We start from the raw sequence: 135,122 nt of genomic DNA, 5'->3' as shown, positions 1-135,122 counted from the left end.
GGACGGACTGGTCAGGCCAGGGACAGACGGACGGACAGGTCAGGCCAGGGACAGATAGAAGGACTGGGCAGGTCAGGGACAGACAGACTGGTCAGCCCAGGGAGGGACAGATGGACTGGTCAGTCCAGGGACAGATGGACTGGTCAATCCAGGGACAGATGGACAGGTCAGCCCAGGGACAGACGGACAGGTCAGTCCAGGGACAGACAGACAGGTCAGCCCAGGGACAGACAGATTGGTCAGTCAGTCCAGGGATAGACAAACAGACAGACAGACAGACAGGTCAGTCCAGGGTCAGGGGTTTGGCAGAGCAGCTCGGACCCCCCAGGGACACCCCCAGGACACCCTGGGGACACCCAAGGGATATCTCGTGGACACCTTGGGGACACCCCGGGGACACCCCTGGGACACCCTGGTGACACCCAAGGGACACCCCTGGGACACCCTGGGGACACCCCGGGGACCCTCAGCGCTCCCCTCACCCCCGGCTCACATCAAGCTTGTAGGGCATGGACTCGAAGAAGATGGAGGTGGCCGAGATCCTCCTGGCGTCGCTCATGTAGCCGTGCGTGAGGCTGCGGGGGAGACACGGGGGTGGGTGGGGGGGTGAGGCCGGGACCCCCGGGGGGCCGCGGACCCCACGCGTCCCCCCCCACCCGGCTCCCCACATACTGGCCCCCGTCGGGCAGGTCCAGCCCCATCAGGCGCTCGTGGGGCTGCAGCAGGGCCGTGTAGGCGGCGAAGTTGGCCGGGGAGCCCGAGTAGGGCTGGACGTTGACGCCCCAGCGCGCCGGGTCCAGGTCGAAGGCCTCCAGCGCCCGCCGCTGGCACAGCAGCTCGAGCTCGTCCACCACCTCGGCCCCCCCGTAGTACCTGGGGACAGCACGGGGTCACCAGGGGGGTCCCCCCGCCGCCAGCCCGACCCCACGGGGGTGTGGCGCATCAGGCAGCCCCCAGTGATGCTGCGGGGTTTTGGGTTTTCTGTGTTTCAGATGCTGAGATTATGACACCTCAGATTTTGGGGGTTTTTTGGGTTCATGTGAGGGGATGGTGAGCTCTGTTCACAGAGTAGGCAGACAAAACAATTCCTTCTCTAGCTGGGGAACAAGGACAAAGGATCCAAATTTCAGGCCCAAGAGCAGAAACAGAAGTGAACTGAACAGAGAAAAACAAGAAGGATGGGACTGGGTAAGCTAAAGCTACAATTGGACAATTAACCCCAATATGCACATGGAGCAAAACTTATAAAAGCGACAGACCTCGTGACAAGGCATCCATTTTTGTGACCATTTTGGGTGCATTTTGGGTTCATCTTGTGACTATTTTGGGCTCACCTGGGCTGTAGCCCTGACTGGCCTCTTTGTGCTGCTCAGGGTGGATCCACTGAAGCCTCCTAATAAATCCCTAATTTATTCTTTAGCTCTGTTTAGATCTCTGTTCTGGGTCAGCATCAGCACTGGGGAGCCCCCAGCCCTGCCCTGGGGCTCCCTGGATGTCTCCTGCAGCTGAACCCCGGTGCCCCCCGGTGCCCCCCAGCCCCCTCCCCACTTTACCTCTTCCCAGGATACCCCTCCGAGTATTTGTTGTTGAGGCAGGAGCCCAGCGCCTCCAGCGCCGCCCGGCTGCAGAAATTCTGGGGTGGGGGGAAAAGTGGATGAGAATCGGAGCAGCCAAACCCCCTAAACTGGGGGTCCCCCAGCCCCAAACCCCAGCCCTGCCCAAGCCCCCCCACCTCAGAGGCGATGAGCTCCAGCCCCCGGCACTGCCGATCCTTCTCCTTCTGCACCAGGCTCCAGATTTCGGGGTCGCTCTCGGCCAGGCTCTCCTGCCCCGTCCAGCCGGGGACGTGCCCGGTGGCGGCGGCGGCGGCGGGGCCGTGCTGTGCCCGCCGGCTGCCCGTGCCCACCCGGGCCCCCCATCGCTGCAGGGTCTGCACAGAGAGGGGAGGGACGAGCCGTGACCCCTGGAGCCCGTCCCAGCACCTACAGGTGACAGTGGCAGGCACAACACCCCCAGGTCTGCCTCCAGCCACCGGTGTCACCCTGCAAGGTGGGAGCATGGGGACCCCAAGGGGTGCATGGGGACCTCAAGGGGCACATAGGGACCCCAAGGAGTGCATGGGGACACCAAGGTGCACATAGGGACCCCAAGGATCCCATGGGGCACATGGGGACCCCAAGGACCCCATGGGGACCCCAAGGATCCCATGGGGACCCCAAGGACCTCATGGGGCACATGGGGACCCCAAGGATCCCGTGGGGTGCATGGGGACCCCAAGGATCCCAAGGACCCCATGGGGACCCCAAGGACCCCTAGGGGCACACAGGGACCCCAAGGACCCCATGGGGACCCCAAGAACCCCTAGCGGCACATGGGGACCCCAAGGACCATGGGGTGCATGGGGACCCCAAGGGGTACATGGGGACCCCAAGGATCCCATGGGGTGCATGGGGACCCCAAGGGGATCTCAAGGATCCCATGGGGTGCATGGGGACCCCAAGGATTTCATGGAGACCCCAAGGATCCCATGGGGTGCATGGGGACCCCAAGGATCCCATTGGGTGCATAGGGACCCCATGGGGACCCCAAGGATCCCATGGGGACCCCAAGGACCTCACGGGGCACATGGGGACCCCGTCTCCACGGGACACATGGAGACTCCTCCGTGGTCCCCCCAAAGTACATAGAGACCCCAAAAGCCACATGGGGATCCTCCCAAGGCCCCCACGAGGTACATGGGGACCCCAAGGATCCCATGGGGACCCCAAGGACCCCTAGGGGCACATGGGGACCCCAAGGGGTGCATGGGGACCCCAAGGACCCCATGGGGACCCCAAAAGGTACATGAAGACCCCCTTAAAAGTCCTCACGAAGCACACAGGGACCCCCAAAACCCTGCGGGGGTGCCCCCCAAGCCGAGGTGCACAGCGGGCCTCTCACCCACGGGACCCCCACCCACGGGACCCCCCCTCGTTGTACACGGCGGCTGTGGGGGGACACCCGTGGGGCGCCCCCGGTGCCCGGTGCCGGGTGATGTAACCGCGGCCGCCCCATTGCATCACCCGCGGGGCAGCGGGCACCGGACACGGGCCAAGGCCGGTGCCGGGGCTGTCCCGGCCCCGGGGACTTTGGGACGGACACAAAGTCCGCGGGGGTGGCGGGGCGGAACCGGGCCGGGCTTGGGGGGGCGACACGCAACACCAGGGTGGGGGTCCCGGTGTCCAGCCGGGGGCGAGGAGGAGGAGCGGGATGGGATTGAGACCCCCGGGGGCGATGGAGGGTGGGGAAGGGGTACACAGGGGGGCACCGGGGGCACCGGGACCCCCCCCCGCGGCACCGGGCACCGGGACCCCCCCGCCGGGGAGCGGGAGCCCTGGACCACCGGGGCTGCAGCTCACTGAGGGCACCGGGACCCCTGCGAGCACCCAAATCCCCCGGGCACCGGGACCCCGTCCGGGCACCGGGACCCTCCCTCCGGGCACCGGGACTTCCCGCACACCGGGAACCGCAGCGGGTGTCCCCACGCCGCGGACCGGGGCTGTCCCCCCGGGCACCGGGAGACACCGGGGCTAGCAGAACCCAGCGCTCACCGGGGGATGCGGGAACCGGGGATCCTTACCGGGGATCCTTACCGGGGATCTTTACCGGGAATCCTTACCGGGAACCCGGGACCCCCACCCCGGTGAGAAGCGGGCCCCGCTCCCAGCCCCGAGGCTCACCCTGCCCAGGCGGAGCGGCCACATCCCGGTCCGCGCTGCACGTGGGTCCCGCCGGGTCCCGCTCCCGGCCCCGGTCCCGGTCCCGGTCCCGGCCTCCGCTGGCCCCGCCCCCACGCGCGCGCTGCCGGGAGGGCGGAGCCACCGGAGCCGCGGGGCCGACGGGAAACGGGAGCCCCGGCGCCTCCCCCCCGAACCGGGGCAGCCCGGACCCTGCACCCCCTCCCCTTTCCTAATGTTGGGATCCCCGGTCCTTGCACCCCCCTTCCCTGATTTTAGGGTCCCCCATCCCTGCACCCCCCATCCCTAATTTCGGGGTCCCCGATCCTTGCATCTCCCCCATCCCTAATTTTGGGGACCTCCGTCCTTGCACCCCCTTATCCCTAATTTTTGGGTCCCCTGTCCTTGCTCCTCCCATCTCTAAATTTGGTCCCCTATCCCTGCACGCCCCCCCCCCCTATTTTTGGGGTCCCTCGTTCTTGTACCCCCCTATCCCTAATTTTGGGGTCCCCCGTCCTTGCACCTCCCATCCCTAATTTTGATCCCCCATCCCTGCACCCCTCATCCCTAATTTTGGGGTCGCCGATCCTTGCACCCCCTCCCATCCCTAATTTTGGTCCCCTATCCCTGCAGCCCCCCCTCTATTTTTAGGGTCCCCCGTCCTTGCACCTCCCATCTCTAATTTTGATCCCTCATCCCTGCACCCCCCATCCCTAATTTTGGGGTCCCCGATCCTTACACCTCCCCCATCCCTAATTTTGGGGTCCCCCCATCTCTGCACCCCCCTCACCCCATCCCGAGGTCCCCCCTCCCTCCCCCCACACCTTCTCCCAGCCTCCCCATCCCTGCTCACCCCAAAACCGGGGTCCCTCCTCCTGCACCCCCCGACCCTCATTGCGGGGTCCCTCCTGCACCCCCGACCCTCATTGCGGGGTCCCTCCTCCTGCACCCCCCGACCCTCATTGCGGGGTCCCTCCTGCACCCCCCGACCCTCATTCCGGGGGTCCCGCCCCCTCGCCCTCCCCCCACCACCGCGATCCTTTGGTTTTCCCGGCTTTTCTTTATTTTCCGCTTTTTTTCCGTTTTCATTTTCTTTACAAAAAAAAAAAATTAAAGAAATAAAAGATGCAGAAGCCGTTCCCCGAGAGGAGGGGGCCGCCCCTGAAACCCCCCCCCAAAAATCGCATCCCGACCCCCCCCCCCCCCCCCCCCCGCCTGGCGCTTTTTCGCGGCGTGGGGGGAGGGTCCCCATGGGTGGGGGGGTCCAGGGGGCAGCGGGGCCCGGAGGCGGCACCAGAGCCACCCATGGGTGGGGGGGGGCTCCGGGATACCGGGTGGGGCCTTGCACACGTGTGGTACAGGTGTGTCACACGTACATACGTGTGGTACAGGTGTGTCACGCACATATGTGTGGTACAGGTGTGTCACATGCACACACGCATGGCACAGGTGTGTCACGCACATATGTGTGGTACAGGTGTATCACACGCACATACACACGCGTGGTACAGGTGTGTCACAGGGTACAGGTGTGTCACACACACACATGGTACAGGTGTGTCACACGCACACACACGTGTGCCCGGCGGGGGTCTCAGGGGTGGAGGGGTCTCAGGGGGTGGGGAGGTCTCGGGGGTTGGGGGGTCTCGGGGTGGGGGGGGGTCTCGGAGGGTGGGTGGGTGTCAGGGGGTGGGGGGGGTCTCCGGGTGGGGGGTCGGGACCCCAGCACCAGTTACACCCAATGGGTGGGGGAGGATGGAGTTTCAGTGGGTGGGGGGGGTCTCCATGGGTGGGGGTCCCGGATTCCCAACACAGGCAGCGCTGCAGTGAGGGGGTGTCAGTGGGGGAGGGGGCTGGGACCCCCCGAAACAGGTGTACCCCAGAATGGGGGCTGCAGTGATGGGGTCTCGGGGGGGGGAGGGGACCCCCAAGAACAGGGTACCCCAATTATGAGTCTCAAAATGAGGAGGGGACCCCCAGGATCAGGTGTACCCCGGGGATGGATCTCTGTGTAGGGGTCCAGGACCCCCAGCACCGGCTCCACCCCAGGGATGGAGTGATGGGATGTCACTGGGGGTGGAACTGGGACCCCCAGAACTGGCTGTACCCCAGTTGGAGTACTCAGTGATGGGGTCTCAGTGGGTGCCCGGGACCCCCAGTACGGGGTACTCAGTGATGGGGTCTCCGTGGGTGCCCGGGACCCCCAGAACTGGCTGTACCCCAGTACAGGGTACTCAGTGATGGGGTCTCCGTGGGTGGTTGGGACCCCCAGTACAGGGTACTCAGTGATGGGGTCTCAGTGGGTGCCCGGGACCCCCAGTACGGGGTACTCAGTGATGGGGTCTCCGTGGGTGGTTGGGACCCCCAGTACAGGGTACTCAGTGATGGGGTCTCCGTGGGTGCCCGGGACCCCCAGTACAGGGTACTCAGTGATGGGGTCTCAGTGGGTGCCCGGGACCCCCAGAACTGGCTGTACCCCAGTGTGGGGTACTCAGTGATGGGGTCTCAGTGGGTGCCCGGGACCCCCAGAACTGGCTGTACCCCAGTGTGGGGTACTCAGTGATGGGGTCTCAGTGGGTGCCCGGGACCCCCAGAACTGGCTGTACCCCACTGCGGCTCAGGAATGCCGCAGGCATGGGACGTCATTTTAGGGGGGAACCTGCAACTCCCAGAACCAACCGAATCCCACCATGGGACGGCATTGGGTGGGGTCCGGGACCCCCAGCACCGGCTGTCCCACAGCCCAGCCCAGAGCCATGAAGACGGGGCTGGCGTGGGGGTGACGGGGGGTCCCGAGTGACGCCGAAACCCCCGCGTCCCCCGGTGCCGTCAGCCGAAGTAGGGGTTGTCGTGCTGGAAGTTGTAGTCGGGACAGACCTTCTGCACCAGCTTGTAGTCGATGCTGAGGAAGGAGATGAAGATGCAGATGACCTTGAAGGGCTTGGCGCAGAGCCAGGCGGCGTGGCTCTGCGTGTGCTCGGTGAAGCACACCTTGGACGGGTCGTAGAGGCACGGTTTGTTCTTCCGCGCCCGGTTCGTCTTCTCGTACTCCACGTGGCAATTGAGCGCCTTGGCCGGGCGCCCCTCGGGCAGGGTGCTCTGCTGGGGAGGGGGCGGTGGTTGCAGCAAGGGTGGGGGGCCTGGCACCAGCACCTCGAAACCCACCGCCTTGGAGGGTGGCACGATGCTGACGGAGACGTTGCCCAGGCTGGAGGAGTTGTGTCGGAAGTAGACGCTGAAGGTGCCGTTGATGTGGTCGACGATTTTCCCCGTCACCAGGAGGCTGAATTTGAGCGTCTTGATGTTGAAGTAGAAGTCGCCCCAGCCGAAAATCTTCTTGGTGCGGCTCGATTTGAGGGTGGGCTTGCGGTGGGCGCGGGGGCTCAGCAGCTCCCCGGCCGTCTGGTTCTTCTGCCAGTCCCAGGGGCTCCGGCCGGTGCCCGCCGGTGCCCCCGCGCCCCGGGCGGGCTCTGCCGGAATCAGGCGCCCGGGGTCGAGGGCTGGGGGTTTCAGGGTGCCGTAGGGGACATCCTTGAGGAGGCCCGAGGTGCCCATCTCCAGGTACCCCAAGGTTTTGGCGATGTGACCGCCAGCACACACCGTCTGGGGAGAGAGGGCAGAGAGGGCGGGAGCTGTGCCTGTGCCCTTCCTCATCCCTCTGCATGCACCCTCCTCATCCTCCTGTGTGCACCCTCCTCATCCTCCTGTGTGCACCCTCCTCATCCCTCTGCCTGCTCCCTCCTCATCCTCCTGTGTGCACCCTCCTCATCCTCCTGTATGCACCCTCCTCATCCCTCTGCATGCACCCTCCTCATCCTCCTGTGTGCACCCTCCTCATCCCTCTGCCTGCTCCCTCCTCATCCTCCTGTGTGCACCCTTCTCATCCTCCTGTGTGCACCCTCCTCATCCCTCTGTCTCCTCCCTCCTCATCCCTCAGCCTGCTCCCTCCTCACCCTCCTACCTACTCCTCCTTCCTCATCCTCCCGCATGCGCCCTGCTCATCCCTTTGCCTTCACCCTCCTCATCCTCCTGTGTGCACCCTCTTCATCCCACTTCCTGCTCTCTCCTCATCCTCCTGCGTGCATCCTGCTCATTCTTTTACCTTCACCCTCCTCATCCTCTCGCGTGCACCCTCCTCATCCCTCTGCCTGCTCCCTCCTCATCCTCCTACCTACTCCTCCCTCCTCACCCTCCTGCCTGCACCAGCTGGGCTGGCACCACACCAGCCCCTTCCCAAGGCTCCGCACTCATCTGCTGCGATGGACACCAGCGAGCCGAGCCAGATGCCGGCCCTAGCCTGGGACCTCACCTCTGACGTGTCCCCCTGTCCCTCATCCCCCTGCCCACCTGCCCCTCAGTGCCCCCATCGCTCATCCTCCTGCTCCCGGGGTGCCCGCTGTGCCCTCCCGCCCTGCCAGCTGCTCTGGCACGGGGGATGCTGCTCGGGCAGCCCCGGCCTCGTCAATCACTGTCGCCCTGAGCTGGCAGGTGCTTGGCTGCTCGGGCAGTTTCTGCTCTGCATGACCTGGATCCCGGCAGGAACGGAGAGGGGGAGTGGGGAGGGGGTGGCGAGCAGAGGCAGCAGCTGGAGGGGCCGGGGGGGAGCGTGGGGGGCAGGCCCAGGGAATGGCTCCTGTCATTGCCGGGGGCTCATCCTGGCATCACTCACCCTACAGAACGGCTCGGTGGCGGTTCCTGCTTGGGAATGATCCCCATGGGGAATGGCAGGGGTCCCGTGAGCCCCAGCAGAGAGGGGCGAGCCCCCCATGGCCCCTCCTCCGTGGCTGGGCCTGTCTCAGAGCAGGGTCTCCCTGCAGAGATGGAGCAGCACCACGAGGGGGGTGCAGCAGGGACCTCCAAACCTTCTGCCGAGCCAGAGGCTCCATCTGATCCATCCCTGGGATCCCCCCGAGCTCAGCTCCTAAATCTGCTCTGGCTGTGCTGCACCAGAGCGAGGAGCCCCGGGATTTGGGGTGTTTCAGCCCGTCACGGGGGGCCAGGGCGTGCGGTGCAGAGCTGCAGCTCAGCATCCAGCCCTGCACCCCCAAGCCCGGCCAGCCCCCCGCTCCCCCCGGCTCTTTCCCGGCTCGGCTGCTGCCTTCGCCCTTATCTATATTTCAACGCAGCTTCAAAGCCGGGCGCCTTCGCCAGCCGGAGCGGGGGGGCAGGACCGGGGGGTGAGATAACGAGGGGAGCGGGAGAGGGGCACCCCCCACCCGAGCGAGCTGCATTTTTGGGAGAGGGGTGCTGTCCGCACCCCAACTCTGCTCCGTCTCTGCATCCGTCAGGCTTGGGACCCCTCACACCCCACTGGGACCCCTGAACTAGGAGCCCCCCAAATCCTTCTGCACCCACGGTGAGGGGCTGGGGGCTGCAGCCCACGGGGAGCGCGCACAGCAGCGCATCCTGCCGAGCCCCCAGCAGCGGCAAGGATTTCTGGAGGTTTCCGAGCTCTGCGCTGGATTTCCATCTCAGCCGGGGCTGGGAGCCAAGGCCGGTCCCCAGCAGTGCCGCAGGTGCCTGTGCCCTTCCTCCCCTGCCTCAGTTTCCCTTTCCAATCTCCCCTCTCCGTGACTCCGTGCTGGGGTGGGGGGGATGTGATGGGGTTGGATTGGAAGAGGCTGCGATGGGAATCGCTGGAGGTGGCAACGCAGGAGGGGCCGGGAAGGGACCGGGAAGGGACAGGGACGGGACAGGGACGGGACAGGGACGGGCAGGCAGCGGGAGGGGACGCACTGGGAGCAGAGGGGGACAGACACTGGCAGCGCCCGCTGTGCTCTTGGAGCTGCGGATGCCCAGGCCAGGCTGGCACGGGACAGAGCCAGGGTTTGGGGGCACAGTCCGGGCACAGACAGAGCAAACATCCCCCATCCCTGCAGGACTAGCGGTACCCCAGCCCCTGCGGGCGGGGGGGGCAGATTGGCAGCCCCCCAACCCCTCCAGTCCCTCGGCAGGAGCCGCTGGGGGAGCGGGGGATGAAAGGGAATCGCAGAGCAGGGCTGCAGCCGGGGCGATCGATGGCGGCAGCAGCGCAGCCCGGATCGCGGGGGGACCCTCGCTGCCCGCAGCCCCCGCGGAGCCCGGGCGGGCCGGGGGGCTCGGAGCCTGCGGGGATGAGCGGGGCCCGGGATGAGCCGCGGCCACGGCAGCGCCCAGGGGAGCCAAGGTCACCCCCCGCGCCCCGGCAGCGCTCTCGGCATTCAGGGCAGGTCCCGTACTCCTCGCGGTAAATATTCATGCTCCTGCTGGGCCGCCGGGGTGCAGCCGCACACGCGTGTCCCTGAACCCCCTGGAGTGCCCCTGAACCCCCTGGAGTGCCCCTGAACCCCCTGGACGTGCCCCTGAACCTCCTGGACGTGCCCCTGAACCCCCTGGACGTGCCCCTGAACCTCCTGGATGTCCCCTAGAACCTCCTGGATGTCCCCTAGAACCTCCTGGACGTGCCCCTGAACCTCCTGGATGTGCCCCTGAACCTCCTGGAGTGCCCCTGAACCTCCTGGAGTGCTGCAGAGGGACCGGGAAGGGCTGGAGGCAGCTCCAGAAGGACCGGGAAGGGCTGGAGGCAGCTCCAGAAGGATCGGGAAGGGCTGGAGGCAGCTGCAGAGGGACCGGGAAGGGCTGGAGGCAGCTGCAGAGGGACCGGGAAGGCTCTCGGTGCCGGCATCAATTTGGTTTGTCAGGCCCGGCGGTGATGGCCACTCACATCCCATTTGCTGCTGGGGCCAAGCGCCGTCAGCGGCTCCCCCGAGACCCTCGGTCACCTTGGTGGAGGGGAGGGGAGCAGAGGAGGGGGGGACAGGGGGCCTGGCTGCCCCGGTGAGGGTTGGGATGAGCTCCAGCATGCCGAGAGAGGGGTGGGAATGATGGGGTACGGGCTCAGAACGGCCCCGCCAGTACTGAGGGAGGAGCAGAGCAGCACAACACCCCCAGCGCCCCCTCATCTCCACCACCAGCCTGCCGCTGTCCCAGGCGTGTCCCCATCTCTACTGCCAACCTGTTTCCATTCCTACAGCCAGCCTGTCCCTGTCCCCAAGGCCAGTCTGTCTCCATGCCCACCACCAGCCTGTCCCCATTATTACCACCAGCCTGTTCTTGTCCCTGCCATCAGCCTGTCCCCATTAATACCACAACTCTGTCCCCATTATTACCACCACTCTGTCCCCATTAATACCACCATCCTGCCTCATTAATACCACCACCCTGTCCCCATTAATACCACTATCCTGTCCCCATTATTACCACCACTGGTAATTATTACCACCACTCTGTCCCCATTAATACCACGAGCCTGTCCCCATTAATACCACCACTCTGTCCCCATTAATACCACCACCCTGTCCCCATTAATACCACTATCCTGTCCCCATTATTGCCACCACTGGTAATTATTACCACCACTCTGTCCCCATTAATACCACGAGCCTGTCCCCATTATTACCACCACTCTGTCCCTATCCCTACCTCCAGCCTGTCCCCATCCCTGTCCCCATCCCTGTCCCCATCCCCTTTCCCATCCTGTCCCCACACCTCGGCGGGGTCCCTGGCAGCACGGACACTGCTCCACTGCTCGGGGTTCTCCCGCTCTCCCCATGGGCACAGGGTCAAGCCAACCTCTCCCCTGTCACCCCGACGCCTTCGTTAGCGCGAGGAGATTAATTGGAGGTGGTGAGCGACAATCCCCGCGGGCCCGCTCCCCCCGGCACGCGCAGCCCGGGGCGCCGTGGCATTTCCAAAGGTTAGCAGCAAACAAGGTGCCTCTGACAGCTCCCATTTATCTCCCGGCGCCGCTCGGGTGCTAATGCGGCGAGGGAGCTCCGAGAGCTGCGGCGTGGCTCTTGCCGAGGCTCCGGGTGAGCCTGTGTACCCGTGGGTGCCGCAGGTGTGTGCCCACCCGTGCGCCCGGGGAGTGCAACGAAGGCCAGCGGGTGCTCCGGGACACATGCGCTGCTGCACGTGCAGCTGGGTGTGCATGAACGGCTGCACACGTCCTGCGTGGCCCTGCGAGCACCTCGGCGCGTGCACGAGCACGGTGGCACGTGTGGTGACACAGCGTGACACTCACATGATGATATTGCATGTGGTGACATGCGTGGTGACAAACACAGGGTGACACGCACATGGTGACGTGTGATGGCACAGGGTGACATGCACATGATGATATTGCATGTGGTGACATGCGTGGTGACAAACACAGGGTGACATGCACATGGTGACATGTGTGATGGCACAGGGTGACATGCACATGATGATATTGCACGTGGTGACATGTGTGGTGACACGCGCATGGTGACACGTGTGGTGACACAGGGTGGCACGCACATGATGATATTGCACGTGGTGACATGTGTGATGACACAGGGTGACATGCACATTGTGACAGGTGTGATGACACAGGGTGACACACATGATGACAGGTGTGGTGACACGCACATGGTGACACCCATGGTGACACACAGGATGACACGCACATGGTGACACGCACATGCATGGAGTGAGGTGCTCAGTGTGGCTGCGCATCCTGGGTGACGCGTTCCCGTGCTCCCTGTGTGCCCGCCCCTGTCCCCAGTGCCAGCCTGTCCCCATCCCCAGTGCCAGCCTGTCCCCATCCCTACACCCAGCCTGTCCCCATCCCCAGTGCCAGCCTGTCCCCAATCCCCAGTGCCAGCCTGTCCCCATCCCTACACCCAGCCTGTCCCCATCCCCAGTGCCAACCTGTCCCCATCCCCAGTGCCAGCCTGTCCCCATCCCTACACCCAGCCTGTCCCCATCCCCAGTGCCAGCCTGTCCCCATCCCCAGTGCCAGCCTGTCTCCATCCCCAGTGCCAGCCTGTCCCCATCCTTACACCCAGCCTGTCCCCATCCCTACACCCAGCCTGTCCCCAATCCCCAGTGCCAGCCTGTCTCCATCCCTACACCCAGCCTGTCCCCATCCCCAGTGCCAGCCTGTCCCCATCCCTACACCCAGCCTGTCCCCATCCCCAGTGCCAGCCTGTCCCCATCCCTACACCCAGCCTGTCCCCATCCCTACACCCAGCCTGTCCCCATCCCCAGTGCCAACCTGTCCCCATCCCCAGTGCCAGCCTGTCCCCATCCCTACACCCAGCCTGTCCCCATCCCTACACCCAGCCTGTCCCCATCCCCAGTGCCAACCTGTCCCCATCCCCAGTGCCAGCCTGTCCCCATCCCTACACCCAGCCTGTCCCCATCCCCAGTGCCAGCCTGTCTCCATCCCCAGTGCCAGCCTGTCCCCATCCCTACACCCAGCCTGTCCCCATCCCCAGTGCCAGCCTGTCCCCATCCCTACACCCAGCCTGTCCCCATCCCTACACCCAGCCTGTCCCCATCCCCAGTGCCAGCCTGTCCCCATCCCCAGTGCCAGCCTGTCCCTATCCCTACACCCAGCCTGTCCCCATCCCCAGTGCCAGCCTGTCCCCATCCCTACACCCAGCCTGTCCCCATCCCCAGTGCCAGCCTGTCCCCATCCCTACACCCAGCCTGTCCCTATCCCTACACCCAGCCTGTCCCCATCCCCAGTGCCAGCCTGTCCCAGTGAGACCCCCTCAAAGCTTCCTCAGTCCTTCCTCTGCCCCTTCTGTGCTGCTGCAGCCACAACCCCTGACAGGGTGGTGGGCAGGTGGGCACGACACCCCAGCACCATGATGGGCACCCTCAACAACAGCATGGGCACCCCCAACACCAGGATGGGCACCCCAGCACCAGAATAGGCAGGCCCTGCACCGGGAAGGGGTCCCCCAACATTGGATGGGCATCCCTAACATTGGCCAGGCACCCCCAACACTGGGATGGGCACCCCAACACTGGGAAGGGCACCCCAGCTCTGGGATGGGCACCCCAACACTGGGAAGGGCACCCCAGCTCTGGGATGGGCACCCCAGCTCTGGGATGAGCACCTCAGCATCAGGAGAGGCGAATCTGACACCAGCACCTCCTCAGTCAGAGGAGAGCCTGGATGAGCTCACCAAAGCCAAATCCACCAAATCCACCAAATCCACCAAATCCACCAAATCCACCAAATCCAACCAAGCCACCCACCCCACCTTCGGGTCCTTCCAGCCACGTGCTGAGGTCCCGCTCCTGGTGGCACTGATGTGCCCAAGGCCCGCACGGGGCCAGGTTTGGATCAGCTTTGGATCAGCTGTGCCTTCACTCCCCAAACAGACACCTCGCTCCTCGCCGACAGAAAAAAAATATGCAAATGCTGCAGCTTTATTAACGCGCTCGGCACGCGCTGGCTAATAAATATTTCATAGCCCGAGTAGGACTTTTTTTCTCCCTCCTCCTTCTTTCTTTCGTTTTGGTTCCTTTTCCCTGTCACTCGTTTCCTGCCTTTTCTTTCCTCAGCCGTTGTTTTATTTATTTATTACTTTTAAGGGCTTCACAGTGAGGTAGGAGCTGGGAGGTGGATGGGGGGGAGCCGGGGAAAATGTACATCCGAGTCTCTCCCCCCACGGGTGAAAAAGGAAAGTGCTGTTAAGAGCAAAGGAAAAAATATAATAGAAGGGAGGAGACGGCAGCAGGCAAAGGATTCGGGGCTTGTGTGACTCATTGGGCTGGAGGAGAAAAGGGAATGAATGGGAAAACAGGAGATAAACGGAGCGGGAGGGGGAGACGGGGTGCGGGCGGGTGGGCAGCAGAGAGGGGACACGGGGGCGGCGGGGGACAGGGACATGTGGCTCCTGGGCATCTGTCACCCAGCAGCTCCCTGAGCTGACCAGAGGCCAACAGGCCCGGAACCGCCTTGATTTGGGAGGGATCCCACTCCTCGTGGGGGTCACTGGGGCGGGGGCTCCTCCTGGCCGCCCCCAGTCACCCTGAGCAGGACGTGGGGACATGGGCGGCTCACGAGGATGGTGACAAGGAAGCGCAGCCAGCAGGGACGGGTCCCATGTCACTCCCACATCTCCAGTGCCACGGATCCCCCCCAGGATGTTCCCCCTCCTCGGCCCTGCCTCAGTTTCCCCCCAGCAGAACAGACTGTGGGGTTCCATCTACCCCTCTTCCAGCTCCTCAGCAGATGAGAGCAGAGAGGCAGCAGCTTCCCCCCCGAGTCCCCCCAAAATAGGGGGACCCCAGGCCCTCAGCAATACCGCCCCCACCTTCTGCCAGGCTGCTCCCCACCCCAGGCACCCCCAGCCCTTGCCTCACCATTTCACTTTATTATTGCAATAAATGTAGCCATAAAAGTGGCAGGTATTGGCGCACACAGAGATCGCTGCTCCTGAGCTATGGAAATGTAATTTCGAGTGTGCCCGGGAAATTTTATAAGATCGTATCAGGCGGGATCATAAATCCCATTCCCAGCCCCCCCAACCCTCCCCACCTGCCTGGATGAGACAGGGCCAGTGCGAAGGTCACCAGAGAAGGGGGAAATGCCCGGCTGCCCCCAAGGTGAGACCCCATCCCTGCGTCCCCCACACTGCACATCTCCTCCCGACATTCCCAGTGCCGGCAGGGATCTGTTCCCCCCAGGAAGTGGGGGGCAGCAGCAAAGACACGGCTGTCCCCCACACCCCCCGGCAGTGGATTTTGATTGAGACCCTCCAGAGACCCCCCAGGTGCACTGGGGACCCTCAAGGGCATCGCTGGGACCGCAGCTCCTCTGGGGTCACGAGGACGGTGACCCACGGCAGCCAGGCACTGGGTCCCACCTGGAGCAGGGGCAGAGTGTCCCTGCAGCCCCCTGGGACCCTCCTGGTGCCCCCCAGGATTCAGCCCTGCTGGTCACCCATCACCCATCACCCATCACCCATCACCCATCACCCATCACCCATCACCCAGGCCTCTGGCAGGTGCCAGGTGAGGCTTTGCTCTGCCTGCTGCAGACCAGGCTCGCTGCCCTGTGCCCGAGGGGACAATGAGGGGACAATGAGGGGGTCTCCCTCACCGTGACATCAGCCCAGCAGCTGGGACGGTCACGGGGTGGGGGTCGCACGGGATCTGTGCCCGGTGGGGTGCGCTGGGGGGTGATTTGGGATTGATTCGCGTCCCTGCTCTGTTCCTCCACAATGACTTTCCTTTCGCAACAAGGGAAAAAGGCGGGGGGGCTGCAGGGGTGGGGGGGGGGGGGGGGGCCACGGGGATGTGATTATTCCTTCAGCAGCAATCCAAGCGGCGGGAGAGGAAGCTTCATCTTTCCTGGGCCATTTACCTCCAGCGCCCGAGCGCGAAGGCTGAGCCAGGCACAGCGGCGGGGCTGGAGCTCGGCCAGGCCAGGGGCTGGGGGGGCTCCAGCTGCGGGGTCTCAGCGCGACCCCACCCCACGCTTGGGCCACCGGCCGCGGGGACCTTGGCTCCTTGAGAGGAGGAGCTGTGGATGCAGAAAGGGCGGGCAAAGTCATTAATCCGGGAGTGTTAATTGGCAAGAGTGTGATTAGCGGTGGGGGCTCGGCTGGGGGCTGGGGGGAGCGCCCGTCTCGCCCCCCATCCCGGCTCGGCCACCTCTGCCAGTCCCCGCCGGAAAACTGGCAATTAAAAACGGGAGTGAGGGAAAAAAGCAATAAAACCGGACCCGGCTGGGAGCCAGCTCGGCACCGGGAAGCGCAAGGGTGGGTGGGTCTGGCTGGGGGGCACCCCTGGGTGCCCCCCCCTCCCCAGCCACTGCTCCCCCTCCTCGCCGAGGCTGCGCCAGCCACGCTCCAGGCTCCAGCCTTATTGAATCTCCCAGCTTGGGGTGCAAAGGGCACCAGAGGGAAGAGTTATTAAAAAAAGGGAAATGAGTCGCTTGGAAACCTTCTTTCGGAATAACAGTGTGTGTTTGTTTGGCGATAGATTAGCTCAGCCATGCTGAGCACACAGCACCCGCCGCAACGGCGGGCGGCTCAGGGAGCCGCAGGAGCGGCACCGGGGGATGCACGGAGCCGATCCCGGCCCCGCGGGCACCGGCCGGGCACCGGCTGGGCACCGGCCCGCTGCAGCCTGGCCCTGGAGCTCAGCACCCCCAGGGATGCCCGGCCAGAGGGGGCTGCAGCGGCACCAGCCAAACCCCACATCCTCTCCTCTGCCCCCGCTGCCTCTGAGGCACGAGCAGGCTAGATTTCCCCTAAAAATGGGGAGGTGGGAATTGGGGTGTCCTTGTGTGGAAAGGGCTGGCAGCATCTGCTGAGAGCAAAGCCATCTGTCAGCCAGCAGCCCAGGAGGCAGCTCCTGGGTGACAGCGAGGCGAAGGAAGGGACAAAGTGGATGAGTTTGGCATCCCGGGCCACCAGGCTCCGGCTGGCATGGCCACTGCCAGAGCAAGGCGGCATTTTCCTGTGAAGGGTTAATCCAAGAAGGAAAACCTGCCAGCAGCGCTCAGGTGCTTCCCAGACAGTCGCTGCCTCACCTGCCTGTGCCAAAAAGGAGGGAAACCGAGGCAGGGGCGCAGCGGGTGTGGCGGGGCACATGCTGGCAAAGGCAGCAGGGATGGAGCAGCGTGAGGAAGGACACCACTGTCCCCGTCCTGCTCCTGCTGTGGCACTCTGCCATCCCGCCGTGGCTTCATCCCGGCGTTCTTGCCTGTTCCAGCCTGTTCCTGCCCAGCCCTGGGCCGGCATCGCTCATCCCTCCCCTGCTGAATCTCGCTCAGGACTGGGTGGGGTCACCCCATCATCAGGGCGTGGGGCACCCAGGGCCAAGGTGGCATCTGCCTCGCAGGAACGCTGGGGGATGTGGAGAGAACGGCCCTTCCTCCGTCCAAGGCTGTGCCCAGCCGAGGGTCCTGGGTGTGCCTGGGGCTGTTTGAGACCCTCAGCAGCGGGGAGCCAGCCTGGCCCCACCCGGAGGGACCCCCAAGATTTAATGCTGGATGAAGAGAAAATAATGGGATGCATAAAAATAACGCAGGAGCCTGGGAAAGGCCGGCGAGGGGAGGGGAGGGTGTCACTCGCAATCCGAGGTGGGCTCGTCCCCCTGCCTGCTCCAGCGCTGCCAGCACAGCAGCAGCCACCAAGGGTGGGGGGCTGGGGAGGGGTGGGCTGCACCCCCACAATGGGAACAGGCTGGGCTGGCAGAGTTCGTCCACGGCAGCAGGGGTTGATCCCGACACGCCAGCGTCACCCAGCTGGCACTGCCAGCAAACCCACGGCACCGGGTGGGTGACACCGCGGGGGTCCCACCCCTTGAGGGTGCCACACCCCGGGGGTCCCTCCCTCCTCAAGGCTGTCACTGCTGCCCTGCGGGGTGCAGCCCCCTCTGCTCCTTTGCCCTGTGCCCCCACCGCCGTCCTGCTGGGATGTGGCACTGGGAGCCCCAGTTTGAGGTGCCCACCGCAGCCGGGGCGAGGCCAGTGGGATCCCCCCGCCCATCCAGCTCCCTCCTGACCCCCAAAAGAGACCGGCAAAGTTTCTCCCCAGCAGGCCCAAAGAGCCGAGGGGCAGGAATGGCTCTGGCACCCTTCCCTGGCACCCGGTGGGCACACGGCTGGGCAGACCCCGGCCCCTCGCGGAGCTCTGGGAGCGGGGCAGGGTCCTGGACCCCCACCGCAGAGGGATCGGCGCTCAGGGCATCTCCGGGGCTTCTGCACCCTCATGCCCACCCCATGCCCCGGGCCATGTCCGTGCCCCCCATCTCTGAGCCCCCCGTGCCCACCCTCAGCACCGCCGCCTGCGTGGGAGGGGAGGGGGGGCCAGGGCAGCGCCCTGCTCCGGATTTCATCAAAACAAACCCATTTGTCTTGAAGCAGCTCCAGCACCGACAGATGCTCTGCAATGGATGGACACGGGGAGGGGGGGTCACGCCGAGCCACCCCCACACCGGGCACGCGTCTCCCCCTCCCCACGCAGGGAGCAGCGTGCCAGGGAGAGACAAGTTGCAGGAGCCTTTGCCTTGGGGGGGTCTGGTGGTGCAGAGGGGGGGGAAGGTGGGGGGTCCCTGATGTGCATCCAATTCCCGAGAGGGAATTGACTCGTTTGATTTTATTCATGAAACACAGAAAGTAAAAATGGAGTGTCAGGAAATCAGATCTGCTGGGTGATGAGCCCGGCCCCCTCCCCTCGGCTGGGCTGGGCTGGGGGGGCTCCATCCCCCCCTCCTGACCACCACGGCGCTGGTGTCGGATGCAGCTGCAGCCCCCCGAGGGGCTCCAGGAGGAGGTGGCGGAGGGGGGACACGCGGGGCTGAGTGGCCTTGGGAAGCTTTAAGGTATCTGGGACTGGGGGACATTTTGGGGGGGGGGTCTCTGCGGCTGCAGCCGCTCCTCAGCTCCCACAGAGCGGCGAAGGGGGGGAACAGGCAAAGTCCCTCCCGCCCCCCAGGCGGGACCCCCGTGCATCCTCCCCATGGTTGGGGGGCACTCGGCGAGGTGGGAATGGGAGAAGCCCCCCGGCAGGGCTGAGCCCCCCCCGTGCGGCGGCTGAGGCCGAAGGGAGTCGGGACAGGAATGAGGCGTCGCCTCTGCAGGTGGTTTTGGGGCTCACGCCCTTGGCACAACCAGGGAACAGCGGGGCCCCCCCCAGTCCTACCTGGGGCCCCCCCTCTCTCCCCGACACGGCCGTCACCCTGCTCCCCCCTCCCCAGGTGAGCTGCAGGTGCGGGGTGCGGGACAAGGACTCCCCCGAGCCCCCCGCGGAACCCTCGGGCAGAGGGTCCGACCCACCCACGCGTGGCCACCCCACGCTCACGCGCGGCTCCGTCTCGCTGTCCCCCCCCCCCCACACCTGCCAGACGGCGCCTCCCGCGCTGTGAAACCGGGGGGGGGGGGGGAACTGGGGGGGCTTCACCGGCAACGGGACCCCCCGAGGCTCCCCCCGGCACCACAACTCGGCCCGAGCCCCGGGACAGCCCCGGTTTGGGGGGGGGGGGGGGCAGGACCCCCCATATGCACCCCCCAAAACCATCCGCGCTGTGACTGCCACAGCCCCCCCAAAACACGACACCCCCGAACCGCGCCCCCCACTCTGCACGACCCCGCCAGGACCAACCCCCCGCCCCCCACGGCACGACCCCCGCCAGGACCCCACGCCCCCTCCCCCGGATTTCTCCTACGCCCCCAATAACTGCACGACATCCCCCCACCTCCGCCCGGTAATCGCCCCCCTGCCCGGTCACCGCGCCCCCCCCACGCCCCGCGGCGGCGGCAGCTCGCCGGGCCGGGCTCCCGGATGCCCCGTACCTGCAGCAGCAGCAGCCCGGGCCCGAGCAGGGGCAGGCGGCGGCGGAGCATCGCGGGGCTCCGGGAGCAGCGGCGGCGGCGGCGGTGAAGGGGCGGCGGGAAGAAAGTTGGAGACTTGCGGGGCCGGGCGGCGCCTCGGCGGCCCCGCCAATCCCGGCCGGCGGGGGGGCACCGGGGGGCGGCTCCGGGGGCGCCGGGACCCCGCACCGGCCCCGCGCGCACCGGCGGCTCCGCCACAGCGCGGGGCGAGAGCTCCGCACCTCCAGGTGCCTCCCATCCTACTCGCCCGAGCCCCCCCCCCGCATCTCGGGGTGCCCCCGGTCCTCCCCCGCCGCCTCCTTCAGCATCTCGGGGTGTCGCCGATCCTGCCCCCCGCCCTCTCCATCAACCCGCGGTGTCTCCTGTCCTACCCTCCCCAACTTCCCTCGCACCCCGGGGTCCCCAGCTGTGCGCCCCCCCATCTTCTCCATCACCTCGGGGTGCCCTCGGTGCTGCCCCCCTTCCCTGGAGACCCCCGCACCCCGAGACCGCCGGTCCTGCCCCTCAATCCCGCAGACGCTGCATCCCCCGGACCCGCTCCTGCCCCCCGATCCTCCAGCACCCCGGGGTGCCCCCGCTCCTGCTCCATCTCCCCGCTCCCCCAGATGCTCCCGGACTCGTCCCGCTCTCCCCCCGGCCCCCAGGACGCTCCCGGCGCTGCCACCCCCCGCCCCATCTCCCGGAGACCCCAGACCCCGCCGCAGGCACCGGGGGGCACCGGCGGCGCTGCCCTTCCTGGGGAGGGCAAAGGGACCCCCCTGCTTGGACCCCCAAAACTTCAGCAGGAAGGGCTGGGGGCACCTTAGGGAACGTCCCTGGGGGGGTCCCCCAGACCCGGGGGGGGGGGGTCCTCTTGTCCTGCACCCCCACCCGCGTCGGGCTGGACACGCCACCTGCGTCACCTGCACGGACACGTGTGTGCGCACGGACACGCGTGTGCTCATCCCCCAGCGCCGTGCCGGGCCCCTCTCCCAGGGGGTCTTACCCCCTGCCGAGGGGTTTTGGCCACTTCTCCCCCCGCCCCAGCCCCCTCCCCACCCCATCAATCGGTCGCTATTCCCATTATCGCTGTTATTGCTGTGATTATCGCGGGGAGCTGCCGCCGGGGACTTGGAATCGGCGGGGCTGGGGACATTCGGGGGGGTTCTGGGGGCACTCGGGGGGCCTGGGGGCACGCGGGGGTGGTGGGGGCACGCGGGGAGGGCACTGCAGAACCGCGTGGACATGCGGAGACGGAATGATAAAAGGAGAAACGGGAAAAGGGAAGGGAGAGGGGCGAGGAATGAGGGAGACGGAGCCGGGGAAGAGAGAGGAGAGAGCAGAGCCACGGGGAGCGGGGCGTCCAGAGGTGCTGGCATCAGGGGGGTCCCAGCCAGCCCCAGGCCAGCCGCGTGGGGGTCCTGGGCACGTTGCCCCGTGGCCTTTTCTGCCCGGGGTCAGGGGAGCCTCCCCCACTTCATGGAGAATCTCTCCAGTCCCCCTTCCCCGGCTGCTGCTGCCCCGGTGCCGGCGCTGCCGCTGGCCGTGAGACCGAGGGGTCCCCGCTCCTCCCTGGCCCCCACTTCCCGCACTGCAGGAGCCTCCGTCCCCCCCTCCCCTCCCTTCCCCTCCCCTCCCCTCCCCTCCCTCCCACCGGGGTCCCCCAGCGCTGCTCCCCCCGGCCCCACACCCGCCCTGCAGAGGGTTGGGGTGGCTGAAGCCTGGGGGGGCTCTGGGGGCACCCAGACCCCTCGGGACCTCCCCCCACAGGGCCAAGAAAACTCCCCGGGTGGGTCCCGGTGCCCCTGATGGTCTCACCGGGGAGCAAACGCATCCCGGGCTCTGAGAGGGGTTGGGGGGCTCTGGAAGAGCCCCCTCCCCACCTAAGCATCCCACGGGAGGGGCAGAAGCAGGCGTGGGGGGGAGGGTGGGGATGAATGGGGAAGAGGGTGAAAAATAGAAAATATTGAAGGAAAAAGATAAAAAGGACTTGGTGAGGGGGGGGGAGAGAGGGGAAAGGGAGGAAAAACCTCGGGAGGAGATTTAAGGACCGATAAGTGAACAAAGAGCCGGTATTGAAATAGATCTGAGGCCGCCGGCACCCGGCGCGGGGCTGGGGGGGCTCAAAGGCAGCGGCCGCGGGGGGCCGGGGGCTGCGCCGAGGCCGCTGCTGATGGGGAGGGGGGCGAGGGGCGACCCGCTCTGCTGAGCCCCCGGCCGGGGGGCACCGGGACCTGCCATGGCCCTGGGGGTCCCTCGGAGCCGCCTGGCACGTGGCGAGGCTGCCGGCGGTGCCACCGAGCTCGATGCCACGAGCGAGGCCGGCCTGAGCCCCCCGCCCACCGGGGCGACCACCAGGCACGGGCGCTAGCCCAGCGGTCCTGCCCCTGGGTGAAAGGGGGGTCCCAGCTGAGCCCCCCGCCCACAGACCTGCTGCCGTCCTGGTCACCCCTGGGGCAGGGCAGGGCAGGAGGGTGAGGGACGCCCCCACGGTCGTGCCAGACACGGGGGGACGCGGAGTGGGGGGCACAGGAGGGGCACGGGGGGGGCACAGGGGAGGGACACGGCAGGTAAATGAGGGGGACACATGGGAGGGGAAAAAGGGGAGATGGGGGGACCTGGGGGATGCTCAGGGGACATGGGGGACACAGTGGGGGCACATGGTGGATGCTCAGGGGACATGGGGGATGCTCAGGGGACATGGGGGATGCTCAGGGGACATGGGGGACACAGTGGGGGGACCTGGGGGATGCTCAGGGTGGGCTTACGGTGGGGGGATCCATCGGGGCGTACAGGTGGGACACGCGGGGACACATGGGGGGACCTACAGAAGGGACACAGGAGGGGATACACAGGAGGCTCACGAGGGAGACACACGGGAGGATTGGGGGGGCCCGGGAGGGGGTATGGGGGGGTTACATGGGGGGACACGGAGGGGGTCACGGGGAGGACACGGAGGTGGTGACATGGGGGGGTCACACACGGAGGGGGTCACGGGGGGACACGGAGGGACACGGAAGGGTAACATACGGAGGGGGTGACATGGTGGGGGACACGGAAGGGGTCACGGGGAGGACACGGAGGGGGTGACACGGGGGGGACACGGGGGGGACACGGGGGGGACACGGGGACGCGCGCGCTGCCCCCCCCGCTCCGTTCTCGATGGTGGTGTCGCCACCTGGCGGCGGCTCCCGGGACTGCGCGCGCCGCCGGTGCCGATTCCCCGTTCCCCGTTCCCCGTTCCCCGTTCCCCATTCCCCATTCCCCGTGCCCGGTTCCTCGTTCCCGGTTCCTCGTTCCCCGTTCCCCGTTCCCCGTTCCCCATTCCCCATTCCCCATTCCCCGTGCCCGGTTCCTCGTTCCCGGTTCCTCGTTCCCCGTTCCCCGTTCCCCGTTCCCCATTCCCCATTCCCCGTGCCCGGTTCCTCGTTCCCGGTTCCCGGTTCCCCGTTCCCGCTTCCTCGTTCCCCGTTCCCCGTTCCTGGTTCCCCGTTCTCCGTTCCCCGTTCCCGGTTCCCCGTTCCCTGTGCCCGGTCCCCAGTTCCCGTTCCCCGTTCCCGTTTCCCCCTTCCCGGTCCGTCGATGCCGGTACTCGGTGCCCGTGCTCGGAACTCCCCGTGCCCCCCTCACCCCAGCGCTGCCCACCCTGCGCCACGCCATGGAACAAGAGGTCCTGCTGGGATTCTCCTGCCTTAGAGCAGCCACCTGTGACCCCCCCTCCCCATGACCCCCCAAACACACCCCCCCCGAGCCCCCTCCTCTCCACACCCCAAATCCCCCCGACCTCCCCTTCTCACCCCCGGGGACAGGACTGGCACCTCTGGGCTTTGAGGGCATCACTCATGACCCCCGGTGCCCAGGCTCCCCCCAAATCTGCCCCCCAAACTCCCATCCCCTCCCCTCCAACCAGCAGCCCGTGCTTCAGTTTTTAAAAATTTTATTTATAACAATATCTGTTTTGTTTAGTTGTAAAGTAATCCAGCAAAAATTATTAAAACATTTCCCCCCAATAAAAGGATGGGGTCCCCCTCCCCGCCCCCCCACATGCGTTTATTTATTTCTACTATAAAAGCTAGGTCATTTCCAGGTTTTTTTGTGGTTTTTTTTTTTTTTTTTTCTTTTTCCTTCTTTTTCCTGTTAAAAAATGTGCATTTTGGAGAGCGGGCAAGGGGCAGGTGAGGGGGGCTGAGGGGCTGGGGACCCCCCCGCACCACAGTGGGGCTGGGGGCTTCATCCTGGCCCCAGTAACAGTCGGGCAGAGAACGGGGAAAGGGAGGCAGAGAGAGGGAGGGGAAATTGGGGAGGGAGGGGAAAATGGGAGTGGGGGAGGGCAGGGAGGAAGGGGGAGAATGGGGCAGGGGGGGAATGGGGGTCTGGGGGGGATTGCAGAGCCCAAGCTGCAGGAGAAGGGGGGAAGCCGGGGAGCAGCAGATTTAGGTGGGGGAAGGAAATGGGGGTCCCTGGGGAGGGGAGTGGGTGCAGCTGGGGGGGGTTGGGAGCATTCGGGACCCTGCTCTGCCTCCCCCCGAGCTGTGCCCCCCGCAGCAGCGACCCCCCGTGCCCCCTCAGCCCCAGCCCCGATGTGTTTGCCCACTCCCCAGCCTGTCCTGGGGGCTGGAGGGGGTGAGAAGGGTCAGGAGGGGCAGGGAGGGAAAGGGAAAGGATTTTTGTGTGTGTGTGTGTGGGGGGGGGGGGCTCAATGTAAAGAGATTTAAAATAAATCCAAGCCGGGTCTGGCAATGAAGACGGCCGAGGCCTGGGAACCAGGGGAATATACAGGTAATAATACTGCTCACATAGAAAAGTAATAATCCTTCATTTGTACATTTATACAGCGGCTCGCGGCCCCCCCAGCCCGGCCCCCCGCCCGCCCCTGCGGCGGGGGCTGCGCCGGGCCCGGGCACCGCGGCCCCGCGGGCCCTCGCCCCCCGTGCCCCTATGCCAGGGGGTCTGCCAGGTCGTCGTCCCCCCGCGCCAGCAGCTCCCGCTTCTCGTCCGTGCTGGCCAGGGAGTTGCGGCTGTTGTGGGCGCCCATGTAGAGCGTGGCATAAACCGGGTTGGTGAAGTTGGTGGGCTGCAGATTGGGGGGGGGGGAGAGCAGGTGGGAGGGGGCACGGGCAGCCCCCCTGCCCAGAACTGCTGTCCCCAGGGGTGCTCCCCACCCTGGGGTGACTCGGTGAGAGCCCCAACCAGCTGTGACCTCCTCCCGGGACATGGGACAGCCCCGCTGGCCCTGCCTGCACCCCCAACCCCAAAACCTTTGACACCTCTCAGAGCCCCACAACCCCAAAACCTTTGACACCTCTCAGAGCCCCCCAACCCCAAAGCCTTTGAGACCCCTCCGAGCCCCCCAAACCCAAAGCCTTTGAGACCCCTCAGAGCCCCCCAAACCCAAAGCCTTTGAGACCCCTCAGACACCTCCAAGCCCTGAACCCTTTGCAGCCCCTTGGAGTATCCCCCTTTCTCCCATCCCAAAGACTTTGTGAGCCTTTGGAGCCTCCCTCGGAGCATCCCCAGTTCCAAAACCTTTGTGAACCTTCAGAACCCCCCCCAAAACCTTTGAGACCGTCAGAACACCTCCAACCCCAAAGCCTTGGTGAACCTTCAGAGTCTCCTCCAGCCCCAAAACCTTTGAGACCATCAGAGCACCTCCAGCCCCAAAGCCTTGGTGAACCTTCAGAGTCTCCACCAGCCCCAAAGCCTCTGTCACCCCTCGGAGTTCCCCAAAAAATTTGCAAACCCTTGGAGCTCTGTGATCCCTTTGCAGCCTCTCAGAACTCCCAGCCCTGAAGCCTTTGAGACCCTCAGAAACCCACCAGCCCCAAAGCCTCTTCAGCCCCTCAGAGCTGCTGCCCGGAGAGCCCTGACAGCCACAGCAGTGTGCCCCCCACCCCAGCACGTGTCCCCCCCTCCCACTTTGGGCAGGACCCTGCAAGCCCCTCACCTTGTCGGGGTCCAGGGCAAAGTCGGCATCCAGCAGCTCCCCCACGTCGTCATCGGGCTCCCCCTCGTACATTTTGTAGGTGGGATTCCCGATCTCCACGTTCATGGCACCGTTGGTCATCCGCTGGTGCTGGAAGCCCTTGGCGCTGAGGTGGGGGTGGCACAGGGTCAGTGCCACCCCCCGGCTGTCCCCCACCCTCGAGGCTTTCACAGCCAGCACAGGCAGCTCCCGTGCCCTCCACCCCACCAGACTCACCCTTTAATTCTCCACTTGTACCAGACAAAAGCCACCACGGTGAGGAGGATGAGGAGCAGCAGGATGGGGATGACGATGGAAGCTGTTCCTGCGGGAGGAAGGCACAGGAACACTCAGAGCCTGGGTGGGAGGGGACAGTGCCCAGATGGGGCAGCCTGGGCTGGCCCTGTCCCCCCACTTCCACCAGAGAACGGGGTTCAGGAGTCGCTCAGGGGCAGCCCTGGATCACCAACAAACCCCCGGGTGTGGTGTGGCACAGAAGGGGGGGGTCACCCATTGTCCCCCCATTTAATTTGCCCCCCAACAAACTGCCCAACAAACCCCCTCGTTGTGGTGTGGCATGGAAGGGGGGTCATCCACTGCCCCCCACTTAATTTGCCCCCCAACAAACCCCTGGGTGTGGCATGGCACGGAAGGGGGGTCACCCATTGTCCACCCATTTAATTTGCCCCCCAACAAGCTGCCCCCCAACAAACCCCTGGGTGTGGCATGGCACGGAAGGGGAGGAGGGTCACCCACTGCCCCCCATTTAATTTGCCCCCCAATAAACTGCCCCCCAGCAAACCCCCTGGCTGTGGTGTGGCATGGAAGAGGGGGTCACCCACTGCCCCCCACTTAATTTGCCCCCCATCAAACTGCCCCCAGCAAACCCCCTGGCTGTGGTGTGGCATGGAAGGGCGGTTACCCACTGCCCCCCACTTAATTTGCCCCCCATCAAACTGCCCCCAGCAAACCCCCTGGCTGTGGCATGGCACGGAAGGGGGGTCACCCCCTGCCCCCCACTTACGGCTGCCCTGCTGCTCGCCCACCATGAACTCCTCGCAGCGCGGGCCCGTCACCCCTGCGGGACACCTGGGAGCGCAGGGAGAGCAGCGGGATTAGCGGGGCTGGGCCATGCAGGGAGGGAGGGAGGGAGGGCTGGGCACAGACCTGGGGGTCAGGGTGGGCTGGGGGCACACAGATCGGGGTGTGTCAGTGATGTTTCGGGGGGCAAACAGCCCCCCTGCCCCCTCCTCCCCGTGCCCCCCGGCCCCCTCCTCTCTTACAGGCACTCGGGCAGCTGAGTCTTGTCGCTGATGGAGCAGGTCCCGCCGTGCAGGCAGTAATTGTCACAGGTCAGGCAGCTCGGTGCTATCTTCCCATCGGGGCAGCTGGGGGGCACAGAGGATCGACCCCATGGGTACCCCACGGCTGCCCTGTGCCCCCCTCCCGGGTGTTCTGTGCCCCCCGAGCCCCTTGGGACTCGGCTGTTGGCTCATCCCACCCGCACAGCTCACGGCTGGGACACCCGGATGGGCTCTGGGGAGACACTGAGACACATCCACCTCCTCCTGCCAGGACCACCAGGACCACCCTGGATTTATCTGCCCTGAATGACCGACCCAGCTAGGTCCTGCCACAGCGGGGACAGGTTTTCTCTGGGGTCCCTGTGCCCACCACCCCTTTTTCCTCCCTCCAGCTCGACATTCCCAGCACTTACACGCAGGAGACCTCGCCGCTCTGCTTGTTGATGCTGCACTTGCCCTCCTGGCACCGGGAGCACTTGTTCTCCTGGCACCGGGCGCCCTCGAATTGCGGGGGGCAGCGGCACTGCTTGGCACCGCTGGCCGTCATCTGGCACACGCCGTCATTCTCACAGTAGTCGAAGCACTGCCCTGTGGGGGACGAGGGGGTCAGGGTGGGCAGCCCCTCTGCCGCCCCCATGGAGCCCCACCCCATCCCACACGGCATTCCACCGAAGAGGGGGACCTGGAAATCCAATGCCACAGGTGCTGTCCCCAGGGATTCCCCCAAAAGAAGGGGACATGGGAGCCCAACCGCTGATGCTGTCCCCAGGTATTCCCACGCAGAGTAGGGGAAAACCTAAAAAAGGGTTGGGACCCAACAGGCTGGCACTGTCCCCAGGCATCTCCAGATGAGGGACACCCACCCTTCTGAACCCCTGCTGCTCCCCAGATGTGCTCAGGTGAGGGACACCCATCCTCAGGTGAGCACCACCCATCCTCCCTTCGCCCCCACTGCTGTCCCCGCCCCGTGGCACTCACGGTACTGGCAGCGGTCGCCGATGAAGGTGGGCAGGCAGCGGCAGCTGGGCTGGTTGCCCTGGTTGACGGTGCAGCTGCCGTTGTGCTGGCAGTAGTCCGTGCACACCTGCTGGTTGCACCGGGGCCCGGTGAAGCCGGTGGGGCAGCGGCAGGTCGGCATTCCTGGGGATGAAACCCGTTAGCTGCGTGTCCGTTCCTCAGCCCGTCCGTCCGTCCGTCCGCGATGCCCCCGGCTCACCGGAGGGCGAGGCGGCGCAGGTGCCCCCGTTCTGGCAGTAGTCCCAGCACTGGTCGATCTGGCACTTGTCCCCGTTGTAGCGCGGCTGGCAGCGGCACTTGGCCTGCTTGCGGGCGTTGAGGAAGCAGCTGCCGCCGTTCAGGCACACCAGGTCGCACGTGTCGGTGGTGGGCACTGCGAGGGGGGCACGGAGGGGATGGGAGTGAGCGGGACCCAACCTCCCTCCTCATCCTCCCTCATCCTCTCCTCCTCCGGTGTCTCCTACCGACAGGGGAGACGGTGGGCGAGGGAACAACCACGCAGGTGCCGTTGTCCAGGCGTTTGCCGTTGGGGCAGGTGCACACGGGGCCGCTGGGGCTCAGCAGGCAGAGCCACTCGCACTTCTTGCGGTCGCAAGGGTTGGTCACTGCGGGAGGGGAGGGCACAGGCGGTGACCCGCAGCCCTCCTTGCTCCGCAGCACCTCCAGGACATTCCCCTCCACAGCCCGGTGTCCCTCCTGCGCCACCGAGGTTGGCACCCCACCGCTCATCACCGCAGGTGGACGCCCCCAACCCACCTCACCAACCCCTGCTCTGCCCACCCAGACACCCCCCTTGGGGCAGGGAGTGGGGGGCTGAGTCCCCTCTTCCCAAGCTCTGCCAGCACCCCCCTGGATTTGCGGGTGATTTCGGATTCTGGGGCTGATTTGGGCTGATTTTGGGGTTGATTTTGGGGTTGGTTTTTGGAGTAGTTTTGGGGCTGCTTTGGGGTTATTTTGGTGTTGATTTTTGGGTGATTTTGTAGAAGGTTTTGGGGGTGATTTTGGGTCTTTTTCAGGGTTCTTTTTAGGTGATTTTGGGGTTGTTTTTTGGAGTAGTTTTGGGGCTGCTTTGGGGTGATTTTGGTGTTGATTCTTGGGTGATTTGGGGCTGATTTTGGGTTTGATTTTGGGGTTGTTTGGGGGTGATTCTGGGGTGATTTCGGGCTGAATTTGGGGTGATTTTGGGTTTGATTTTGGGGCACCTCTGGCACCTCACATCAGCTATCAGTCCTGGCACCTCCCTACCACCCCCGGAGCAGGGTGGGGGTCCCGGGCCCCCACACACCCTCTGGCTGCTTGTACTGGTGGTAGAGCACGACGTCGGTGGCGTGGTTGAGGCCGGACGTCAGGTTGGTGACAGGCTTGTGCCCGAACTTGTGAATCTTGAAGATGCGGTTGTTGATGTAGGTGACGCCGTAGATGTAGTCCTCAAAGATGTCGATGCTGAACGGGTGGCTCAGCCCTGGAGAAACCAGGAGGAGACGTGTGGAGGCAGGGATTTGGGGTGGGTCCAAAGCTGGGGACCCCCACGGGGCACCCCTTACCCTTCTTGTTGTCGATGGCCACGACGGGGTCGGTGCCGTTGAGCCGGATGCTGCCGATGACGGAGAGCTTGGCGTCGGCCCAGTACAGCCTCTCGTTGTGGTAGTCCACGGCCAGCCCTGAGGGAAAACAGCCCCCAGTGAGCCCCCAGGCCACCCCAAGACCCTCCTGAGCAACTGACCCACAGAGCAGCACCAACACTGGCCCTACACCCTTCTGCCACGGGGCTCTGAGCGCCCAGAACAACCCTCCCCAACACCCATGGTTGAACATGTCCCCATCATGGCTTTTGCCCCTCTCCTGTCACCTGTCTCTCTCACCTGTTGGCCACTGGATGTTGTCCTGCACCAGGGTCTCCCGCAGCGTCCCATCCATGGCAGCTGTCTCGATCTTGGGGTGGTTGCCCCAGTCTGACCAGTACATCGTTCTGAAAGGACACAGGCAGGTCATCCCCAGGGGAACGGGACAGCCCAATGACCAGGCAGGAGAAACCCTCCCACGTTATCCCCATGGCATCCTGGAGCCACCAGGGAACTCTGGAGCAACTCGAGAAGACACAGAGAGTGACGCTGGGTGGGCTTGTGGTGAGGGGAGTGTGGTAAGGGCTGGGCAGAGGGATGGGAAGCCCCTCACCCCCGTAACGGGTCAACCACGATGGCGTGGGGCTCATCGATCATCCCCGAAATCAGCGTCTTGCGGTTCTCGCCCTTCATCTGCGCCACCTCGATGACGTCCCGCCCCGAGTCCGTCCAGTAGATGTTCCCGGCCACCCAATCGATGGCGATTCCCCGCGGCATCTTCAGCCCTGAGATCTGTGCGGGGCAGGGTGGGGGACAGGTGAGGTGGGGACGAAACCAGCAGCCCGTCCCCGCCGCTCCCGCCGCCGCCCTGGCAGAGCTCGCTCACGTTCAGGTGGGTGACGCCGCCGTCGATCTGGCGCCGGTTGCGGTTGGAGGCGGTGGAGGCGGAGGAGGAGGTGGGCAGCTCCCGGTACGAGATCCGGCCCGTGTGCCAGTTGGTCCAGTAGATCTTGTTGCCCTTGACGTAGATGTCCATGGCGTCGATGCGCACGTTTTCATCGCCCTGGAAGGCTGGCTCGTAGGCCGAGTTGGGGTTGAAGGGGTACATGCTCCTGATCTTGTTGTCGTCCGCAATGTAGAGGATCTGGTGCTCGGAGCCTGCAGAGGAGGAGGAGGAGGAGCAGAGGTTGCCATGGGCTGCACTGGGAACAGGGGCTCAGCCAGGAGCAGGGACTCAGCCAGGAATGGGGGCTCAGCCCAGCTCCCTGTTGGGACAGGGACAGAGTCACTGGGAGCTCGTCATCGCCTTGGGGCCCACTCTGCTGGGGATGGACAGACTGACGGCACCAGTGGTACCAGAAGGGTGGGCAGAGCTGCAGAAGGTTGGAGGGAAGAGAAAAGGATTCCCACAGGAGCTCGGGGGGGGGATCCTGGGCACACACAGAATCCATGTGGGTCCCTGTTCCTTCCTGACCTTCTGCTTTGCACATGTTGTCCGTCTTCATGAAGTTCTTGGCGCAGCTGCAGACGTGGGAGCCCTTGGTGTTGTTGCAGAGCTGGGAGCAGGTCCCGAAGCGCAGGCACTCGTTGATGTCTGGGCAGTGAGAGATGGGATCAGGGGGAGAACCGAAGGCTACCCCCACAGACCCCCAACTCTGCCCCAGGGACACCATTCCTGCCACCCCAGTCTCATCCCAGCTCTGAAATCACATCTCAGGGTCAAAAAGCAATACCAGAATCCCAAGCCCTCTCCATGAGCAGGGGAAGTACCTTGGCAGAAGTTCTTGTCGGGCACTTTCTGGAAGCCCCTGCGGCAGGTGCAGTACGAGGTGGACTGGGACTGGACACAGTGGGCCTCGTCCCCGCACATGGTGGAGTTGGCCACGCAGTCGTATGACTTGTGCTCTGCGGTGGGACACGCCGTCACACGCGTGTCACAGCCAGCTCCCCCGCCCCTGCCCGGCCCCCGGCTCCCCACCCACCGCGGGAGCAGGATTCCTCGTCAGAGCCGTCTCCGCAGTCATCGAAGAAGTTGCAGCGGAGGTTGGCGCTGATGCACTTCTTGTTCCCACACAGGAACTCATTCTTGTCCTGGCTGCAGCTCTTGGGCTTGGCCGTGGGTGACTCTGCGGGCGAGGGGTAGCAGCTGGGACCCCCACGTCCTGGGCACCCATCCCCACGGGACCCTCCAGGAGCACTCAGGGACTTGGGACCCTGCATCCACACCCTGATTTTGGGAGGAAAGACTGGGCAAAGCCAACCCCAACACCTGGGCTGAACCCTGGGCTCTGCGAGGACCATCCCGAGGGCCACAGTGACCACGCAGGCACCTCGGCCAGGCAGGCTCAGGGCTGTGCCCGTGGGCAGCCCCACTCACCGCAGTCCTTCTCATCCGTGTTATCTCCACAGTTGTCAATGCCGTCGCACTGTCGACCGATCCACAGACATACCCGGTCGTTCTTGCAGCGGAACGGTCTGTTGGGGGGACACTGGAATTTCACTGCACCAGCAAACAGAAACAAACGGTGACGGTGAAAGGAGACGCCGTAGCCAGGCTGTCACACATGGCACGAGCCGCTGCTCGGCCTCTGCCCGCTCTCCGGGGAGGGCTGTCCCACGCGGCCGAGCGGGCTCCGGAGGCTGAAGCAAAGAGACTGAAGCAAAGACAATCGCCCGGCTGCTGTGAGCCCTCTCCTCACCCAGCCCCAGCCCCCTCCCCACCGCCGGCTCCTCACCTCCCACCCAGCCCCTCTGCATCCTGCCCCTCCACCAGAGCCACCTCCAGACCCTCGGCCCCTCAGCCACCCCCAAGGGGAACTGCCAGGGGTCCCCCCGAGACCCTCCGGTCCCCACGGCGGTGCTCAGGCTCCGGGGCTGTCCCCCCGTCCTGGGGTATGGGAGGGCTTGGGGCAGAGGCACTGCAGTGTCACTCACAGCACTCCTCGGGATTCTCGTCCGAGTTGTCCCCACAGTCATCCTCCCCGTCACACTTCCAGGCCAGGGGCTTGCACAGGGTGTTGTTGCACTGGAACTCGTCCAGGGGACACGTGCGAACTGCGCCGGCGCAAGAGGGGGACACGACAGTGCAAGAGGGGACATGTCAGCTTGTGCTGCCCTGCTGCCAAAACCCCAGCCTGGGGCTGCAATTCCAATTTCCAGCACGGACAGGGGGTCTCCAGGGCTCGCATATGTGTCCCTGCATGCTCCAGACAGGCAGAGAGAGGGGGACACGCACAGGGGAGCGCTCCCACCCGCAGCGGGGACGCGGTGGCACCAGGGCAGGGAGTGGGGGACACAGACAGCCCCGGGGGACACGCAGCTCTGCCCTCACCCCCTGTGCCACAGTTCTCCTCATCGCTGCCGTCCATGCAGTCGGCGTCGGCGTCGCAGCGCCAGCGCATGGGGATGCAGTGGCCGTTCTTGCACTTGAACTGGTCGAACTCACAGCGTGGGGTGCAGTCCTTCTGCAGGGGACGGGCAAGGGACACGGTCAGCAGGGACAGGGTGGCCGTGGCAGGCCCCCGTCTGTAGGGAACGCTGGGCTCCAGGATGGTTTGGGTAGATGGAGATGAGAGATCTCTGCAGGCTGCTCTTGGAATATCAGGTTTATTAGGGATGGAGAAAGGTCTTGATGGAGCTGCCAGAGCAGCACGGGGCGAGGCCTGAGGGGATGAAGGAGGGGAGAGACAAGAGGATGCTCCAGGAGAGGGGGGAAGATCCAAGAGAGGAGAAGAAGAAGAGGAGGAGGAGTTCCAAGAGAGCGTCCGGCCCCTCGGAGACCCCTTATCAGGGGCTTCAAGGTGGGCTGGAACAAGACTTGGGCCAATGGGGTCACAGACTCCTGATGCTTCAGGGGAGGGTTACAGGTGTGGGATGAACATTTTGGGGGTTGAGATGGAACAATCCATTTGACTTTTGGACCTATCTGTAGGTAAGGGCATTGCCCAGCCAGCAGGAGGGATTGTTTTCATCCTGGCTGTACTATTGTGAATAATTCTATTTATCCATCCTTCCCAACACCTGTCCTGTTGCCACAGCCAGGTCTGAGCCCCAGGGCCAGCAGCAGAGGCGGGGGGGATGTGTCCCCATCCTGCTCGTACCTCGTCGGAGCCGTCGGCGCAGTCGTGGTCCCCGTCACACTTCCACCTGCCCGCGATGCAGCGGCCGTTGGCACACGAGAACTCGCTCTCGGAGCACGGCCGGGGCGCTGGGGACAGAGAACACGGCGTGTGCCCTGAGCTGGGGACAGCCTGGGAGGGCAGGGGGTGTCCCTGGCCAGCAGCCGGGGGGCACAGGGGGACACGGACACGCGGCCGGTGGCACTGGGGACAGGGGGTACGGGCAGAGCCGTGGCAGCTGCCACAGGGGCACGGCTGGTGCCACCTCCCAGCCCCTTCCCACCCCACTCCAGGGCTCCCTGCGGGGCTTTTGGGGGGCACTGTGGCCGCACTGCCTGGCTGCCCCCCAGGCAGGAGGAAGTGCAGCGGTGCCCTGGCAGAGCCTCGTGGCTGTTCTCCCTCTCAGGGGACAGCTCACAGCTCACTGGCACAGCCGGTGCCAAATCCAGGAGGATGGCACGTGGCACAGCCACCCAGCTGGGATGGCTCCTGGGACCCCTCCCCTTCCCACGGCCCCAGGGTATTGGGGCACAGGGACCCCCAGGTCACGGCACAGGACTGTGGGGGAAGAGGGGAGCAGGGGGTGTCCAGGGGGAGCAGGAGAGTCATGGTGGGGACGGGTTTTGGAGCCAAATCCAAGCCATGCACGGGCCCTGCAGAGCAGCAGGGTCGGACCCTCCCTGGCTGTGGCTCCGTGGAGGGAGATGCTGGTGCTGATGCTCAGTAAATCCACCAGGATTGTCCAGTCCCGACCCCTCTGCCCTCACCTAGAAATCATTGTCTTCATTGGGCTTAGAGAGACTGTACATGGAATTAAAAGATTTTGGCAGGAACCTACCTCTGAGAGCCCCATAACGACAGTGTGAAAATGGAGAAAAACGTAAGATGAAGTGAAATGGCACAAACTCAAAAACACGACGGGAAATCAACAGAAAAAAAACAAACAAAAGCTGCACCCTAAAGAGCTGCAGGAAGATAGAGGGACCCAGTGGGCACTGCGGGGTGGGAGAGGGTCTGGCAGCAGACCCTGGTGCCATCCCACGGGCAGCCTGGAACCCTCTGGGTGCTGTGGGGTGGGAGAGGGTCTGGCAGCAGACCCTGGTGCCATCCCACGGGCAGCCTGAACCCCTCTGGAGGGACAGAGCCACACTGGAGCCCTGGAATGGTCTTGCCCATGAGGACACTCGTGTTCCTTGGCTGCTCAGCGGGGCAGGTGCTGGCACACGAGCTCACCAAGGGGCAGCACTGGACTCTCTGCCCCAGCTCTGGGGCTCAGTTGCCTCCCCACGCACTGGCCCAAGGTGGAGGTTGTGACTCGGGTCCCTCCTGACAGCTCTGTGTGTCCCCACCGCCATCCCAGGTGCCACTGGCAGGCTGGGGGTGACACAAGGGGTGATGCTTGGTGGCAGAGCAGGACAAGGTGCCCTTGGGTGACTCTGCTGGGCCTGTGGGGAGTGTGTTGGGGTCACCCCTTTAGTGTCACTCGTCACCCTTGGGGTGTCTCCTTGGCACAGCCCCCCCCTCTGCAGGGCCAGGCTCTCCAGACCCCCGGAGTCAGGGGACACGGTGGCTCTCCCAGTCCCTGGCACTCCCTGGCAGCAAAAGAGGGGCTGGGGAGGCCCAAACTTCTCCCCTCTCCACTGCTCCAGCCCGGGGACGGCAGGGGCCAGGGGGTGGCACGTACTGCAGCTCTCCTCGTCCGAGTTGTCCCCGCAGTCGTTGTCGTAGTCGCACTGCCAGCGGCCCGGCACACAGCGGTTGTTCTTGCAGCGGAACTGGTACGGCTCGCAGGTGCGCTCGTCTGGGAGGGACGGGGACAGGGACAGGGTCAGGGACGGGATGGGACAGGGACAGGGACAGGGACAGGGACAGGGACAGGGATGGGACAGGGATGGGACAGGGATGGGGACAGGGATGGGACAGGGACAGGGACAGGGATGGGACAGGGATGGGACAGGGACAGGGACAGGGATGGGACAGGGATGGGGACAGGGATGGGACGGGGACAGGGACAGGGATGGGACAGGGATGGGGACAGGGATGGGACAGGGACAGGGTCAGGGTCAGGGACAGGGATGGGACAGGGACAAGGGCAGGGATGGGACAGGGACAGGGACAGGGACAGGGACAGGGACAGGGACAGGGTCAGCAGTGCCCCAGAGGGGGACAGGGACAGGGACAGAAACAGGGACAGGGATGGGACAGGGACAGGGACAGGGACAGGGACAGGGACAGGGACAGGGACAGGGATGGGACAGGGGCAGGGACAGGGACAGGGACAGGGACAGGGACAGGGATGGGACAGGGACAGGGTCAGGGACAGAAACAGGGACAGGGACAGCGTCAGCAGCGCCCCAAAGAGGGACAAGGACAGGGATGGGACAGGGACAGGGACAGGGACAGGGACAGGGACAGGGACAGGGACAGGGTCAGCAGCGCCCAAAGGGGGACAGGGAGAGGGACATGGTCAGCACTGCCGGGGAGGGGAGGGGAGGGGAGGGGAGGGGAGGGGAGGGGAGGGGAGGGGAGGGGAGGGACCAGAACTGCCCCAAACGAGGCAAGGGACTGACAGGGATGCCTGTCAGCACCACCCCACACAAGGGGACAGAATGGGGACAGCGACAGGAGTCAGCACTGCCCTGCACAATGGGAGATATGGGACAGGGAAGAGATCAGCACTGCCCCAAATGAGGGGAGGAACGGGACAAGGACAGAGGTCAGCACTGCCCTGCCCTCCCTCCAACCCAGCCCTGCCCACGCCACTCCGAAAAGGAGCGGCTGGAACTTTTGGGGCACCCCAGAGGAGACAGACAGTACCAGGCCAGCCTTTCCCTCAGGGAACAGGGACACAGGATGACAGTGGCTTGTCCCCAGGGCCCCTGGGGGCCCCTGCTCACCGCATTCCTCCTTGGGCTCATCGGATCCATCCCCACAATCGTCCTCCCCGTCACACTTCCAGCGTGCCGGGATGCACCGGCCCGAGTCCTTGCACCGGAACTCGTCCACGCCACAGGTCATTTGTGCTGGAGGGGACAAAGTGACACAGGGCAGGGATCAGCACTGGTCAGGAGTGTGCTGCTCTCTGCAGGGCTGATCAACAGCCTGGAGCTGGGGGAGATCCCCCTGCCTCCCAAGCAGCTCTCCAGGGAGAGGTCAGGGGGAGGAGGATCCCAGCAGGACAGCTCCAGACAGAGACACCAACACCATCATCCCCTGCCCACAGGGACTGAGCAGGGATTGGGGTAAAACTGAGCAGGGACTGAGCAGGGACTGGAGTAAACTGGGCAGGGACTGAGCAGGGATTGGGGTAAACTGGGCAGGAACTGAGGAGGGATTGGAGTAAAACTGAGCAGGGACTGAGGAGGGATTGGGGTAAAACTGAGCAGGGATTGGGGTAAAACTGAGCAGGGATTGGAGTAAACTGAGCAGGGACTGAGCAGGGACTGAGGTAGAACTGAGCAGGGACTGAGCAGGGACTGAGCAGGGACTGAGGTCCCAAAGCCCCAGGTCCCTGCTGCCAGCACCGAGAGCAGGAGCATCTCCAGAGTTGAGCAGGAACTGAGCAGGGACTGAGCAAAGACCAAGTAGGGACCAAGGAGGACTGAGCAGAGACAGAGCAGGGACCAAGTAGGGACCAAGCAGGGACTGAGCAGGGACCTGCCAGCCCACCAGCACACAGAGGTGCCCCGTGTGGGTATTTTAGAGGTGAGCAGAACCCCCTCCCCAGCCAGGTCCCTTACTGCAGTTAGCAGGTTCATCGGAGCCGTCCACGCAGTCGTTGTCACGGTCACAGACCCAGACACGGGGGATGCAGCGCTTGGTGATGGCACACTGGAACTGGTTGGGGGCACAGGTCACCTCCGCTGCAGGAGGGAGAAGGGGTGTCAGGAAGGGCAGGAGGGCAGGCAGGGAGCAGCCACCCCTTTCCCCAAAAAGCAGCTGTGGGGTTGAGAGGTGCGTGGATGCTCCAGGAATCACTGGAGCTGCTGTGCTCAGTGGAGGAGATGGAGCAGAGCCATAAAATGGCCCCAGAAGACTCCAAGCTATGGGGGCACAGGGCAGAGGCCACCAGATCTCTCAGCTGGGCGAGAGGCTCAGCCCAAACCCACTTCAAGGGACTTAAGGATTTCATTCCCACTAGGAAACAGCAGCGTCTGTAGGGGTGATGGGGACAGAGGGTCTGCAGAAACCAGGGGTATGGAGAAAGCCCTGGGGCAACCCAGGGAGCCAAACAGCCCGAGATACAGACCTGAGCCCCTCAGTCTGACCCACACTTGCTCCCATCTGACACCCTGAGCCCCCCCACTCACGACAGTCCTTCTCGTCCTCGCCGTCCCCGCAGTTGTCCTGCCCGTTGCAGCGGAAGATGCCGGGGATGCAGCGGTTGGTGTTGGTGCACTTGAACTGGCTGGGCAGGCAGACATGGATGTCTGGGGAAGAGGTGGCACAGTCAGGGGCTGGCAGGCTGCAGCTCCACGCCGTGGAGGCCTGGAGGTCACAAGGGGACACGGGGAACCTACCACAGTTGGCCTCGTCCGAGTTGTCCTGGCAGTCGTTGTCGCCGTCGCAGATGAAGGCCGGGTTGGTGCAGATCCCTGTGGAGCACTGGAACTGCCCTGGCCTGCACTTGAACTCAGCTGTGGGGTAACACAGAGCCACAGGTTTGCTCTGAGGAACATTTTCAGGGCACACCTCAACCTCAAACCCCTGCTCCACCCCTCTGGGGTACCCTGCAGGGACCCGGCATGCAACTCTGGGCTTGGGCCCTGCTCCATGGGACAACCCCGACACAGGGGCTGATGTGTCCCACTGCTCCCTGAACCCTGTGATTGGGCTGACCCTCCCCTCCACGGGGCTGTCCCAAGAGCCATGGGGTGCTGGGACACGGGGGGGCTGTGTCACCCCCCGGCACTCACGGCAATCCTCCGGCTCGTCCGACCGGTCCCCACAGTCGTCCTCGGTGTCGCATTTCCACCAGAAAGGGATGCACTTGTCGTTCTTGCAGACAAACTGATGGACGGAGGAGCTCATGGAGTGGTTCGGGATGGGGAGGGGGGACCCCAAAAGATTTCATCCCAGTGAGCTCACGCAAGGGCACCGATTCTGTGCTGTCCCCCCCCAGGTATTCCCAAATCCTGACCCAGAGCAAAGCCTTAACCCCACCCAGGCCCTGGGCTTCGAGGAGAAGGGCAGAACATTCCAGAGCTGGAGGGTCTCTGGCTCGCCTGGACACCCCCAGACATGAAGTGCCACAGGAGGGAGGTGCTGCCTGCACCCACAGAAGACTGTATGAGATCCCATCACCCCTGGAGAAATCATGGCAGGAGGGACACAGGCATGGGGAATATCCAGGCAGGCAGGGACAGGCAGGGACAGGCAGGGACAGGCAGGCAGGGGCTCACCTGGCTGGCAGTGCAGTTGGACACGCAGGTTTTGCCATCGCTGCCCAGGTAGAAGTTGGTGGGACAGGCACACTTGTGCCCCCCGCCCGGCGAGAGCAGGCAGAGGTTGCTGCAGCCACCGTTGTTGGTCTTGCAGGGATGGTTGGGAACTGGGGAGAGCAGGGAACAACAGCAAGTCAGACCAAGCTGGGGCAGGGTGACAAGGGTCTTGCTGCTCCCATGCCACCCTCTGGGTGGCATGGGAGCAGCAAGACCCTTGTCACCCTGCTCCTGCTCCCCTGGACAGACCTGGTGTCCCCCCATGTCCCTTTCCTGGGGTGGTTCCCCAGCACCCCCAAGCCGTGCTCTGTGAGAAATGCATTTGTACTTCTATTTCTCTAAAGCATCCAGTCTTATTTGCAAGGCCACTCTATGAAACTTGTTTCTAGTTCCATTTCTCTCTCAACAACGTCCATCCTATTCCACGGCATTTCTAAGTCAGCATTTCTTATCTCGAGGTTTGCATACAGATGCACGCCGTGTGAGCCTTCTGTCGGGCTTTGGGAATTCTCTACAAATCCTCTCCCCACACTGCTCACCGTCAGGCTGGCGGTAGGGGTGGTAGATGTGGATGTCCATGGGCCGGTGCAAGGTGCTGATCAGCAGCGTCTTGTTGGCTCCCGTTGTCTTGTGGGCCCGGTTGATGGACTTGGTCTCCCAGTCAGTCCAGTAGATGAAATCCTCGAAGAGGGTGAGCGCGAAGATGTGTGGGATGTCCTGGCTCAGCACTGCGAGCGGAGCAGGCGCTCAGCGAAGGGCCACGCGTTGTTCCCCTCCCATGAGGAAGCAGCCTGGCCCCAGAGGAGTGGCCAGGGCTGGGGACTGTCCCCAGCAGCCCCGAGCCCCAGCGGGCACGCCGGGATCCCCGGCGCCCTCACCCGTGTGCCGGTTGGAGCCGTCCAGGCTGGCAAACTCGATGTAGTCCTCGCGGGCATCGGCCCAGTAGATCCTGCTGTTGATGTAGTCCAAGGTGAGGCCGTTGGGCCAGGTGATTTTGGTGTCCACGATGACGCTGCGGTTGGTGCCATCCATGCCGATCTTCCCGATGAGAGAGTGGTCCCCCCAGTCCGTCCAGTAGAGGTAGCTGGGGGTGAAACGCAAGAGCAGGGAGATGCTGAGCTGGAAACCACAGAAATTTCTCCCCATGAGGGTGGTGAGGCCCTGGCGCAGGATGCCCAGAGAAGTCATGCCTGCCCCATCCCTGGAAGTGTCCAAGGTTGGATGGGGCTCAGAGCAACCTGGGATGGTGGAAGGTGACTGCCCACAGCAGTGGGGTGGAACAAGATGGTCTTTAAGATCCCTTCCACCCCAAACCACCCCGTGACTCTGTGATAAATGGAGGCGCACGGGCACAGGGTAGGGAAAAGCATCCCGGCGTCGCAGAGGCCAAGAGGAAAGGCTTCATCCTATCTCCCAACCTCTGGAACTACAGCAAGGTGACCACAGCTCCCAGAGCAGAGCAGAGCAGCAGGCCCACGTCCCCCAGGCTCTCACCCATTCTGCACATCCACCACGAGCGCGCGGGGCTCGCGCAGGCCCGAGTTGACCAGCACGGTGCGGTACGCGCCGTTGAGCTTCGACACCTCGATGGTGTCCCGGCCCTTGTCACACCAGTAGAGGTTTCCTCCCACCCAGTCCACAGCCAGCCCGTCGGGGTTGCTGAGCCCCGTGCGGTGAAGGACCTGCCAGGAGGAGGAAGAGGTGACAGGGCTGAGCAGAGACAACCAAGCCCTGATGTCTCAGGGGCGACAGCATCCCCCTCCCCAGCTCAAATCTTCTTCCTCACTCCCCTCTTAGGTTGAGATGGGATTTTGGGAAGAAAATTCCACCCTGTGAGGGTGGGGAGGCCCTGGCACAGGTTGCCCAGAGAAGCTGTGGCTGACCTGGATCCCTGGAAGTGTCCAAGGCCAGGTTGGATGGGGCTTGGAGCAACCTGGGATAGTGCAAGATGTCCCTGCCCATGGCAGGGGAGTGAAACTGGATGAACTTTAAGATCCCTTCTGACCCAAATAATTCCAGAACTCCGTGACTCTTCCCCCAAACTTCCTTGTCCCACATTTCAGGGCGGTGTGGAGCCCGCCCCTGCTTGAGGTGGGGCTGCAAAACACCCCACAGCAACGGGAGCTGACTCCCAAAGCCCAGTGATGACCCCACAGCGGGACAGGAGGTGGGTGAGGCCTGGCTGCCCAGCCCAGGGGTGCCCCAGGGGTGCCCCAGGGGTGCCCAGGCCCTCACCTGGACGTTGCTGCCGTTGATGTGCATGCGGCGGATCATGCTGCCCTGCGTGGTGACATCTGTCCAGTAGATCATCTGCTCCCGGTAGTCGAAATCCAGAGCCACGGCGTTGTTCAGCCCCTGGAGAGCAGGGAGGGAGAAGGGTTGCAGCAGCCTCAGTGGCTGGCACGGCCTCTGGGGGGTTTTACAGACCCCACACACCCTCCCTGTCTGCTCCTCGCTCACAGTGACCTCCTGACATTTAGATGGATCTACCATTCCCCGAGAGCCCAAACTCCTCAGCTGGCAGCTGCTGTGTCCTTCAGGGCCTGCCCCATCCCCAAATCCCAGCCACACGGGGCTGCTGTGCCTCCTGCTCCCAGCTCACCCCGCACCTGCTTGAGCAGAGTGTAGTTGGAGCCGTCCAGGTTGAGCTTCCGCAGATAGTAGCGGTTGGCGAAGATGAGGAAAGGCTCTTCATCTGCAGGGGGAAAGAGGGAAAAGTGGCAGGGCAGCACCGCTGGGACGTGGGCACAGCCTTGCAGACCTGCTACCCTCCCAGCCCCACTCCCTCAGGAGCTGGAGGCAGCCACTTCACCCTCCAACTCCACGGTCAGCAGGAACGTGGTGGCTCTCACCCGTGACAGCCTTGCAGCTGGTGGGGTTGTCGGGTCTGAGCTTGTAGCCCTCGGTGCAGAGGCACTTGAAGCTGCCCAGGGTGTTGATGCATTTCTGGCTGCAGGGGTAGGTGGTGGAGCACTCGTCGATGTCGATGCACGTCTTCCCGTCGTCCTTCAGCCGGAAGCCGGGACGGCATCTGCACTGCAGGAGCAACCCCGAGCTGTCAGACACCTCCGAGGCCCTCGCTGGGAGGTGGCAGGTGCTAGGAGGTGACAAGTGCCACCAGGGGACACGCAGACTCAGCAAGGACAGCTGAGATGCGCAGACAGTGCCTGAAGCGCCCGTGTCACGTCCCTGGCCCAGCTGGCACAGGACAGACACAGCCCTCACGTCTGCGGAGGAGGAAGGAGAGGGAACAGCAGGAGCTGTGCCAGGGGGAGGTTCAGGCTGGATATCAGGAAAAGGTTCTTCCCCCAGAGGGTGGTCAGGCACTGCTGGCTGGCACAGCCCCAAGGCTACCAGAGCTCCAGGAGCATTTGGACAACTCTCAGGCACAGGGTGAGACTGCTGAGATCTCCCATGCAGGAGCTGGAGTTGGACTTCAGCAATGATTTTAGGTCCCTTCCTGTAATTCTATGACCTCTGCAGCCAGCCCCCCACCCCGTGGACCCCTACCTTGTACCCGATCTTGAGGTCCTCACACTCCTGGGAGCAGCCACTCAGCTTCTTGTTGAGGCACTCGTTGATGAAGCAGTTGAGCTCGTCAGAGCCGTCGGCGCAGTCGTTGTTGTTGTCGCAGAGCAGCGCCTCGGAGATGCAATTCCCGTTCTTGCAGAGGAAGAAGGAGTCGTTGCACTTGTTTTCTGCAGAGAGGAGGTGGCAGTGGTCACCGGGGGGTGGCTGGGTGTTCGAACTCAGAATGTCTCTCAGACATTTCTAGAGGTTCTAGGCCTTGCTCAGAAGCATTTTAGACCCTGGCAGGCAGCTGGAAACAGCTGTGATTTTGAGTTTGAGCCATGGAATGAGTTACCAACTTTGGAGGTGGAACAAGCAGTCACAAAAGGTTAGATAGGATAGTAAAAGTAGTTACAAAACAGAGGGGAAATTTTTTTAGTATTGTACAGGGGGGTTTTAACACCTGTACAGGGGGGTTTTACTTTGTACATGGGGGTCAGAAGTTCTAAGATGGAGGAAAGTGGGTTGATCCTGTTCTTCCTCCTTCTTCTTCCTTGCCTCCATGTTCTTGGGGATGTTGGCACTCACAGATTGGTTTAGAGTAGAAAAGCACTTTGTAATATAGGTAGTAGGTATTGGGGGAAAACTATAAACATGTAATACGTAATATATCATATAAAAGCTAGCAGCAGCCCTGGGTGGGGGGAGAGAAGAAGAAGACAGCAGACAGAGAGGATGTCAGGGTGTGTGTGTGTCTCTGTCTGAGCTGCTGAGCAAACCACAGCAGCTCAAGGAGAAAATCTTTTCGATAACTCGCAATAAACTGCCTTGAGACCAAACAACAAGAGCCTGTGCAGTTTTTCTTTAGAATCACGGGTTGGAGGAGGAATTTCACCACCACATGGGACCCCAGAGCAAGGCTGGGGTTCTCACAGCTGGGGTCCCCCCCGGACCCCGGTGTGACCCCAGCAGGTACCTGGGCTGCTGCAGCGCGGGTTCTTGGGCGCCTCGTCCGAGTGGTCGTGGCAGTCGAACTCCCCGTCGCACTCCCACTGCCGGTTGCTGAGGCAGCGGCCGTTCTGACAGCGGAACTCGTGGGGGCCACAGGTGGGGTACTCTGAGGGAGGGTGAGGGGCTCAGCCAGCATCCCACCTTCCAGAAGCTTCCACCGGCCCCGTGGAGCCGCTCAGAGAGACAGAGAGGCACCACGGAGCCAAACCTTCCCGAGCTGCTGGCAGGGACAGGGGCAGGGACAGGGACAGGGACAGGGACAGGGACAGGGACTGGGACAGGGACAGGGCTGCCCTGCACTCACACCATGTGGGTTTGGATCTCTGGGGGTTTGGATCTCTGTGGGTTTGGATCTTTCTGTGAGTTTGAATCTTTCTGTGGGTTTGGATCTCTGTGGGTTTGGATCTTTCTGTGCATTTGGATCTTTCTGTGCGTTTGGATCTCTGTGGGTTTGGATCTCTGTGGGTTTAGATCTCTGTGTCAGGGCTGGGGGGCTGCTCTCCACTAACAATCCCCTTCTGCTCCCTCTCTGGCTTCCCTCTCACCACACTCACACCAAACCCCTCCACGATGACGAAGACCCTCCCAGGGTCCCAAAGCCTGGCAGGTCCCAGCCGGGTTGGTCCCCAGGGTCCCACAGACACCCACCACATTCCGGAGACTCGTCGGAGCCGTCGCCGCAGTCGTCGTCGTGGTCGCAGACGAAGTGCTTGGGGATGCACTGCCGGTTCCCACACATGAACTCCCGCTCCTCACAGGTGTTGTTGTACACTGCAACAGGGCAGCAGCACCGTCAGCACCGCCAGGCCCCGGCCTCCCGAGCCCCCCACATCCCCAGAACTCCACATCCCCAGCCCCCCACATCCCCAGCTCCCCACATCCCCAGAATCCCACATCCCCAGAATCTCACATCCCCAACCCCTGGCCCCCCAGCCCCCGGCCTCCCCAGCCTCCTACCTCCTGAGCCCCCCACATCCCCAGAACCCCACATCCCCAGCCCCCCGGCCCCCCCAGCCCCCCAGCCCCTGCCTCGGGCACTCACAGCAGCCAGCAGCGAGGGTCTCATCGGCCCCGTCAGCACAGTCCTTGTCCCCGTCACAGAGCCAGCGCTCCGGCACGCACACGTACGTGCCCGGGCACTGGAAGGATCCTGAGCTGCAGGTGGTCAGCCCTGGGGAAGGGAGGAGCAGGATGGAGTCCGGACACCCCACTGCTGGAAGCTCTGGGGAGCCCCAGGATGCAGAGCTCGGGTGGGAGAAGGGTTGGGAAGAGGCAGGAACATGGATGCAGGAACGCGGGGATGGAGCAGGCAGGGACTGAGAGGGGGAGAAGGGCTGGAGGAGACTCACGGCAGCGACTGTCCTCGTCGGAGCCGTCCCCGCAGTCATCGGCCCCGTCGCACACCCAGAGCTTGGAGATGCAGCGGTGGTTGTTGCACTCGAACTGCACGGGGTAGCAGAACTTGTCTGGGAGAGGAGAAGAGGAGGAGATGGGGGTCAAAGCAAGGTGATAAAAGGCAGGAAACACCAGCAGAACATGGCCAGGCTGGGCCAGCCGGGCTCCAGGAGCCCAGGGGGGTGTTGGGGGTACCACTTGTGGTCCCACAGCTTTTGCTGGACCTGAGGAAGATCCCCAGCTCCTGAGCACTGTTTGGGGTTTGTTACAGAAGGTTAGAACTAAAAACACAACTGAAGGGAGCCACAACTGGTCCCATTTAAAAGGGCCACGGACACTTGTGCATGTGCCGAGCAAATCAGCACATGAGAACATTTACACTGGTCACATTTAAAAGCCCAAGAGTGGAGTAAAACCACAGAGGGGGAAAAATCTCGGGTCCGTCCTTGGAAAATGGATGTCAGGGAGAGAAGAGGGTCCTGCCCACCCTCCAGCACCACCCCGTGCCCAAGCCCAAATCCTGATTGTCCCCACCCTGCCGCTCACTGCACTGCATCTCATCTTCGCCATTCTCGCAGTCGTCCTCCTTGTCACAGGTCCAGGTCATGGGGATGCACCTCCCGCTCGGGCAGGCAAAGTAGTTGGATGGACATTTGGGCTTCCTCCCACCTACTTTGTGATGGAAACATCAAGTGAGGATGATGGCATGGCCACGTCCTGCCTCCTCCCAGCCCAGAACTGAAGGTTTCCTCCCCAAAATCCCCCTGAGGTGCCACATCCCAAATCCCTGTGGCACCATCTGTGTGGGAGCCACACGAGCAGGGGACAAGTCCCAGTGGGCAGACAAAGCCTCTACAACCCAAGCAGACCCCAAAGGGTCATTCCTGCCCCCAGAGCCCCCTCTGCTCTCCTGCTCTCACCGGGGCAGTTGCGCTCGTCCGAGTAATCGCCGCAGTCGTTGGCGCCGTCACACACCCAGCTGGGCGCGTAGCACAGGGACGTGTGCTCACACTTCTGGAACGTGGTGCCTTTCACCCCCAGCCTGAAGTAGCTGCTGCAGTCGGTGGCAGCTGAGAGGAATCACAGCAGAAGCCCCGGTGACGCAGCAGGAACCACGGCAGAAGCCCCCTGGTCTGGCTCCACCACGTGGCACCGACCCCTGCCCTGCTGCCGGAGCCCACCACACGCCACACACCCCCAGGTGAGCCCCACACATGGCCAGAGCTGCAGGGATCCAGCAGCTGCTGGGGTGCTCAGCACGGCACAGGGGGGCTGCAGGGGTGGGCTGTGGCTGCCTCACGCCAGGACAGGAGCAGGACCCTCCTCCCTCCCTCCTCAGCCCAAATCCCAAAGCCCCAGGTCCCTGCCGCCAGCACCGAGAGCATCTGCAGAGCTGAGGAGGGGCTGGGGGAGCAGCTCTGGGCACTCACTGCAGTTCATTTCATCAGATGCATCCTCGCAGTCGATGAACTGGTTGCAGCGGCTGGAATTCCCGATGCAGGTCCCGTCCCGGCAGCGGAACTCGGTCGCAGCACAGCTGGTTTCTGCCAGGGGCAAGAAGCCCCCACAGTCAATGAGGCAGGGTGGGGGCAACCCCACATTCACACTCACCCCAGGGCACCCACTGGTGCTGTGGAAAGGCACCCACACCCCACACACACCCCCCACCCCGTCCATGCAGCTCTGGGATGCTCAGATGCTTCTGGATGAGACCTGGCACCTCCTGGCTCACAACCTGCCTGGCAGCCTGAGCCCCTCTCCCTGGCACAACCAGACCCGGGCAGGATTCTGAGAAGCTCCCAACTGCTCCTGTCAGTTTGGAACCGAGCAGACCCATCCTGCAGCCCCCTAAGGGGATGCCTGGGAGCCACAAGGAGCAGTGACACGACACCCTGTGCCCCTCCTGGCTGTCAAACCACTCTCGCCGGGTGCCGCGTGCCCATGCCCGGGAGTTTTTCCTCTCAGCTGTCGCTCTGTCAGCTTTACAAACAGCACAAGCTTGACCTTGACTCTCCGTTAAGCCCTGGCTCTGCTCTGCTCCTGTCAAGCTGACGGTAACTCCCTCCTGCAGCCGCTGTCCCTGTCCCAGGCAGCTGACGGAGCCCTGGCAGGGGCTGGCCGGGTGCCAGGCAGACACTCACTGTTGCAAGGCACCTCGTCCGAGTTGTCCCCGCAGTTGTCCACCCCGTCGCACCAGTAGCGACTGGCGACGCAGCGCCCGTTCATGCAGTGCAGGTAGCCCTTCTTGCACTTGCGGCTGCCTGCCAGGGAGGAAGAGGAGGAAGAGGAAGAGGAGAAGGTGAGTAGAAGGAGGGCAAGCACCCCTGAGGGTCTCAGATCCTTGGGGACCTTCCAGCAGGGGAAGAAACCACAGAGCGGGAGCAGGAAGCCACTCCCTCGTGCAGAGGGGTGAGGGCTGGTGTGTGAGGGTGCTGTAGACCCCGCTGGCTCAGCTCTGGGGTTCCTGCTGCTCTCCAGCACGTCCCCAACACTGGGAAAGCTCTGGAGACCTTAAAGCCTGGCTGGGTGAAGCTCTGGGAGGGCAGGAGGGACTGCGTGCACATGAGGGATGGAAGGACACCCTGGAGTCCTTGTGCCCTTTGCTGAGTAACCCTGGCAATGTCCAAGGCCGGGCTGGATGTGGCTTGGAGCAAGTTGGATGTGCCTGGGCTAGTGGAAGATGTCCCAGGGTGAAGTGAGATGAGCTTTAAGGTCCCTCCCAACCCAAACCATTCCATGATTCCATGACCTTGAACATAGGAAAAAGGATTGATTTACTGGAGTGCTGTGAATCCTGCCTTCCATCCTTTTAGTTTTTGCCTCCATCCTCTTTGAGATTTAATGGCAAACTGGAAGAGGTTTCTAAGACTAATTAACGAGGGACAGACCTTGCAAGGCTGTGTGGAGGCACCTGCTCATGTGTTTGGTTGCCTCGAAGGGGAAGCCCCTGATTTTGTTCCCTTCCAACCCAAACTGTTCTGTGATTCTCTGAGCTGGCAGCTCAGGCAGGGTGTCTGGGGGTGCAGGGCTGTGTGTGTGGGTGAGCAAGGCAGCAAGAGGAGGAACCTTACTGCAGTAGGACTGCTTCTCATCCGACTTGTCCTTGCAGTGCACGACGCCGTCGCAGGTGCGGCTGAAGTCGATGCATTCGCCGTTCCCGCACTCGAACTCCTCGTGCACGTTGCAGGTGGAATTCACAGCTGGGCAGAGCACGGCAACGTCAGCTCTGCCAGGCCGAGATCGGCCTCACCCCTTCCTTCCCTCAGCTCCTCCACCCCCCTGACCTTTGCAGGTGAAATCCTCCTGCAGGACCCGCTCCCCGCGGCAGGAGCAGTTGACGTGGCCCTTGGGGGTGAGCAGGCACAGGTCCTGGCAGCCGCCGTTGTTCACCTGGCACAGGGACAGCTCGCCTAGGACAGAGGGACAGCGGTCACACCAGGGATGGACCCAGCAGCCCTTCCTCCTCGTCCTCTCTGCTGGGGCAAAAAGTAGGGATCCCTCCCCAGGGATCTCTTCCCATGGGGCTATGGAGGGTGTAGGGGGCTGGAGGCACCTGGTTTCCCCAGATTTTACAAGGAAATGCCCTGGGAAGAGCAGGGACAGGGAAAATCCTCTCTGTCTTCAGCCTGCATTGGTTTTGGGGATGGACAACTCTGGCATGAAGGTCACGAGGAGGCAACAGTAAGCTGGGAAGGACAATGGGATGATTCCCAAAGGGCTGGGAAGGATGGGGGGATGGATTCCCAAAGGGCCAGAATGGACAGAGAGATAGCTTCTCAAAGAGCCACGAAAGGATGGTGGGATGGGTTCCCAAAGGACCATGAAGGACAGTGGGATGGGCTCCCAAAGGACCATGAAGGACACTGGGACAGGTTCCCAAAGGACCACGATGGACAGTGGGATGGGTTCCCAAAGGACCATGAAGGACAGTGGGATGGGTTCCTGAAGAGCCAGGAAGGACAGTGGGATGACTCCCAAAGGACCATGATGGACCATGGGATGGATTCCTGAAGAGCCAGGAAGAGCATCGGGATGGGTTCCTTCCCCAGGCCTGCTGCCAGGGTGAGGGGCAGAGGGCAGGGACACCACGGTGACACCAGAGGGTCCTCACAGCTGTCGGTGTCGTTGGCCACGGCGATGATGCCCATGGGCTGCTGGGGGATGTCCACGCGCAGCAGCTTCATGTCCGTGCCCACGTATTTGTTGGCGCGCTGCACGGCCCGGCGCACCCAATCCGTCCAGAAGATGTAATCACCGTACACGGCCAGGCCAAAAGGGTGCACGGGCTCCGACTTCAGGATCACCTGCCGGGCACAGAATCATGGGAGGGGTTGGGTTGGAGAGGATCTAAAACTCCGTGGGCAGGTACACCTCCCAGGGCTGCTCCATCCGACCTGTCCTTGGACACTTCACAGAATCCTTGAGGTTGGAAAAGATCTCCATGATCAAGTCCAACCTGTGACCAACCCCCTCCAGAGCACTCAGTGCCACGTCCAGCAGTTCCCTGGACACCTCCAGGGATGGTGACTCCACCACAAACCTGCGCAGCCTCTTCCAATGTTTAACAACCCTTTCCATAAAGAAATTCCTTCTCATGTCCAGCTTGAAGCTATGTCCTCACTTCTCAGGGACACAGCCCAACTGGGAGCAGGAGGAACCCACCCCAGTAGGATGCCTGACCTCTCCAGCCCCGGGAACAGCTCTGCTTCCCTCTGACCACACTCCAGCCCCAGTTTTCCTCCCCATCTCACTGGCCTCAGACTCACATGGCGATGGGAGCCATCGTATTCGCAGCGCTCGATCTTGTCCAGGGTGGCATCAGAGAAGTAAATCTTCTCAGCCTTGTGGTCGATGGCCAACCCGTTGGGCGTCCGTATGTCCTGGTCGATGATGATGAGGACGTTGGCACCGGAGAGGGTGGCCCGCATGATGCTGGGGTGCTGCTCGTTCCAGTTGGTCCAGAACATCAAGCTGGGAGGGGAGGGACACACAGCGGCTTTGGAGCCTCAGCTCAGCCACATCCAGGCTGGCTCAGCCCATCCCTCCACAGCTGGGGGGCTTCCAGAGACTGGGAATTGCACGGGACATCATTCCCACGTAAAATGAGTGGGAAGAGGGTGAATGAGGCTGCTGCAGCCAGCTGGGAATTGTGGATGGGGATGGGACAGGGGGTCTGGAGCTGCTTTGTGGGGAGGGGGCTACAGGGTCTTTCCTCCCTGGGGGTCCAATCTTCTCTGTGCTGGGATCCAGAGCTTCCTACCCACAATGTCCACTGGGACCACGTGGATCCCTGGTGGGGCTGGCTGGACCGTCAGTGGCCACTCACTTCTGGCACTCGTCCAGCACGAAGGCTCGGGGGTGGTCGTCCCCTGACATGGTGATCACGGTCTCCCTCTCAAAGGCCCCGACCCGGCTCTGGTCCACCGTGTGCCGGGTGATGGTGGAGGTGGTGTAGCTGGTCCAGTACAGCGTGTCCCAGCCGCGGTGGTACGCCAGCCCCTCCACCGAGCCCACATCTGTGGGGACAGCAAAGGTCACACCCAGCCCGGACCCCAGCAAGGCTGTGGGTCACCCCGCATGGCCAGCGCTGACCCTGACACTGGGATGTTGAAGTTTTTGTTTTGAATTAGAGCCCAAAAATCCCTTGGAGGCTTTGGCTGCCGGGTGGGAACTCAGTGGGGAGCAGAGACCCCTGAGAGCGCCGAGTCTCATGGGTAGAGCTCTGTTGGAATGACCCTCCCTTGCAGGAAGGCTGAGGGATGCACACCTACAATGCACCAAGGACTTGAATTTGGCTCTCAAACTCCACACCAGCCAGACCTTGCTCTGGGTGCACAGCAGCAGCACTGGGAAGGGCAGAGTTTCCCTCTGCCAGGGGAGAGCTGAGCCCCTGGGGCACAAAGTGACAAGGCAAAGCCTGGTGGGGACCAGGGAGCCCTTCCCAGCTGGGAACTTGAACGGTGCACCCATCCTCCCCTCCTAATTAACACTTGGAAAAGGGTTTAATGAGGCGGCTGTGAGAGCTGGGCCATGCTCTCCCCTCTCAGGGATAAAGCACCATGAGCACCACTGTGAATTCCCTCATTAGCAGCACGTCCAAGGCCCTGGCTCAGGGAGCTCCTGGGGCAACAACTGGGGTTCTTTGAAGCTGCTGCAGGTCCCAATAAACCCAACCAAGTGCAAGGTGAGGCCTGGAGGTGAGGCTGGGGCTGGGCACTCCAAGGGTCAGGGCTTAGGGCGCTGCCTCAGGAGGTGAGTGTGAGCACAGAGCTGATCTCAACAGGCTGCAGTGCCTGTTTCTAGAGTCCAAGCCTCGTGACATGCTCTCCGTGCCAGAATGAGCTCTGCAGGCTGCTCCCAATGCCTGTGTCCACTTCCAGAGGTTCTTCAGAAACCTCTCACAGCTCAGCCTGTACTTACTGCCCCTCCAAACACCTCCAAAAACCCCTTGGGCAAGAACAGAGGGAGTGCAGGAGGAGGTGGGGGAGAGGGACACAGGTCTGAGGTTAGGCACAGAAGGGACAATCCCGTGCCACTCACTCTCCACGATGGTCTTGCGCCCCGTGCCGTCGTCGTTGATCTGCTGGATGTTGCCGAAGTGGATGTCGCTGTAGAAGATGCGGTTGCTGCCCTTGGAGCCGTAGCGGTAATCGAAGGCCAGGGCGATGACGTTCTTCATGTGCTCCGCGTCCTCGAAGGGCTTGATGGGCGCGTTGAGGTTGTTCTCGTCCGAGAGGTGGATGCTCTTGAGGATGGTGCGCTCCGAGTAGAGCAGGTACCCGTCGTAGTCCCGGCAGCTCACGCCGTCCTCCGACAGCATCCCGTGGGCGCAGGCGCACGTCCTCTGCCCGCCGCCGCGGAACAGGCACAGCTGCTGGCAGCCCCCGTTGTTCTGGGCACAGATGTTGGTGCCTGACATGGAGGGACAGGGGGGATTCGGTGAGGGATGGGGCAGGATGCAGCCACCCGGCCTCTTTCAGCACCTGGCGCTCCCGAAGGAAGGGACGGGTTCAAAGCACGGCACAGCACGGCTCCGATGGGGACGCAGTGATTCCATCCCACATGAGGAGCTGCCCCCGTGCTCAGACCTACCCTTCTGCCGGGCCCGGTTGAAGACTTTGATGTCCTTGAGCTGCACGCCGATCCCAGTCCGCAGGGACACTGACTCGGTGGCGTTGTCCTTGTTTCCTCTTTTGATGGAGCCGTTGGCGTGAGTCCTGAAGGAGGATGGAGGCACCAAGTGACCAGCACAGGACCCCTCCCCACCTTGCCACTGCACCCATCAGCTCCCCCCACCCTCCACACAGCCCCCAGCCCCCTTGGCGCCGCACCTATCGCTCCAGTAAATGTATTCCTCAAAGACCGACACGGAGAACATGTCCATGTTGTTGCTGGACAGAACAACCTCGCGGTTCTCGCCCGTCTCCAGGTCAATCCGTTCGATTTTGTCTGTCCGGGCATCACACCAGTACAGCTTCCCATCCTGCAGGGATGAGACAACACCCCAGTTGGCGTGGGGGCAGCACTACCCTCTGCCCCTCTGGCAGGATGTCCTGGGGTTCAGACCACCCTGAGACCCTGGAGCCCCAAGGAGGGCAGCCATGTCCCCAGCAGTAGGACACGGCCACGGGGACCATGGCGACTGGTACCATCCCTCCCAGATGCCGAGTGTACCTCGTAGTCCACGGAAATCCCGTTGGGCCAGCTGATGCTGACGTTGACCAGCACCATCCTCTCGGTGCCGTCCAGGCGCGAGCGCTCGATGCGGGGGTACTGCCCCCACTCTGTCCAGAACAGGTACCTGAGGGGACAGCAAGGATGTCACCACAGGTTCATCACCAGGAGCAGCATTGGCCCTTTGAATAAAGGACAGGCACCACCCCATTCATCCGCCCACAGTGGGGCTTCAGTCCAGACCCTGCCCACTCACAGACCCGGCATCACATCTGCATCTCCATCCCTCCCCAGATCCAAACTCTGCTCTCCCTGGGGCTCCATCCAAAGCTGAAGCCGGTCTAAAGAGGCTCCACCTGGATTTTCTGAGGTGCTGACACCCACCAGGTCCCAAGGGGCTCCCAGGGAGTTCAGCCCATCAGTGAAAGGAGGATTAAATCCAGGGTTTGGACTCCTTGGTGTGGCAGATCTGTGAGTCCTTCCCTGCTCCGTGCACACACACGGCTCTGCCGGGAGGTGTGGGGGTCTCACCCTGTGCCCACCCCACAGGCGATGCCCCTTTTGGGGCGGTGTCTCACCCCTTCTCTGGATGGACCGTGATGGCCCGTGGCTTGTCCAGCCCCTGCGAGATGACCACGTAGCGGAAGGACCCGTTCAGCCTGGCCACCTCGATGACATCAAAGCCCTGGTCCGTCCAGTAGATGTTTCCTGCGAGAGGGGAGGGTGAACACCCACACAAGCCCCACTGCCCCGCTGCCCCCGGCTCCAGAGCCCCACCCCACACCCCACCTGCGATCCAGTCCACGGCGATGCCCTCCACGCGGCCAATGCCGTTGGTCACCACGTCCTCACGCCACGTCTGGTCCCGCTTGGCTCGACTGATGGTGCTCAGGCCCATGTCCACCCAGTAAATCGTGTCATTCTCTGAGAGGGACAAGGAGGCAGGAGGGGACGAGTCAGTGATCACCTCTGGTCACTCCAGAATGGTAAAAATCTTCAACTTACAGCCCTGAAATCCTCCCTGACTTGGTGCTGCCGAGGGGGCATTCTAGGGCAAAGAACTGCCAAAAGGGTGATGGTGATGGCCCCCTCATGCTCCCCATCCCCTGTCCTGTTCCCAGCCCCCCTGTCCTGTTCCCAGCCCCACATCACCTGCGTGGAAGTCGATTCCCACAGCCAGGGAGGTCCCCGAGACCGGCACAAGAGCATCCGACTTGTCATTGGGGTCCAGGGGAATGCCCCGGATCCCCTCGTGCACCGAGTACAGCAGGAAGGAGCCAACACCTGCAACGCAGGGGCAGGGACAGTCAGACACACCCCAAAACCCACATGCTGTCCCTGCACCTTGGAAATCTGTGACAGGGGAGGATCATGAGCCTGGCAGGGCTCTGCAGGAACAGCAAAGAACTCCGTGGGGGCTGCAACCCCCGTCCCAGTCCATTCCAGGGTCCAGTCCTGCTCCAGGGGGGCACGAGTGAAGCCCCTTCCCACCACCCACCACCCCCACCCCGTGTTGGCAAAGGCTCCGCAGCGCATCTGGGTCAGGGCAGCACTTGTTATTCAGCCCCTGCCCTGACCCAGATGGTGCAGAGCTCTGCCAAACCCCCCCAAAACCACCCGGAACACTTTGCACACAAACAGCCTTTGAGAGGCCCTGGCAGTGCCCGAGGGGATGGCAGCGAGGGGTTCTGCAGAGCAGAACCTGGCCCTGCTCCCAGTGAGCCCAACCTGCTGCCCACAGCGAGGGTCCCACCTCTCCGGGAGGGTCCAGTCCACCAGTGACACCCTTGGTGACCAGGCAGTGCCCCCACGCTCATCAGGGACAGCCCAGGCAAGGCTATCGCTGCCACCTGAGCCCACAACCCCCCCAAGCCCCTCCAGTGTCCTTCTGGTGCCCAGAGTTCCCCTGCAGTGACGTGGGACACAGAGCAGTGGGTAGGAGGCACACAGGGTCAGCAGCTGGGGTGGCCACAGGCATGGCTGGGGTGGCCACAGGGCCTCGCTGCACCGAGGGATGGTTCAGGGAGGGGACAGGGACCAGCACACACCTTCACAGGACTGCTGCCCACTCTTGAGGCTGTAGCCTGCGGTGCACATGCAGGAGCGGGAGGTCTCCGAGGTGGGGAGGCACAGCTGCGAGCAGTCCCCGTTGTTCTGGCTGCAGGGATTGGTCCCAGCTGTGGCAGAAAAAAAAAAAGGGTGAGGGGCTACGGGGGGCGAGGGTGCACCCAGCAAGGCTGGGACAGCCAGGGCAGCACCCGTACGAGGTGTGAGCGCCCTGCACCAGCCAGCACAGGCTTGGCACGAGGGCAAGGGCAAAGCTTGGGCCAGCTGTCAGGGATGGAGCCACCACTGAGCACTGCCCAGCCCCACGGGACCCCGCCCTGACCTTGCTGGATGCTCTCGTCGTACACCTTCATGTGCATCACCAGCGTGGTGCTGTTGCGCAGCACCGTCACCTCCGTCCCGTCCTTCTTGTTGCAGGTGCCCATCCTCTCGGAGGCCTGGTCAGCCCACCACAGCTTGTCCCCTGTAGGGAGGAGGCAGGAGCATGGGGCAGCGCTCCCCACCCCAGCTGAGGTGGGCGGGAGAGTTTGGGAAGGGCCAGGAGACATGGAAAGGTGTCTCCCCCTCGGCAGCCCTCACCCATGATGGCCAGGGCGGTGGCCTTGCTCAGCTGGCTCCGCACAGACTCCAGCACCTCCAGGTTGCTGCCATCCAGGTCACACCTGTTGATGGTGCCGTTGCCAGAGCTGATCCAGTAGAGTTTGCTCTCCGGGTAGTCGATGGCCAGGCCTGGAAAGGACGGGAATGTCACCAGGCTGGTGGCACGCAGGGATCGTCACAGAGCTGGAGGTGGGATGGGATGGGATGGGGTGGGATGGGATGGGGATGGGGATGGCATGGCATGGCATGGCATGGCATGGCATGGCATGGCATGGGATTGGGATGGAGTGAGCAGGCAGGTAAGGCCATGGTGACCCAGAACAGGACAGCTGCCATCCCCCCAAGGAGCCAGAGTGGGGACTTGAGGCTCTGCAGGACAGCGAGACGAGGTGAGGGATCCTGGAGGCCATGGAGGGGTTCGTACCAACAGGTCCCTTCTGGTTGGTGAAGAGGAGTGTGCGGTTGCTGCCGTCCATGTTGGCCACACTGATGTTGTCCCCATCTGTCCAGTACAGCTTCCTGCAAGGTGAGAGGACAATGGGCGAGGGGCCATGCTGCCAGCAGCCCCCTGCACCCTCCCAGCCTTGCAGAGCCCCTCACCTGCTCATGGCACAGCCTGGGCAGCCCCACAGCCCCTTGTCCCCACCCAGGAGAGGGCTTGGGGGCTGCCAAAGCCCTGAGCACCTGGATTGTCACACACTGGTGAGTGCTCACTTAGCACAGCCCGCTCCCCTTCACACACGAGTGTGCAGACACACGGCTCACCCCCCATCTCCTGTGACACGCAGGGACAGCCCCCGTTCTCTCCCCCATCACACACAAACACACCCCTGTGCCTGCACACACGCCTCTGTCCCACCAGCCCCACGTCCCACCAGACTCACCCCTGGAGCGGGTGCACCACCAGGCAGTGAGGCTTGTCCAGCCCCTGGATCACAGCGTTCTTGAAGGAACCGTCCAGCCTGGCCACGTTGATCTGCTTCTTGTTGGCGTCGTAGCTGGTCCAGAAGAGGTTTCTGGAAACCCAATCCACGGAGAGGCCGTGAGCGTTGGGCAGGTCTGCAAGGGAACGGAGAGGGGAGCTCGTCAGCTGTGAGGACGGGGCTGGGATGATGCTCAGATGAAGAGGAAGGGCAGATCTCGGGGAGCTGAAGGCTCTGGAGGGTCGGGGGTCTGAGCTCCCCTCACACCAACCTGCAGAGACGACGGTCTCCACGCCGGTGCCGTTGATGAAAGCTCTCTTGATGGTCTGGGTGCGGACATCTGACCAGTAAATGCGCTGCTCCAAAGCATCGTAGTCCACCACGGTGACATTGTCGATGTCGGGCACGGTGAAGGAGATGATGTAGTTGTAGTAGGGGTTGTCGATGTCCACGCCCCGGATCTCCATCTGCCGTGCGTACAGCAGGAACTTCTTAAACTCTGCGAGAAGAAAAAGGGCAGCGGTGGGATCGTGGCTCCAGAGCACCCCCTCACCCCCCCAGCTCCCCTGGCAGACCCCTACCATAGCAGGTGGTGTTGTCCTTGTCCAGCTTCATGAGGTGGGGGCAGGCACAGGACAAGGTGCGGTTGTAGTTGATGAGGCAGAGGTGGGAACACGGCCCTTTGCCCCCGTTGGCTTCGCAGGGATTAGGAGCTGCAAAGGGGAGAGGACTCAGCGACATCCCAGCCTGGGGGACACCCACCCGGGAGACCCCAAGAGCTGCAGCCCCCCCAGACCCTGCCTGCCCCATCGAGCATCGCCTGACGGGGCAAAGGGGCAGCCACAGGGATGAGAGCAGCATCCACCTGCTGCTCCAAGGGGGTGCGAGCGCAGACCAAGTGCCAGTGCCACCCTCTGCTGTCCCCCCACCCCATCCCCTCTTCTGCGCTCCCTCAGCCTCACCCAGGGGCTGCCGGGAGGGGTGATACACCTGCAGGTCAAAGGGCTGCGTGTTGGTCCTCTGCACCACGGTCACGTTGTGCCCCGTCCACTTGTTGGCCTTGGCCAAGGTGTTGGTGCGCCAGTCGGTCCAGTACACCTCCCCCCCGTAGAGGGTGACAGCGAAGGGGTGGGACAGGTACTCGTGTCCCCTCAGCACCTCGATGTGCCCTGTGCCATCATACAGGGCTGAGTAGATGGCATCCGACCTGTGCCAGGGGGAGATGAGGGTGAGGGAGGTGAGGAGGGGGCACCACAGGGTCTTTAACCCAAAAGCAACAACCAGCAGGGTCTAATCAGCCGTGATGGAAATCCTGCTGATTTACACCAGCATCCACAGAGGACAGCACCCAGAGCCTGGCCTGGCCCACGCTGGAGACGCAAACAGACCCCACAGCGTGAAGGCTTCTCTCTCCCAGCCCAGCACAACACTGGAACCAGGGGAAGATCCAGACTGGGAGGGACACACAGAGAGGTGTCCTGGCCCTACCTGGCATCGATCCAGAGGATCCTCTTCTCCAGGTAGTCCACAGTGAGCCCGTTGGGCCACCCCCCCGAGCCCGTCTCCTTGTGGATGGTGCGTCGGCCCTCGCCGCTCATGGAGGCGGCCTCGATGCGGGGCAGGCTGGCGTCCCAGTCCGTCCAGAACAGGATCCTGCCAGGAGGGACTGTGAGCAAGGACAGGAGCCCGTGGCCTCGTCCCCCCACAGCTGCTGGCGTGTCCCGCTGAGCGCTGTCCCCTCCTGCCTCACCCGTAGCGAGGGTCCAGGGCGATGGCGCGGGGGTGCTCGATGTCCCCGGCCAGCAGCGTGGTCCTCATGGTGCCATCCAGCTTGGCCACCTCGATCTGGTCCAGGTTGCTCTCCACCCAGTAGATGTTGCCAGCGATCCAGTCCACGGCCAGCCCCTCGGGGGTGGCCAGGCCGTACTGTATCACCACCTCGAAGCTGGTCAGAGCTGTGGGGCACAAGCTGAGGGCTCAGCCTGGTGTCCCCTTCCCCAGCCCACTCAGCTCTACCACCACCCCTGTGTCCCCAACAGCTCCAACCAGCTCAGCTGGGGTTGGCTGTGGGCGGACGTGTCCTCCCCAAACAGAGCCTGAACCACCCCTGTCCATGGTCCAAACCTCGAAGGGCTCAGCACCCCATATCCATGGTCAGACCCCAAGGAGCTCAGCATCCCAAATCCATAGTCCAGACCCCAAAGAATTCAGCCCCCATCCATGTCCCAGGCCTCAAAGGGCTCAGCCCCCAATCCATAGTCCAGACCCCAAAGAGCTCAGGCCCCATCCATAGTACAGACCTTAAAGGCCTCAGCACCCCCTGTCCATAGTCCAGACCCCAAAGAGTTCAGCCCCCATCCATAGTCCCAGGCCCCAAAGGGCTCAGCACCTCCTGTCCATAGTCCCAGACCCCAAGAGCTCAGCACCCCCTGTCCATAGTCCAGGCTCCAAAGAGCTCAGCATCCATCCACAGTCCAGACCCTAAAGGGCTCAGCCCCCCATCCCTAGTCCTGCCACTGGGCCCCTGCAGGAGCAGCACTGATGTCAAGGGTGTCCTCTCTGTGCCCAGCTGCTGGGCTGCAATTACCAGCAGGGAAGCGCTGGGAATGCTAATTAACTGCTGCATAATGAGAGCAGAACTTTATCAGGATCACTGTCAGGGCCGTGGGCTTCAGCTGCTGCATCACCGTGGGGTGCCACAGAATCGCTGACCCCAGACCTGCACCCCTGCTTTCCCTCCAAGCCCCAGCTCTCCCAGCCCAAGGCTCCGCACCCCCGTTCTCCAGCAGCTTTCCCCTGTAGATTTTGTCCTCCACCACGTCGGTCCAGTACAGGGAGCTTTGGTTGAGGTGGAAGTCCAGGGCGATGGTGTTGCGCAGCCCGGGCACCAGGACGCTGTAGTCCCCTCGGTGCAGGTCGATGCGCCGGATCTCGTGGCGGTTGGAGAAGATGATGAACGGCTTGAAAGGGTCTGGGAGAAGCAGAGCAGGGTCAGGGACAAGGCAGGGGACAGTGCACCCAGCCCCAGCTATTGTCAGCACAGATCTCACCATCATCACCCAGCCACGTCCATCAGCACAACCCCCAGCTCCACGAGAGGACAAACTCCCCGAGGCAGCTGGGGGGCTGCGACCAGTCCCTGGTGACCCCAAAACCCACCCAGGCTGCGGCAGCTCTCGCTCCCCAAAACACACCCAGGCTGCGGCAGCTCTTGCCCCTCAAAACCCACCCAGGCTGCGGCAGCTCTCGCCATCGGGCTCCAGCATCCAGCCCTCGTAGCAGGAGCACTTGACATTGTACTTGTCCTGCTCGCACTTCTGGCTGCACTTGAGGTGCTTGGCACAGTAGCTCTGGATCTGGCAGGTCTTGTTGTCAGCACCCAGCTCCATGCCCAGGGGACAGGAGCACACGATGCCCTCGCCAGGGGCCACGGTGCAGTTGTGGCTGCAGCCGCCGTTGTTGAGGGAACACTGGTCTGTGGGGACAGGACATGGTTGTCACCTCCTCGTCCCACTCCCGGGTCACCCCGCAGCCCCGCGCCCGGCCCCGCGCTCACCGCAGAGCTCGCCCTCGTCGGAGCCGTCGCCGCAGTCATCGGAGCCGTCGCAGAGCTTCTCAGGGGGCAGGCAGATGGAGGTGTTGTTGGCACAGGTGTGAGAGGGGGGTTTGCACACCAGGGACTCGCAGTTCTCCTCGTCAGAGTTGTCCTCGCAGTCGCTGTCCCCGTCACAGACCCAGGCCTTGCTGATGCACCGGGCTGACGGGGCAGAGCAGAACCAGAAGGGACGTTATTCCAGGCATTCCCAGATGTTATTCCAGGCATGGGCAGCATGGGGGTGTTTGAGTAGCTCAAACACCAAAAGCTGGACCAGAGCTGGCCCAGATGGGACAGATCAGGGAGGGCCTAGGGGGTCAGGAGGTCAGCCCCATAACCAGTGTCCCACTACTCTTGTCCCCAGCCCACCAAAGTGTGTCCCAGCCCCTTCCTCAGAGAAGAGCAGATCTGAGGATGACAGAATCCATCAGGATCATGGTTCACAGGTTGGCTGCTTGTATTTCCCCATTATCCAGGCACCGAGGACAGTCCAGCCCCCCCAGGTGGGATCCCCTGCCCCCTGCTCTCACCTGAGTCCTTGCAGCCGAATTTGACGTTGGGGTCGCAGACGTGGGTGACCCCCTCGCAGTTCTTCTCGTCGCTGGAGTCCATGCAGTCCGTGTCACCGTCACAGCGCCAGCGCATGGGGATGCACAGCCCGTCCAGCCGGCACTGGAACTCGTCCGTGTGGCAGCCCCCGGGCGGGCGCGTGGCTGTGGGGAGGGCACTGCTCACTGCCTGCACCCCACCGAGCTGGGGGGCTCCAGGACAGGGTGAGGAGCAGGCACTCAGCCAGCAGGAAAAACAGCTGGAGGCACCAGAGGCACAGGAGGGGCATCTGAGCGCTGAGTGCAGCCAGAGAAGCTGCAGAATTCCCTGCCTAGAGAAGCAGGGCGGCGCTGCCCGGGGCAGGGTTTGCCTCTGGGGGCCATGGCAGTGGCTGGGGGTCCCTCCCGCGTGCTGGGCTCACCCTGGTTGGTGCAGTTGGCATGGGTCTCGTCGCTGTAGTCGCCGCAGTCGTTGTCCCCGTCGCAGGTCCAGTGCACGGGGATGCAGCGCCCGCTGTTGCACTTGAACTGGTTGCTGGAGCAGGAGTGGCTGCAGCCGGCCTCGTCGCTGTTGTCCCCGCAGTCGTTGTCTGGAGAGGGAAGGGGGGCGGGCAGGGGGTCAGCAGGGGCCCGGCCAGGAGGGGGCTGGCAGGAGGGAGGACAGCAGAGACCCCTCGCCGGGGGAAGCGGGGGGCAACGGGGACCGGACAGAGCACGCCGGCAGACGGGACGGGGGGTGACGGCAGCCCCTCGGTGCTGGCGGTGGGACCCCCGCCACGGGCTGCAGACCCCCGGCCCTCCCACCCCACAGCACCAGCAGCACACAGAGAAAATGAAACACAGAAACTGCATAGATCAGCCATGAACCTGGGGGGCCCTGGGCTCCACTCTGGGGGGAGCGGGTGCTCCATTGGGGGTGCACCCATGGGGAGGGGGCTGCAACAGCCAAGTGGGGGGGTTGGGTTGCCTGGAGGAAACCCCCACGCCCACCGTGGGCAGGGGGAGGTTTGGTCTGAGGGTACCTGGACACTGGCAATGCAGCCCCTCTGCCTGCCTGGCACGGGGGGCCTGGCCTGGGCACCACCACAGGGCTCCTCTGTGGATGCCCTACCTGAGACTGGTCAAGGGGATTTGCTTCCTGGTGCCTCAGGATGGGTAAAAGGATGATGGCACTGATGGGGACATTGGCACTGATGGGGACGATGGCACTGATGGGGACAATGGCACTGATGGGGACAGTGGCACTGATGGGGACAGTGGCACTGATAGAGGTATTGGCACTGCTGGGGACAATGGCACTGATGGGGATAATAGCACTGATGGGGACGATGACACTGATAGGGACAGTGGCACTGATGGGGACAGTGGCACTGCTGGGGACAGTGGCACTGATGGGGACGATGGCACTGATGGGGATAATAACACTGATAAAGACAATGACACTGATGGGGACAATGGCACTGATGGGGACGATGGCACTGCTGGGGACAGTGGCACTGCTGGGGACAGTGGCACTGATGGGGACGATGGCACTGCTGGGGACAGTGGCACTGATGGGGACGATGGCACTGCCAGCTGCCACGTGGCCTCGCCAGCAGCACCTGCAACCCTTGACCTCTCTGGTCTCCCCCCAAGAGCAGCTTCCCACGGGGCTCTGCTTGGTGAGCTGGGAGGAGCAGTGGCTCCTTGGCACCTGGCACATCCCTCCTGCTACTGGGGAGCTGGGGGACATTGCTGGAGAGCTGGGGGACATTGCCTGAGGCACAGGGGACATTGCTGGAGAGGAGGAGGGCACCACCAGAGGCACCAGGGGCACCACCAGAGGCCTGGGAGCATTGCCAGAAGCACAGGGGTATTGCCAGAGGCCCGGGGGCATTGCCAGAGGCACAGGGGCATTGCCAGAGGCACAGGGGACATTGCTGGAGAGCTGGGGAACATTGCTGGAGAGCTGGGGGACATTGCCAGAGGCACAGGGGGCATTGCTGGAGAGGAGGAGGGCACTACCAGAGGCACAGGGGCATCACCAGAGGCACCAGGGGCACCACCAGAGGCACAGGGGCATTGCCAGAGGCACAGGGGCATCACCAGAGGCACCAGGGGCACCACCAGAGGCCTGGGAGCATTGCCAGAGGCACAGGGGCATTGCCAGAGGCACCAGGGGCATTGCCAGAGGCAGCAGGGGCATTGCCAGGGGCACAGGGGCATTGCCAGTGTCCAGCAGCAGCCCCCGGGGCTCGCAGCCCTCTGGAGGGGGCAGGTCTGGGGGCTCGGGGGGCCCGCTGGGGGGTCTGGTGCATGTTGATCTATGCACTAACCGGTAGGCTTTGGACAGTTCTTTTCGTCAGAGCCATCCCCACAATCTTTTTCTGAAACACAGAACCACCAGACAGGAGCGTGGGCACGGTGACAAACACAACCCACCACAGTGACAACCACGGCACACGCACAGCAGGTGGCACAGAGACACCGGGACACGGACACGGACACACGGACACGGACACACGGAGGCACCGGGCAGCCTGGGAGGCGAGACCAGAAGCAGCAGAGGGTGCTGGGGGAGCGGGGGGCAGCCGGGCTGGGGGGACCCTCGTGGTGCTGCAGCTCCTGCCCCGGGCACCTGGCGAGGCTTGGGGCTGCACGAGGGGCTCCACGCCACGGCCTGGCTGCCACAGTGGGGAATCCCAGGAGAAGAGACCATCCCCTGGCAGGGCCAGCTCCAAGGGAGCTCAGGAAGACTCCAGGGAGAGTCCTGCACCCACAGCTCTGCTCAGCCAGGCACCAGTGTCTCACATGCCCAATGTTAATTATTCCCAACAAGGCAGAGCGCCTCAAAGATTGGTATAAACTTGTGGGAAAGGAAAGTACCCTTGGGGCAAACCCTCTGTCCCAGGCCTGGCCCTGGGAAGATCCAAGGGCAGATGGGAGCTGGCTGGGAGAGCTCTCCTGCCTTCCCTGAGGCTGCAGGACCTGGCTCAGCCCTACCAGCAGCTCTGGCCATGCCACACTCAGTTCCAGCAGCAGGGAAAGGTTTTGGAAAGCTTGCAAAGGATGCCAAGGTCTGGAACAATCCCTGCCAGGTCACTCCTGCAGCTCTCCCTGCCCCAGCGCAGCCAAGGGCTGGGGGCTGTAGGACGGGCTCATCTTTGGCTCACGCCCGCTCCCCTTGGGGTCTGGCTTCTGCCCCTCAGCACACGCTGAGAACTGGCCCAAATTGCCAAAATGGGGTCCCTGCCAGGCTGCACCCCCGCCTCAGGTCTCGCCATCCCCTCGGGAGCACCCCGGGGCCGGGTCCTCACCGTTGTCACAGCGCCAGTTGATGTTGATGCAGCGCCCGTTGTTGCAGGTGAACTGCGTCAGGGGGAAGCAGGTCGGGTAGGCTGCAGGGGAGGGAGAGGCACCGTCAGCACGGGGGACACCTCATGTGCACCCCAACTCTCACAGCCCCAGCGCTCCCAGTGCTCCCAGTGCTCCCAGTCCCAGCTCACCACACGAGGCAGACTCGTCAGAGCGGTCCCCGCAGTCATCATCCAGGTCACACGTCCAGGAGATGGGGATGCAGCGGCCACTGGCGCAGGAGAACTGGTTGGGGGAGCAGGTCCGGGCTGGCCAGGAGGAACAGATGGAGAGTTAATGGCCCACGGTACCTTGTTGTGCCAGGGGAAGGTGAGCAACAACCTCCTGGTCCCCTGCAAGGCCCAGGTGCACAGCCAAGGTGTGGGCACATGTGAGATCAGGCTGTGGCTCAGCACGGGTTCTCCTGAGAGCCCTGAGGACAAGGCAGGGTCCTCACCTGAGCAGGTGGAGTTGGACTCGTCCTCGTTGTTCCCGCAGTCGTTGTCCCCGTCGCAGAGCCAGCGGTTGGGGATGCAGCGGTTGTTCTTGCACTTGAAGCGGTCTGAAGGGCAGGTGTGCTGGTCTGTGGGGGGAAACCACACTCAGGACCTGCCCCTCATCCCACCCCATCCCACCTCTACGTCCAACAAAGAGAAAAACTGGGACAGAAAAGAGCTGGAGCCTCAAACTTGGCATCAGAATCTCAACCAACATTTTCCTCCTGTACCTCCTCCTCTCCTCAAGCGGGAGAGGGGACAGAGGGGTCCTGGCTACCCAACCCTGCCCCAAGCACTGCCTCCACATCTGGGAGAGCCCTAGCCCAAGCAGGAGGGGTCACGCACGGCAGAGCTCGGGGGCTTCGTCGCTGTTGTCCAGGCAGTCGTTGTCCCCGTCGCATTTCCAGCGCTCTTGGATGCAGCGGTTGTTCTTGCAGGCGAACTCCCCGGGCTGGCACTGCGGCGGGGGGATGTAGGACGGATTGGCTGCCAAGGGGAAAGCACAGGCAGGATTTTAACCAGGTGACCAAGGGCAGCTTCCCATGGAGAAAGAGAGTCCCCACAAGGGTCCCCCCAGCCTACCCTGGCAGGTGACAGAGTCCGACCCCAGCATCTGATCCTCGGCGCAGGCGCACTGACGGCCCCGGGGGGTGGCCAGGCACAGGCTGCTGCACCCCCCGTTGTTGACACGGCATTTGTTGGAGCCCACTGCGGAGGCAAAGGGGTGAGGAGATGGCACCTCAGTGCCCAGGGACCTCTGCAGACCCACAGGGGTGCTGGGAGCCCCTGGCCCCCTGGACTCCCTCAACATCAGCCGCAGTTGGAAGCTAGCTGGAAACCCCACGTGAGGCCACGGGGACCTCTCAGGGGACGCAGAGCCCGATGGAATCACGGTGGGAAAAAGAGGGAAGGCTGGAAGGGCAGGGCACGAGCGAGAGGAAAGACAAACAAGGAGTATGGGGATGGCTAAAAGGAAACAAAAAGATGTGGGGGGCTGCTTAGGAAACTCAGACTTGCCCCCAGCCCCATCCCTGCGAGCCCAGCCCCTCGTGCCCTCGCACCTTGCTGCTGCTGCGCGTCGTACATGCGGATCTCGAAGATGGGCGGGCGCTCGTTGCGCAGCAGGCTCACGGCCTTGGAGGCCTGGTCCAGCCGGTAGATGCTGCCGCTGCGGTACTCGGTCCAGAACAGAAAGTTGCTGTAGTGGCACAGCCCGAAGGCGTGGTTCAGCTCCGGGCCCTCATACACGATCTGCGGGTGCGGGGAGGCGCAGAGGCTCCGTTAGCTGGGATGGGCACTCGGGGACAGGGCAGGGACGGGGATGGGGACAGGGACGGGGACGGGGACAGGGATGGGGACAGGGACGGGGACAGGGACGGGGACAGGGACAGGGACAGGGACAGGGACGGGGACGGGGACGGGGACAGGGAAAGGGACAGGGACAGGGATGGGACGGGGACAGGGATGGGACGGGGACAGGGACGGGGACAGGGAAAGGGACAGGGACAGGGATGGGACGGGGACAGGGATGGGGACGGGGACAGGGACAGGGACAGGACAGGGACGGGGACGGGGACAGGGACAGGGACAGGGATGGGGACGGGGACGGGGACAGGGAAAGGGACAGGGACAGGGATGGGACGGGGACAGGGACGGGGACGGGGACAGGGACAGGGACAGGGACAGGGACAGGGACAGGGACGGGGACGGGGACGGGGACAGGGAAAGGGACAGGGACAGGGATGGGACGGGGACAGGGACGGGGATGTGGACAGGGACAGGGACAGGGATGGGGACGGGGACAGGGACAGGGACAGGGCAGGGACGGGGACAGGGACAGGGTGATGGAAGGGGAGAGCAGAGAGGCCACAGCTCAGCTGCCCCAGCGCTGTGGGTGATCAGTGTCCCAGGCCCATGGGACCCCCACTCGCCTTCCGCTCGGTGCCATTGAGATAAACCATCTCGATGCGGTCGTAGAAAGCATCCACCCAGTACAGGATCTTGGCCGGGATGTCCAGGCTCAGCCCGTTGGGCCACAGGACGGTTTTGGAGGTGATGAAGATGTTGCGGTTGGAACCATCCATCCAAGCCCTCTCGATCTTGCCCCTCTTGCTGTCCTTGGGATCCTCCTCCCAGTCTGTCCAGTACATCCACCTGCCACGGACATTAGGCTGAGCCCTGGCCTGGCCACCACAGCTCGTGACAAGACCCAACCACGTCCCCGTGGCTGTGGCCCTGCCAGACAGCCCTGCCCACCCAGGCACTCTCACCCATTCAGGGGGTCCACCACGATGGCGCGGGGGTGCGTCATCTTCCCCTCGATCAGTGTCTTCCGCGTCTGGGCGGCCTTTTCCAGCCGTGCCACGCTGATGGTCTTCTTGGGGCCATCATCTGTCCAGTACAGGTTGTTCCCCATCCAGTCCACAGCGATCCCCTCCACATTGTGGATGCCTTTTGGGGGAAAAGAGGAGTGGGTCTGTCACCAGCCAGGAGGTGAAAAGTGGAAGAAACAGCCCCAAAAAACGCCCAGTCCTGACCCAAACTGAGGGGGATGACGGATGCCCAGCCCCTCTTGGCCACGCACCGTCCTTCAGGATGGTCTCCCGCTCCGTGCCATCAATCTTCTGGCGCCCGATGAGGTAGCTGGTGGTGTCAGCAAAGTAGATGAAGCCGGTCTCGGCGTGGAAGTCCAGGGCCCGGGGGTTCATGAGGTTCTCGATGGGGATCATGTGCTCATCGGGCACCTTGGCGCCCATGTCCATCCCACGGATGATGCCGGGACGCCCCTTCCCATACACCAGGAACAGCTCGTGCTCGGGCTCTGAGGAGAGACAGGGACAGCCGTGGCCACCAGCACCGCCACGGGGGTGGCACGTGGCACTGGGGGCACAGCAGAGAACGCAGAGCCCATGGCTCCAGCCCCTCGCCCCCCATCCTCCCCGAGGAAGGCCAGCTCTCACTTTTGCAGGATTTCCCGTCGCTGCCCAGGCTGAAGCCGGAGCGGCAGCGGCAGGTCCGGCTCTTGTGGCTGTTCCCCAGCAGGCAGATGTCCGAGCAGCCTCCCGGCTTCCCAAACTGATCCGGCTCGCAGGCATGGCTCCGGACTGCAACACAGAGCAGGGCTGCAGCTCCCAGGGGCATGGGGGGGACAGGGACGCGGGGCTGCAACCACAGGGACATGGGGGGACAGGGACACGGGGCTGCAACCACAGGGACATGGGGATGCTCTCTGGGGTCCTCCCTGGGTTCATTCCTCCTGGGAGCTCCCAGTCAGGGAAGGGCTGGGCACAGCACAAGGCAGCACAGAGATGGGAAAGCGCTTTCCCATGGGAAGGATCCCTGGGGAGAAGCCAGCGTGTCCCAGCACACCACCACCACAGGCACATGGCCACACTGCCCCATCCTGCTGAACCAGCAGGACAAGCCTCGGCAGCAGGGACAGCCAGCACCACCCGGAGAGCCCCTTAATCACACTCCTTCCCCACTCAGAAATCTCCTGATTAATTTTATATTCTGGAAAATGCCGAGCAGGCTGCAGGCACTAAGAGGATTTATCAGGAGTAAATTGATTAACTGCAGGAAGGTGCCGGGGGTGGAGCGGGCAGGCAGGGATGGATGCAGGGAGGGGTGGGCGCAGCACTGGAGCTTCCAATTCCCTGGAAATCCCTCAGTGCTTGGGAGCACCGGGCTGAATATGCTGGCAGTGGGGACAGAGAGTAAGAGGGACCATTAATATTTTAAGATGCCACATTTGCTCCCACATCTCTGTACTCTCCATGACCCATCAACCACATGGCACAGCTCCCACAGGAAGAGACACAGCACTAGTAGGAAAAAGGGGGCACCAAGGATGTTCAGCAGCCCCCAGAGCCCTGGGGAGGAGGAATTCCATAATCCTTGAGGTTGGAAAAGACCTCGAAGATCACAGAGTCCGACCTGTGACCAATCCCCACCATGTCAACCCGGCCAGAGCGCTGAGTGCCACGTCCAGTCAATCCTTGGACAACCCTAGAGACGGGGACTTCCAATGCCTGACCACCCTTCCCGTGGAAAAATTCTTCCTGAAATCCCACTGAGGCGCCTGTTGGGAGCTGTTACTCCAGAGTCAGGGTCCCACCTGTGGGCTGGCGCCGCTGGTGGTAGATGTGCAGCGCTCCGCCCTTGTCCACCCGTGTCACCACCTGGTACTCGGTGCTGTTGAAGCGGTTGACGCGGATGACGCTGGTTTTCTGCTGGGCGTTGGCGTTGTCCGAGTTGGTGGCGTACAGGTAGTTCTCAAAGACAGTCAGCCCGTACAGGTGCTCAATCTGGAAGGTACCAGGTGAGTCACCAAGGGATTTAGAAGTTGTGAGGGCTACAAGGGATTTAGTTTGGAGAGCCAGGCTCCAGGACACGCAAAACTCCCAATCCCACCCAATGGCTCTTGTCCATCACTGACCATCAATGATGACCATCACACCTGATGGCTCTTGTTCCTCACTGGCCATCAATGATGACCATCACACCTGATGGCTCTTGTTCCTCACTGGCCATCAATGATGGCTATCACACCCGATGGCTCTTGTCCATCACTGGTCATCAATGATGGCCATCACACCCGATGGCTCTTGTCCATCACTGGTCATCAATGATGGCCATCACACCCGATGGCTCTTGTCCTTCACTGGCCATCAATGATGGCCATCACACCCTGGCCCTTGTCCATCACTGGTCATCAGTGATGGCCATCACACCCTGGCCCTTGTCCATCACTGATCATCAGTGTGGGCTTGACCATCACTGGCACAAGATCATCCTTGTCAGGACCATGCTCAGGGCTCAGCATGTTCTTTGCTGGACCACTGAAGTCACAACTGCAGAGCAGTGGCACCCAGGACACCGAGCTCTGATCCCAACCCTCTCCCCCAAACCCACTCACCAGGATGCCCTGGATGATGGTGTGCCTGTTCTTGCCCTCGTAGTCCACCACCTCGATGTAGTCCAGGTAGGCATCAGCCCAGTACACCAGGCGGTTCACCAGGTCCAGGGTGATGCCGTGGGGGAAGACGATCTTGCTGTCCACCAGCTTGGTGCGGTTCTGCCCGTCCATGTCGCAGCGCTCCACCTTGGGGATCTGCCCGTAGTCGGTGAAGAACACCTTGCTGTGAGAGAAGAGCAGGGTAGGGAGCTCAGAGCCAGGATGAGCTCCGGGAGAGGAAGGATATGGATGTGTGGATCCCCACGGGGTCTGGCTCAGAGCTCCCGGGAGCTTCAGATGTGCTCGTGTCACTGGAAGAGGTCCACATGCAGATGTGAAAACACAACCTGAGGCAGCTGCTTGTGCATCCCAGGGCTGTCCTGCCTGTGGTGGCAGCTCCCAGCACAGCACAGCAGAGCCAGGGACCAGCACTGCCACCACAGAGCCCAAGGGACTTAACTCAATCACCTGTGGGGCTTGTCTGCACCAGCCCTGCTTGAGCCTGGAGTCTCTCTCCAGGATTCTCTGCGATTTGTTTGTTTATATGAAATACTTATTATTTTCTGCTCAGTAACACCAGCTTTTTCCATCCGAGCCAGGAGGGAAGTGCCCATCAGGAAAGCACCTGGTAAGGGGGGAGTTTTCCTCTTTAGTGGTTACTCTGCTCTGCCCTCCCTGGCCTTGGCCACACCAGCTCCCAGGGGCTGGCAGCTGCTGTGGGTGCCCTGAGCTGCTCCCATGATTCAGCATCCTGGCATCCCCATCCTCGTGGCTGTCAGGAGGCAGTGGCTGGGCACACGGGCACAAGGGAGCTGTTCTGGATGCCCACGGAGCCACTCCAGCTCCCAAAAGCTGGAGCAAAGCTGTGACCACGCTGTGGGTACCCTGAGCTGCTCCCATGATTCAGCATCCTGGCATCCCCATCCTCGTGGCTGTCAGGAGGCAGTGGCTGGGCACACGGGAGCTGTTCTGGATGCCCACGGAGCCACTCCAGCTCCCAAAAGCTGGAACAAAGCTGTGACCACGCTGTGGGGCAACAGCTGGAAGCAGCAGCTGGTCCTGAGCTGGGCCAGGTGTGTCCCACAGGACTGAGCCCTGCACAGCTGCTGCCAGCACAGTGTCCCTGCAGAGAGGGCTCACAGAGGTACAGGAAACCCCCCGCCCCAGAGGGACAGGCCACCCTTGCCAATTGTCCCCAAGGGCAGGGAACTCCCAGGACTCACCCCATGGCTGGGTCCAGCGCAATTCCCTTGGGATTGTACAGCTCCAGGTCCAGCAGAGTGACACAGGTGTCCCCGTTCTTGTTGCAGACGAAGATCCTGTCATCAATGTCATCCACGAAGTAGAAGTTGCCCGTGAGCCAGTCGATGGCCATCTGCTCCACGTCTGGGCCAGGAGAGGGAGGGAGGGGCGTGAGGCAAGGAGGGACAGAACCAGGAGCCCCCAGGGTCACCAACACCAACACAGCCGAGGAATGAGACCATGGGAGCCAGGAACGCAGTGGGACCTGCACCCACAGCAAGGATCTGCCCTGCTCACCCTGCATGGAGCCACAGGGCACCCGCAGCACCCACGGCACCCACGGCACCCACAGCACCCACGGCAACCCATCCTCTGCTCCCCAGGGAGACCTGCTGCCCCCAGACAAGGCAGAGACATCACACACAACCAGGACAGCACCTGGTGTGAACACAGGGAGAGCATCCTGCAGAAAACACCGGGAATTTATCCTGCAGAAACACTGGGAATTCATCTGCAGAAACACTTGGAATTTATCCCTGCAGGAACACTGGGAATTCATCCTGCAGAAACACTGGGAATTCATCCTGCAGGAACATTGGGAATTCACGCTGCAGGAACACTTGGAATTTATCCCTGCAGGAACACTGGGAATTCATCCCTCAGAAACCCTGGGAATTCATCCTCAGAAACACTCGGAATTCATCCCACAGGAATACCAGTGGAGCAGGGGGAAGCGCTGCAGGGTGGGCGCCAGAGAAGGGAGTGGGCAGCAGGGAAGGGGCTCCAAGAGCAGCCCCGGGATGGGACACGTGGCAGCGAGGAGGGGCCAGGGGCAGATCCCGCTGGGCAAGGTGGGAGCAGAGCTAATCCGGACACCCCGGGGCCCGGAGCAGGTGAGAGACAGCACCTGGCACCAGCATGTGAATATTTAATTAAATCCTGTTCAATCGGATCAACCCAACGCGCCTGAATTCCTGCCCCGCCACCGGCTCAGCGCTCAGCGCTGCTCAGCCCCTGCTGAGCCTGCCAGGCTGAGGGGCTGCAGCTCCCAGACATCCCAAGGGTTTTGGAGGGCTGTCCTTTGGATCAGTGCCCCCCGAGACCCCCCATCCCCAGCACTGCAGCACCACAGCCAGCACGGACAGGGACAGGGGCACAGCAGCCCTGGTCAGAAGGACCCAGAGGTCAGAGGGACTCAGGGAGTCCTGGAGGAGCAAGGATGGGGCACAGAGAGCCCCCAGCCCCAGCACCCCAAGATCAGCAGGATCTGGACAGTCCTGGAGGAGCAGGGATAGGGCACAGTGATCCCCAGCCCCAGCACCCCAAGTTCAGCAGGACCCAGACAGGTCCAGAGGAGCAGGGATGGGACACAGAGACAACCCAGTTCCAGCATCCTGAGGCTAGCAGGATCTGGACAGTCCTGGAGGAGCAGGGATGGGGCACAGCAGCCCCCCAGCCCCAGAACCCAAGTTCAACAGGATCTGGACAACCCCAGAGGAGCAGGGATGGGGCACAGTGACCCCCCAGCCCCAGCACCCCAAGGTCAGTGAGACCCAGACAGCCCCAGTGGAGCAGGGCCAGACAGCACTGAATTATTAACCAACGCAGGAGCTCGGGAGGGAAAACACGAATCAAGCCAGGAGGTTTTGCAATGCCCCCACCCACCCTGGTCCTGGGGCTCGCCTCGGCGATGCCGACTCCATCCCCACTGCCAGGCTGGGATGAGCACACAGAGAGTTTGGGGTGCTCAAACCCCATCCCCGACGCCCGAGTTATCCACCCCAGCCCACTCAGGCCTCGCTGTCCCTGCCATGGCCCTGGGGACGGGGATGGGGACACGCAGCCGGCGGTGATGCCGACACTGACCCCCCCTCCGGAAGGGTGAGGCCGCGGCGCCCGCAGCCACCACCCGGCGAGAGGCAGCTCGTAAAAACAAGTGGAAACAGCCCGAGCCAAGGAATGAGCATCAACCCCAAACCCAGCCCGGCGCGGAGCTCAATGTGCCGGGGTTGGCACAGGGCTCCTGCCCCAGCCAGGACCCCCTTCCCCAGCTCCTGGGGCAAAAGAGGGGTTTGTGATCAGCAAAAAGCACCTAAAATGTACACTGGGGTGCCAAGGGCCACGTTCTGCCCTCAAGACAGAGTCCTGCTGTCACAAGCAGCACCCACCGCCCTCTCCTGCTCCCCAGCCAGCACCCCCAAACCCCCCCGTGACATGGGGAGGGGGCGGCAGGGCCCTGCCGGGGCGAGAAACACTTCAGCGGAGGGATGTGCAAGAATTCCCCAAAAAAAGCAGGTCTTGGCTGGCGCCTGCGTGGCTGAGTCAGAGTCACAGGACCGGGGGAGCGATCCAAGCAGGGGCGGATGGGGAGCGCTGGCAGAACGGCTCGGGGGCCCTCGCCCCCCACCCACGGCTGCAGACCCCCGGATTCTGCTCCTCGAGGGGGTCCGGCCATCTCTGTCCTGTCACCAGAGCCCTGTCCCGGCGCTCCGGCCGCTCCGAGCCGAGTCCAGCCCGACGCTCCGAGAGGAATCCAAAGGGAAAACGGCCAAAACAAGCCACAGAATTCCAGCCCCACACTCCCCTCACGCCCATCCTGCCCCAGCCCGGGCAGCTGAGGGTCCTGGCCCAGCCGGGGGTCTCCGGCCAAGCCCCAGCTCCAAGCAGGGCAGCACAGGGCTGGGGGGCTGGCGGTGACGCCAGCACTTGCTCCTCTCCCAGGCTTTATTTTTGCAGCTGGAAAGCATTACCCTCCTCAAAGGCTTTTGTTTTCCAGCTTTGCTCCTTCTCTCCCCCCTCACCATCCTCCCATCTCCTTCGCAGGAATCACTTTTTATTTTTTTATTATTGTCATTGTTGTTATTATCATCATCATCACTGTTATTTTCATCATCATCATCATCATCATTATTATTATTATTATTATTATTATTATTATTATTATTTTCAGCTCTTTCTTGTAGCCTCAGCTAAACCTGGATTTCCTCTTGAACTTTTGGTGGAAGCTAATTTAGAAAACATCTATTTTTAACCCCTGGCGTTGGCCTGCAGAAACCTTAGCCCCCTCCTTCTCAATCTTTGGAGAGGGAGGGAGTGGGGGGCACAGAGTCTCCACTTTTTCTCCAAAAAAAATATCTTTCCCGAACTAGTTAGAGGAAAGAGCCAATTAAATCTGCTTTCCTAAAAGAACCCTTTTAAGGCTCTTTCCCCAAATTTGCCCTAAACCAGGACACCCCACCAAGGATGGGTGCCCAGGGACGGTGCCACAGCCACCCACGGCCATGGAAACACCCTTTGGACCCATCTGAGGGGACCAGCAGGGCTGAGCCTGTCCCCTGGAGTGGTCGTACATGATTTCCATGGAGAATCCCGAGGGCAGAGACCACCCCCTCCCTCCTGCAGCCCCCCTCGGGTGCCTCTCCCCACCAATTCCCATCCTGGAATCAATCCTCCCCCTTGCTCAACCTCGTTGCGGGCGATTGCGACACGCCGAGCTCATTTCCCAAGATTTATTTATTTGAGAGCGTTTGGAAGGGAGCTGGTGGGGGCAGAGAGCGGGGAATGTCGGCTCTCCAAGGCTCTTCCTGGGAGAGGCAGCCAAAAAAACCTCACGGGGACAGAAAAAAACCTCACAGGAACAGGGTCCAGGCCATCAGCCCCGCTGGAGGGGGAGGTGGCCTTGCCAGCAGGGAGGACGGAGGACGAGGGAGCACCGAGAACTTCATCAAAGTTGCTCAACATGGGCGGGTTGGCAACTTCAGCAAACCCCAAAACCCACCCGCACAGATGTTTCCTGGTTTCACACCCGCCAGGGCCTGGCTGATCCCAACCGAGCTGTTCCTGAGGTCCACAAAATCCTGCGTGCCTCACTGTGACTTGGTTTTCCCTTTTCACAGAATCCCGGAATGGTTTGGGACAGAAGGGATCTTAAAGATCATCTCAGTCCCACCTGAGAGAACTCACACTGTCCTGGGGTGCCCCAAGCCTCGTCCAACCTGACCCTGGACACTTCCAGGGATCCAGGAGCAGCCACAGCTGTGCCAGGGCCTCCCCACCCTCACAGGGAGGAATTTCTTCCCAAAATCCCACCTAACTGTGCTCTGTGTCAGTGGGAAGCCATTCCCCGTGTCCTGTCACTCCAGTCCCTCTCCAGCTCTCCTGGAGCCTCTTCAGGCTCTGGAGGTTCTGAGCTTTCCCTGGAGCCCTCTCCCATCCCAGCTCCATGGCAGAGCTGCTCCAGCCCTCACAGCATCTCCATGGCCTCCTCTGGCCACATCCTTCTTCTGCTGGGATCCCAGAGCTCCAGGTGGGACAGTCCCACTCAAAGAACTCCTTGACACAAGTGGGTGACGGAGCCCACATTTCCCACTGGAGCTGCAGCCTGAAGTTCTCCTCCCCTTCACCCCGGGCTACCCGATTTACCCCCACTCCCAGTGAGGCACTGCAGGGCTGTGGGTTTTTTGGGGAAGGAGCTTTGCTGAGCCAGCACATAACTTTGCTCTGCATGAATCAGTTGCTGTGCAGTCTGCAAACGCATCAATTGTGGCCTGACAGGAGGAGGAAGGAAACGCACAATCTTCCCTCAGATGAAACCTGGGATTTCGACAGGCCTCGAACAGCTGCGAGGGGGACGCAGCCGCTCAGCAGCTCGTCCAGACTCCTGCACAGTTGAGCAAGGAAAAGGAAAACACCCCCCCCCCAATATCCACAAAGGTTCAACAAGTTCAGGAACCAACACAGCAAAAAAAAATCTCGGAATTCCAGAATCCCTGAGGTTAGAAAAAACCCTCCAGGATCACGGAGTCCAACCTGTCAGATCCCTGAGTGCCATATTCAGCTGCTCCTCGGACACCTCCAGGGATGGGCACTCCACCACCTCCCTGAGCAGCCACTTCCAACGCCTGACAACCTTTTCCATGAGGAAATTCCTCCTGAAACATGTGGATGTGGCACTTGGGGACACATTTCAGCAATGACCTGGGTTAGTAGTTGGACTCAAGGATCTTAGAGGGCTTTTCCAACCTTAATAATTCCATGGTTCTAAGTCTGAGAGAAACTCTACTTCTCCCCTCAAGGGAGCACTGCCAGGAGAGCAGGACAGGGATGGTGGGCAGGAGAAGTCCAGCTCTACTTGAAGCAGCCAGCAACATCCCTGGGCACGGAGCTCTGACACCAAACCCTTGCTCCCATTCTGCTGAGGAGCATTTTCCCCCTTGCCCCAGCACACAGGACAGAGAACACAAATGGGCTGACCACCACTGCCAACATCTGGCTTTTGAAATAAAAAGAATAATAAAGAAATAAAAATAAATCAAGAACACTAAAGTCCTATAAACAGCTGGTTCTTGCTTCCCCAGCATCAACCAGCCTTGACACGAACCCTGAGCGCCTCAGGAGAACCACAGAATCCGTGGTTCACATCCACACCACATCCCACGGAGGGCAGGACGCCGCGTCCCCTGCTCCGGGCACAACTCGGGGCAAGCAGGGGCCATGGCCAACTCGCCACCCAGCGAGAAGCCCGGGCGGGCTGGCGGGTGGCCCCAGGAGCCCCCCGGGCCCCGGAGCCGCCGGCACGCGGCCTCGGCGGAAAAACAGCTTGGAAAAGTTGCCGAATATTTCGGCTCAGAAACGCCGGCGGCGGCGGCGCAGGAACGGAGGCTCGTCAGGAATGCGTTCCCCAGGGCTGCTGAACTACATCGGTTTCCTACTTTCCTTTTTATAGGGAATGATCCGTTTGATACATTTACATAATGCCATAATCTGGAGGAATTTCTGTCTTTTCCCTCCACAGACATCCTCTCCCCGGGAGAACAAGACCGGCTCTGTGACGGCACCGCGCTCCGTGGATAAACACTGCTCCTGGGGACAATTTTCCTTAATTAGAAGTATGTTAACAGGACGAGCACAAAGACAAACTCCCGCCCCCGAGGGCGCCGGACGGCCGGACAGACACCCCCGTGCCCCCGAGGGTCCAGCACGGCCCCCCAGCTCCAGGAACAGCCAAGCCCTTGTGTCCGAGCAGGGCAGGAGGGGACGGCTGCCACCGCCGCCACACACGGCCACAGCCGTCACGTCAGCCTCGTTCCCTCAGCAAACCAGGCTCAAAAATAAATAAATTCACCCCCCTCCCTGCTAAGATGTTTCGCTGCGAGGAGGAACCGCTGGGTGGAAGGCGGCCAGCGCGTCTGACTGGCCGCTGGGACGGATCCCGGGGGCTCTGCGCACACTCACGCCCGTCCCGAGTAACAGAAACGTTTTCTGGGGTGACGCGGCACCCCCGGGCTGTGCAGCCCCCACAGAGGGACATCCCAGCCTGAGGACAAGCTGGAGCGCTGCCCTTCTCCAGGGAGGGAGCCTTGGAACCCCCAGTCCATGTCCTGCCTGTGCCTCGGACCCCCAGTGCAGCACCATGGCTGCATCTGAAGGGGAACCACGTCCAGGGGATCACCAACACCCCTCCAGCCCCTCAGTGACACCATCTCCAGCTCCCCAGGCTGGGGACACCCCAAATTTGCCTCCCCTTCAGGCCATGTTCTGCTAAAGTGCAGCACCACGGCTGCATCTGAAGGGGAACCATGTCCAGGGGATCACCAGCACCTCTCCAGCCCCTCAGTGACACCATCCCCAGCTCCCCAGGGTGGGGACACCCCAAACTTTCACTCCTCCCCATGTCCTGGCTCAACCCCGCAGCATCCCTGCGGAGCCTGGCTGAGGCACCGGAGGTGGGAAGAGCAGGAACAGGGATGGAACCAGCTCTGGGCTGTGTGGAGGGCAGCCAAGGGACTGCTAATTACTCTGCCTTAATGAGACCATTCCATGGGCACAAATATTCCACAGAGGCTGAGGGAGGGACGGGGCACTTGGCTTCCTTCTGGGTGAGAGGAGAGAGACACAGGCTCGATGGGAGCCCGTCACTGGGGTGATCTGGCGGGAGGGGGGATGAGAAAGCAGAAATGGGGCCAGCGTGGGCAGGAGGGGTCCCAAGGGGCTCCTGCAGCGAGCCTGGCACGAGGCAGGGCAGGATGGACACACAGATGTGTGCTGGGACACACAGATGTGTGCTGGGGCAGACACGCTCCTGTCCATGTGAAATCAAACCCATGAGCATCCTGATGACTCAGGACATTCTCGTGTCACCCTTTTGTCTCCTGCAACAACGCAGCTCACCCCTGCCACCACAGCCTGGGGGGGTTGCAGGGGGACTCAGTCCCCTTGGGAGATTTATTTCTGTTCCCTGTGAGGGGAAACACCAGGTAAGGGGAGTCAGAGGTGCTGGGCAGAGCCACAGCAGGGTCCTGAGTGTCAGATCTTCGTTAACAGGCTGATTAAAATCACCATCATGATGTCACCCCCTGCCACACAATGAGCTGGTGGGAGTGCATGGCTCCGGACATGGCCTCCAGTCCCTGTTCCCTCCATCCCCTGCTCCCTCCAGCTCCTGCTTTCCTTCAAACCCTGCTCCCACCCAATCCCTGCTTCCCCATGAGGTCCCTGCTCTCCTCTATCCCCTTTTCCGACCCATCCCATTCCCTGCTCCCATCCATCCTGGTCCCTGTTCTCCCCTATCCCCTGCTGCCCTCCTTGTCCTACTCCCATTTACCCCCTGCTCCCCTTTATCCCCTGCTCCCATTTATCCCCTGCTCTCCCCCAGCTCCCACTTTCCTTCATCGCTGCAACAAGAGCAGCCATAAACAGTTAAAAAAAAAAACAAAAAAAACAAAAAACCAACAGAAAGGAACCACGAGATGAAGTTACCAATCATCCCGTTCTCCTTGCCAAGTGAGTTCACGTCGGAGCCTCTTTCTTGGCCAGGATGAGGCAGCAAGGAAGAAAAATAGCTTTCCATGCAAAGTGGGGGAAGAAATGTACTTGGATTCCTCTGCAGAGCAACATGGCCCTGAAATCAATCTGTCCCAGCAGCCACAGCTCCTCTGCCCGCTGGCACGGGGACAGGCCATTCCCAGTGACAGCGAAATGGAGTCCATGAAAACACCGCCCGAGCCGGGCGGGCTGGGATTGATGCTGCCCAGGAAGGGATTTTAATGGTGGCCAGATTGCTGGCGTTTAGGGTTTATAACGCACTCAGGATCAAATGTCCTGATATTTCAAACCCCTTCCCGGGGGCTTGTTTTATAAAGGAAAACAACAAACCTTCAACTGAGAAATAATAAATCATGGCACCTCCGCAGCCCTTCCCCAGCAGCCCCACGTGGATCCTGCTGAGCCGCAGAATTCCTGCTGCTGGGCTGGACTGGAAAACAGTGCTGGACTGGGAAGAAGCAGTGCTGGACTGGGAAGGAGCAGGGCTAGAACTGGGAAGGAGCAGGGATGGACTGGAAAACAGTGCTGGACTGGGAAGGAGCAGTGCTGGACTGGGAAGGAGCAGGGCTAGAACTGGGAAGGAGCAGAGCTGGACTGGGAAGGAACAGAGCTGGGACTGGGAAGGAGCAGGGCTAGAACTGGGAAGGAGCAGGGATGGACTGGGAAGGAGCAGGGCTGGAACTGGGAAGGAACAGAGCTGGGACTGGGAAGGAGCAGGGCTAGAACTGGGAAGGAGCAGGGATGGACTGGGAAGGAGCAGGGCTGGAACTGGGAAGGAACAGAGCTGGGACTGGGAAGGAACAGAGCTGGGACTGGGAAGGAGCAGGGCTAGAACTGGGAAGGAGCAGGGATGGACTGGGAAGGAGCAGGGCTGGAACTGGGAAGGAGCAGGGATGGACTGGGAAGGAGCAGGGCTGGACTGGAAAACAGTGCTGGACTGGGAAGGAGCAGTGCTGAGACTGGGACAGAGCAGGGCTAGAACTGGGAAGAAGTTCTGGGACTGGGGAAGCCGTGGTGGGACTGGGAAGGAGCAGGGCTGGGACTGGGAAGGAGCAGGGCTGGACTGGGGGAGGCGTGGTGGACAGGGAAAGAGCAGCGCTGGAACTGAGAGAGCAATGCTGGAACTGGGAATGAAAAGTTCTGGGATTGGGAAGGAGCAGAACTGGGACTGGGAAGGAGCAGGGATGGACTGGGAGACAAGAACTGGGACTGGGAGAGGAGAGCTGGACTGGGGGAGCAGAGTTGGGACTGGGGGAGTTGTGGTGGTCAGGGAAAGAGCAGCGCTGGAACTGGGAATGAGCAGTGCTGGAACTGGGAATGAGCAGTGCTGGGACTGGAAAACAGTGCTTCCCTGACTGGGAAGGAACAGGGCTGGAATTGGGAAGGAACAGAGCTGGACTGGGAACAAGCAGGGCTGGAACTGGGAAGGAACAGAGCTGGGACTGGGAAGGAGCAGGGATGGACTGGGAAGGAGCAGGGCTGGACTGGAAAACAGTGCTGGACTGGGAAGGAGCAGTGCTGGGACTGGGACAGAGCAGGGCTAGAACTGGGAAGGAGCAGGGCTGGACTGGGGGAGCAGAGCTGGACTGGGAAGGAACAGGGCTGGAACTGGGAAGGAGCAGGGCTGGACTGGGGGAGCTGTGGTGGGACTGGGACAGTGGCACTGGCACTGGGAAGGAGCAGCACCAGGGCTGGGATGAAGCAGTGCCAGCTCCAGGCACCTGCCAGCACAATAAATGCATTCCCCGGCCTCACCAAGCTCAGCTGCTGATCAGCTCCTCCCGGTTCTGCCCATGCAAAAAAACCACAGAAAAGGGGAAAAAGAAAGCGAAAGAGCGTGAGGAGGGGAAGGGATGGGCCGGGAGCGGGGAGCCACCCCAAGAGCCACAGAGCAGCCCAGAGCTCTGCTCCTGACACGTGTTGCCCAGTATTTTTCCACAGTCCAAGCAAAGGGCTCCTGCCTTCCCCTGAGAGCCGAGTGTCACCCGATCACAGCACACCGGAGGTGGGGATTTAACGCCGCTGTCAACGCCGGCCGGGGGGGCCCAGAGGTGATCCACACAGCCTTGGGCTGCTGCCAGCTAAAGGTGGCCTCCTAAAGATGGTCCTGGCCTCTGTGCACGCTCCAGAGAGGTGCTCCCACCTCCTGGTGTCACCTCTAGGGGACGGGGACATGAATCTGATGGAAGGAGGCACAAATCCCCCAGCACAGCTGCTTCCCTGGTTGTCCCAGCCCTGGGTGCGTGGCCGAGTAGCGAGGATTGCTCAAGGATGTGATCCCTGACAAATGGCCCCAGGATGGGGGGACAAGGCCAGCAAGATAAGCTTGGAGAGCAGGGGGAGCTGGGGGAGCTGGGGGAGCAGAGAGCTCCGGCCGTGACACGGGAAGCAGCAGCACAAGAGCCCAGTAACAGATTTTAATTATTATTTTTTAGTGCTCTGTTTGGCTCTGAAATTCCTTAGAAGCCCGACTCCAAACAAACAAGGACATTGTCTGGGGAAACACGTGGAGGCTGGAATCTGGTTGAGAAAAACCCACGGGATCACAAAGTCCCCGGAGGTCAAGGATCTGCCACGGAGCACAGAGGGTCCAAGGGGAGCGGGGACAGGTCCCCAGCCGTCCCCTGCCCCACGCCAGAGGGGCTCAGGGCTGACAGGGGGCTCAGAGTGAACCCCCCTGTGCCATCCTGATGCTCCGAGGGGTCGGGCAGCCCGGGCACGGGCACGTGCCTCCGTCCTTGAGTGCCAGCGGAGGCGCGATGCCTGCCAGGATCCTCCCGGGCAGGAACACTGCGGGATTGTCACACGGAGAGGAGGAGAGGGACAGCGGGATGGGAGGAAGGGTAAGACAAGCTGCCCTTGTTACAGTTCAGTGGTGGCAGGAAGGACGAGCCCTCCCCGTGCCATGGTTTGTGCCTCATCCTCATCATGGGGGTGAGCACAGAGGGACACCGGGCTCCCGGGGCTGGCAGGACTGGACTGGGAAGGAGCAGGGCTGGGACTGGGAAAGAGCAGTGCCACTTCCAGGGTCCCTGTGGAGATGGGGACAGGCTGGAGCCACACCATCCCACCTGTCCTGGCCATTGGCACCGAGCCCCACACGTCCCCCCGAGGTGCCCAGAGCTGCTCCCCAGGCCACTCCAAGTAAGAAATGATCCAATTCCAACAGGAAGCAGGAATTTTTGTAAGAGAAATGGATGGAAGGCTTCACCACCCTTCACCACACTCTGATTTTTAGTGTGTCCCCGGAAAAACACCTGGGGGTGGGGAACCAGCCAGCTCAGATCAAGCAGGAAAATCAGTGCCTGTGACAAATATCCACGGGCAGCGGGGTGGGAGCCGAGGCACTGCGGGAAGCCCTGCGGCTCCCGAGCCTGTGGAGAGCAAAAAGCTTTGGGAGCGTAGGGACCAGGGGAGCAACGAAGCTCTGAGGACAGCGGGTCGTGCCAAGGGCTGTTAACAGCCTTCATTTAACACATCTCCCACAGCACAAGTGACAGTAATCTCTGCAGGAGCAGAGCAGGACAGGGAGGCAGGGGAGCCGTCGGAGCCGTCGGAGCCATCGGAGCCAGGCTCATCCCGGGTCTCCCCCTGCAGCTCCAGCCCCTCAGCATCCATCTCCCCGCATCAGATGCCAGCTCAAGCCCCACTAGCAGCAGGCACCAGGGAGGCCCCATTCCTGCCAAGCAGATAATGCCATAAAGAAGCAAATAAAGAGGGAAACCACTAATTGGGATTCACGCCAGTGTCCTGCAGGAGAGTGACATTATCTCCTCATCGTGACATCCAGCACTCATCAAATTCACTGAATTCACTCCTGCACTTCCTTTGTGCTGATGAACCAGCCTCGCTCTGGGGGAGCCTACGGAGAGGGGCACCAAAACCAGAGACTCCCTAAACACCAGAGACTCCCCCAAAATCCCAGGAGGGGAGCAAGAAGCCGAGCCCTGTCCAGCTCAACTCCACACTATCGCCTGTGAGAGCAAAGGGTGAGGCCTCTCCCTAAAAATACACCCTGCCCTAAAAATACACAGGGTGAGCTTAAATTAACTGTGCACACACACCCTCGGCAGCGCCCGCAGCCTGCCCGGCCCAGCCACACGCAGACCCCGGGACCCCCAGGATCCCTGGGACCATCCCCAGGATCTCCAGGATCCCTGGGATCCCCAGGATCCCCAGGATCTCCGGGACCCCCAGGATCCCCAGGATGCCCGGGACCCCCAGGATCCCTGGAATCCCCAGGATCCCCAGGATCCCCAGGACCCCCGGGACCCCCAGGATCCCAGGACCCCCAGGATCTCCAGGATCCCTGGGACCCCCAGGATCCCCAGGATGCCCGGGACCCCCAGGATCCCTGGAATCCCCAGGATCCCCAGGACCCCCAGGACACCCGTGACCCCCAGGATCCCCAGGATCCCCGGGATCCCCAGGATTCCCAGGATTCCAGCTCACACCCCACTTCATTCCCCAGCTCACACCGCACTGCTCACACCCCACAGCAGAGAATCGCTCTCAGCTCCAAGATCCACCCAGGACCTTCACTCCTTTGCAGAGATCCATTCATCCCAATTTGCTGGACGAGCCATTGCTCACCCAACAGCACAGCGGGGTGGGGTAAGGGGCTCCCTCTCGCTTCAGGCCCCCCTGGAAGTCTCTGCAGTTTCAGGAGGCAAAAGACACCCCTGGGGGGATAAAAAACCTGACAGAGACTTTCTGCAAGCTCCAGATCCCCCAGTTCCACCCCCCCAATTCCAACTGACTTGGGCAAAGGATAAAAGCAGTGACAGGAATGGTGTCCCACATCCCAGCTCTCCTGCTGTGGCACCCACCCGCTTTCCCCAGCCCCACTGCTCTGTGCAGGCAGGGAAGGTGCTGGAAGCCCACAGGGACTCCTCAGAGAGCACCAAAATCCCAACCAGTAACTCTCCCTCCCACCCTGGCTGCAGAACGGGGACCAGCAAGCCCAAACAGGATGCAGAGCTGTAACCACACTCATTCTGGCCACAGAGCCACCAGCAGAAGGAAACTGCCACCAGCCACTCACACTGTGACTCAGTGGCACCCACAGAAGCACCATTGGGTTGGGAGTTTGTCCTTGGTCACTTTTTGGGGTGGGACTCGCTCACTTGTTTGGGGTGGGACCAAAGGAAGCAAGATCTGCCAACCCAAAACCTGCTGCACAGGTGGCAGCTCCACTCCTCCCTGCATCGCTTCTCCTCGTATCTGCACACCAAGGAACTACTGAACTGGATAGAAATAATAATAAAAGGGAAGGGAATGATCTGTGGGAAGCTGCCTCCTTCCCAGTTTCACCCACCAATTCCTGTGGGAATTGGGGATGGGGGAGCAGGACGGGGGTCCCCGGGGCAGTGGGCACTCACGGTGCAGGCTCAGGGAGATGTTGATGGATCTCTCTTCCACAAAGCCCTTCAGGTTGGGGATCTTGGCACACTTGAGGATGGTCTGGGAGGCGCTGTCGCCCACGTGGACCCAGCACACCGTGTCCTCCACGTAGTTGAAGTCCATGGCCGTGGTCTGCTTGGCACTGGTGGGGGTGATGTTGGGCACGGGGGCTCCGCTCAGGTACGTGGCCAGGATGTTCTGGGAGTTGGCGATGAGCAGCACAGGAGGGCGATCCACGGGCTCTGGGGGCAAGGAGGGGACAACGGGGTCAGGGCACACCTCAATCCCGTGGCTGTAACCCCAGGGGAGCAGCCCGACGTGGAGAACTCAGGGCAGGGCTCTCACCGTTCTTGGCTTTGCAGGATCTGTTGTCTGGCTGCAGGAGATACCCCTCGACACAGCTGCACGTGTAGGAGCCCTCTGTGTTGGTGCACGTCTGGCTGCAGGTCCCATACACGGTGCATTCATCGAAGTCTGGGAAAGACAGGAAAAAACTCCAGGTTTGGACCAGAAAAAAGCCCTCCTTTGTTGCTTGAAGAGGAAATGAAGCTCCCTAGCTTCTCCAAGGTGGAGCTGGAGAGAAGGGGATGATCCCTGAGCCAAAGGGACCCTCACATCAGCCTGCCAAGGAATCCAAGGAACCCTCACATCAGCCTGCCAAGGATTCCAAGGAAACTTCACATCAACTTTCTGAGGAGTCAGAGGGACCCTCACATAAACCTCCAGAGGAATCAGAGGGACCCTCACATCGGCGTCCAGAGGAATCAGAGGGACCCTCACATCGGCCTCCAGAGGAATCAGAGGGACCCTCACTTCCAAGGCCACCCCATGACCGGGCAGGCAGCCCCTGGCTCCCTGCTCCAGCGTCAACTGCAACAGGACAGCCCCAGCCACAGCCCCAGCTCTGCACCTCCATTCCCACTCCAAATCCCTCTAATCTCCAGCTCCCAAACCCCTGGCTCAGCTGCTCTTTCTTCTGGCAGATGAAAGGGATGAATCCCCCAGAGCTCTGCACCAGAGCTGGGAATGGTCCCTTCCAGCACATGAAAGGGATGGAGCCAGCACAATCTCTCCCTTCCAGATTTGCTTCCATCACACTGATGCCATCAATCCTTGCTGTGACCCTCTCCTATTTTTCCCATCCTCTCTGAGGCAGGGATGCCAGGAGCATGCACCCGCCCCTGACTCCGTGCACAAAGACAAAGCCTTTTCCTTATTCCCAGTATTCCTCATCAGGCATTTGGGAGCCACATCCACAGAAGAGGGAGTCCTATCCCATCCCATGGATCCCATCCCATAAATCCCATCAATCCCACTGCATCAATCCCATCCCATGGATCCCATAAATCCCATCCCATGGATCTCATTCCATTTTATCAATCCCATAAATCCCATCCCATGGACCCCATCCCATGGATCCCATAAATCCCATCCCATGGACCCCATCCTATCCCATGGATCCCATCCCATCAATCCCATCCCATCCCATGGATCCAACCCCATGGATCTCATCCCATAAATTCCATCCTATCAATCCCATCCCATCCCATCCCATGGATCCCATCCCATCAATCCCATCACATCCCTTCCCATCAATCCCATAAATCCCACCCCATGGACCCCATCCCATAAATCCCATCAATCCCATCCCATGGATCCCACCCCATGGATCCCATCCCATAAATTCCATCCTATCAATCCCATCCCATCCCATGGATCCCATTCCAAAATTCCCATCCCATCCCATCAATCCCATCCCACGGATCCCATCCCATCCCACCTGCCCTGTGCTGAGTCCAGCTCTGCCCAGACCCTTTCCCACGTGGCCAAACATTTATTATCTTATTTCATGGGGTTAAATAGCTTAGGGGGACTTTGCTACGTTAGGGGGAGAAGGCAGGGTTTTTAGGATTAGTAAGGAGTGGAAAACTGTTGGGTTATATGTTCTGGGGGTAAAAGATAACATGCTGAAGGGTTAGGGGGAAGGGTTTTTGCTTTCCATCATATCTCGAAATCTTCTGCTCGCCTGTCCCTATCTACTACAGGCTCTGCCCACCCAGACCCACCTCTGCAGCTCCGGCGGTCCTCGGCCAGCTGGAAGGAGTGGTTGCAGTAGCAGACGGGCCCGGAGAGCGTCGGTGCACAGTGGTGCTGGCAGCCCAGCGCCGAGCAGTTGGCCAGTTGCTCTGTGGGGACAGGGAAGATGGAAGAGAGAGGATGTCACCCAGGGAAGAGCAGGATGGACACCAAGGAGCAAGGGTTGGGTGAGCAGCATCATCAGACACCCCACCAGCAGTTGCTGGGAAATGTCTCACTTCTCCCACCTCCCCAGAGAGGAGAGAAGGACTGAGCCTCTCAGCAGGGGGAGGGAGGACGTGTGGGATACGCAGCTGCTCCAGGGACAGGGGTCTGAGCAGCCCCTGCCATCCCCAGTGCTGCTGATTCTGTGCCAGTTCCAGAGGCAGCTGAGACCTGGCAGCCCTTGTGCAGGGGAGTGGCATGGGATGCAGTTCCAGGGCATCCTGAGGGATGCGGATGCACCCAGAGCTCCCCTCCTGTCCAGCCCTGGGGTGCTCAGAGGGGACAAGGTGGGGGTTCAGCACGGGGGATCCACTGGCATTACCACCCCCAGGATGTCTGCAAGGGCAGCAGAGAGTCCCCAGCTCCCTGGGGGAGCATTGGTCCAGCAGCCAGAACGGGAACGGGGGTGGGGGTGACAATTTGGGGTCATGGCTCAGGGTGACAGCTCAAGGTGATTACTTGGGGTAACAGCTCGGGCTGACAGCTCAAGGTGATTACTTGGAGTGACAGCTCAGGGTGACAGCTTGGGGTGACAGCTCAAGGTGATTACTTGGGGTGACAGCTCGGGCTGACAGCTCAGGGTGACAGCTCGGGGTGACAGCTCAAGGTGATTACTTGGGGTGACAGCTCAGGGTAACAGCTTGGGGTGACAGCTCAAGGTGATTACTTGGGGTGACAGCTCGGGGTGACAGCTCACCTGCCCAAGCCTGGGGCAGGGGCAGGCTGGGACTCGCAAGCAGCTGCGAGGAAATGGAGGAAATGCCTCCCTGGGGTGGCACCTGCCGCGGGCAGGGGGGACTCGGCATCCGGCTCAAGCACCACCGGGCACTGGCGGCCCCAGCGTGCCCAAACCTGTGAGCACCAGGTGCCCAAAGCCCTGAGCAGCTGCCCCAGCACGGCTCACGTGGCTCACGTGCTTCCCGGCCGAGAAAAATCAGATCCCACTCAAGTAACGAGAGCTCTTACTGAAATATTAATTCTCAGCTCAGGCACAGCTGCAGGAGCTGCCCCGGGCTGCTCCCGTGGGATCCAGGCAGTGGAGAGGAGCTGGGTGCCAGCAGGGAGCCTTTTGGGGTCAGGGGTCTTGGTGGAGCAGGACAGGAGCCCCCCAGCCCAGGCAGGGGAGGGTTGGGGAGCAGAGAGGCTCTGGAAGGCAGGGTCAGCCCAGGACACACGTTTCTGAGCGATTAATCTGCGCAGCAGCACGCTGGTTTAGGGAGTTTTCCAGCAGGATTAGCCACGGGGACAGGCCAGGAGCAGGGACAAAGCTCTTGGAAATTAGGAAAAAACCACAGCGGTATCTCTTATCTGGACCAGAACCCCAGGCCTGGAGCTTTTAAGCCCAGGAGACAAAGCAGCTATTTCATGGCTGCAGGCTCAGGAATGATGGGCATTTCACTTCCAAGCGGATCTGGATAATCTCTGGATCTGTGACTGTGCTGAGCTGAGTGTGGTGAGGCTCACGCTCAGCAGGAGAAACCAGGGACCTCATGGCTCCTACCCCACTGGGGAGTCCCCCACGGGGCAGCCCCCCTTTCCTGGGACCGTGTGCCCCCCCAGACCTACCCCGGCAGTGCGGCCCCTCGTCGGAGCCGTCGAAGCAGTCGTGGAGCCCATTGCAGAGCTTGCTCATGTGGATGCAGAGCTCGGTGCCCAGGCAGTTGTGCTCGTTGGGTTGGCAGCGGGACACTTTGCTCTGGGGACCTGCAGGGCACCAAAGGGCACAAGGGTCAGCACAGGGGACCGTGACTCTCTGGGTGCCACCACCCTCCTTGTCCCGAGGCTGTGGCACAGGCAGGTTCGTGGGGGGCCCCTCTGAGCCCAGCACAAGGAGGCTTAATCTCCATTATTAACTGGAAAAATTACAAAGAAAGCCAGGCTTTATTTTTAAGCTCCTCTGAAAAGAAGCAAGGCATGGAGACAAACAACAAACACACCATAAATCCATTAACGGCCTGAAACCCCAGGGAAAACTCCTGCAACGTCCAGCTCGGCTTCACCCCAGGCTGGAGGTGGCTGCAGGGGTGACAAGGAGCCCTGGCACAGCCCCTGCAAATCCTGACCCCCTCCATGGGGTCTCCTCCTCCCCCTGCCCAAAATCCACCTTTCAGGGCTGAACACGCAGCGTTTCAACTAGAGCTACCAACAAATCTCTGTCCAGCCAAAACACTGAAATCCCATTTTCCAGGGGCTGTTCGTGCCTCACCCTCCCCTCAGCAGGGCTGGCAGAAATAGCTCCGTGGATCCCCCCGGACCCCCACGAGCAGCGAGAAGGGCACAGCACACACCGTGCCCAGGCACGGTCCCGTTTTAGCCCAGTCACCTTCACCGGAGGCTCCAACAGCAGAGTTTGCCCTAAATAAGCTCCAGCTCTCCTTGGAGAAGAGTGTGACATCACACACAGAGCTCTGTGTGCTGGTACATCCTCATCCCACACCTCTGAGGGACGCTGGGTGTGATCCCACCATGCCTCTTGGGATAAAGGAGGGGATCAAAGCCCTTGGAAGCACACGGGGCTGCGGGAAGGAGACCACAAAGCCCAGGGTTTGTGACACCTTCCCCCCCACACTGAGCAGGATCCTCACTCCACCCCAGCCAAAACTTCCCTCTGTCCATCCTGGGCAGTGACCCCCATTCCAGCTCAAGGGATGGTGGAAAACGGGAATTTAACAGGCTCCAGATGCTCCCCTGAGTCTCCAACACCTCCCAGTACGCTCCCAGTGAGCAGACTGGCCTGGCACTGGGGTGGTGGGATCCTCCAGGATGCTCAGGACACGCAGGCTCTGTCACAACAGAAATTTGAGCTTCCCGGTGCCAGGGCACCCAGCAGATGATTCCTGGGAGAATTTCTTACCGGGTGTCACTGCACAGATTTATTTTTTGCAGAGGGTGGGCCCCCCATAATTGCAAATTATGGGTTAATTAAGTAACGTCGATATATGGACCAGAAGAATGGAGGGGCTGGAGTGAAGCGCCCAATTCATCAGTCAGAACTGCTCTGCCGTGTCCATTATTCCCTGCAAAGAGCCTGGATCAAACCACTTATCCCAAACAGGGCAGGATTAATCCACAAGCCACTTTGTTTGCTTTTGACCGTGTTGGTGCTAATAAATGAGCCAATTTATTACATGTGACAAGCTTGTGGTACACCCCAAGGAGCAGAATTAGATAGGAATGTTTAACCTCAAAAAACCACTCAGAAAAAAAAAAAAAGGAAGGATAAAAGAAAAGCAATTCTTCCTCCTGCAGTTGATTTGGCAACAGCCCAGGGAGATGCAGATGGGGGGAACACAATGAGGGAAGAGGCTGGAGGAGCAGGGGTGGGATGGTCCCACTCGTCCCACCAGGATGGACACGGATGGCAGCACTGAGGGACCTGGGGCTGCCTCTGGGTCACTTCAGAGCTCATCAGGACCATGCCAACAGCAGATCCAGCACGGCAAGATGAGGGATCCAAGGCATCCTGAGCCCTGGGATCAGTGGCTGGACCAAGCAGGCACAGCTGAGCCACAGCAAATCCCTTCCTCAGAGCCCCTCATCTTTGCTCTCCAACAGGATGGAGGCTCCTGTTCCAAGTGTTTTCCTCTCAGGAAAGCTCCGTGGAGCAAAAAACCGACGGTGCAAGAACCGTGCGCGAGCCACTCGCACCAAGTGAGCAGCGCTGGGGACAGGGAGGGAGCTGAGCAAAGCCAGGGAATACTTCAGAGGATTCCCCAGGGAGGAAAACCTGGAGCATTTCAAGAGGCTCCATCAGGAGAGCACCGGTGCCATGCAAACACCGCGGCACCGACGGGCCCCGGAGCGTCGGCAGGAGCGGCGCTCGCAGCCCGGCTCCGACACGGATTAAATGAGAGTAATAAAAGTCATCCTCTCCCTGCCAGGGAGATAAGGGGGATGAGAGGCTGCTGGAAGCCCCGGTGCCGGAGCGGCGTGAGAAAAGCCGGCCTGGCAATCCCGGAGATACCGGGGGCAGCGCCGACAGGTCGGGCTCCACGGGAATGAGCCTGGGCAGGAGCAGGCGGGAGGCTCCACTCGTCCCCTGGCCCATGAAAATGGCACAGATGTGCCCTGGCACCCCAATCTCCATGTCCTGGGGGGCACAGCATCCCCCTGACCCCCTTCCAGTGTCGAGGGGTGCAAAGTGGGAATTGGGGGAGGTGGGCAGAGCCACTCAGGAAAGCCCCTCCAGGTCCCCAGAGATCAGCTGAGGAGGGAACAGCTCCTGAGAGATTCCAAAGTTTGGGGTCTGTGGTGGTGATGGAAACCCACGGATTCAGTCCCACAGATCCAAAGTTTGGGGTCTGTGGTGGCGATGGAAACACACGTATTCAGTCCCACAGATCCAAAGTTTGGGGTCTGTGGTGGCGATGGAAACCCACGGATTCAGTCCCACAGATCCAAAGTTTGGGGTCTGTGGTGGCGATGGAAACACATGGATTCAGTCCCACAGATCCAAAGTTTGGGGTCTGTGGTGGCGATGGAAACACACGGATTCAGTCCCACAGATCCAAAGTTTGGGGTCTGTGGTGGTGATGGAAACACATGGATTCAGTCCCACAGATCCAAAGTTTGGGGTCTGTGGTGGCGATGGAAACACACGGATTCAGTCCCACAGATCCAAAGTTTGGGGTCTGTGGTGGTGATGGAAACACATGGATTCAGTCCCACAGATCCAAAGTTTGGGGTCTGTGGTGGTGATGGAAACACACGGATTCAGTCCCACACATGGTGGTGAGGAGAGAGGAGGTGCCAGGCTTTGGGCTGTGTCTCACAGAGGCTCCCATTTCCCCATCCTGGAAGTGCCAAGGGTGCTCTAAGGGGCACAGGGGCAGAGGGGGTCCTGTGTCCTCCAGGGATGAGCCCTCAGAGAGCCTGGACCAAACCCCAAGAGTCTTCCAACATCCACGACCTCCACGCAGAGGGACACGAAGCACATCCACAGCACCAGAGGCTGCTCCTGGCACCAGGCCCTTCAGCAGCCCCGGGGAAGAGAGGAGAAGAAGGCGGAGAGGGAAGAGCATCCGAGGGATCCGTGCTGCGGTCACCTGTCCCCGTGGATCGAGCACAGATGCCCGCAGCAAGCGGAACGTGCCGATCAGGACGGATCTCTTCCAGCCTCCGGGTCCTCCTGCTGTAATTTTCCAGGGCTGCTGATTGACTGGAGCCAGCCAGCCCATCCCAGCCCCCCATCCCTCCCACGGAGGGGCCGTTGCATCATTTTGCCTTAAGGAATAAACAAACCCGGAGCCGAAGCAGGAGCGGCTCTGGAGGAGACGGTTCTGCCAAGCACAGCGTGAAGCGGGAATCTGGGTGGGAGAGCTGGGACGGGGGACGAGGAGATTCTGCTGGGCCTCGTGGTGGCTGACCTGTGTCCATGTGGGACGTGGGGACAGGTGTTTCCGTGTTCCAGCCTGGCCAGAGCAGAGCTCCCGGCACAGCCACCAGGGATGGTGCCACCACAGCTCTGATGCCTCTGCAGACACCCCCCAGTTCTCACCCCACACCTCACCTCACCCATCCCAGAGAGACTCCACCACCCCATCTGAGGGAGCACCTCCAGAGATGTGCCCACCCATGTCCCCGTGGCTCCAACAGCTCAGACCAATCCAGCATCCTAATCCCAAAACCCATCTGGGACAGCCATGTCCCCTTGCCAGCTGCTCCCTGGGACTCCCAGAGATCTTCCCTCACTCCCCGTGCCCAGGAATGCCCAGGAATGCCGAGGTGCCAAGGTTGGGGTGACACTGCTGCCGGCTCTTCCTTCCTCCTGCACATCCATTTTGTTGGAAACAAACACAAATGAGTGATTCCCCGTTCCCAGGAGGCTGGTTTGGAACCATGGACGGACGGATGGATGGATGGATGGATGGATGGATGGATGGATGGATGGATGGATGATGGATGGATGGATGGATGGATGGATGGATGGATGATGGATGGATGGATGATGGATGGATGATGGATGGATGGATGGATGGATGGATGGATGGATGGATGGATGATGGATGGATGGATGATGGATGGATGGATGGATGATGGATGGATGGATGATGGATGGATGATGGATGGATGGATGGATGGATGGATGGATGGATGGATGATGGATGGATGGATGGATGGATGGATGGATGGATGGATGATGGATGGATGGATGATGGATGGATGATGGATGGATGGATGGATGGATGGATGGATGGATGGATGGATGATGGATGGATGGATGATGGATGGATGGATGGATGATGGATGGATGGATGATGGATGGATGATGGATGGATGGATGGATGATGGATGGATGGATGGATGGATGGATGGATGGATGGATGGATGGATGATGGATGATGGAGGGATGGATGGATTGATGATGGATGGAAGGATGGATGATGGATGGATGGATGGATGGATGGATGATGGATGGATGGATGGATGATGGATGGATGGATGGATGGATGGATGGATGATGGATGGATGGATGATGGATGGATGGATGATGGATGGATGGATGATGGATGGATGGATGGATGGATGATGGATGGATGGATGATGGATGGATGCATGGATGGATGGATGATGGATGATGGATGATGGATGATGGATGATGGATGGATGATGGATGGATGGATGATGGATGGATGGGTGGATGATGGATGGATGGATGATGGATGATGGATGATGGATGGATGGATGGATGATGGATGGATGATGGATGGATGATGGATGATGGATGGATGGATGGATGGATGATGGATGGATGGATGGATGGATGGATGGATGGGTGGATGATGGATGGATGATGGATGGATGATGGATGATGGATGATGGATGATGGATGGATGATGGATGGATGGATGATGGATGGATGATGGATGGATGGGTGGATGATGGATGGATGATGGATGATGGATGATGGATGGATGGATGGATGATGGATGGATGATGGATGGATGATGGATGATGGATGGATGGATGGATGGATGGATGATGGATGGATGGGTGGATGATGGATGGATGATGGATGATGGATGATGGATGGATGGATGGATGATGGATGGATGATGGATGGATGATGGATGATGGATGGATGGATGGATGGATGGATGATGGATGGATGGATGGATGGATGGATGGATGGATGGATGGATGAATGAAGGATGGATGGTGGATGGACAGATGGACAGGCGGACGGAATGCACACCCCCAACCCGAGGGGCTGCAAGGGGAGCTGAGGTAGAACGTTGGGAACGGGGCCCTGGAACGCCCGTGGAGCGGTGGAGCAAACGCAGAGGAAGAGGGTTAGGAAGGAAAGGCATACATACATATCTCGGGAGATTCATCCGAGCCATCCGGACAATCCTTCTCCCCGTCACAGCGCCAGCCCTTAGATATGCACGTAATCTGATCTTTGCATGCAAACTGTTTGGGGCTACAAGTCTTCGGTGCTGGATGAGAAAAGAAATAACGATAATAAACAACATCAGTTTCTTCCCAAGGACAAGTTGCTTCAAAAGAAAAATCAAATTTCAATTAAAGGCCGAGATTGGTTTGGGGGTTTTGGTTGTTTTTTTTTTTTGGGGGGGATGATTTCTTTCCTATGGCTTGGCAGAAGTTTGAGCCCGGCACCGGATCCATCAAGCCTGCCCCTAAGGAAAGAGGAAATTTAAGCTGGAGCATTAATTACACCGGGAGAAAACAGGAGTTGAGCACTGTGATGCGCTCGCAGATTTTAAAGATCATTTAACTTGGATGAATTAGCTCCTGGGAGCCAGAGGCGCTTCTTTTTCTGTGCTAGGCAAGACAAAAACAGGGAAAAAAACAAGAAAACCCAAATGAGAACAAATTAAAAAGTAATGCTTTTTTAAATCATGAGGACAGCAGCGGGATGGGGATCCATCCATCCCATGTTCAGCACCCCGGGGAAGGCTGACCCCACATCCCTCACCTCATGGGGAGGGAAAATGGACAGAGGGAAAACCAGCAGGAAAAGCCAAAATCCAGAGTCTGGGGAGGGAGAAAGGCTGGGAAGAGCCTCCTGTCCGTGCCCTGGGGGGGTCACTGAAATGGGGGGTCACTGAAATGGGGGGGTCACTGAATGGGGGGGTCACTGAAATGGGGGGTCACTGAATGGGGGGTCACTGAAATGGGGGGGTCACTGCACCCCCCGAGCATGGCTTGCAATGGGGGGTCACTGAAATGGGGGAGGTCAATTGGGGTCCCCTCAAAACACAGGCTGCAGCTGGGGGGGCATCACTGCAATGAGGGGTCACTGCAGCCCCCCCCCCCCAGAGATGAAACTGCAATGGGGGCATGATTGAAATGGGGGGGGGGGGTCGCTTCACTCCCCCAAACCCAGCCGGCAATGGAGGGGTCACAGCCATGGGGGGGTCACTGCCATGGGGGGGTCACTGCCATGGGGGTCACTGCCATGGGGGTCACTGGGTCACTGCCATGGGGGTGTCACTGCCATGGGGGTGTCACAGCCATGGGGGTCACTACCATGGAGGTGTCACAGCCATGGGGGTCACTGCCATGGGGGTGTCACAGCCATGGGGGTGTCACAGCCATGGGGGTCACTACCATGGAGGTGTCACAGCCATGGGGGTCACAGCCATGGGGTGGTCATTGCCATGAGGGGATCACTGCCATGGGGGTCATTGCCATGGGGGTGTCACAGCCATGGGGGTCACAGCCATGGGGTGGTCATTGCCATGAGGAGATCACAGCCATGGGGTGGTCATTGCCATGAGGGGATCACTGCCATGGGGGTCATTGCCATGGGGGGGTCATTGCCATGGGGGTCATTGCCATGGGGGGGTCATTGCCATGAGGGGATCACTGCCATGGGGGTCATTGCCATGGGGGGGTCATTGCCATGGGGGTCACTGCCATTGGGGGGGTCACTGCCATGGGGGTCACTGCCATGGGGGTCTGCCATGGTGGGGGGTCACTGCTATGGGGAGGATTGTCATAGCCATGGGGGGGATCACAGCCAGCCATGGGGGGATCACTGTCCAGCTCCAGCCCTGGGGGTGGCTGGAGCTCTTGCAAACCCAACACAACTGTGAGCTCTTGTTCAAGCAAAGGCAGCCACACACGCAATTCCCAAAACATTCATCTCGTGGCATCCCTGCTCTCCTGCCAAATTCCCCGCTCCCAGGATCCACTTCACTTCCTGCTCAGCCCGGGAAAAGGGGGGGTCTCTGTGCCTGCATCTTCCCCCTGCCACGGAGCTGCTCCGCAGCACGGGAGGCTGCGAGGGGAGAAGATGGGGATGATGCTGTCCCTAATCCCAATCCCACCCTGTCACAAGCCTGATTGCTCCTGGGAGCTGCACAGGGCTTTGCCTGACTCCGTTTGCTCTGATGGCAGCACGGCTCCTCCTGCCAGCCTGCTTCCCTGCCTCCCTGCCTCCCTTCCTCCCCTGCTCACCGTGGGAGCTGCTGGCTGGCACCGCGCTGGGAGCTCGGCACAGCCAAGATGGAGACTGGACGGATCAAAATGGATGGAGCATCCTTGGCCTTCCCCTCCACCTTCCCTAGGCCAGAGGCACAGCCCCAGCCTGTCCCCTTTCCCCTTCCTCCCGCTGGGCTCAGGTGGGATCCTCCTGGTCTGGCTCTGCTCCAAATCCAGCCCTTCCACCCCCTCTTCCCGCAGAGCTCATCTGACGCCTCCATCTCCCAGCCACAGGAGCATCCAAGGCAGGATTCATTAAGAAAACCACAGCAAAGAACTGACACTCTCTTGGATTTCCTGCTCCTCCTCATCCTCCCAGCAGCGGCAGCGTGACCTACAGCTGCGGCAGCCGCTGCAGCCCACAGGTTTCACTTCCCGAAGGAGCAGGCAGAGCTACGGGAGGGCAAATCCCTGGGAACTCGTTGAGGGATGAGAAACCTGGAGCTTGTTTTGCACTGGAGACACCAATCCTGGAGCAGGGATGCTGGAAGGAGCCATCACTCAGCACCAGCATCTCCGTACTGAGCATTCCCAACTCCAGGACCAGAGGAGGAACACGTGGGGTTCCTTCCAAGCGCTGACACACACCATCCTGAGGACACCTGCCCTCCCAGACTGGTGCTGATCCATGCAGGATGACCCCAGAGAGCTCCTCACCACCACAGGGCACCCAAACCCATCCCCTCCACCATTCCCAACCATGGGGAGCCCCAGAGGCACCACGGCTCTGGCACGGCCACCACGGCTCAGGGCAGGGAGAGGATGGAAGGCGATTGTGGGGAACACTGGGCTCCAGGATGGTTTGGATGGATGGGGACGAGAGATCTCTGCAGGCTGCTCTTGGAATATCAGGTTTATTAGGGATGGAGAAAGGTCTTGATTGGAGCTGCCGGATGCAGCACATGGCGAGGCCTGAGGGGATGAAGGAGGGGAGAGACAAGAGGATGCTCCAGAAGAGGGGGGAAGATCCAAGAGAGGAGAAAAAGAAGAAGAGGAGGAGTTCCAAGAGGGCGTCCAGCCCCTCAGAGACCCCTTATCAGGGGGCTTCAATGTGGAATGAACAAGACTTGGGCCAATGGGGTCACAGACTCCTGATGCTTCAGGGGAGGGTTACAGGTGTGGGATGAACATTTTGGGGGTTGAGATGGAACAATCCATTTGACTTTGGGATTTATCTGTAGGTAAGGGCATTGCCCAGCCAGCAGGAGGGATTGTTTTCATCCTGGCCGTACTATTGTGAATAATTCTATTTATCCATCCTTCCCAACGGGCGGTCACTCCCGGGGCTCCTCGGCAGCCCCACGCGTTCCCCGTCCTGGCACGGCGGGTTCAGCGCCCTCGGTGCCAGGTGGACAATTAGAGAAGGTGTCTCTGTTCACGCATCCCTCAGCCGGAGCCAAATTCCCTTCCCAGCGGCGGCGATGGCAGCGGAGCTCCGGCTCCGCGGTGGGAATAAAGGCGCCTTCATGGGCGCACAATGGGCGGCTCAGAGCGGGGCCGGGGCAGCTGCAGGGACACGGCCCCGCCTTGGCAGCCCAAGGAGAGACCCCGGCTCAAAAAGGGGACTCAAAGGGGACAAAACCGCGCGAAAAAAAACACGGCAGAAGTTTGTCGAAACAGCCGGAAGATGGCGGGGACGGTGGGAAAATAAAATCACCCAAAGGAGGGTCTGAAAGCAGAAGAAATGGTTGGGGGAAAGGGTATTAAAATATGGCCAAAAAACAAACAAAACAAAACAAAACAAAACAAAAAAAAAAAAAAAAGGGACATGAAAAGTGGAGAAATAAAAGGGCTTCTAAAAAGGCACATAAGAAAAGGGCCCCCAAAGAAGCACAAAAAAAACCAAAAAAGCAGTCCCCAAAAAAAGGTCCTACCCCAAAAAGAGGGCCTCCCAAAAACGGGATAAAAAAGGCCAAAATAAAGACACTACAAAAAAAGAGCCCCCCCAGAAGGCTGGAAAAACAGAAAGGCCCAAAAAACTAAAAGGCCCAAACACAAAAAAGGTCCAAAACCAAAGTGGGTCCAAATAAAGGTCCAAAAAAAGAATCCATTGGGGTGCAAGAAAGGGGATTGCCCTCTAGGACAGGGTGTGAGCAGAGGTCCCAGCAGCACCTCCCCAGGTGGGAAGGGCACCAAGAGCCTGACACCAGAATTCCATGGACACCAGAGGCTTTGTGTTGGAGCGTGGTGGGTTGGGAAGGGGTTGGCCAACACAAACAACCAAAAACAATCTGGTTTTTCTGCCTTAAATAAGAAATGGCCAGCAAAACGGGCTGTCGGAGAGGTGGAGAAGCAGATCCTGGAGCAAAGGGCGCACGACCTTCAGTCCACAGATGAGGATGACATAAAAACCTGGACAGACTGGAAGCAAAGCACCAAAACGTGAAGGAGCTCCTGCCCTGCTTCCTCCTCAGCCCAGCTCCTCCTCCTCTCCTCAGGAGGAGGCGTCCGGCCAGGAAACGGCGCTGGCCATAAATACGAGCTGGGACGGACGCGATTCGCAAACCAGATGTTCTGGGGGAGCAGGGAGCACAAAAGGGAGGGAATAAACCCACTCCAGAGGGAAATATTCCCACTCCGTGCCCCTCCAGGTCTCCATGCCCACCTCGGGACGGAGCACCCCCAAAACAGGGCAGGTTGAGGCAATTTTTGGGGCAATTTTGGCCTTTTTTTGGCAGAGCCTGTTCCATCAGCCGGATGAACACCACGTCTTCATCCCAATGTTCCTCCTCTTCCTCCTTCCCTGTGGATCAAGGCTGAAATTCATGGCTGCTCTTCCCAGCCAGAGCCGAGTCCACGGCCCCTGTGGGACCTTCCCAGTGCCAGCTTGGAATCCGTGACACGGAGCCTTCGGCCACCCCAGACACGAACTCCACCACGTTCAACACACAAAATCCACCAAAACCACATCAGCCACTTGAGGCTTCGTTTGTCTCCCCCACATCATCCGTCCTTTGTCCCCGAACTACAGAAAAAAACAGGATTTGTTCCCTTTTTCGTGTTTTCAGAACTTCCAGTGTCCTGGAGTTTCTCTGCAGCCTCAGGACAGGAGCTGGGAAAGCCAAAGCCTGGAGCCCATCCTGCTCCCTCCTCCCTGCGCTGGGGCTCGAGGCTGACCCTCAAACCCCAAATCCAATAAATTTTCCGCCTCCCAAAAGCTGAACTAGGTAATAGAGACATTTAAAATACCAAACCCTCAGGTCTGAGGCACATTTTTTCCAGGGGGAAAGGGAAAGGAAGGCTCAGCTGTTTGTTTTGCATTTAAGCACACCATCCCAAAACAGTTCAAATGCATTTTTGCAATTCTTCCATCCGGCCCCCTCCGAACGGGGAAGATTCAAACCAGATCCCTGCTCCAGAGCTTCCAGGACCGACAGGGCTCCCGGCCATTCCAGCAGAGGAGCCGCAGGTATGCGGCCGGACTGGGGGAGGGGGACGGCCCATTGCTAAGTAAATATTGACTTTAAAATACGGTTTTTTCCCCCCTTTTCCCTTCAAGTCGGACTATGGAATCACGAGGCATTCACTTTCCTCAAACAAACAAAAAAAAAATAGATGATTTTTGGAGAAGGCGAGCCTGGCTCTGCTGTGCCAGAGGTGTTGGGACAGGCTCTGGGTGGATGTGGGTGCGCAGATGGACCCCGGACAGGGTTCACCCTGATTCTCCCCCTTTTTGGAACCCCCAAGGAGACAACAACAAACCCAAGCAGAACCAAACCCCACCATCACCTCAGCCTCAGCATTCCAGCGCTTCTCTGGTTTTTCCATCCCTGGTTTCCACCCGTGTTCCCAGCCCTGACCAAGGGATGATGCTGGTGGGAAGCAGCTGGAAGATCCCACCAGCCCCCAGACCCATCCTGGGGTAGAGGCAGAGCTGTCACCCCCCTGCCACGTGCCAGAGGGACAGGCAGGATGGGCCCAGCACCCTCTGCTCATCCATCCCCAGATGCCACCAGCACATCCCTGACCCTTTCCCGCTGGTCCTGTTCCACACATCCTGCCATCCTTGCCACTCCCCGTGGCAAGGGACACCCATCCCTGCCCACGGGACACGGATTGGGAGCTACTGGATGCCCACACCGGGTACCCCAGGGAGATGCCATCCCAACGTCCCCCTCTGGGGCCGGCCCAGCTGCCAAGAGGTGCCAACTCCCAAGAGGTGACTTCGGGGTCCCCAGCAGCCCCCCAGCACCCCCAGCACGGGCACTGGGATGGGATTCCCAGCAGGCAGGACCTGCCCACGCTGCCTCCAAACCCAGACAAAGGAGCAGAGCGAGGATGCTGGGGGGGGGACAGGGAGAGGGAGGAGGAGGAGGAGGAGGAAGGACGGGCGAGCGCATCCCGAGGGAGGCAGGAGATGGAGGCAGGAGCTGCCCACAGCATCCCCGCCGAGGGGGAAGGGGGATAAAATCATATTGCGGCTCCCAGGGCCGCGTCCATCCCGCAGCTCCGGCGTCACCCGACTTCAAACGCATCCGGGGGGGGACGATTTCCACGATTTCCACGATTTCCATGCGAACACGCATCAGGAAATCTGCGAGGAATGCGCTCCCCCTCTGCCCAGCCCCTTCCCCTCCCGCTCCCCAGGCTCCAGCAGCTCCGCCGCCTTCAGATGAAATCCATTAAAAAGGGAAAAAAAAAAAAAAAGGGGGGGAATAAAGGAAAGATTTGCATTTTAAACCAAATTCAGGAGCTGGGAGAGCCGTGCCGGAGCATGATCCCCCCTCCTGCCTCCAGCCCCACCGAGAGTCCGCAGCAGAACGAGCTGAAAAATGGCAGAGATGGAGCCAGATGAAAGGAAAGCTCCGGCATTGCCAGGACTGGGGATAGTAATAATAAAAGAGAAAAAAAAAAATAACAAAAAAAAATAAGAGCTGGATCATCCAGACTGCAGTGGGGAGAGGAAGGAGGGGCAGCTCCAGCCCCACAGCCAAGAGGGATTCAAGGGAGAATCCCACTTTTTTTTTGGTGTTATTCATTTTGCAGCTTATCTGCAATTTAAATAGGAAAAGAAAAAAAAAAAAAAAAAAGCGAGGTGCAGGGGGGGTGGGGAGGAAAAAAGGGGGAATAAAAAAGCATTTGCAGCCAAGAGAAAGGGGCTTCAATCCTCTGGGTGCAGTTGGATGGGCTGCAGGCAGCCCTGGCCTGTGGCAATCCCTGCCAGGCTGCCCCGAGTCCCTTTTTCCTTCCTCAGAGGAGGGATGGGGAGGGGGCAGCGGGTTTGCAGAGCCCCCCACCTCCCCTACCTGCCCAGCCTTTATTCCCTGTATTTATCCTGGCAATAGGAGCGGGATGTTTCTACCCTGGGCGGTTGGGAACCCAACCAGGATCCACCGTGGTTATTTATGGCCTGTGGCTGGAGCTGATAACGCTCCCTCCAGAGCCCGGCCTGCGCCGGGAATAAAGCAATTCCACAGGATAGATTAATAGGCATTTCATCCCGGCAGCTGGGAGGGAGGGAGGGGAGGCTGCCAGGGGCTTGGTGGGGCAGGAGAGTCTGTGCTTCCTCCCACCGGGCCGGGCATCAGCTCGCCAAGGCTTTCAAAGGGCTGGAGCCCGGCCAGAACCATTGGCCTTAATTCATTAGTCAACTCAATTTCGCTGCCTCCGCAAATAAGGACTTTGTCTGGGATGGGGAAACGGAGCAGAGCAGCTATTGTGCCCCGGGAGCGGGCAGAAAGGGCCCTTTGAGAGGACACTCTGCTGGAATAAAAGTCACTTTTATCCCAGAATAATTAGCATGCTCTGAGTACACTAATTATTCCGGCATAAAGGGACTTTTATTCCCGAGCAGCACGGTCGCGCGGGGAGTTGCTCTGGATTCGGCTCCACCTGCCCGTGTGAACGAAGCCAGGGATGATCCAGCTGGGATTTGGGATCCTTGGGATCCTTGGGACCCACACCTGTGGGTGCTCACTGGAGTGCACATGGGGGTCCCACCTCAGCCAGGGCAGGGTCACCCCCCAGGAGATGCTGGATGCTCCGAGAGGCTGGAGAACATCAAGAGGGGCAGGAGGACATGGAGACCCAGACCTGTTCCAAGCCTCCAGGTCACCTCCTGAGGTCTCCTGCGGCACCTCAGAGCATCTCCCAGCCCTGGGGAGCACAAGGTCACGGAGCCACCATGGCACGGCCCAATCTCCTGAGACTTCAAGGTCTTTCCAGGGATAACAACCCCAGACAACACCATGGCCCTGCTCTGCTCCTGGCACAGCTTTTGGCTGTCACCGATTCCCATCCCGATCCCCAAAACAAAGCCCAACCCGCCCGTGGGGACACAGCTCGGGTCGCCCATCACCCTCCCAAGCACAGCAACTGCTGGTGAGAGCAAAGGTTTGGGAATTCCTTGAGAGCACATCCTGGAAGAGCGGGTCCTGCAGGGCTTCCAGGTGGCAGCTGCTCCACTGGAAAAACATCCCTGGCACGGCGAAATGTCCCATCTGTCTGTAACTGGTACAAACGGTGAAAGAAGAACTGGCACAGCCATCCCTGAGCTGATGCTGCGTCCCAGATGCCGCCTGACCCCTTGCATGCTCCCAGGCGGTTCCTGCAGCTCAGGGATCCCGCTTTCACTGCTTTTAACCTCTGTAAGTTGCAGGAAAAGAGAATTTAGGATTTGATGCAGCTGAAAGGGCGCAGGGCTGGGCAAGGGCCGACGGCATCCGAGCAGCTGGGGAGGCGAGCACGGCGCTGGCGAGTAACCGGGCTCCAAACCCGCTCCTCCCGGGGGAAAACGCGCTGCAGGCCGGCGGAGGAGAGGCTGAGCAAACCCATCTGGAAGCGCCGGGGGCTGCGGCAGGAAGCGGGGCCCTGGCGTGGGCACCCACCCAAGGGTGCTGGGCCGGGCCGGAGGCTCCCCGCAGCGCTCGCCCCGCGCCCCGCAGCATCCGCCCGGGCGCTGGGAAGGCGGCTGGAGCGGGAAGTATTAAACCCAAGTGCTTCCTTTTCCAAACAATAAAAAAGCACCACGACACCCGCCGGGAGGAAACCCTTCACAGCCTTTCCCCGCGCCGGGGGCCGGGGTGGGTTCCAGCTCCCGGGGCCTGGAGAGGACGGGACCACCGTAAGCACCGTGGTTTGGGGTGTCTGTGCCCCCCAAGTGAAATAAATAATCTGGAGCCTGGAGAGGACAGGACCACCGTAAGCACCGTGGTTTGGGGTGTCTGTGCCCCCCAAGTGAAATAAATCATCTGGAGCCTGGAGAGGACAGGACCACCGTAAGCACCGTGGTTTGGGGTGTCTGTGCCCCCCAAGTGAAATAAATCATCTGGAGCCTGGAGAGGACAGGACCACCGTAAGCACCGTGGTTTAGGGTGTCTGTGCCCCCCAAGTGAAATAAATAATCTGGAGCCTGGAGAGGACGGGACCACCGTAAGCACCGTGGTTTAGGGTGTCTGTGCCCCCCAAGTGAAATAAATAATCTGGAGCCTGGAGAGGACGGGACCACCGTAAGCACCGTGGTTTGGGGTGTCTGTGCCCCCCGAGTGAAATAAATAATCTGGAGCCTGGAGAGGATGGGACCACCGTGAGCTGGTTTGGGGTGTCTGTGCCCCCCGAGTGAAATAAATCATCTGGAGCCTGGAGAGGACGGGACCACCGTAAGCACCGTGGTTTGGGGTGTCTGTGCCCCCCAAGTGAAATAAATCATCTGGAGCCGCTCTCCCAGCAGGGACAGAGCCAGGGACAGCCAAGGGCTGGTGACACCGGCAGCAGGGGACAGGCGAGACGCGTGGGCCCAGTAGAGGCTGGAGTGGGTGGGCACACGGTGGCAGCCCCCCAGCAGCACGGGTGGGCAGAGGGGCATCCTGCTGCTCCCCGGGGCCGGGGGTTTGTGCCCCTGTGCCATCCTTTAGGCCACGACGTCCCAGTTCTGAGGAAATCACCGGGTGCCAGCACGGGGGGCACAGGGAAGCAGAGGGAGGGGACACTGGGGGGGACTCGGTTCTGCACCCCCAGTGCAGGGCCAGGGCGTGCAGACACTCCTGCAGGAGCTGTGGCCACGCTGTTGGCCAGCTGTGACTGCTGGTGGCCTGAAGGAGCCATGTGTGAGCCAGAGGAGCACGAGCCCGTGCCCACAAACAAAGAGCTGCAGGTAAACGAGTGACATTGATGCCATTCAAAGCTCTCAGCACGTTTCAATTTTCACCTGACAGCCCCCAGCAAACAAACCTGGTCAACCCCAGGGAGGCTGGGGCAGGGGGGCAGCAGCAGGATGGCTCCCAAAGCCTTCCCCAGCTGGAATCCTCCTCGACTCAGTCACCAAGGATGGATGGCAGAGCCCTGGGTCCAAGAGCAGCGACTCCTCTCCACCTCCTGGCACTGCAGCCCCTCAATTCAGCAGCAACCCCCACACTCATCCCCCTCCTGCCCAGCTCTGGCACACCCAGGATGGGACCCCAACATCTGCCCATCCTCAGGGTGAGACCCCCCCCAAATACCTGCCTGTCCCCAGGATGAGACCCCCAACACCTGCCCATCATCAGGGTGAGACCCTCCCCAATACCTGCCTGTCCCCAGGATGAGACCCCCAACACCTCACCCATCCTCAGGGTGAGACCCCCCCTCCAATACCTGCCTGTCCCCAGGATGTGACCCCAACACCTGCCCATCCTCACCATGGTCCCATTTGGAGAAACAGCATCTGGCAAAAGGCTTAATTAGCCCACTCAATTAAAGATGCAACTTCCAACTCAATTAGACTCCCTCCCAGACATCCACAATCCCCGCTGCTGCCCCGGTCCACATGTTTTGGACATCACAGAGCTGCTCTCACCTTCCTGACATTCCCTGGAGCTCGGGATGCTTTTCCCATCCCTTCCCTCGGCGTCACTGCAGGCACAGTCCCACCGGAGGAGCTCAGGGCTGCCAGCAAGGTCATTATCCAACAATTCTGCTGCCAGCCCCACGAGCGGTGCTGGGACCGTCTGTGATCCTGCTCAGCATCTGCATGACTGCAGCTCCAGCCCGCTCCCTTCCCTGGCTCAGGAAGGACACTGGAGTTTATATTTAGCCCTAGAAATGGCCTGACCACGTTGGGGAACGCAACCTCTCACCATGGAACAACAGCCAGAGCAGCCCTCACGGCCCACCCTGTGCTTTTCCTTCAAAAATAAGAGTTTGAACAGCAAAGAAAACGACGAGTTTGAGCTGAATGAGAAAAATGCTGGAAATATTTGGTGTGGCCATGGCCAGCAGGTCGGGCTGCCCGGGAGCGGTGCGTGGAAAGGGCTGGGAAGTTAAGCCAGCAGCAAAACCTAGCCTGTAAACAGCTTGGATTGGCCTTGGATTGCAAAATCCCAAGGAGATGGGAAAAGCATCCCCTGGAAAACAAGTTGCAGGCGGGGCAGATGATCCATTTGGGAGAGCCTGAGGATGGAGTGATGGAGGCAAAACGCCCCCGGGCACCAAGCCCAAGTCCCTGGAGAGAGAAGTCCATGGGAACACAGCTGGACACGCTCTCTGGAGGTGATGGAGATAAAATTCACCCCAAGCACCAGGAGAGTCCTGTGTGCCTGGCAAAGGCAGGACTGTGGGAAGGAGCCAGGCTGATGCACCCGCTGCTCTCAGTCCAAGCCAGCGCCACTCCTGGGATCAGCACCCACTCCAAGGAGCCCCTTCCCAGCCCTGGGAGCGCTGGATTCACCCCAGGCACTTCGGTGGAGCCCCATGGCTGGGTGGGGTGAGCTGGGAGAGGACCCTGGGCTTGGCAGGCAGCTCAGGGTTCAGACCCCGTCAGCGCTGAGAGGTCAGGGGGGCACGAGAAAGGATTTATCTGCACCAGGAAAGTGCTTGGAGATGATCTGGGAACTGAAATCATCTCTGTGCCTGGAAGAGGAACCTCCTGCCCCACGACAAAGCCGCGGGCTCATCGCTGTGCTGACTCAGCAGCATGTGGCACATCCTGTGTGTCCTCCCCTCTCTCCGGGCACTCCACGGCCCTGGCTGTGATTTCGGGAAGCACCTCCCATACAACCCCTTGCTGGTCAAAGGACACTCGCAGAACCACGTTCTCCCTGGAGAGGCTCCATCCAAAAGACCATCCAAGGGCTTGGGACAGCTCCCCAAAGGCACAGCCAAACCCCCGGAGCGCTGGGGGAGGTCACAGACACGGGCACAGCTCCTGCTGCCTCCCAGGGCAGCCAAACCCCACTGTGGACACCACCCCCAGGGGCAGGCAGGGACCCCACGAGCTGTCCCATCCCAGTGCTCATGGGACGGTGACAAATCCTCGGCAGCAGAATCAGTGGGAGCAGATCCCTCCTCACCAGCGCTGCTGCACCGGGATGAGCCTCGAGGGACACACCGGGCAGCCACGGGGCAGGAGAGTGCTGGCACAGACCCCAGTGCCCAATGTCCTCACCCTGCCACCACCATCACCTCTACAGATGCTACCAGTGCTCTCAGTTTCTGCCCAAAGGGCTCCTCACCCTCCAGCCCCCTCCCCACCTCAGTGAGCACTGGGAGGTGACCTGGATGTTGTCACAACCTTGAGGGGCAGCCAGGTCCCCCCGTGTCCTCCTGGAGGGGGAAGGAGTCGTGGTCCTTGCCCAAACACCCTCATCCCAGGCAGTGGGAGGATGGATTTTGGGAGCCAACCCTCTCTCCTCAAAGCTTCTCGTGCCACCACCCCGTCCCCTTGGGCTGACTCCAGGGCTGTTTTCGGGACCCCACCCAGCAGCTGGTTTATGCCGCTTTTCCCTTAATTTGTCTCTGATTTTCCACTCCAATCCTGCTGTTCCTGTGCAGCAGAGCAGAGCCTGCACAGCCCCACTGGGCAACCACGGGTCAGGCACGGGCTGGGGGCAAAGAGGAACCAGGGAACACCAGCTGGAGCCAGCTCCTCCAGAGGAGGATGCTCCAAGAGCCAGGGCCTTGGAGGCACAGGGAGGACCTGAGTGCTTTTGCTCCTCATCATCCCAACCAGTTCTTAACGCTGGAGGAAAAGCATCACCAGCTGGAGCAGCCCCCGCTCCTTCCCGGTTCGCAGGCTCCCCCGGAGCACGTGGAACCGGCACGGAGAGAACACGAGGAGCGAGTGGTGGGGCTGAGGCACCGAAGGCGAGGGGGCTGCCACAGCTGCTGCCACCCCCACGCCGCCCACTGCGCCTCAGGAGCCTCGGAAGCGGCGAGGAGGCGACGCCTCGGCTTCACCCCAAACCTGGCACCGCCGCCAGGGATGCTCCGGAGGTGCCCCATCCTCTTGACGTCCCTGGCGTGGACAGGGAGGACGTGGGATGGGGGCCAGAGCACAGCCACTGGACACCACAGCAGCACCAGGCACCTCTCACACCTGACAGAGCCCCACGGGGCTGCTGGAAGCCCAAGCATCCTGCTGGGATGCTCCACACGGGAATGCTGGACACATCTCCAGGAACACTGCCCCTCCAGCACCTCCTTCTCCTCCCAGCACCTCAAACCTCCACTCTTCACCTCCACTGAACCCAGCACAGCTCCGGGCATGTCCGTGCACGCTTAGGGAAGCAGTGTGTGCACACCCACACGCGTGCACACGCATGGCAAGACAGGAAAAAACACACGGGAAAACACCTGGGAACACGCAGACACACGTGGGGACACCTGGGAGCACATACGGGCACACAGGGACGCGCCAGACCACCGAGGTGGCAAGAGGGAAGTGCTGCACCAAAACATCCCGGCCACCCTCAACCACAGGTATTTCCAAAACAGGAACAGGGTGATCCCTGCCTGCCCTCACTCCGCTCCTGGGGTTCTGCCACCACAGGGTGCAGGGATGCCCCACTCTGCCCCAGCAAGTGGCAGAGGACCAGGCAGACAGGAGCTGCACACCAGTGCCCTTTGTTCCCCATGGAAGAGCTTCCTGCCACCCCACAGCTGGACTTTGGCCTCCTCTTCTCCAGAAACAAGCAACGAGCTTCCAGAACCGCAAACAGAGGCTGTAAGTGTGAGGAATTGGCTCTCCAGACAAGGATGGGGACCTGCATCCTGCTCCCAGTGATGTCCTGGCCTCTCCCAGAGCCCCACTGTACCCAGCTGGGACAGTGGGAGACTTGCATCAGGAAAACCAGAGCCCAGCCAGGACCGCCAGGGTTGAGGCACCAGCTCAGGTGGCACCTTGGTGGCACATTCTGCCCCCTAACCAAGCCAACCACATCCTTGTGGTGCCTCCACATCCGCCACATGCCCCCACATCCTCCCACCCACAGCTTCCCACAGCTCCCAGCACCCTGAGGTGGTGGAACAGCACCTCGTTCCCATCACAGTCCCCAAAGGGGAGCCCCTGGGGAGGGGGACGTGCACCAGGAGGAAGGGGTGTCTCTGCCCCACTCCAGCTCCTGGGGTGTGGAGCCGAGGATGGAAGAACTTCCCTCCAGCTCATCATCTTTCCGCAGCCTGGTTTCCAAAGGCAACGCAGCTTATGCAATGAGCGATGCCTCCCTTCCGCCCCCACCAACTTCTGGATCCGCCGGATGCTCCGAGCCACCTCCGAGCGGGGACGATGCCTCCGAGCCCCCGTGTTCCCTGGAGGAGTGACCCCGGAGGGCTCAGCCGTGGCCACCTGCACCGCCGAGCTCACCGGGTGTGTGCCAGCGGCTCGATCAGCCCCGCAGGTGCCACCGAGGGGTGGCCGCAGGGTGCCCTGAGCTGCTCCGCTCCTGTCACCTCCCTCCAAGGGACACAGATCGAGTGTCCGCATCCCCAGCAGGGTGAGGAGGGGCTGGAGGATGGAAACCACAGGCTCCGGCCTCCTGCAGCCCCAGACATGAATCTGGGGCAGGGATCTGGCGTTTGCCCAAACCTCCTCCTCTTCCTCCATCCCTCCAACCCGGCGATGGGTCAGATGCTGCCACTGCCACGACACCAAAATCCCTTCTCCCGCTTTGCTCCAAGGTGGGCAAAGCAAATGGGACAGAAAAACCTCCTCCTAAAACAAAAAAACAACCCCCTCTGGTTCATCCATCATTCCAGCCTCTCATTTCACAAGGCCATTCCCGTGCAGACAGAGGGGAATCCGCCACAGGAAAGCCGAGACTCCCCCATTTCTCTGCTTTTGAAGGGGAAAAAACAGCCCGGCGCGTCCAAGCGCTGCGAGAACTTCGCCACGGCCGCCGGTTCCCGGCTGGAGCGGCTGCCAGCGCGGAGCACGGGCGCTGCCAAGAGCGGCCCCTCGCACATTCCCAGCCCGGCCGCGGAGCTGACGAGCTCAAGTATTTACTGAATAGATCAATAAAGGGCCGGGAACGCGACGTGCGCGGCTTGGGAACGAGCGGCTGGCGAGGAGCTGGATGGACCGATGGCGGGAGGCTGGACAAACCGACAAACGGACGCACGGACCGGGGGACGGACAGCCCCGGTGGCTGGATAAACCATATTCCCGGTGCCACCAGGCCCGGTCACAGCCAAACTCCGCAGCCGGGCGTCGCGGCTCCGGGAGAAGCAGCCCCGGTTATGCAAGAGGGGGAGCGTGGGGCGAGGCCGGGCTGTCACGGGCACCCCTGGGACCGGTGGGATCCCGGACCCGGCCACCCCCGGCACACCGGGACCGCCGGCCCCGGCTCCCGCAGCGGTGCTGAGCTCCAACTTTCCCGCTTGGCTGCGGGGAAAACTTTGGATTCCAGAGGAAAATGGGGATGGAGGGCGGGTGGGAGCCACGGGAACGGGCAAAGAGCGCAAGCGAGCGGCCCCCGCGGCTGCGGGGGGACGGGGCGGGGGGTGCACCGTGCGCTGCGGAGCGGTGCCCGGAGGACGCGCCTCCCCGGTCCGGCCCGCCGCTCCCCGCCGCTGCCCGGTTCCTCCGGTGTCCCCACGGCGCAGCGGGGCCGGGCTGCGCCCGCTCTGCTTTGTCACGGCGGCGGCGGAGGGGGGGGACGCGCAGCGCCCCCCGCCCCTCCCCGGCCCGGCCGAGCCCCGCGCCCCCGACAGCGGCTGCGGCGCCTCCCCCTCCCCGCCGGTATCGCCCCGCGGGGCTCCGGCCCCGCCGCCCCCCGACTCACCTTCGAGGGCGCGGGCGGCGGGCGCGGCCAGCAGGGCCAGGAGGCTCCCGGCGAGGGCCAGCAGCGGCCCCATGCCGGCGGCTCGGCGGCTCGGCGGCGGCGGCGGCGGCGGCGGCGGCGGCTGCTCACGCCGTGCTGCCCGTGGGGCGGCGCGTCCCGGGCCCGCGCACCGACATCCGCGGGGGGCGGGCGGGGGCGGGCCGGCGGCCGGGCCGGGCCGGGCCGGGGGGCGGGCGGACCCTCCGGGCTGGGCGGCGGCGGCGGCGGCGGCGGGGCCGGGGGGCGGCGGGGGATGGGGGGGTGGGGGGGGGTCTCTGCGCGCGCCGCCGCCGCGGCGGAGGGAGGGGCGGAGGGAGGGCGGTGATTTTGGGGGTGGGGGGCGATGGAGCGCGCGCCGCCGCCCGCCTGACGTCACCGGGCTCGAGCCGCCGCCGCCGCGGACGGGAACGGGCGGGGGGGGGGGGGGACACGCGCGTGGCGGTGGGGGGGGTCCTTACGCGCATGCGCGTGCGGTGCCGGGGCTGCGCCCCCCGGTGGGTGCGGGTAGGGACAGGGGTCCCGGGTCGGTACCGGTATCGGTCTCGGTATGGTCTGGACAGGGGTCTGGTTCTGGTGTCGGTGTCAGTATGGTACGGGCTGTGGTCCCGTACCGGTGTCGGTGTCAGTATGGTCCGGGCAGATGTCCGGTGCCGGTATCGGTGTCGGTATCAGTGTCAGTATGGTCTGGGCAGGGGTCCGGTGCCGGTATCAGTGTCAGTTTGGTACGGGAGGGCTCCGGTGCCGGTGTCGGTATCGGTGTCATTATGGTACGAGCAGGAGACCGGTGCCGGTATCGGTGTCGGTATCAGTGTCAGTATGGTCCGGGAGGGGTCCGGTGCCGGTGTCGGTGTCGGTATCGGTGTCAGTATGGTACGAGCAGGGGGCCGGGGCCAGGACCGGTGTGGCACAGGTACAGCGCTGCCGGTCCCGCGCCCACACGCGGTACCGGCCCGTGATGCCGCTCCAGCGCCCGGCCTGTCCCTGCTGTGGTGGTCCCCAGGTGCGGGGGAGGTCCAGCTCCCCTCTACCGACACCCGGTACCGGCCGCGGGTCAGAGACGGACGAGGCAGCAGGACCCATCACCCGCAGGGACAGCGGGACCCTCGGTGTCCTCTCGGGGCTGCAGGACCTTCGCTGTCCCCCAGGACTGGCCCTTCACCATCGCTAAAGGCAACAGGAGCCTCGCCATTCTCCCAGGACAGCAAAACCATCACCACCCCAAGGGCGGTGGGACCCTGACTGCTCCCCCAGGGCACAGGACCCTCGCTATGTCCGAGGGGAATGGGACCCTCACTGTCCCCCCAAGGCAAGGGGTCCCTTGTCACCCCCCAGGACCCTCACTGTCCCCACAAGGCAAGGGGTCCTGTGTCACCCCCCAGGACCCTCACTGTCCCCACAAGGCAAGGGGTCCCTTGTCACCCCCCAGGACCCTCACTGCCCCCTCAAGGCAAGGGGTCTCTTGTCAACCCCAGGACCCTCACTGTCCACACAAAGCAAGGGGTCCTGTGTCACCCCCCAGGACCCTCACTGTCCACACAAAGCAAGGGGTCCTGTGTCACCCCCCAGGACCCTCACTGTCCCCACGAGGCAAGGGGTCCTGTGTCACCCCCCAGGACCCTCACTGTCCCAAGGCAAGGGGTCGCTCATCACCCCGCAGGACCCTCACTGTCCCCCCAAGGCAAGGGGTCCCTTGTCACCCCCCAGGGCACAGGACCCTCACTGTCCCCCAGTCGCCCCTGCAGGGGCTACAGAAGCAGAACTCAGGATCGGGGGGCTGGAACAGCCCCATCATGGGGGTCCCACCATCCACAAGGCCAACTCCATCACTCACCCAACTCCAGCTTTGACTGAGAACAGTGACGTCAGAGCCAGAGCCGTGACGTCATCCACTGGCCACTCCGCTGCCTGCCAGGGCCCGGGGCCGAGGAGGGAGATGGGCAGCGGTGCCGGCGCCGTCATCGGGCACCATGCGACCCCTCCGCGTGATGTCATATGTTTTCTTTAATTATGTCACACGCCTGCTCCGCCCCACCCCGGACAGGCAGCTGCGGGGGGGGCAGGGTGATTCAGGCTGCTGCGGCGCCAGATGTTCGGGAGAAGGTCCAGATGTTCCCGGGACGCCTCCCCTGCAGAAGCGCCGGGGTGGCAAAAAGCGCAGCGCAATCCGCTGGGCTGGAGGGGTTGTGGGGGCCAGCTGTGTACCCCCCATTCCCGCAGAGCCCCCAAACGTCGCGCAGGACCCGGGGAGCGGGGGCGATTCTGATTCCTCCCACGCGGGTCCCGGCCAGCGCTCCAAAGCCCCCTCCCCACTCGACACCGTCCTGGACGGGGGCGTGGGGAGGCCGGGAAGCCCCTTCCCAGTCCCGAGCAGCCCCGGCGGGTGTCCGCTCTCCCGGGATGTCCCGGTGCACAGTGGACGGAGCCGCGCTCACGGGGGGCCCCGGGCGCGTTTAATGCTGGAAATGGCAGCACGGAGAGTTCACTGGCGCCAAGCGGGAGGAGCCGGGGGGAACGCGGGCACCCCGCGGCCCTGCCCCAGCCCCGGTACCGCATCCCCAGCCCCGGCAGCACCGGCCCCGCGGCCCTCGGTGCGCCCCGGCGGCACCGCGGTGCGGCAGCGCCCCCTGGCGGCCCCGGGGGAGCCGTGCCCCCGTTCTGCCCCGCCGCTCCGGTGGGCGCGGGGGTCGGAGCGCCCCGGGGCGGCGCGGGTACCCCCGTGAAGCACCAAGGCCCCTCAAGCAACGAGCACCCCGTTTCAGTGCCCCCGCTCCCGTGTTCTGTTCGGTTCCGGAGGGCGCTGGCAGAGGCGGGCACAGCCCGGGACCGGCCACGGGCTCGAATGCCACGACGGGGACCGGGTTTCCAACAGTGCGGGGAAGGCGCAGCTCGGGACCGACGGCCCGGCCCGGTGCACAAGGGAATAGCGGTGCCACGGAACCGGGAGTGCCTCGGTGCGAGAGCACCCGCGGGAATGGGCGGGGGGCACCCACGGGGATGGGCGGGGGGCTTGGAAGGGCAGCAAAGAGGGACCTGATTAGAGCAGGAGTAGGGTCAGGAATGAGTGTCACAGATGGGGCGGGGGGACACGCGTGGGTTTGTGAGGGCTGAATGGGGCAGATGTGTGGTCACGAGTGGAATACAGGATAAGAGTGTGGTCATGATCGGGGACAGGAATGGAGAGATACAGGGCGAGAGTGGGGTCACGACTGGGTGGGGGCTGACATGGCACGGACGCGGAGCCGGCGGGTGCCGCAGCCCCTCGGTGGGGACGTCCGGGGATCCCAGGTCCTGCCGAGGCTGGTCCCGGTCCCGGTGCCCTCCCATCCCTCCGCTCGCGCGTCTCCTCCCCCTTCCTGCCCTCGGCGCTTCCCGGCGGAGCGGGGCCGCCGCGGGGACCGACCGCGCCCGCCGCCGCTATGGAGTGAACGAGAGGCTGCGGGGCCCGGCCGGACCGGCCGCCCCCCGCCCGCGGCTGCTCTCGCCAGGTAACGCCGGACCGGGGACCGGGGACTCTGCCGCTGCTTGGCACCTCCCGGCCCGGCCCGGAACTCGTGCAGGGGCGCCGAGATGGCAGCCGGAGGGAGACGGGGCTCTGCGGTATCCCAGGGGCGGGGGCTGCCCGGGACTGGGGGGGCTGTCCGGCGGCACCTCCCTGCTCCGGGGGTGGGCAGTGCGACGTGTGACAGGATGAACGAGGTCTCCGAGGGGGAGCGGAGTGACTGCCAGCCCCTCACTGGGGTGTTTGGGGATGGGAGGGGATGGGGAAGGGGGCTCCGGTGACCGGTGCCGAGGCTGCATCGGCCGCCCAGGTGGAAACGCAGCCCAGCTCGACCCCAAGTCCGGAGCACCATCTGCTGGGTGTGTGCAGAGGATGGCACCCAGCTCTCCTGGCACCCCGCTCTCCTGGCTGGGCGCTGTTTGGGGATGGGGTGTGCGTGGGGCAAAGGAAGACCCTTTCCTTTCCCCATCCCGCCGGTGGACGTGAACAGGGAGTTCCTGAGACGGGAGCGGCACCGAATCCAAGCCGGGCTCCCCAAGCCGTGAGTCATCTTGGGCTGGGTCGGCTGGGAAGGCCCCGCTCCTCTTCCTGTGAACCAGAGGAACTTTCGTGCCCTGAGCGGTCAGCAGTGGGCTGCTCCCCAACACGTGGGTGTCCTCCTCGTGGCACTGTCACCAGTGTCCCACCGTGTCCTGTGTTCTGACCTCTGCCTCCGCCGGCAGCAGTGGTGTTCTCAGCACCCCGGGGAAACTGAGGCATGCTGAGGTGCAGAAACGTTCCTCGGTGAGGGCAGTCAGAGAGAAGTCCGGGTGTTCACAGCATTTGGAAAACCTCGGAGTATGTGTCGGCGAGAAAGCCCCGAGGAATCTGCGGGCAGGATAAGGGAGCGTGCTCTGAGGTGCCCCGCAGGGTGAGGAGGGTGCGGAGGGACCCGCCTGCACCAGGCTGGGAGATCGCAGAGGGCAGCGGGGACATGGCCAGGGGTGCGATCTGTCCCCGTCCCCTCGACACAGCCCACCCGAGGGTGGGGGGCTGCGGCTGGCTGCCAGCAAGGCCCGGTGGTTAATGAGTAACATCCGTGGGATGTACGGCGGCACCTCAGGACAAGGAAGGAGACGGGGAGCGTACGGCGGCTCCGGCCTCGGAACAGGGTTTCCTGTTGCAGTGAGAGCACAAAAACCGTATTGAGACTGTGGGGGTCCCTGAGCCCCCTCTCCGTGCCTGGGCTCCTCCTGAGCCACCTTCTCACCCCAGAGTCCCCCAGCCCCACGGGTAGGCAAAGCCCTTTGGGTGGAGGAGGAAGTGAAAGTGGCTGTGTGGAGGGATTTTGGGGAGGGGGAGCGGGTGGGGGGCGGCTGGTCCTGCCCCGTGTCGAGCCGGTTTCCCCAACCACAACACAACTGCGACCTCGGCTTCCCGGGGTGACCTGGAGGAGGGTCCCCATGGGATGTTGTCCCTAGGAGGGAACTGGGAAAAGTTCTTCTGCAGAAGGAGAATAGGGAAAAGTGTGGAAATTAGAATGGGAAGGATTCAGGGCACGGCTGGGCTGATGGAACTGCTGTGACTGATGCCAGGAGGGGACAGGCAGGTTCCCCTGCCTCAAGCTCCTCCTGAGCTGTGGGAGGAAGGAGCGGAGCAGCTTCTCCCGCAGCCTCTCAGCAGATCCAGGCATGCCTGGCTTAAGGCTTACGCTGCAGGTTGGCGCTTCCAGCCAGCAGCTGCCTCCCAGGGCTGAGCAGAAATACAGGTTTAATGGGGCAGCAGGATGAGGATTAACCTCGAGAGTGGCAGAAGGAGAGGTTGTTTTTCCCCTCCTGCCAAGAATCCCGCTGGGATTGTGGGGAAAAACCCAGCAGCATTCCCAGAATTGCTGCGTGCGTTTCCCACTGGGCATTGACCCCTCGGAGCAACCTCATCCCCTGCAGCGAATCCTCGGGATCCGTTCGCCCCGGGCAGCGTGGCGTCGAAAGCAAAAGCAATTCTGGAAGGCGCCAGCGTCCAGCCAGCACGGTCGATCCCTTCCTGGGGTGCCACACGGGCGCTCCGTGCGGGCCGGGCTGCTCCCGCTGCAGCAGCTCGGGGCAGGCCGCGGGCGTTTGTTTGCTCCGGCTGCGGCGTTGCCCAGTGACGCCGGCTTCCTTCCCCTCGCTGGGCTCTCCCTCCGAGCCTCGGCCCCACCTCCGCCCTGCGCCTCCGGCGGCTCCGCAGGCCCAGGCCCGTGGGGAGCGCGCTGCCCGCGGGGCTCGGAGCGGGCCGGGGCTCGGGGCTCGGGGCTCGGGGCTCGGGGCGGGCCGGGGCAGCCGCCGCCGCCCGGCCCCTCGTCTGGGCCGGGATCCGCCGCGGGATCGGGCCTCGGCCGCGGGCGGGGCCGGCGGAACCGGCAGCGAGGTGGGGACGGGCCCCCCGCCACCCCGGCCGGGCCCGAGGGGGCGAGCGCGGCGGGAGAGGCGCGGGCGGTGCTGAGGGCACGGGCTGGCGGTGTTGGGCTGCCAACGCCCACCTCGGGGTGCGGTGGGGCCGTGAGCCTGCAGCCGGGGCATTCCGGGTGGAATTCCCTATGTAGCGACTCGTTGCAGTGCTCTTCTTGCTTTTCCTGGTCTCTGGAGCCCACCGAGGGTGAGGGGCGGCTGGGGAAGGATCCCTCCTTGAGGGGGACACCTGAGGAAGTTTTGGGGGGAAGCCAAGCCACTTCGCTGGGGTTATCCCAGTGGAACGGCCTCACCAGGTTTGGGGGAGCTCACACTTCTCCCGCTCCCCGGAGTTCCGCGCTCTTCTGGCTCTCCCGGCTCTCCTATGCCCATCCCTTTCAATGTCCTTGTGGCAGAAGGAGCAGGGAATCCCCGGAGATGCGGGAAACTGAGGCACAAATGGGCCGCCAGCCCGCCCAGGATTGCCCAAGAGGCTGATCATGGATCAAGCTTCCCACTCCTCCTCCTCCTCCTCCTCCCCAGCAGCTCCAGCCCAGTGGAGCGGCAGGTTCAGACGTGGAGGGACAAGCAGCAGCTCTCGCCCCCTTCCTGAGGGGCTCTCAGCCCTCGACCCCACCAGGGCTGGGCTGGGGGCTGCTCGAGTGGCCCTGCCCCCATCCCCTCTCCTGTCTTGCAGGTAACTGTTCCAAGATGTCCCTCTGGAACCTCGTGTCCCACATGCCACCAGAGGAGCTCAGCAGCCTCTACACGGAGTTTCCCCGGAGCCTGCGCTGTCTCCTGGCCGAGTGGCTGGAGGACCAGCCCTGGTGAGTCTCCCGGGACCCTTCCTCCCTGGAGCAGCACGGGGCTGGAGGTCACATAGTGGAGGGTGGGGGATCCATGCCCATTCTCCCAACTTTTCCCCTCTCCAGGGAGTTCATCAATGGCTCAGACGCCTTCTGCAGCGGCGTGGCCAGCAGGATGCTCTCGGACATGCTGGAGAAACTCCGCAGTGCTGCCGGCAGCGATGGGCAGCAGTGCCAGATCCTGCAGCAAGTCAGCAACATCGAGGTGTGGAGGGCCCCTGGGGCTGGATCACGCTGGGATTGCAGCCAGCTCCCAGGAAAACTTGATTATTTTATGCTGGAAGGGCTCAATGCCTAAGGACAGTCCCTGTGTGCCACCCTTTTCCAGGCTTGTGCGTGATGAGAGGACTCAGCAATTGAGTTTTTGGGATCTTCCAAAGGACAGAGGGGGGTTGTTTGCATCCCAGGGCTGTCCCAGGTTCTGCAGCCCAGTGGCCCACAGGCAGCTGCCACATCTTCCCTGAAACAATCCTGTGGGGCCTCTGCTGAGCCCCACAGCCCCACTCACCCCCAATTGTTGGCACCTGGGGGCTGTCTCAGCAGATGTTCCCCATTTTCTGCTCGAGTGTTTGATTTCTCCTTCCTCCAAGCCGTGTGGGTCTGTGTTTCCTCCTGCCGTGAGCTCTGGGTTTCATTTTTGGGGCTCTTTTTCTTATCAAGGCTGTTGGAATTGCTCTGTCCCTTTCACAACCCTCTGATTTATCCCCTCTGGCCAGTGGAGCTCAGAGTGCCATGGCTGAGCAGGGCTCACTCCCAGAGCCCCATTCTGGTTGAAAACTCTGCTTTTTTTGGTAGCAAACTTTTTTAGTATCCAGCATTTGGAAAAGGATCAGCTTTAATAACAATTTCTGGGGAGCGAGCAGGGTGACTTTTCAAAACAAGACCGTTGCTTTTTGCTGTAGGAAACAAGCAGATGTTTCAGCTTAGGGATTTTTTATTATTTAAAACGTTGACGCAGAACAGCCCTCCTGTGTTCCCTCCTCCCTCCATCCCTCATCCCAGAACACCAAATCCTCATTTCTCCATGCCTGGCCAGGCTGTTCCCTGCTCTTGGTGCTGCTGTGGCTAGGTGGCCCCCAGGATGGGCAACCACAGGGCTGGGGATGCAGGTGGGAGCCAAATCTGAGCCTCTCATCTCCTGGATCCCACATTTCCCCTGGAAGAGCCCACGGGGCTACCAGTGTTGCATCCAGACCCCCGCAGTGGAGCTCCCACCGGCACAGGAACCCACCAAGCACGTCATCAGCCATTCCCCCATCGTGTTTCTGCTGCTGTTTTGGGAAGTAGCTAATTTGGGAAATGCGTGAAGGCCGGAGGAGCTGGCACGGGACACGGGAGGCAGAGCCAGCAGGGGAATTCCTCGCCCTGTTTTCAGTGGAAAGCATTGATCCACCCAGGGCAGCTGGGAGAGTCTCCCCCAGGTGTCAGGCTGCAGGCTGGAGGAAATGCTCACAGGAATGGAGAATTCCTTTTCAGTTCGGATTTTTTTTTTTCCCAATTTGATGTTGATTCTTCTACTTTTTATTCCAAAAACTGGAGTTGGGGCCGGTCATCCTGATGTTCCCTCCAGCTCCAGATGTTCCATGATTCAATGCACCATTTAAAGCGCTTTTAAAGCTGGAAATAGGCTCTGCAATGGTTGTGGAACCCCTGAATTGCCTTGGCCAGTGGTTGTGGGAAGGAGCTGGGGTGGGAGGGGGCCAGGAACAGGGGGCACGTGTCCTGTCCCCCCTGACACCCCCCGTTTGTGTCCCCCCAGAACACCTTCCGCCGGGACCCGCTGCGGCTGGTGGCCGTCGTGAGAGCCGTCCTGGAGGGCGAGAAGGCGGCCGTGCTCAAACGGGTGGGTGCTCCCTGCCCCCCTCCTGGGCACCCTGAGGTGCAGGACCCCCCCACAGCCCCCGCTGACCCCGCTCTGCTCTGCCCCAGGACCACCACCTGCCCCTCAGCTTCCACCGGCGGCAGGAGGAGTTGAAGTTCAGCCTGGGGCTGCAGCGGCTGCAGCACCGAGTCCGTGAGATCCAGGCGCTCCTGGAGGAGGGCTCAGGGCGGGACGGGGCTGTGCAGAGCCCCGTGGCCCCCAGGGAACTGCCCACCCTCATCCTGGAGGCTGTGAAGGAGCTGGAGGTGGCCAAACAACAGGTCCTGAAGAGGATCCAGATTTGGAAGAGACAGCAGCAGCTGGCAGGGAATGGGGCCATCTTTGAGGAGAATCTGTCACCGCTGCAGAAGAGGTGAGAGGGCACAGGGCAGGGCTGGGAGACCCTGAGCAACCTCCTGCTCCCTCCACTGGCCCAAAGGGCTCTGGGTGAGTGAGGGTGGGCTGCTGAGGGTCCCCCTTTCCCCAGGTGCGAGAACCTGGTCGAGGTTTACTTCCAGCTTCAGCAGCAGGTGATGGCAGCAAGCACAGAGCTGGGGCCTGAGCTGCTGGCCCGGCTCGTGGAGCGCTTCAACGAGGTCTTGTCCGGCCTGGTCAAGAGGTAACAAGCTGGGGGCTGTGGTGGCCAGGGGTTGAAATGGGCCTGCAGGGGCTGGTGGCAGGGCTGGCAGGGCACTGTGCCAAGTGCTGTGGTGGCCCTTTGTACCTCAGCTCTTTCCTGGTGGAGAAGCAGCCCCCACAAGTGCTGAAGACCCAGACCAAATTCCAGGCAAGCGTCCGGTTCCTGCTGGGCCCACGGCTGCTGAAGGCAGCACCCAAGCCCTACATGGTGAGGGCTGACATGGTGACAGAGAAGCAGGCAAGGGAGCTGGAGCTCAGCAACTACAGCAACACCCTCAGGTGAGCAGTGGGTGTGGGGCAACGGGGGCTTCCCCAGCGCCGTTTCCCCCCTGACCCCCTCCTCTGCCCAGCGAGAGCACGGGGGAGATCTTGCACAACACGGTGGCCCTGGAGACCAACCCCACCAGCGGGAACTGCTGCGCCAACTTCAAAAACGTGGTGAGTGCCACCAGCAAGGGGCTGGGCTGGGGGCTGCACTGGGTTTTTGGAGGTCCCGAGGCTGGGGATGCTCAGCTCTCCCTCCCCAGCTGTTGAAGAAGATCAAGCGCTGCGAGCGGAAGGGCTCCGAGTCGGTGACGGAGGAGAAATGCGCCGTCCTGTTCAGCACCAGCGTCACCTTGACCCCCAGCAACGTCTCCATCCACCTCCAGGTACCATGAGATGGGGCTGAGCCTTCCCTGGGGGACATGTGTGCTGCACTGGGGCAGTCCCAGGGCAGCCACCACACCTGGCTCAGGGCCACTCTCTGCCCCCAGGTCCTGTCTCTGCCCATTGTGGTCATTGTCCACGGGAACCAGGACAACAACGCCAAAGCCACCGTGCTGTGGGATAACGCCTTCTCCGACATTGTGAGTGCCACGGGCTGGAGGGAAGGAGCTGGAACCTGGGGCTGCCTGGCTCTGGAATGGGGGGAGCAGTGCAGGTGGGAGCAGGAGCCCCTGGGTGGCACATAGTGGGTGTCCTGGCCTGATGATCCCCTGCCTGGCCACAGGACCGGGTGCCCTTTGTGGTGGCCGAGCGTGTGCCCTGGGACAAGATGTGCGACACCCTGAACCTGAAGTTCATGGCAGAGGTGCAGACCACCAAGGGGCTCCTCAAGGAGCACTACTTCTTCCTGGCCCAGAAGATCTTCAATGACCACAGCGCCAGCCCCGAGGACTTCCAGAGCCGCCACGTCTCCTGGGCCCAGTTCAACAAGGTGACTGGGAGGGCTGGCCAGGGTGGACAGGCGCCAGCATGGCCACGGGGAGTCTCATGGCCTCTGTCTGCCTCAGGAGATCCTCCCTGGCCGGGGATTCACCTTCTGGCAGTGGTTTGATGGAGTCCTGGACCTCACCAAGAGATGCCTCAAAAGTTACTGGTCAGACAGGTGGGTGCCCTGGGGCTGGGCTTTGGGGGTCCTGGTCCCACCCCACTGCCCTGGGTGGTCCTGATCCCTGTTCCTCACCCGTCCACCTCTCCAGGCTCATCATGGGCTTCATCAGCAAGCAGTACGTGTGCAAGCTGCTGAGCATGCAGCCGGACGGGACGTTCCTGCTCCGCTTCAGCGACTCCGAGATCGGGGGCGTCACCATCGCTTACGTCATGCGGGGCAAGGACGGTGAGCAGGGTCAGGTGCTGTGCAGGGGGGGATCCTCACTGCCAGGGGGTTTGGGCACTGATGGGAACCAGCACTGGAATGCAGTGATGTGTCTCCCCTCGCTCAGGCTCCAGCCAGGTGGAAAACATCCAGCCCTTCTCTGCTAAGGACCTGTCCATCCGCTCCCTCGGCGACCGCATCCGGGACCTGGGGCAGCTCCGTAACCTGTACCCCAACATCCCCAAGGACCAGGCCTTTGGGAGTCACTATAACAGTGAGTGGGGAAGGCTGAGATGGGCCCTGCGCTGCCCCTCTGCATCCCAGCAATGCTGCAGGGGCGGTCATGGGTCTCACCCAGGTGTCCCCAAGGCTTGCAGGGACAGCTGGGGCTGGCTGAGGTGGTTGGCAGGGCATGGTGGGGGTGGTGGCTCACAGATGTTTCTCCTCCCTGAGCAGAAGAGCAGACAGGCAAGGACGGCCGGGGCTACGTCTCCACTGCCATCAAGATGACTGTGGAAAGTGAAAGGTGGGTGCGAGGCCATATTTGTGCTGGAGGCGTGTGCACATGGGCCAGAGTTTGCACAGACCCCTGGCTGGCCTGAGCATCCCTCTGGGCAGGGAAATCCCTGACTGGGAAAAGCAGAGCTGTGCTGGTAAGCGAAGAACCCCCCGTGGGCCCCCAGGCTACACTGGGGCACGTCTGTGCACCTCCCAGCCTTCCCCCGAGCACCCGCTGGCACATGTGGCCCTTCAGAGCCTGGACCTGACAGTGCTGATGGGGTCCGTGTGCTTTTGCAGGGACCAGCAGCCTCCAAGCACCATGGGGGCCCCCCACGAGGCCCCCCAGGCGCCCATGTTCAACCTGCCCATGCTGCAGCACGAGCTGCACCCTGAGAATCTGCAGCCACTGCTGGCTCCCATCTGGTGAGTGCCCTGCTGTGGGGTGTGGGGTGGGGGCTGTGGCAGAGCCCCCCCCCCAATCTGAACCTCTGTGTGTGTGCACTGCAGCCCCCCCACTCCATTCTGCCCCCAGCCCATGCCCACGGGCTACCCCACGGTTGAGAGCAGCATCATGATGGTCCCCGACAGGCTCACCTCCCCCTTCCACAGGTAGGAGCAGGGCAGGGTGGGGGGCGGGCTGGACACCCTTCCACCCCCAGCAGGGTCAGGGGTGTTGCCCCCTCTCTGAGTGCTCCTGCTCCCCACAGCCCATCACCGATGCTCTCGCCTCCATCGCTGTCCCACTGCCAGGACCCTGCCTTCAGGTCCCCCGGGTAAGACCTGGCACACAGGTGGAAGGGGGGCACCCTGCCCTGCACCCCTTTCCACCCCCCCAAACCCCCTTCCCAATGCCTGGAGTGGCCATCCCCAGCTGACCGGTGCTCCCAGGAGGAGCTCCACACCAGCCCCCCACAAACCGAGCAGTGCCCCCCCCAATGCCTTGGGGCCGGGGAGTGCCCTGTGGGACAGGGTCTACACCGTTCTTTGCCACCCCAGACCCTTCATGCCCAACCAGTTCATGCCTGGGGAGGTCTCGCAGCTGCTGCCCGCGGGTCCCTCCGTGGAGCCGCAGGACGCGGAGATGCCCGAGCTGCCCCCGTTCCAGCCGGTGGAGGATGCGTCGCTGCAGAGCCCTCCGCGGTGGTAAGCACGGGGAGGGGTCAGCGGGGGGAAGCCCCTCCCAGCCCACCCTCGCTCACCCTGCTGCTCCTGTCCCCAGGATGTCGCCCAGCATGGAGCAGCCGTCAGCCTCGGAGTTGGAGCAGCTCCTGGAGGTGCCCCTGTTGCCCCCCTTCGCGCCCCACCCGCAGCACAGCGGGTACCCCAATTCCAGCCTGTCCTCCTGGGGGCTGGGGGACGCGCGGTGGGATGACAGCATCCGGCCAGGACACGCGTGAGGGGGCTCCTGGGGGGGGTGAGCATCGGACTGGGGACCCCCCCCCAAATCTCTCCCAGCCTTGCCTGGGTTCATGGACTCGATACTACTCCTTGCAGGAGTGGAAACTCCAGCTGGGAAAAGCGGGGTTGGGGGGATTTGGGGTAACCCTCGTCCCTCCCCCCTCCGTGCATTGCTGCCCGCCCCCGCCGCTGCCGGGGGTCCGCGGGTGAAGGGGTGCAGGCGCAGGGGCCCCGTCCTGCGTGGGGAGCACCGGCAGCCGCACGCGGTGCCCCCAGCCCACGCCGCCGGGATGAGTCACCGCGGGGGCGGGAGGCGGCAGCGCGAACGGCGCCGGGGCGGAGGTGCCAGCCCGGTGCCCCCGGCGGGAGGGGGTGGGAGGGGGACACCGAGACCCCCATGGAAAGGGACACGGCCCCCCTGCACCCCCGCTTGCTTTGGGGTTTTGAGCTGTTTCCCCTGCCCCTCCCTCCAGGCTGGAGCAGGGGTTAGGAAGATAAGCCATAAAATAAAGTTTTATTCCAAAATAACAAAATAAATAATCTACTGTACACGGTACAAAGGAAGAGTCGCTAATGCTCTAAAAAGACACCACACAGTCCTAACGGGGAGGGGGGGGCGGGGGTTGAGAACCCCGGGGCTGGGCACGGCTTGTAGGGGGGAAAAGGAGGAGGAACCCCGAGGGTTTTTTTTGGGGGGGGAACAGCACCTCCCCAGTGCCCGTCAAACGCCGCCTGCGTCGTGCTGGGAGGGGGTGACACCCCACGGCACGTGTGGCACCCCCCGGCACAGGGACCATGCTTGAAGCACACGCAGGTATCGGGGTGCGGGGGGGACGCGTGCGGGGGCTGCGGGAGGAGGGTGGGTGGGGGGTATTTACAGCCGATGCGGTGCTGGGGCGGGGGTCGCAGGGTGGGCAGGGGGGGTGCACAGTGAGCTGGCACGTGCTGCGGGGAGGGGGCTGGCGGCTGGTGCGTGGGCGCTGCGGGTGGGGGGGGTGGCGGACGGGACCGTGTGCCCGGCGTGGGCGGCAGCGCTGACGTGGGAGCGCACAGTGCGACGCGTCTGTCCCCACGCGGGAACGGGCCCGGGGTGGGGGGGACGGTCAGCACGGGGCTGTACAGGGAGCTCCAGTCCATCGAGGGCTCCCCAGCCCTGGGGGACGGCGAGGGAGCGGAGCCGGGCGGGATGAAGGTATTGCTGCTGCTGGGAGTCGCATCCCGCCGCGGCTGAGGTAACCAGAGCGTCGGTGTGGGACGGGAGGGGGCCGGGGGGGCTGTGGATGAGACCCCCCCCCGCCCACCAAGCTCCCCCGGCCCGGAGCGCCGCCGCACCCGTCCCCCCAGCACGTTATTGCTTCGTTAATGGTGGCGGGGGGGCTACAGGGGCCTCACTGCCTGCTGGTCTCCTGCTCCACCTTGATGGTGCCCCGAGGTGGGTCTGGGGGGGCCGGCGGACCCCGTTCTGCCAGCCCGTCCTCGAATTCTGTGGGGAGAAGACGGAGATGGCGTCAGGATGGCGATTCTACAGGAGAAGGCAGCGGTGCCGTCCTGCCCCGCCGGCCCCGCGGGGGCTCACCTGGTCCCGGGGGCTTCCCCGGCAGGCAGGGGCTGAGCCGCCCCACGCGATCGTGGGAGACCAGGCGGGCCAGGCGCAGCCCCTCGTCCATCAGCGTCTGCTGGAGGATGTGGCGGCTCCAGAGCCCGTGGGGCGCGAGGCCGAGGGGCACGTCCGGGGCCGCACCGGGCGGAGGGGTCAGCCGGGGACAGGCCCCCGCCGCTGCCGAGAGAGGGGTGACACTCAGCGCCAGGAGCCGGGGCACGACCACCACCAGCCCCCCAGGAAAGGGAAGGACCCCCACTCACCCTGCAAGTGGCCGTCGAGGCTCTCCCCGGAGAGGCTGCCCGTGTCCTCCTCCACGCTGGCTCGGTACCCGGCCCCGGGGGGCTCCAGCCCCACCGGCAGTGCCAGGAGCTCGGGACGGCTCTGCTCTCCCGCCTGCCAGGAGCACACAGGTGAGCAGGTCCCCCGCAGCACCCACCCCAGAACACCCACAGCCGTCACCCCAAGCTGGCATGGGCAGCCCCGGGCACGTTGCGCCGTCACACCCACGCTCACAGGTGTGCACACCTGCACACGCTCCCCCTGCACCTGCACCCACCTCCTGCTTGAGCCGCTTGGCCACGACGGCGCCGCTGTCCTCGGGATGGGCCCTGGGGGTGGAAAGGGGCTGTGTCAGGGGTGGGGGTGGCCGCAGCAAGGCACCGCGCTGTGAGCGGAACCGCCAAGCAGGGCAATGCCAGAAGCTGGGGATCTGGCACGGGTGGAATTGGGGGCGGAAAAAGAGGGAGGCAGCTGGAGAGCAAAGGGAAAAAGCAACCCTGGCAGAGCGGGCAGGGGACTTTGGGGATGGAGGCAAGAGATAGGGCATCCCCAGCGGCATCCCTTTGCTGCCTGGCATCCCTTCCCACGCCTGGCATCCCCATCATTCCCATCCTCCCCACATCCCACGCTCCGAGGTCAGGCAGAAACCACCCACATTGGCAAAAGGGAACTGGGGGCTGTAGGGTCCTGGCCCCATCCAGAAGTGCTGGATCATGGTGCAGGTCCCAGGGGGCAAGGGGGTGACAGCCAGGCCCCACCAGGCCTGCAAGGGGGGGTTTTCCCAGGTGTGGGCTCACCTGGCGACCTTGAGCGAGGACAGGTAGGTGCTCTCCCGTGCCACCTGTCGTGACAGCGAGAAGAGCTCGACGCGCCGCAGCAGCAGCGAGTTGTCCCGCAGGCAGAACTGGGCGGCCGCCTCATTGATGATGAGCTGGGGGCAGAGATGATGCGTGAGCGGGGACAGGGACGGCAGCGCCCACGGGACAGCGGCGCCCACGCAACCCTCGGCTAAGGCACCGCCGGCTCCAGGCTGGTGGATGCAACCGGCGTGGGAGGAGACCTCGAATCCCACCCACTCACCACACCCCCAGAGCCACCCCGGTCCCTGTCCCAGCCCAGCACATCTCAGGAACTTCAAGCACGGAGCCCACCTCGTGCAGGGTGAGCTGCTTGCCCTCGCGGCGCCGGGCCTCGCCGCGGCCGTAGATCGCGCTGTGCCGGCGGATCTCCTCCTCCTTCTGCCGGTCACCATCCTCCAGCTGGAAGATGTGCCCCACAGCCTTGGCCAGCTTCTTGTTGAGCTTCATTAGCGCCCGCAGCTCGGCCTCGCCGCCCCGGGGGCAGCTCTGCAGCAGCCGCTCCACGCTCTCCACCACCGTCCGTGCCAACTCCGGCTCCAGCTCCGTGCCCACCGCCTGCTCCCCGCTGCTCCCGCCCGGGGAGAAGGGGGGACCGCCCGGCTCCTCGTCCCCACCACCCTCCGACTCGGGGGTGCTCCTTCCCGGCCACGGTGGAGCCGCTGACGGTGACAGCTTCTCCCCTGGCTCCGTGGGGCTGCGGGCTGGGGGCGTCCCGGCGCTGCCGCCCCCCTTGCCCGCGGCCTCGCCGGGGCTGGCGTGCCCGTTGCTGAGCGCCTTGCGCCCGCCGGCCTCGGAGAGCTTGAAGAGCGGGATGCTGCTGACCGGGACAGCCGAGACGGGCTGGCTGAAGAGCCCCGGGTTGGAGGCCCACTCGCGCAGGGCCTTCTGGAGGCGGCGGACGTGGAGGGGCTTGGTGGCCATGCCCACCAGCGCCATGATCTCCAGGAACTCCTCCTCGCCCGCCTCGCAGAGCTGCTGCACGTCGTCCCCCCCTTGCTGGATGAAGGTCTCGTAGTAGCCCAGCAGGTTGGCGCGTTGCAGCACCCGGTACAGCTGCAGCTCCCCCAGCGTGCGGGGCAGGGCCATGACGAGCCTGTGGTGGACAGAGGACAGACGGACTCACCACCGGGATGGACGGACATGCAGGAGAAAGCCCCTCCCCACCCTGGGGCCTGGGGGTACAGGGCAAAGGGAGCATTCCCATGGATGGGTGTTCCAGTGTCCCTAAACCCCACGGGGTGCCCAGTCCCACCCATGTGCTCCGGGCTGGGACGGTCCCTGCGGCCACAGTCCTGGGTATGACACAGACATGAGTGGGGTCACTCATCCCAGCCCCTACCCCTTACCCTGGGCTGTGCCCAGCCTCTGCCCCCACCCCAGCCAGCAGCCCCTCCGTGCCAGGTCCTCACATGGAGCAGGATACACATCTGGGGGCTTCCCCCAGCCCCCCCATCCTCGGGGGGATGTGCCAATGCCGATCCTATGGCCAACATCCCCCAGCCCCTGCCCTGCCCGTGCCCTGTTCCCCCGTGGTCCCCTGGATCCCATCAGGGCCATCCCTCCCTGGTGACCCCGCCCCACTCGGTGCCCCCATCCCCACCCCGGTCCCACCAGGGCCATCCTCCCCCAGCGTCCCCGCAGCTGCTTGGTGCCCTGCCGAGCCCCGAGCCCACCCTGTGCCCCATCCTCCCCCATTCCTCCCGGACCCACCGGGGTCACCCCTTCCCTGGGCTCTGCTCTGCCCGGCGACCCCCGCCGTTCCATCCCCCCGCCGTCCCCACGGTTCCTCAGTGCTGCCACGGCCGCCGTTCCCCCACGAGCCCGCCGACCCCTCCCGCTACCCTCCGGTGCCGCGGTGTGCCCCCGGTCCCATCCTCTCCCCGTGCATCCCGGCGCGCCGGACCCGCCCGGAGCCCCGTAGCCAACACCCCGTGGGCCCCCCGCCCTGCTCGGTGTCCCTCGTCGCTCCGTCCCCCTACGGTCCCTCCACTCCCACCACGGCCACGGTCCCCGGGACTCCCGCCCCGGCCGGTGCCCCCCGGTGCCCCGTCCCCTCCCGCCGTCCCCCGCTTGCTCACCGCCGCCTGGAACCGCCTCCGTCCGCTCCGCCCGCCCCGCCGGGCGGCCGGCGAGGGGCGGGGGGGCTCCGGGGCCGGCTCTAGCCGGGGGTCCGAGGGGTGCCGGGGCTCGGGGGTCCCGCGGCCGGGCCGGGCGCTCTCTCTCCGCCGCGCCGCGCCGCTCTGCGCGCCGCCCACACGGGCGGGACCGTGAAATAGCAGCGGCCCCGGCTGCGCCGCGCGTGGGAGGCCCCGGGGGCGGATCCCGCGGCTGCCGCCCCCGCCGAGCGCGGGGGGGGGGCAGCGGCGGAGGCGGCAGCACCGGCCCCCCTTCTTCCCCACCCCCCCCCGGCACCGGAGCAGCGGGAGGAGAGCGGGAGCGGCGCCCCGCACGGCGGCATCGGGGGTCCCGCAACCCCGGCAGGGACCGGGCAGGACACGCGTGGCACGGGGGGCCCGTGGGAGAGGCAGAAGCCCGCTATGGGGACGCAGTGCTCGGTGTCGGCGCGGACACCCTGAATCCCGGGGGTCCCGCGGGCAGCGCTCGCAGCATCCCCGGTTTCGGTGGCAACCCGACCGGGAGCGGGGATGCTCCGGGTAGCGGCACCGCTGTCCCGGCAGTGCCCCCCGGTGCCGGAGCCCTTGCGGAGGGCTGGCACTCGGTGTCACCGGCACGCACACGCTGCCATCGATGGGCTCCGGGGGGAGCGCGCCAGCGGCTCCCCGGAGCGGCGAGAACGGGAGCGCACGGAGGTGTCTCGGGTGGGCTGGGGGGATGCTGAAGCCCCTCGGCGGCAGCACCGGGGTCCCTCCCGCGGGAGGGGGGGTGTCACGGCCCGCACCCCGGTCCGGCCCTGCGTGCCTCGGCGCTATTTATACCGCGGCCGGCGCCTGGCGTGGGGCCAGAGCCGCCCCCGCGCGATCCTGGCCGGGGGGCCGTGCCGGTGCCCGGGGCACATCCCCGGTGCTGCCGGGGGATCCCGCACGGGCACGGTCCCCATGGCGGGGGTCCTGCCCAAGCCCTCCCGGTTCACCCCCTCCCCACAGCCCCCCTGTCACTCCCCCCGCCTTCCACGACCAAGCGTCCGGCGCGGCGGGGCCGTTCCCAGCCCCGGCGCTGCCCCCGGCTGACGCACATCCTCCGCCCACGGCCCCGCCGCTTCCCGGCTCCGCCGCCCACGGCCCGCGGAGGGGGAGCGGGGGGGCCGCCCGAGCCCGCTCCCCGCTGCCCGCCCACGGGTGGCCACCGCCCCACGGTGGGGGGCGGGGGGGAACCCGCGCGGAGAGCGGCACCCCCTTCCCGGGACTGGGGGAGCCTCGCCGCGAAGCGACAGACGGTGCCGGCAGCGGGGCGAACCGGAGCCCCCGAGCCGAGCCGCCGCTTGACCCGTGGGATGCGGGACCCCCTCCGCGCCGCGGGTCACCGGTGACCGTCGTGCCACGGCCGCGCTGGCAGAGCCCCGTGCGGGCCGGCGGGCCCCGGGCCGGTGGGAGCGGCGGGCCCCGGGCCCGCGGGTTCGGCGGCCGCGGGAGGGGCGGGGGGCGAGGGGCGGGACCCGCGCGCCCCCCACGCGTGACCCGTTCGCGCCAACACCGCGAGGCCGCGCCCTGATAGGCGGAGGCGGTTGTCAATCACACGGGATACCCGAGGGGTGGGGGCGTGGCTTGTGATGCCTGCGCTCTGATTGGTCGAGGGGCGAGTCTGTCAGAGCCGTTACCAGGGTGGGGCGTGGCTGTTGAGTGAATGGCGGGCAGGTTGGTCACCGTGGTAACCGAGGGCGGGAACATGGCTGCTTCCTGCATGCTCACTACTGATAGGTTAAAATCTCTGTCAATCAACCTGGCAGAAACAGAGGGGAGGGGCGCGAGATCAAAGCTGAATTTTGATAGGTTAAACCAACTGTCAATCGACGACAAAGCCCGGCGAGCGCCTCTCCTATTGGCTGTGGACTCTCCTCGGCGGCGGGACCGGGCGGAAGCGGAAGCGGCCGGTGCAGCCGCGGCGGGAGGGATGAAACCGGCGCCGGGGCGGCAGCGGCTGTCGGGACTGCCGGTGGTGCTGCTGCTGTTGTTGTTCCTGTCCTTCCTGCTCCTGGAAGCTGCAGGTGCGCGGGACAGTGGCGTCCATGGGCGGGGACCGGGGGGAGTCATAGTGGGGAGCGGGGCAGCGGCGGCTCCCGGGGCGGCGTGGCGGGACCATGGGACCGGCGGCGTGGGCCACGGGGAACGGCCCGGTGTCCGCTGAGAGGCACCTTCCGCCCCCAGGGAACACTCTGAGCGCTTCCCGGGGCCGGTGCGGCCCGGTGGGACCGGGCTTTCGTGTCCCGGTGTCCCGCCGCGCCGATCTCCCGGTACCATCGGGCCTCGATGCCGTTCGGGAGCCGCTTCACCTCGGGGGGCGAGTGCGTGCCGGAGGCACCCTCGGGTTTGTGTCGCTGAGGTGGGATTTTGGAGCTGGGAGTCGGGCCAGAAGGGACGCGGGGATGGGGATGCGCTGATCCCGACAGGGCACGGGGTTATCCCAGAAAAGAAGCGAGGGCGAATTCCGAGGAAAACAGCGGAAATACCGTGGGGAATATGGCAAAGTGGAGAGAAGGGGTTGGGTGGGTGAAGCAGGGGCAGCAAGGCCTGAGCCCTTCTCTCCGTGCTCGCCAGGCCCCAAGGATGCGATCGTGGCGCTGCAGGAGGGCCACGCGTCCCAGCACGGGGAATCCCGGCGCTTCTGCTACACCAACACCCGCGTCCCGCGCTGGAACGACGTCTGGACCAGGACACAGGTGGGGGCAGCAGGAGGAGGCAGCAGATTGTCCCTGCTGCAGCCCCTCCGTTCACAGAATTCACAGAATCACTGGCTTGGAAGAGACCTTCGAGGTCATCCAGTCCCACCCAGCCCCAACACCTCAACCAGAGCCCGGCAGCCAGTGCCACACCCAGGCTTGTGTTCAACACACCCAGGGGTGGTGGCTCCACCACCACCCCGGGCAGAACATTCCAGAGCTTTGACTGTGACATTCACATTTTTTGGACAGAGAGAGGCAGACCTCTGTCTCTCAGGAGGAGAAAAGAAAACAATCTTTATCTCTGTTCTTTTGTTTTCTCTATGTGGGATTTAGTATAAAGGTTGTTTTCTTCTCTCTGTGCTTCAGAGACAGAGTTGTGTCTCTCTGTCCAGAGAATGTGAATGTCACATACAAGTCTTTCAGTCAAAAACCTTTTCCTAATACCCAACCTATATCTGCCTTGGTGCAGCTTGAGACTGTGTCCTCTGGTTCTGTCCATTCCTGGAGAAAGAGCCCGACCCCACCTGAGCACAGCCACCTTTCAGGAAGCTGCAGAGAGCAGTGAGCTCATGTGGGTCTCAGATTCAGTCAAAGAAAGAAACTGAGAGTTTCTAGCCAGGCAGACACCTGGGAAAGAGCTGGAGAGAATGTAAATAATTCTTTATCTCTCTGTTTTCCACTTTGTTTATAGTGAAGTTCTATCACTGTGTGACAAGCACTCTGCACCAATGCTGTGGGTTGTTTTCACTTCAGGACCAATGGATTTGATCCTCATGAAGCTCTGTATAAAAGAGCAGTGTATTTTGGATAAATCAGAGTTTTACTCTCAGCAGCCTTCTGAATCAGAGTCTTCTCATTCCCCTCCTGCCTCGACAGCAACAGGCTCCCCCCTGAGTCTCCTTTTCTCCAGGCTGAGCTGCCCTGTTCCCCTTCTCTTCCCGCAGATCCGCGTCACCAGCAGCCGGATGATCCGCGTCACCCAGGTGGACAGCGAGGAGGAGCTGGAGAAGTTCAGCCTGTGGAACGTGCTCTTCTCCTTCCTGCGGGGCAAGCTCAACGACACCAGCATCGACGTGGATCTCTACAGCAACAAAACCTGCCTCAAGGTCGAGCTGCTGGAGCCCGGCACCACCTACTCCGTCGTCCTCTTCCGACGTACGTCCCCTCCCCGCTGCGGGAAGGGGGCCTGGGGCTGCCCAGGGGACAGCAGGACAGGGCAGCTCATGATCCAAGGACCTGTTCCTTCCTCAGGAAGGGAATTCGGTCTGCAGAAGGAATTTGGGGCACTTGGAGGTCCCATCCTTGTGACCCTGTGGCAGGTGGGAGCTTCCCACTGTGCCCCTCTCCACTGGGATTAATTTTTGGTTTTGTTTTATTTTTTTTTTTGCCAGGTTTTGACCCTAAGCTGTTCCTTGTTTTCTTCCTGGGCCTGCTGTTGTTTTTCTGTGGGGACACAATGAGCAGGTGAGCCCCCTCCCTTCCCCGGGGGCTCCTGGGTGGGGGTGTTTGTGCACAGGCACCCATAAAACACCTGCTGTGATTGATTCCCTGTGTGATCACTGCAGGAGCCAAATCTTCTACTACTCAGCTGGGATCAGTGTTGGCTTGCTGGCCTCGCTGCTTGTCCTCGTCTACATGATGTACAAGGTCATGCCCAAGGTAGGTCTCACATCTTGATGGGGTCAGAGGCCTCGTAGCCCTTCCTATACCTGTACTGGGATGGGCTGGGTTTGGTACGGAGCAGCTCAACACCTGGGGCAGGTATGCACAGCCTGCCTGCAACCTGTGAGAACCCCAGGCTTGGTCTGGGGTCTCGTGTGGTGGTGAAGTTTCTCGTCCAAGCCGTGCTTCCAAAGAAAAACTCCGCAGCCTTTTGATGTTCGGTCTCAAGGCAGTTTATTGTTTGTTGTCTAAAAGATTTTCTTAGGCTGTGGCTGTTTGATCAGCAGCTCAGGCAGAGGCACACACACGCCCTGACATCCTCTCTGTCTGCTGTCTTCTTCTTCTCTCCCTCCACCCAGGGCTGCTGCTATTTTTTATATGATATATTACGTATTACATGTTTACAGTTTTTCCCCAATACCTACTACCTATATTACAAAGTGATTTTCTACTCTAAACCAATCCATAAGTGCCAACATCCCCAAGAACATGGAGGCAAGGAAGAAGAAGGAGAAAGGACAGGATCAGCCCACTTTCCTCCATCTTAGAACTTCTGACCCCCATGTACAAAGTAAAAACCCCCTGTACAGGTGTTAAAACCCCCCTGTACAATACTAAAAAATTTCCTCTCTGTTTTGTAACTACTTTTACTATCCCATCTAACCCTTTGTGACTGTTTGTTCCACCTCCAACGTTGGTAACTCATTCCATGGCTCAAACTCAAAATCACAGCTGTTTCCAGCTGCCTGCCAGGGTCTAAAATGCTTCTGAGCAAGGCCTGGAACCTCTAAAAATGTCTGAGAGACATTTGGAGTTCCAAAACTCCAACCCCCTCTGTGCTCCTCCAGAAAAGCCCTGTGTACTTCCTGCTGGTTGGAGGTTGGTCCTTCTCCCTGTACCTGCTCCAGCTGATCTTCAAGAACCTGCGGGAGATCTGCAAGTCCTACTGGCAGTACCTGTTAGGTAGGTGGGAGCTCTGAGATTCACCTGTTCACCAGGTGAACATCTCCTGGTGAAGCTGGAGAGCAATGCTGAGGCTCCCTGGCCCTGCAGCTGGTGTCAGGTTCTCCCTCATCTTCACAGAAGCCCCAATTTCTGCCCCATCCCTGTGCTCTCCCGCAGGTTACCTGCTGTTGGTGGGCTTGCTGAGCTTCGCCGTGTGCTACAGGTACGGCCCCTTGGAGAACGAGCGCAGCATCAACCTCCTGTCCTGGGCCCTGCAGCTCCTGGGGCTGCTGCTGATCTACTCGGGCATCCAGATCCACCCCATCGCCCTGGGCCTGGTGCTCATCGCTGTCTGCACCAAGAACCTGGATTACCCCTTGCAGTGGGCATTTGCTGTCTACCGGTGAGGCCTGCGGGGACCCCAGCGTGCTCACGGCTCCCAGCTGGGTCAGGATGAGCTGCTGGATGCAGCCCGTGTCACACAGCAGGGTTGTTTTCACTGGGGTTTGGGAGTGGGGTGGGTAACTGTGCCCTTTTTCCTCTGGGATTGGTGCAGGAGAGGGTCCTTGGGAGCAAGGAGCAGAGGCTGGAGGGGTGTATTCCACTTCCCCACTGCCAGCTGGCCCAGGAGGTCAGAGCTCAGGCTGTCCTAGTAGATATTCGTGTTCCAGAAGCTGTTTCTGCCCCAGGGTTCTTGCCCCAGGCGCTGGTTCTGTCCTGGGAGCTGGTTCTGCCCCAGGGATTCACATTCCAGGAGCTGGTTCTGCCCCAGGGTTCCTGTCCCAGGAGCTGGTTCTCTCCTGGGAGCTGGTTCTGCCCCAGGGATTCACGTCCCAGGAGCTGGTTCTCTCCTGGGAGCTGGTTCTGCCCCAGGGATTCACATTCCAGGAGCTGGTTCTGCCCCAGGGTTCCTGTCCCAGGAGCTGGTTCTCTCCTGGGAGCTTGGTCTGCCCCACAAATTCCTGTCTCAGGAGCTGGTTCTGCCCCAGAGATTTGTGTGCCAGGAGTTGGTCCTGCCCAGAGGTTCTTGCCTTGGGAGGCGATTCTGCCTCACCTGCTGGTCTTGCCTTAGAGTTCCTACTCCAGGGATCCTGCCCTGGAGGGTGGTCCTGCCCCAGGGGTTCTGACCTGAGAGTTCCTGCCCCAGGGGTTCTGACCTGAGAGTTCCTGCCCCAGGGGTTCTGACCTGAGAGTTCCTGCCCCAGGGGTTCTGACCTGAGAGTTCCTGCCCCAGGGGTTCTGTCCTGAGTATTCCTGCCCCAGGGGTTCTGTCCTGAGAGTTCCTGCCCCAGGATCCTGCCCCAGGAGCTGGTCCCACCCCACCCAGGCAGGCATTAACTGGTGTTGCCCCCCTGGCAGGAGGGTGCAGAGTTCCAAGCTGGGCCCGACCCCCCCTCGGCTGCTGACAGAGGAGGAATTTCAGCTCCAGGGCGAGGTGGAGACCCGCAAGGCCCTGGCAGAGCTGCGGAGCTTCTGCCAGAGCCCCGAATTCTCTGCCTGGACCACAGTGTCCCGCATCCAGTCTCCCAAAAGGTAACATCCCTGACAGCGAGCTCGGGGTGGCCACGCTGTGTCCCTCTGTGCTGTCACCTCTGTCCTCAGAGACACAGATCTGTGGTGTGTGGGGGGAAAGGATGGGTAACAGCAGGTCCCAGCAGCAAAATGCTTTACCTGTGTGTGTCAGGGCCTCTCCGGAGGCACAGGACACACCTGCCCAACGTACTGCTCCACGGCTTCTCCCAGGTTTGCTGATTTTGTGGGTGGTGCTTCCCATGTCACCCCCAGCGAGGTGTCAGCCCACGAGCGGGAATTCGGCCTGGAAAGTCTCTCCATTGATGAGGAGCTCTTTGAGGAGGATGATGATGACGATGATGATGATGACGAAGAGGAAGAAAACATCCATGACTCCTCTGGTGGGAATCACAGGAGTGATTTCCTGCCCCACAACCATGTGGAAGTCCAATGAGGTCAGCTGCCCTGACCTGGCCAAGGAGCAGGACCACTGCTGGGCTGCTCCAGGCATGGTGGGGATGGTCCTCGTGGGGATGGTCCTCGTGGGGATGGACCCACTCTGGCAGGGAGAAAAGGGCTCTGACCTCCCTTCCCCTGCAGCTCCTGCCAGAGGTGTGGACACCGTTGTCAGCACAGCTCTGGGTGTTGGGGTGGGACACATGGGAAGCCCCCTCAGGCTGGGAAGCCACCAGGGTGCAGCCTGGACCCACCCCAACTTTCGCAGTGGATGCTTGTGAGCTCCCAGGGGTGCACCCCTGGGGCAGGGATCCCTTCCCAAACCTGGGTGCTCATCTGGCTCCATCCCCCAGTGCCACAGCTGTGGGCTGCAGGCAGGAGCTGCTTTCCCCTCATTGGGCACTGGACAGCCTGGGGTGGGGATGGACCTTCCCCTCCATCTCCTGTGCAGGTCCCTGAGGGTGAGGTGACACACACGAGAGGAACTTTGGACCTGTCCCGCTGGTACCTGCGTGCTCAGCACCTGCCTGGAGCCATGGTGAGGGAGCTGCCAGTGACCTGCTCCTCTTCCTCCTGTTACGAATACGTCAGAGGACTCCAGCTGGTCGGGCCACACCTCTGCTTGGCCT

General features: G+C 62.3%; 6 protein-coding genes across 13 annotated transcripts in view; 2 read left to right on the top strand and 4 right to left on the bottom strand.

The window, feature by feature from the left end:
• SHMT2 (serine hydroxymethyltransferase 2) overlaps nucleotides 1–3,814 on the bottom strand; it is a 6,351-nt gene extending 2,537 nt beyond the window's left edge. Inside the window, exons 1-5 of the mRNA XM_021542480.2 lie at nucleotides 3,720–3,814; nucleotides 1,733–1,930; nucleotides 1,554–1,633; nucleotides 673–873; nucleotides 494–575 (exon numbers count right to left, since the gene is read on the bottom strand). Coding sequence (XP_021398155.2) covers nucleotides 494–575; nucleotides 673–873; nucleotides 1,554–1,633; nucleotides 1,733–1,930; nucleotides 3,720–3,743 — 585 coding nt within the window. The 5' untranslated portion in view covers nucleotides 3,744–3,814. The remainder of the gene's footprint in view (nucleotides 1–493; nucleotides 576–672; nucleotides 874–1,553; nucleotides 1,634–1,732; nucleotides 1,931–3,719) is intronic.
• Nucleotides 3,815–6,502: 2,688 nt separating this feature from the next.
• On the bottom strand, nucleotides 6,503–7,377 carry NXPH4 (neurexophilin 4). The gene has a single exon (XM_031507254.1). The coding sequence runs from the start codon at nucleotides 7,368–7,370 to the stop codon at nucleotides 6,546–6,548; it is 825 nt and encodes a 274-aa protein (XP_031363114.1). The 5' UTR covers nucleotides 7,371–7,377; the 3' UTR covers nucleotides 6,503–6,545.
• Nucleotides 7,378–24,753: 17,376 nt separating this feature from the next.
• On the bottom strand, nucleotides 24,754–111,484 carry LRP1 (LDL receptor related protein 1). Of its 8 annotated transcripts, none has more exons than XM_077788649.1 (90): nucleotides 111,420–111,484; nucleotides 93,443–93,565; nucleotides 87,693–87,830; nucleotides 85,892–86,011; nucleotides 84,171–84,299; nucleotides 83,804–84,067; nucleotides 70,580–70,742; nucleotides 69,318–69,540; nucleotides 68,517–68,706; nucleotides 67,360–67,503; nucleotides 66,984–67,220; nucleotides 66,670–66,850; nucleotides 66,331–66,553; nucleotides 65,461–65,650; nucleotides 64,982–65,107; nucleotides 64,745–64,885; nucleotides 64,360–64,485; nucleotides 64,055–64,171; nucleotides 63,866–63,946; nucleotides 62,885–62,935; nucleotides 60,992–61,159; nucleotides 60,552–60,734; nucleotides 59,983–60,183; nucleotides 59,656–59,901; nucleotides 59,200–59,397; nucleotides 58,177–58,381; nucleotides 57,915–58,079; nucleotides 57,389–57,633; nucleotides 57,008–57,139; nucleotides 56,698–56,925; nucleotides 56,388–56,562; nucleotides 55,928–56,022; nucleotides 55,483–55,632; nucleotides 55,226–55,366; nucleotides 54,885–55,013; nucleotides 53,989–54,120; nucleotides 53,626–53,760; nucleotides 53,415–53,544; nucleotides 52,837–52,963; nucleotides 52,494–52,645; nucleotides 52,255–52,379; nucleotides 51,703–52,074; nucleotides 50,489–50,678; nucleotides 49,929–50,133; nucleotides 49,274–49,466; nucleotides 48,447–48,572; nucleotides 48,234–48,362; nucleotides 47,304–47,423; nucleotides 46,593–46,706; nucleotides 46,083–46,232; nucleotides 45,697–45,834; nucleotides 45,117–45,233; nucleotides 44,810–44,938; nucleotides 44,416–44,538; nucleotides 43,733–43,873; nucleotides 42,757–42,944; nucleotides 42,099–42,282; nucleotides 41,856–41,941; nucleotides 41,482–41,601; nucleotides 40,741–40,928; nucleotides 40,125–40,330; nucleotides 39,786–39,974; nucleotides 39,208–39,356; nucleotides 38,722–38,815; nucleotides 38,326–38,442; nucleotides 38,116–38,235; nucleotides 37,546–37,668; nucleotides 36,703–36,828; nucleotides 35,490–35,606; nucleotides 33,788–33,894; nucleotides 33,019–33,151; nucleotides 32,622–32,741; nucleotides 32,065–32,187; nucleotides 31,670–31,813; nucleotides 31,458–31,592; nucleotides 31,162–31,281; nucleotides 30,574–30,845; nucleotides 30,301–30,479; nucleotides 29,988–30,094; nucleotides 29,670–29,786; nucleotides 29,411–29,587; nucleotides 28,590–28,730; nucleotides 28,325–28,498; nucleotides 28,087–28,248; nucleotides 27,522–27,696; nucleotides 27,088–27,192; nucleotides 26,829–26,893; nucleotides 26,042–26,129; nucleotides 25,787–25,931; nucleotides 24,754–24,916 (listed from the first exon to the last, which is right to left on the bottom strand). In XM_077788649.1, the coding sequence occupies exons 3-90, from the start codon at nucleotides 87,757–87,759 to the stop codon at nucleotides 24,779–24,781; spliced, it is 13,416 nt and encodes a 4,471-aa protein (XP_077644775.1). In that variant the 5' UTR covers nucleotides 87,760–87,830; nucleotides 93,443–93,565; nucleotides 111,420–111,484; the 3' UTR covers nucleotides 24,754–24,778. The 8 variants fall into 8 exon arrangements, with proteins under 8 accessions (XP_077644775.1, XP_077644768.1, XP_077644770.1 ...); XM_077788642.1 differs by lacking the exon at nucleotides 111,420–111,484 and adding an exon at nucleotides 109,550–109,643; XM_077788644.1 differs by lacking the exon at nucleotides 111,420–111,484 and adding an exon at nucleotides 109,550–109,643 and having other exon boundaries at nucleotides 45,709–45,834.
• Nucleotides 111,485–112,972: 1,488 nt separating this feature from the next.
• STAT6 (signal transducer and activator of transcription 6) lies at nucleotides 112,973–122,351 on the top strand. Its single transcript, XM_021542477.3, has 20 exons — nucleotides 112,973–113,073; nucleotides 116,193–116,322; nucleotides 116,428–116,566; nucleotides 118,121–118,204; nucleotides 118,291–118,595; nucleotides 118,710–118,841; nucleotides 118,952–119,140; nucleotides 119,212–119,299; nucleotides 119,389–119,511; nucleotides 119,617–119,709; nucleotides 119,853–120,059; nucleotides 120,136–120,230; nucleotides 120,325–120,461; nucleotides 120,568–120,714; nucleotides 120,897–120,966; nucleotides 121,239–121,364; nucleotides 121,449–121,550; nucleotides 121,649–121,714; nucleotides 121,938–122,084; nucleotides 122,161–122,351. Exons 2-20 carry the CDS (start codon nucleotides 116,207–116,209, stop codon nucleotides 122,336–122,338), a joined length of 2,544 nt encoding a protein of 847 aa, XP_021398152.1. The 5' UTR covers nucleotides 112,973–113,073; nucleotides 116,193–116,206; the 3' UTR covers nucleotides 122,339–122,351.
• A 1,376-nt stretch (nucleotides 122,352–123,727) lies between these two features.
• NAB2 (NGFI-A binding protein 2) lies at nucleotides 123,728–126,226 on the bottom strand. The gene is made up of 6 exons (XM_021542476.3): nucleotides 125,373–126,226; nucleotides 125,019–125,152; nucleotides 124,499–124,550; nucleotides 124,203–124,335; nucleotides 123,916–124,116; nucleotides 123,728–123,822 (listed from the first exon to the last, which is right to left on the bottom strand). Exons 1-6 carry the CDS (start codon nucleotides 126,165–126,167, stop codon nucleotides 123,728–123,730), a joined length of 1,410 nt encoding a protein of 469 aa, XP_021398151.1. The 5' UTR covers nucleotides 126,168–126,226.
• A 2,506-nt stretch (nucleotides 126,227–128,732) lies between these two features.
• Nucleotides 128,733–135,122, top strand: part of NEMP1 (nuclear envelope integral membrane protein 1) — a 6,949-nt gene continuing 559 nt past the window's right edge. The window contains exons 1-10 of the mRNA XM_021542475.3: nucleotides 128,733–129,243; nucleotides 129,794–129,915; nucleotides 130,863–131,073; nucleotides 131,310–131,382; nucleotides 131,484–131,577; nucleotides 132,429–132,543; nucleotides 132,703–132,928; nucleotides 133,885–134,058; nucleotides 134,269–134,492; nucleotides 134,945–135,122. The exon at nucleotides 134,945–135,122 is cut by the window's right edge and continues 559 nt beyond it. Of these exons, the coding sequence (XP_021398150.1) occupies nucleotides 128,883–129,243; nucleotides 129,794–129,915; nucleotides 130,863–131,073; nucleotides 131,310–131,382; nucleotides 131,484–131,577; nucleotides 132,429–132,543; nucleotides 132,703–132,928; nucleotides 133,885–134,058; nucleotides 134,269–134,491 (1,599 nt within the window). The 5' untranslated portion in view covers nucleotides 128,733–128,882 and the 3' untranslated portion in view covers nucleotide 134,492; nucleotides 134,945–135,122. The remainder of the gene's footprint in view (nucleotides 129,244–129,793; nucleotides 129,916–130,862; nucleotides 131,074–131,309; nucleotides 131,383–131,483; nucleotides 131,578–132,428; nucleotides 132,544–132,702; nucleotides 132,929–133,884; nucleotides 134,059–134,268; nucleotides 134,493–134,944) is intronic.

This window comes from Lonchura striata, chromosome 27 (genome assembly GCF_046129695.1).
Source record: "Lonchura striata isolate bLonStr1 chromosome 27, bLonStr1.mat, whole genome shotgun sequence".
Classification (NCBI taxonomy): domain Eukaryota; kingdom Metazoa; phylum Chordata; class Aves; order Passeriformes; family Estrildidae; genus Lonchura; species Lonchura striata.
Note: the sequence above shows the minus strand (reverse complement) of the source record. Positions and strands in the feature narration are given on the sequence as shown.

Coding starts and splice junctions, on each gene's coding strand:
- NXPH4 (XM_031507254.1), bottom strand. CDS start 7,370: ATGAGGAAGGGCACAGGCACAGCTCCCGCCCTCTCTGCCCTCTCTCCC.
- LRP1 (XM_077788642.1), bottom strand. CDS start 109,622: ATGGGGCCGCTGCTGGCCCTCGCCGGGAGCCTCCTGGCCCTGCTGGCC. Junction 39,357..39,785: donor CCCCTACCGCCAGCCTGACG/GTGAGCAGTGTG, acceptor TGCTCTCCCCAG/TTCCCAACCATCCCTGCAAG. Junction 35,607..36,702: donor TGAGCCCAAGGAGGAATGCG/GTGAGCAGGGGC, acceptor CGTCCCTCCCAG/ACGAGCGCACCTGCGAGCCG.
- STAT6 (XM_021542477.3), top strand. CDS start 116,207: ATGTCCCTCTGGAACCTCGTGTCCCACATGCCACCAGAGGAGCTCAGC. Junction 120,060..120,135: donor CCTGGGCCCAGTTCAACAAG/GTGACTGGGAGG, acceptor TGTCTGCCTCAG/GAGATCCTCCCTGGCCGGGG. Junction 121,551..121,648: donor CTCACCTCCCCCTTCCACAG/GTAGGAGCAGGG, acceptor TGCTCCCCACAG/CCCATCACCGATGCTCTCGC.
- NAB2 (XM_021542476.3), bottom strand. CDS start 126,167: ATGGCCCTGCCCCGCACGCTGGGGGAGCTGCAGCTGTACCGGGTGCTG. Junction 124,117..124,202: donor CCTCGACGGCCACTTGCAGG/GTGAGTGGGGGT, acceptor CTCTCTCGGCAG/CGGCGGGGGCCTGTCCCCGG. Junction 123,823..123,915: donor GGGGAAGCCCCCGGGACCAG/GTGAGCCCCCGC, acceptor TTCTCCCCACAG/AATTCGAGGACGGGCTGGCA.